Below are 144,179 nucleotides of genomic sequence, written 5' to 3'. Positions count from 1 at the left end.
GGTTCCAGAAGGAGAAATGCATCCCCACGTTTATAGCAGCATTTTTCACAATAGCGAAGATCTTGAAACAGCCCAAGTGTCCGTCAGAGGACAAGTGGATTAAAAAGCTTTGGTACATATATACTATGGAATACTACTCAGCCATAAGAAATGATGACATCAGATCATTTACAATAACATGGATGGACCTTGATAACATTATACGGAGTGAAATAAGTAAATCAGAAGAAAACTAAGAACTATATGAACCCATGCATAGTTGGGACATAAAAATGAGACTCAGAGACATGGACAAGAATGTGATGGTAACAGGGAGTGGGGTGGAGGGTGGGGAGGGGGCGAGGAAGGAGAGGGAGGGAGTCAGGCAAGGGTAGGGGCACAAAGAAAACCAGATAGAAGGTAATGGAGGATGATTTGACTTTGAGTGAGGGGTATGCAGCATAATCAAAGGTCAAAATAATCTGGAGATGTTTTCTCGGAACATATGTACCCTGATTTATCAATGTCACTGCATTAAAATTAATAAAAATAAGATTTTAAAAAAAGAGTAAAGCAATTGGTTACCTACGAAGGAGCTCTTATAAGATTGTCTACTGATTTCTCAACAGAAGGTTTGCAGGCCAGAAGGGATTGGCAAGAAATATTCATGTGATGAAAAGCAAGGACCTACAAGAGGGGTCGGGAACCTTTTTGGCTGAGAGATCCATGAACACCACATATTTTAAAATGTAATTCCATGAGAGCCATACAACAACCCGTGTATGTTACGCATTATCCAATAAAAATGTGTTGTTGTCCCAGAGGACAGCTGTGATTGGCTCCAGCCACCTGCAACCATGAACATGAGCGGTAGGGAATGAATAGATTGTAATACATGAGAATGTTTATATTTTTAACATTTCTTTTTATTAAAGATTTGTCTGCAAGCCAGATGCAGCCATCGAAAGAGCCACATCTGGCTCATGAGCCATAGGTTCCCGACCCCTGACCTACAATAAAGATTATTCAGTAAAGCTGTCATTTAGAATCATAGGACAAAAAACTTCCCAGACAAGAAAAACCTAAAGGAGTTCACTACTACCAAACCAGTATTATATTAAATGTTAAAGGATATTCTTTAAGAAGAAGGAAAAAAGATGAAAAATACGAACAATAAAATCTCAGTGAATACCTATCTATAAAGGACAGAGATGGATTTAATGGTGGATGCACAGGGCACATGCACTGAGCGCCAACTTCTGAGGGGCCCCACAAAACCCCAACTTTACACTTTTTTTCTAATGACACTATGTTTGGTTTCATATGTGCAATTTTAACATTAATAGTACATAACATTTTTTATTTATTTAAAAATACAGTTAACATGTATTTTTATTTTCCCTGTCTCTCTCTTTTTTTTAAGGGGCCCAATATTTTCTTCTGTGCCCAGGGCTTCAACAACCTTAATCTGTCTCTGATAAAGGATTGCATATAAAAAACAAAAGAGCCTGACCTGTGGTGGCATAGTGGATAGATCATTGACTTGGAACACTGAGGTCGCCGGTTTGGAACCCTGAGCTTGACTGATCAAGGTATATATGGGGAGTTGATGCTTCCTGCTCTTCCCTCCTTCTCTCTCTTTCTCTCTCTTTCTCTCTCTCTGTCTATTAATCTCTTTCCTCTCTGAAATGAATAAATAAATAAAATAAAAGAAATAAAATAAAAGAAAAAATAGGCCCTGGCTGGTGGGCTTCGTAGTGGAGTGTCAGTTAAGCATGTAGATGTTCTAGGTTCGATTCTGGTCAGGACACACAGGAGAAGCAACCACCTGCTTCTCCATCTCTCCCCCCGTTCCCTAGCTCTCTCTCTTTCTCACTCTCTCTTTTCTTCTACTGCAGCCATGGCTCAATTCGTTTGAATACATTGGTCCAGGGTATTGAAGATGGCTCTGTGGAGCCTCCACATTAGGCACTAAAAATAGCTCGGTTGTGAGCACAGCCCTAGATGGGCCAAGAATCAGCCCCAGACAGGGGTTGCTGTGTAGATCCTGGTTGGGGTGCAAGCATGAGTTTGTCTCTCTATCTCCCTTCCTGTCACTTGGAAAAAAAAAAAAAAAAAAGAAACAGACTCATAGATACAGAGAACATTTTTACAGTTCCCAGATGTGGGAGGAGTTTTGGGGGGATGGGTGAAAAAAGTGAAGGTATTAAGTACAAATTGTTTGTTATAGGTTAGTCAAAGGGATGTAAAGTATAGCATGGAAACATAGAAAATGATACTCTGATAATTATGTATGGTATCAGATAGTTATGAGGTTTATCTGAATGATCACTTAGAAAATTATATAATGTCTAATCACCAAGGTATACATCAGAATCGAATATAATATTGCATGTCAAATGTAACTGAAAAATAAAACATGATTTAAAAAAATAGAAAAAAAAAACTTTATTGATTTCAACTCATTAATATTCTAAGCAGCTGTGTGAGACAGACTCCATTATTATTCCATTTTACAAATGTGGAAACTGAGGCCCCAAGAATTAAAATACTTCCTTATGGTGACACAACTAGTAACTGAAAAAATTGCAATTAACAAATTCAAACCCAGGCAGTCTAGCTGCAGATTCACAACTCTTAACCATTTTGTATGCTGCCTTAAAAAGATGGATGTTTTAGAGTCTGCCTATGTAGACTCTAGTCCTGGATCTATTTCTTATTAGCCATAGTCAAGTTATTTAGTATCTATAGGCCTCAGTTGCCCATCCAATATTATGAAAACATAAACCTTATAGGGTTAATATAAAGACAAAATATATAACAACTTTAATAAAACTTAGCAAGATACCTGGAGACTAACTCTTAATGAATGCTAATTTTTCCTCTTTCTTAATGACAATATGAGTACTGCCTTATGATAATTCTATTTCTGAATTTGGATGTTATCATAGGCTTATACTTGTAGCAATGTCTCATGTATGACTCCTCTCTTTAGATGTATTGTACCATGTAAAAGTACCTGGCTAATACTGGGAAAAAAAATAAAAGTCAACAGAATGATTAACTGGTTTCCTTAAATGAGCTTTTAATTTGCCATTTTATAAAAATCTTGAGTAATTTGATTTTATACTAAAATTCCTTAAGAGACTGCTGAATTTGGCCTTGTGTATAGGCTAAACTATCACTGTAAAAAGGAACTATAAAATAAATGTGTTTAATAATAAGGTTGAAGAAATTAAAAACAAATATGGAGAAATGGAGAAATTTTTAAATTCTAAACCACTAATACACTGACCACTTTCTCGGCATTCAACTACACACCAACAAATATTATATTTGCAAGAGTTAAAATTAAAGTTAATCAAAGAAATTATAAGCCCTTCTTCTAAGCAAGAAACTGTGGGGGCTCCAAAAAGATTTCAAAAACCTTGTCATTGTTGCATCAGTTTTCTAAATTTGTCTGTGGTGTGCCCAATTTGGAAGAGTTACCAGGCAGAATGTTTCTGATCAATAATAAAAACTTATCCAAGATCCAGTACTGTGTTATCCAAAACTCAGACTAAAATCATATTTTGAACACTGGCAAAGTTCAGTTTTAACTAATCTATTATATTTTCTAATAAAAAATATTGAAAAAGAAGAAAAATATCTGGAAAAATGCCTAAAATGTTTAATTTTAGTTTTGAATCAAGTTTTGTATCATTTTGAAAAATAAAATTTTATTTTTAATTACATAACAATGTATGAGGCACTGTGATTTCTCAAAGTTTAGAATCTCAATCCAATTCTACCTAAAATTATTATCTCGCTAAAAGCACTGTGCTCTGTGTGAGTAATCATTGGATTAGGTGTGTTCTGGAAGAATGCCTTGGAGCAAAGTTAGCATGAATGGGGATGGGCCATTTCTAAATAATCTTGCCAAAGCTGAATTTTAAGTTAGTATAAAAATGATTCAATTTTTAAATTCCACATTTTGGCTTACTTTTTAACTATTACAGCCTGACCCAGAATAGCCATTTCAGAAAGGCTGGTGGATTGGCTGCTGATTGATTGCTGCTGGGACTGTTTTGCAGCAGCTTTAGAAGATCTGCGTGCTTAGGGTCACTGTGCTGTTATTGCCACACAGGCTCCTGACAGATTTCTTTGCCAAGGCTGACTAACCATTGTTCAGGAAACAAAAACCATTGAAAGGCCTTTTATCTTTGGAAATAGTACCTTGCAAAACCTCACAATTTTGCTTCCATGGATGTTAATTGTTTTTTAAGCCTGATGGGTTTACAAAAATTAGCTAAAACCTCAAATTGCCTTTGACATATTGAAGTGCCTAAATGGATAGACAACTCTTGCTTATTTTTTACTTAGGCTTTGTACATATAATCCCAGTCTCATATTGTAGGATTGAGGTTGAATATAGCCATTATTTTTAAATAGACATTAATTACATGTTAACAGATTTCATTCACTGGGAGTGAAAGGACATTGTATTTAAGACTTATTTTTATGAGGAAAAAAAAGAGTTAAAACTCACAAAAGACAAAAGCAGGATTGTTACCCCCTCATTACACTGATTAATACTCCTGTGTACCCATATGGGCATAGGTCTCTCTGAGATTATATAAATAAATTGCGAATTGCTCAAAATAGTGACACTGCCTCACCTGATCCCAGCTCAATTGGAATAAGAACTTAGAAAGTAAAATTAGTTCTCCTAAACTTTCTACAACACTAAGAAAGTGTCACATATATGCAGAAGTATAGACACATGCAAACTTAAATTGTAAAAATGTTATCACTTCAAAATATAACCTTGACATCTACTTGAATTTTGGTCCAAAAAATTTTTTTATTTATTGTAACATTCTATTCCTGAAGAGCTTTCCTTCAAGCTTGCACATTATTTTCCAAGATGCTGTTAGTTTAGTGATGCTTTAGATTGCCACGCTTGTGTGCATGCATAGGAAGAAAATTTTATAAAATCACCTATATTGTTTTTATTCCATCTCAATATAGAAAAACAAAGATTTTTTTTGAAATGTAATTCCCATAATTGTTCAAGAATGTGAAGAAATGTTTAAAGTTGCTTTAATTTTATAAATACTAGTTATAGCAACATTCATTGAGAACTAAGTCAGGCGGAAAAAGAGAAAAAATCATATGATGTCATTTATATGTGGAATCTAATGAACAAAATGAATTGAAGAACAGAATAGAGGCAGAGGCGGGGTCACAGGGAGCAGAGGCTCAGCTGTTAGAGGGAAGGGGTATGAGGAGGGGATGGGATCAGAGAAGGTGAAGGGATTAGTGATATATATATATAACACAGAGATACAGATAACAGGACAGCAAATCACAGAGGGAAGGGGGGATGGTACAAGGGGGAGGGAGGCAAAGGGGGTCTAATGGGGGACAAAGGGGTGGGGTATGAGGGAGTTATATTGAGTGGGACACTTGAATTCATGTTAACACAATAAATTAAAATTAATAAAAAAATTTTAAAAATTTAAAAAAGCAACAATCAATGATTTTCATAGATTATAATTCTATTAAAATGCTCGTCATTACCTACTCTTATAATAAGTACAACTCCAAAAACATTAATATTAATATGTGTCCCTTTTCAGTTCATACTATAAAAATAATACAAATAAAAATATAGTAAAAAACAAATTTTAAGAAAAGAATGAAGGAATAATATGCTTAAAACCAAAGAAATGTTTCTCTTCAGGTAAGCAACTTTCTAATAATGTATATATCTACTTAGGTTTGGCTAAATATTTCCTATTAGTACTGTTGTGTATGTGGTTTTTATTTAGGAGTTATGTTCACTCATTTCAACAAATTCACTGAAAGTAATAAACATTATAAGAACATGGAAAACCATTCAAGCTTAAAATCTTTTATACTTAGTCTTCTTTATATATAGCATAAAACATGCCAAAATAGTCACATGTGAACTTATCAAATGGTAATTTTGTGAAGATTAAGCTCATAGCCTATCCTCTGCTCATGTTACACTTTATGGGAAATCCTCTGAATGACAAGAACAATGGCAAAGTCTTGATTCCTTGTCAGGGAATTACAATTTCCATTCTTATGAATATATTCATAATGCTGCTTGAAAATAATCATGTTTTTAATATTGAAGAGTTGTCAGAGCTTTGGTCATGTTGTTAAACAAGAAATATTTTGATCCTCTGATAATGAGCCAATTATATATTTAAAAATATTGATTGTGCACAGTAGGGATTTTGAGAAAATATTGGGGTTGAAGAGAGGGTTCTCTACATAATTAATATAATTAATGAATCAGCCTAGCTAAGGACTGGAGAAAAACTGGCAAAAAAGTAGGAAGATGGGAGTTACTCATTAGTTAATGAAATCAAGTTGTTAGAGCTCAAACATTAGGCTTAACTAGATACACATTTGAAATCTTACTGAGAAACTCTTAAAATCTATATTTGCTAACATCAGTAATTTATGAAATACTTGTTTATTAAAAGTAACAAACGTTCTTATTCCAAAAATGTGATTTTTAAGTTACTTCCATTAATGGGAACTTTTTACTTGTTTTTACATAATGAGCTACATATGCCTGAAGACCTTCAAATAAATAATCTAATTCATATTTCTGAAGTAGATTGTGATATTCTTAATCATGTTTTAGGAGGAAGATCCCAAGATCAGCAAAAGTTTATTTTCTCCTTAGTATATTGACTGCTTTTAAAACTAAGCTGTCACCAGGTGGAAAGTGGTAGTGTTATGACAGCTAGGATCACTATATGTTTCAGTTTGCTTAGGAGAGCTCCATATTGTGTCTATTATTCTATATTAACTATTAATAACACCTCCTTTTCACTCTGAAAAGTTTCCAAATTTGGACAATTAATGTTATGGTCACTTTAAGTATAACTTCATAGTCCAAGAGCATTGCCAACTTTAAATTGGGTAAATGGGTTCCGGGTCTTGCTAATATTGTAACAAATAAAGAGCATAGCATTCCCGGTAACATGTCCTTTCATACACAGCATTTTGTCCTTAAAATTAATAATTGTCTCATTTATTTGTCAAATTTTATTTTAATTATATTTAGGTTTTTCTATGGCTCCCACATGCTTAAACTTGTCTAGTAATCTGATTACTTGGTCTAGTAATCTTGTCTAGTAATCTGTAACATGTTTTTCTGGAGCCCTCCCTCTTCTAGGTTAATTTGTAATTGTTGCAGTTTAGCTTTCTTGAGTCATCTGCTATCCTGGGGCTTCTACTGGCCATAATTAGTGGAATTCCTCTTATCTTTCTGTTGCTTTCTCATTTATTGAATCACCTGCTTCTTGACTATCACTTTATTGGTTTAATTTCTTATTTTGGCAGAATACTTTCTTCAGTAGTGTAATTTTTGACAGTTTTTGTATGTGAAAATATACACTGATAAATAATTTGGTTGAATTTGGAATTTTAGATTAAAATCATCTTCCCTGGCTCTGGCTGGTTGTCTTAGAGACAGAGTGTCACTCAGTGTGTGAATGTTCCAGGTTCAATTCCCAGTCAGATCACACAGTAGAAGCAACCATCTGTTTCTCTACCCCTTCTCCTCCCTCTTCTTTCTTTCTCTCTCTTTTCCCCTCCTGCAGATACAGCTCAATTGTTTCAAAAGCATTGGCTTGGTAGCTGAGGATGGCTCCATGGAGCCTCTGTCTCAGGCACTAAAAATAGCTCCACTGCAAGCATAGCCCCAGATGGGTAGAGCATTGGCCCAAGACAGGGGTTGCTAAGTGGGTCCCGACTGGGGCACATGTGTGAGTCTGGCTGTCAATCTCTCCTCCTCTCACTTGGAAGAGAAAAAGAAAATCAACTTTCCTGAGAATCTTGAACAGTGCTTTCTAGTTTCTGGTATTAATACTAAGCTTTTTGAAGCTATTTTGATTCTTGATCTCTGAATGAAACCTATTTATTTTGCTCTTTGGAAGTTTTTTTTTGTCCCCAGAGCCCTAAATTTTATGATGGTTTGCCTTAGTTGGTCTTTTACTTTGTTGTTGTTAATAGACAATAGGTCCTTTCAATCAGAGAGCTGATAGCCTTCATTTACAGGAATTAGTTTACAACTGTTCCTTTGATGATTTTCTAATTTCTATTTTATCTGCCCTTTTTATTGAATGTTGCCTTCAGAATGGTGAAACACTTCCCTATTAAAAACAATTTCTGTGTGCCTACTACAGTGACTGCCACAAATTTAAAAATTAAATAAAAGTAATCTGAGTTTGAATAGCACTATCATTGAATACCTTGTCAGCTGAGGTCCAGAAGAGGTGATTCATTCCTAAGTAGAACATGCAGAATTAAGTCAGATATAATCTCTAGAAGTGTAGCTTATTTTTCAAGTTTATTCTGCTTTAACATTAAAAAAGGTTAGTTAGTACCACCAAGTTACATTTAAGAAATTTAGAAATTGGGTTAATTATGGCAATGCTTGAATACATGTTTCTGAGAGGATTTAAAAACTATTAACTACTCAAATCCAGCTGCATGATAGAGTTTCAATGTAAGTGGAATAGGCAACCTTCTGCCAATAACGTTATGAGATGTGGGATCATTATATTTCACAAACAAGCCACAAATTTCCCTTACCACATTCCTACTTACTAGAGCATAGAATATCTCTGGCATTAACATGGGAATACCCAACAGATTGATTCTGGGGTGATATGAACTGCTTAACCTCTTTGGTTTGGTAAGTTATTTATTGAGAATGGGGCCTTTGCCAGAAGCTATATTTCATAAGCTTAATGAACCTTCAGACAACCAACTCTCTTTTGGCATTAGTGACTCTTCCCCCCTGCCACACATATGCTCAATACACACACAACCAGATTCTCAGGTGACCTCTAATCATAGGAGAAAAAAGAACATCTTTTCCAACCCTGGTCTGTTAGCTTAGTCAGTTAAGAGCTTCATTTGGAATCAACAAGGTTGTGGTTTCAATTCCCAGGCAGGGCACACGTGTGAAGCAACTAATAAATACACAACTGAGTGGGACAACAAATGAATGCTTCCCTTCCCCCTCCCTTCTCTCCCCCTTCCTTCCTCTTTCTCTCTAAAAAAATAAAATAATAATAATAATAAATTAAACTCTGGCCCTATAGCTTGGTTGGTTGGAGCCTAATCCCAGAGCACGGAAGTGGCCAGTTCAATTCTCCAGTCAGGACACATACAGGAGCAGCTTGATGTTCTTGTCTCTCTCTCCCTGCCTCTCTAAAAAAAAATTTTTTTTAAAGAAAAGAATATCTCTTCCATTGTAACGTAGTTTCCAGAAATAATTTTAAATATACCAATCTAATGATTTATTAATTCAATAAAGCCTAAGTGGGGCATATATATATGTGTGTGTGCATGTGTATGTGTTACACACACATTGAGACATATCACAGTTTAACTATAGATCAAATGTAAAAAGAAGACTTAAAAAACTGTCATTGTCTTCTGAAAAAGTTGCCTTCTAAAATAGTTGCCTTCTGAAGTGCTACAATGGAAGTCAGAGGACAGTGGCATAATATTCTCAAACTGCTAAGAAAAATGACAGTGGACCTCAGATTTCACTCCCCTTGAAATATGCTTATCTTCCAATGGTAGATGTGAAATAACAACATTTTCAGATAACAAATAAAACCTCACTAAAGGAATTCCTAAAGAATGAACTTTTGGTAGCATAAAAGTAATCAGGCACAATAATAATCATAATAAAACTTGGATGCAATATAAAAGGAATAACAAAGATAAGGGACTGAAGGAGAAAAGCTATAAATTTCTTTGAAATTTAGCAATCTCTAAATTAAAATTTCACCATGAAGTCTTTGTTAAATATAAATACACTATGAAAAAGAAGTGTATTTCTTGTCATTAACATCTTCTAATACACTGTGTTCTAATACAGGAAGTGTGTTCTCTGGAAGGTTACTGCTCTGAGAGACATTAAAAAGTGTAATTTGAAAATAAATATATATGTTCAAATAACTTTGGAAAACTTAGTGTAAACCAAAGTGAAACCAGATTCTTGACTGCTGGATTTTTCAGGACCTTTAAATATGCTAACGTACATTTTGAATTACTAAGGGGGTAATATAGTCTATAGCAATTCTCAATTTTATTTAATCACAGTTTGTTTGTTTTTTCAGAGTAACTCAGTGAATTGGCATTCCATGGGTCACATACAAGGACATTCTTCTGTCGCTAGCACACATTTTCCGTTGACTCTTTATCAAATTAGATAAAGGATGACTTGAAAAGCAACAAGCAGTACCTAACACAGGGAGGCAACAGATGGGTAAATCCTTACAGGAAAAAAAAGGAGCAAGATTTAGAGTACAAAGTGGTTCCTGGGATGGAAAATCCAGATCAGGAAGCTAGCTACCTTTGTGAGAAAGAGGATTGCACAAGCATGGAGGGTAAAATGGCAAAAAATAACACTATGTGCTTAAAATTTGTGTGTGGTCTCTGTTGCTCAACTATATGGGTCATCCATGAGTCTTTGAAATCGTCTAGCAATATAAAGGAAAATGGCTAAGATGTGAAATAAGTGTAGGCATTCAAATGTGCAACTAATTCTCCTTCTGATGAATGTGATTTGAAAGGAGTGTCTACTGATCATTATATAAACCTACCTGAATATTCAATGATAATTTTTGCATGATTACAAGATACAAAGTAACATAGTCAAATGGCTTCCCATTATACAATACTAATAAGATTTTATATACAATGACCAAATATTTGTTACATAAAGCAATATTCATTGGAGGCCTATAAGATTATCAATAGGTTTCTCATTCATTGGTGAGATTCATGTTTATGCTAATTCTAAAATTAAGGACATATTCCCTAATAAATCCTAATAAGTTTAGAATTTAATTTTAATTATTGAATTAGTATTTGCATTAAATTATATTAAATTAGTATCTCATAATTATAAATATTATAATAATTTTTATTATTTTTTATGGATGGGAAGGAGAGTTTTAAAGATTTCTGTAGTATTTTTTCTACACCTCTGCAAAAGTACCAACTCTTAATAGTAGGCAGAGAAGTTGAATTTTCCCTGATTGGCAGATTTCCCTACGGCCACACAGCTAAAGATGATAAGGATTATAAACTGATGTTCTATTCTAGATACTTCCAATTAAATCGTATTACCTTATTTATTATTGTCCTTTCTATGAACTAAGGACTATGCCAGGAATGAATTACAATTTATTTGTTCATGGTACTAAGCAAGGAATATGAAACAGAAATGAGGCTAAGTGGGGAGATTAGAGTAGATAAATTACGTGCTGTTCAATTTTAACATGTTTAGAGACTAAGGAAAGCCAATAAGGTAGCAGAATCATTTATACATATGCTAAAATTCCATCCCAGAGGGACCAAAAGGGATTTACTGTTTCATCAGTGATGGTAAATGCACAGAGACAGTTCAGGTGGCATTGGTAGTAGAAGCATGTGGAACAGAGAAAGAATTGAGTTTTCTGGGAAAGACTCTAATTAGAAACGGGCTGAATTCACAAGATCAAGCAGAAGTATTGTTCTAAATTTTACTTATATTATTTTAAAATTTCCAGGAGAGATTAATTCACATACATTATAATTCTCTCCAGGTCACACCAACTCAGAGAAAGGTACATGTTTAGGTTTTGGTTTTTAACTCTGTCCAGCTTTGTCACTGGTACTCCAAGCTTCCATATTCTTCCTTTCTCCTGGTGTCTCAGTGCTTTTTAAGCTTTCTCAAGAGGCCATTATAGATTTTAGATGGTAGCCTAGATTATAGAATTTACTGTCTTATTACTCTTTCCTACCTTGAAACTAATTGGGTCATTGCTTTTCTCTTCTTTGATGATTACAATGTTAGAGCATGGTCTTCAAGTATACTGCTAACAAAAATTAGGGGATATTTTATCTCTTAATATTTATTTTAAAATATCCCCTGATTTTTGTAAGTAGTATATTATACCTATTTTAATTAACTTGAATTTTCTGATTTTTATGTGGCCACAGTTATTTACCCCACAGTTAGCCTCTTAGAGCTTAAATATTCTTTCTGTCTTTATCAGGAATGACACATGTATAATACCCTCTTTCCTGGAATCACAGCAAACATTGCTAATTGATCATATAATTTCTGACCCTGGGTCCAGACAGTAAGAATACTGCACTTATTAAGCACAAAATACTATTAAAAGCACTCCAGATCAACCTTATAAGATAGCTCTTTTTATTATCTCTTTTTACAGATGGGGCAACTGAGGTTCAAGTTTAAATAACATGACCAAGATCACACAGGCATCACTTCTAGAGTTAGAATTTGAATGTAGGTTGTCAAGCTCCAGATTCTATGGGTTTTACTACTAATGTTATACATATGTACTCCAGATCAACCTTATAAGATAGCTATTTTCATTATCTCTTTTTACAGATGGGGCAACTGAGGTACAGCAAGTTTAAATTACCTGACCAAGATCACACAGACATCACTTATAGAGTTAGAATTTGCATGTAGGCCATCTAGTTCTGGATTCTATGTGGTTTACTACTAATGTTATACTATCTCTTATGCTCCTATAGAAAAAAACAAAACTTACATGCTCAACTCCAAATGAGCAACTCCAAAAGGCCTTATTTCTATAAATTCCCTATCATTCCCAATGATACAGAAAAGGGGAAAAAATGGCCAGAATGATAGCCACACACAGTCACAGTTTTCACTGAATTTGTAACAGTAGGGAAGTGTTGAATGAATAATTAGTCACACAGAATCACACAATAGGTAAGCTCATGTAAGATAAACAAACTAGATTCTTTAAACCTTGGAATTCGAATAAGAATTTGACACTGCTTTGTTAATTTCTTGGTGAAGGCTACAGTGACTGATTTCTCAGAATTTCACGTATACACCTCATACTGGATGATCTACAGCCCTATTAGGTGGGGAATTAATAAAGTCAAAGGCAGTACTTTCATTTAAGAATAGCAAAGTGGGCAAATACATTAAGAGAACCTCCTAATAATTTTCACTGACACACCATTAGTTTCTCAGAACCGTGAATTTAGAAAACAGTGATTTGGTTCTTCTAAAGACAAGTAAGTTTTAATATTTGAGCATTTTCTTTTCTTTTTTGAAGTGAGAAGTGGGGAGGCAAAGAGACAGACTCCTGCATGCATCCAACTGGGTTCCACCCAGCATGCCTACCAGGGGGCGATGCGCTGCCCATCTGAGGCATTGCTCCATTGCAACCTGAGCAATTCTAGCACCTGAGGCGGCGGCCATGGAGCCATCCTCAGTGCCCAGGCCAACTTTGCTCCAATGGAGCCTTGGCTGTGGGAGGGGAAGAGAGAGATAGAGAGACAGGAGAGGGGGAAGGGTGGAGAAGCAGATGGGTGCTTCTCCTGTGTGCCCTGGCTGGGAATCAAACCCGGGACTTCCACACACCGCATGGATGCTCTACTGCTGAGCCAACTGGCCAGGGCTAATATAAGAGCTTTTAAGGAAGAAAAAAGGAAATAGTGAAGAGAAGGTTAAGTTGTATGCCTGGAGATGCTACAATGCTAAAGAGAGGGACCTAAGAAATCAGATAATAATATTGGAAAACACCACATAGATAGAAGCCAAAGGTATGGCAAAAGTAAAATTAATCAAGACAAGTGAAATGGTAAAGTACCAGAGACCAGGGCAGTAGTTATATTCTGGGTATCATTCCTGGCTCTTCTGCAAGCACCATTACTCTTCAAATTTTATCATGAAATATACCAGTTCAGAATTCTTATTAAATGACAAGTTCTAAACTAAATAATCTCCAAAGAGTCTTCCAGCTTTATCTTTTCATGATTCTATGATATATAAATTTACAAAAACTTGGAATTCTGACCTTTCAAACTCCACAATACAGCCAAATATTTAAAGCACTGTTTTTGGCAGGCAGTTTGGTTCAAATCATTGAATTATTATCAGATAGACCATATAACCTGAAAAATTTCCCCATAACATCCTACCTCAGAAACCCAAGTCATCTTAGGATCCTTGCCTCTGATTTTTCCTAAGGGGCTTCCAAGTCTGCCATTCAGTCAAGTAATATCTTCTGAATTCTTACAATATATGTGGACACTGAGTTAAGCCTTAGGAAGAGAAAGATAAACAGGACTGATGAATGGTTTTTAAAGACAATGACAGTATAATGGAGGAAATAAAAATGTATGCCATGGGACAATATCATGGTAGATATATGACCAGGATACTATGGACTCTGATCAAAGGAGTATTTATAACTCAATTTCAGAGAGGTGATATGAAAGGTTTCAAAGTAGAAATTTTACCTTATTTCATTCTTCAAACTGAGATATGAACTTGTGGGAAAATGCTGGGCAGAGCATGCCAATTAAAGAAGACAATATGAGCAAATGAATTGAGGTGAGAAATAGCACTATGATGTAATTCTTATACCTACGTGGACCAAGAAGAGGAAGAATATGAAGGCAAGGAGATTAATTTGAATCCAGATAAGAGATTAAAACAGAAAGGTTTTATAGGGAAGAAGAGAAAACTGATAACAAAGATATACACACTATGTAGAGTAAGCATGTTATTAAGCAGTATAAAGGAGTTAGTAAAGGGAGAATCATGGACACATTCTAAGTTTCCAGTTTGTACAGCTGGGGGAGTGATGATGACACCAATGAAATATAGAATATAAGAGGAGGCACAGGAGCTTCTTTTTTGTCTCTTGATTTTTTTTTCTTTCCTGTTTCCACATTCTGTCAGCCTCCTTTGATTGCCAAAATCTATTTTAACACCCTGACCCCCTGACTGGCTTCTTGTAGCTATGATAAATATTTATTTTTAAGCCCTCTTTGATCGAAGTATGCTCATAAATAATTTTGACAATAAGCAAATAAAAGAATCATTAAATCTAGCCTAATATGTTTATTAAAAGGAATAACATTGAAATAAAACAGCACTGAATTGCAGCAACTTATTTGTGATTTGTTAGCATCATCAACACTCTAGTTAACAAATATTTTAGAGCCAACTCAGTGCTAAGCACTGTCCTGGGCTCTAAAGATACAAAGAACCAGAGAAGCAGCCTAGCAGAATAAAAAATGTGCTGATAATGTTGTAGTTAGAATCACAGTGTACCTCTTGATCCACCACCTAATGGGTTTGTGACCTTGAGCTAATCATTAGCCCTTCAGAGCCTCATTATTCCCTGCCAGTAAAATGGGGATAATTGTATAGTATAGACATCATTCACCTGTCATTTTAAATGAGATAAGAAATTTAACAGTAGCTGATATATAAGCACTTGAAAAATGGTAGCTGCTATGAAATTAAAATTATAGTTATCTTGTTGAAAAGCTACCAGTGTATTATATATTTTTATGAGCCTTCTATATCTTTTTAATTATTAATTCAGAGAAAAATAAGAGCATTGGATTATATTCTTATCAAAGGGAGGTATAATTATTCAAAATGGTGGAATTTCAGTGTCCTAGAACAGCATTCCTTAAAAATTCTGACTATAATCAAATACTTAAAACCTCTGGAGACTTACTTCAATGATCCAATGAAGAAAATGAAGAAAAGAAAAATTTCTTTAGAATACTAACTTTAAAATGATATATTGCAAACAAGCAGTTAAAATGTGTTAATTGGCTACAATGCAGCACCAAGGTTATGATTGCTCTGAAAGAGGGGAAAAAGCAAAATCACAAGAAGTAATACAAATTTTCTGCTGTATTTCCATGAGTGCAATGAATGTCTCTGCCAGACTGGGTTATAATGAATTCACTGTGCTTTAATGAAGCTGGTAACTGAAAATCTTACTGAAATTCACTAAAATCCATTGAAAACCACTTTTTTTTTTAGCTCTATTAAGATCTTCTGTGAATCCAGAATTGTACCAGATAGTATAAGAAAGTAAATGTATCTGCATTATTTACTTCCATCACTAACATGATTATTAATAGTTAATAAGCAATATTCTTCATCTTAATAATATTTATATTATAATAAATGAGGAAAATATTGAAAATAAAAATACATATCAATATATATTGCTGTCATCAAATCAGAGACTATAATTTGGATGAAGCATATGTTTTAATAAGGTTTTAAGTTAGAAAAGTAAAAATACATTTGGCTTAGATTTTCAAAACTCAGTGTGTAAGATTTGGTAAAGTCCAAACGTAATACATTTTATGAAAACCTTGGTAAACTCTATATAATAACAAATGCAAGTAAAACAAACGACAGTGACCCCACTGTGGTGCTTTTAAAAATTCAGCAATAGTTTCTTTCACCATGCACATCAAAGGCCAGTGCTTGGCAGTGCTATCTAGTAGGCAAATTATTTCCTTATTGTCTCTTATTCCTCATTTTGTATCTTTTTTCAAATTTTCTACTGTATTTCCATTTCTTGACTGTCAGCAGTACTGACTATGCTACTGTACTCAGATCTTTTCAGTTGAGCATATCTCTCATATAAGAGCAATATATCATTTTCCAAAGGTCATTTTAAAAAATTATTTATTTGTTTGTTTGTTTGTTTGTTTATTTTTGTGACAGAGACAAGAGAGACGCAGAGAGAGGGATAGATAAGGACAGACAGACAGGAACAAAGAAAGATGAGAAGCATCAGTTCTTTGTCATGGTACATTAGTTGTTCATTGAATGCTTTCTCATATGTGCCTTGACCTGGGGGTTATAGCAGACTGAGTGACCCCTTGCTCAAGCCAGCGACCTTGGGTTCAAGCTGGCAAGCCTTGCTCAAACTAGTTGAGCCCACACTCAAGCCAGAAACCTCAGGGTTTCAAACCTGGGTCCTCTACTTCCCAGTCCAATGCTCTATCCACTGCGCCACTGCCTGGTCAGGCAGTCATTTTTATTTCATAGGTTAATGTCTCAAGATTTTCTACTGAACACAAACAAAATATATAAATGTATATTTAGTTTGAGGTTTAGGCAACTTTAATGAAATAGTGAGCATCTGTATATCTTCTAATCTGATATATATTTGTAAAATATTTTATTTATTAGTTTTAGAGATAGGAGAGAAAGAGAGAGAAGGGGGGAGAAAGAAGAGCTAGAAGCATCAACTTTTAGTTACTTCCCATATGTGCCTTGACAGGGTGGGGTTTAGAACCAGAGACCTCAGCATTCAAGGTTGAGGTTCTATCCATTGTGCCACCACAGGTCAGGATCTCTTATTCTGATATTTTATACTTAATAGGCAAGTCAAGGTTTTAATCTTGTCAAGAATTAATGCTTTTCCTTTTCACAGGCCTTTCACATTACCATCCTAGTCACTTCTCTCTCGCTCAGGAATATTTTCTCAAGTGTTCCTTAACTCAGACATTCCTTGCATGGGGTAAAAATGGAAGAAAGGGAGAAAAAAAACCCCAGAATTTGTATGATAGTTAAGGCAAGAACATCCCAGCACAGAAAATTCCATTTTTATTGAAACATGCTAAAATTTGTAAGCCTAGATGAAGAAGCAATCTTTTCAATGTTATTGGTAATATCAAATGTAGAGCTAGTGGATTTAGTAAATGTCTCATATATAAGAGCTTTAGGTCAGACAGGAAGAGAAAGGAAGACAACATTTCATCTATTTTGGGTGGATTATGGAGAAAACAAAGGGAAGGCAGATAGGGAAAGGGGGTAATCAGATGTCTGTCCTAATTACTCCATTAGGTAATTAGGGCAAACTGATAGGGGGAGAGATTTATTGGACAATTTGAGGAGAAAAGAAGGGGCAGGAGGCTTCTGTCCCACTTCTTATTGGGAACTCAGCAAAGAAATAGTTTTACAACGTGCCCTTACCCACTATGTGATTGCACATGTTTTGATAGTCAGAAGTGATCAGTGGCTAGGCACACAAATTTTCTCTTTCTCTAGGAAAATAGCATCATGGGTAAGCTTGAGAAGTGGAAGACTTCAAAAGAACATGCTTTTTAAAAGGGGCATTGAACAGAGCTATGGCAATCAAGACAACATAGGACTGGTATAAAGATAGTTATATAGATCAACAGAAAAGAATCTGAAAGTCAGAAACAAACTCTTTCATATGGCCAAGTGATTTTTGTCATGGGTACCGAGATCATTTAGTGGAGAAAGAATATTCTTTCAACAAATAATGCTGAGAAAATTAATATTCACATGTAAATGAATTAAGCTGAACTCTTACTTTATATTATATGCAAAATTTAACTAAAAATGAATCAAAAACTTAAATGTAAAAACTAAAACTATAAAAATCTTAGAAGAAAATGTGTGGAAGCACAAGCAACAAAATCAAAGTTTAACAAGTACTATTACATCAAACCAAAAAACCTGTGGACTGCAAAAGAAACTAATCAAAAACTGGAAAGACACCTTATAGAATGGGACCTTATGGAATGGGAAAATATTTGCAAATCACATAATTGATATGAGACTAATAAAATTTATGTAAGAATCTCATACAAGCAATCTGATTAAAAAATGGTCAGAGAAACTGAATAGACTATTTTTTCAAAGAAAACATCAAAATGACAAACAGATACACAAAAATAGAAAATATAGTAAATAATACTGTAACAGCTATTTATGGTACCAATTAGGTACTTGAATTATCGGGCGACCACTTTGTAATTTATATCATTGTTTCACCACTATGCTATAAACCTAAAATTAATATAAAATACAATGGTACCTTGAGAAGCGAATTTAATTTGTTCTATAACTGAGCTCGTAAGTCAGTCAACTCGCATATCAAACTGCTGATACTGGACCCGTGCGACAACACAACTAGTGGCAGCTTCCCGAATCATGACTCGTATCTCAGAATTTTGCTCGGATCTCGAAGAAAAATACAGACTGAGTCGCAGCTCGTATCTTAAAAAATTCGTATCTTGGTCTGTTTGTATTTCAAGGTACCACTGTAATATTGAATTGATGATTATAATTGAAAAATAAAATTTAAAAATGTAGTATTAAAAATGATGCTCAACATCACTAATCAACAAGGAAATGAAAATTAAAATCATAATGAGATATTGATTCACACCAGTTAGAAAAGCTTTCAGCAGCAAGACAAGAGATAACAAATGTTGGTGAGAATGTGGAGGAAAGGAAATCTTTGTACACTGTTTTTGGGGATATAAATTAGTACAGCCATTGGAAAAAAAAGTATGGAGGTTCCTCAAAAAATTAAAAACAGAACTATTATATGATTCATAGGAAACAAAAAGATAGATAAATTAAACTTGATCAAAATTAAAAAAATAAAAACTTCTCTGTATCAAAAGACATAAAGAGAGTGAAAGGTAACTTATAAAATGGGAGAAAATAGTTAAAAATTACATATCTAATAAGAAATTAACATCCAAAATATAAAAATAAATTCTACAACTCAACAGCAACAGAACAACCCAATGAAAAATAGGCCAAAGACTTGAATAAACACCTCTTCACAGAGATATACAGATGGGCCACAAGTTAATGAAATATGCTCAGCCTCACTAAGTGTTAAGAAATGCAAATCAAAACCACAATAAGATGCTACTTCACAGCTATTAGACTGGCTAGTAAAAAAATACAGAAAATAGTAAGTGTTGGCAAGCATGTGGATAAATTGGGAGCCTTGCATATTACTGGTGGGTATATAAAATGGAGTAGTTGCTATGGAAAGCAGTATTGTGGTTCCCACCCAAAATTAAACTTAGAATTACTGTATGACCTAACAATTATACTGCTGAGTTTATACACAAAAGAATTAAAAGCAGGAACTCAAATAGATATCTGTATCCCCAGATTTGTAGCACTATTACAGTAGCCGAAAGATGAAAGCAACACAAGTGTCCATCATTGGATGAATGGATAAACAAAATGTGGTGCATACATATAATAGAATATTATTCAGCTTTAAACGGAATGAAATTCTGACACATGCTGCATACAACATGGGTAAACCCTAAAGAAAATGACAAATGCTTTAGGACTCAACTTATATAATGTACTTGGAGTAGTCAAATTCATAGAGGCAGAAATTATAATGGTGGTTACCAGGGGCAGTGAGAGAGGGAATGGGTAGTTGGTGTTTAATGAGTATAGTGTTCAGTTTCAGGAAATGAAACAAAAATCTGGAGATAGATAGTAGTTACGGTCACACAGCAATATGAATGTACTTAATGACGCTGAAAATTACACTTAAATTTCTTTCTTATATAAGTTTTATATTATATATATTTTATCACAATAAAAAGAGGGGAATGAAAATAGATCAGTTATATTTTGAAAATATCGTGCTTGTTACAAGGGTCTTGTCAATTGCTGTTCTTACTCTAAATGTTAATTATTCTCCTGGGCATTCTCCTTAAGCATTCTAGCCTCCTGCCTCTCCACCTTTACTCTTTATAGACCCTGACTTTTTATGTATTTGTAAAGAAACACCCCCTGCTACTTTCTCCTCACCTCTTCCTCATACCTAAACGTGCATCTATCTGTTTCTTATATACTGTTCAGAAAAAAACCAGTTTACCTCCTTCTGACAAAGCATGTGTTCTCTTGCAAAATAACAGTTATAAAATCCAGATACTGTGGTGGTGGTGGTGGTGGTGGTGGTGGTGTGTGTGTGTGTGTGTGTGTGTGTGTGAAAGAGAGAGAGAAACAGAGAGTTAGTTTATTTCATTCACAATTAAAAAAGCAAGAGGCAAATCTACTTGATCTAGCATTTTATATAAAAGAAATGATCAATGTAAAATAAAAAGGTAAAGGGAAAATATGATCCTACCAACCTCAGTGAAATATGAGAATTAGAAAGAAGAAGTAGAAAAAGTGGGTGGGCAGATGGATGCCTATGTGTCTCACACCTTATTTGGAATTCCAGAAGTTTCTGAAAGAAAGCTTCAGAGGTTGCCCCTTCACCTGAGTCTCCCTGAGAGCTTCCCTGTGCTGTGAAGCATGTCTGCTATAAAGAGTTGTAGACTATGGCTGAAGGTTCTGAATGGGGAGCTTATCCATGAGAGTTATGGCAGGGATAAAGTAGCCCTAGATCTCATGGTCACATGATACTATTCTTGAGCCCATTTTTATGCCAGACATTGTTTTTTTGTTTTGTTTTGTTTTGTTTTTGTTTTTTTGTGGCAGAGACAGAGAGAGTCAGAGAAAGGGATACATAGGGACAGACAGACAGGAAGGGAGAGAGATGAGAAACATCAATTCTTCATTGTGGTTCCTTAGTTGTTCATTGATTGCTTTCTCATATGTGCCTTGATCTGGGGGCTACAGCGGACCGAGTGACCCCTTGCTGGAGCCAGAAACATTGGCTTCAAGCTGGTGAGCTTTGCTCAAACCAGATGAGCCCGTGCTCAAGCTGGCGACCTCGGGGTCTCAAACCTGGGTCCTCCACACCCTAGTCTGATGCTCTATCCACTGCACCACCACCTGGTCAGGCTATGCCAGACATTGTTCTATGAACGTACACATTCCTGTCCATTCAAGCATTACAACAACAACATTATGCTAAATTAATACTACTACTATTATTATTATTATCATTATTATTTCAAGGCCCAGGTCGTATAAAATTGAGTCTTAAATATCATGTCAACACAATGAATTCAAAATACATCATAAGCAGGAGAAACATGCGTAGTCTATTTTAGAATGTATGATATTGACACATTGCAAAGGTCATGGATATAAAGCTTTACTGCATTCATCTTATACTTTAGGTCACTAATGTAGTTCAGTAACTTTGATTGCATTTCCCATTTCACGGGATAATTGCAGAAACCTTGGCTCTTATATTACAGTTTCAAGTGATAATCATATCCTTCAACTAGGCTTAAATCCTTCAGTTGGCTGTGTTATATTCTTTCAGACTAATTTTCTTCTGGGGGAATGCCCATTCTCTTTGCAGACTTATCTATATATTGTCAGGTGCCAGTGCACTCAAACTTTTGTAATGTTTTAATTGTATCTATGTTTGGCAGAGAGTGCACTTGCATTGTGGCCTTACTCTTTAATGTAAACAACAACAAAAAAAGGGTTTTAGTAGCACAGATTGCTTTTTTTTTTCCAATTTTTAGAGTACTATGAACATTCCCTAAATAAGATTCCCCACAAGAGATTTCACTTAATACCAATTTGCTAAATAATATATATGGACACTTGCCAGACATATTTCCCATTCCCACACTCAATGTCAAATACTGAAACCATGAAGTATAAAATATCTTTCTACATCAAAGAAGACTCTGCTTCCCCATCCCTAGATGGTTCTGAATTATTCTTCTTTGATTGTTCACTAATATTCTTTCTTTCACTGAGTATTTATTGCAAAGACGTTATTCTTGTTCCACAATTTTGGTACTATAATTGGGTTCTGTTCCATTCTTTGTCTTTTTTTTCCAGAAAAAAAAATAAAGTTCACTCAATGGCTATTACTCTGACTTGGATTCAAAATCACTCCAGACAACATCTGTGTGGTATTTGACAAATCATGTCCCTTATCCTACTCTGACCTGCACAATATGCTTTCTTGAACTTTACCATCTTTGTGCAAACTAAGACAATTGATACATGTTGATGCTTTTATATTTTTATATAACTTCTCTTTTGACATAAATTGTGTTAAATTATCATCCTTAAATAAATTATTACTTGTAAGTTGATCTCTATTCTTTGGAACTAGATTTGTATTTGTGTTTTATCCCCAGCAGTATTGCAAATACAAACACATTGCTTTTATCTCAGTCTTTTATTTTTTAGTTTTTTGTATTTTTCTGAGGTTGGAAACAGGGAGGCAGTCAGACAGACTCCTGCATGTGCCCGACCAGGATCCACCCAGCAGGCCCACCAGGGGGCGATGCTCTGCCCATCTGGGGCATCGCTCTGCTGCAATCAGAGCCATTCTAGTGCCTGAGGCAGAGGCCACAGAGCCATCCTCAGCGCCCGGGCAAACTTTGCTCCAATGGAGCCTTGGCTGCAGGAGGGGAAGAGAGAGACAGAGAGGAAGGAGAGGGGGAGGGGTGGAGAAGCAGATGGGCGTTTCTCTTGTGTGCCCTGGCCGGGAATCAAACCCGGGACTCCTGCATGCCAGGCCGATGCTCTACCACTGAGCCAACCAGCCAGGGCCTATCTCAGTCTTTTATGCTCCCAGACAACTTTTACAGTACTTCTATTTTTACAGTAACCACGGTTGACTTTGTATTATTTTATATATAATTGTCTATCAAAGTGACTGCCCTATATCTCTTTGATTTGCCAGAGGGTACAGACTACATCTTATTCATTTCTCTGTACCCAGCGCAGTGCTGTAAATTCAGAAAATACTAAAGTAGTAGGTGATTTACATTAAGTGATGAAATCTGACAATGAACACATAGAAGTGTATGTTTCTAGAAAAGACCGTTATTTTCTTCTCCTTCTTTTGCTGTCTGCTAAAATATTTGGGCAAATACCATCACTTGTTCTGTCCTATGTCTGTTTGGGTGGCATGGCTTAGCACAAAAGGTTAAGATGTGTATTGTTCAGAGTGAAGGGACAAAGTGAAGCAATATGTGGTTATCTCATGTTTTTCATTATGGTGGTGGTCAATAATTATTGTAATAACTAAACCTTTTGTATCCCTTTGCAGTCCTACTCATTAAGTGCCAATTATATGCTGTGAAATTTAGATATTATTTTACTAATATTCATAGCAGATATAAGGAAGCTACTATTATGCTGATAACAATATAAATAACAATAATATTTATTTATATACCAGGAATTATGATAAGTTCCTTACACATATTTTCTCACTGACCTTCCACAACAATCCTGTGAAATTAGTACTATTAACATATCCATTCTATACATACATTAACTACAGTTTAGACAGGTTAAGTAATTTGTCCAATATTACACAGCTTGTAAAAATAGATCAGGGAAAATGTAAAAAATAATAAGCAAAGACATAATAAAATTAAAATTTAATGAGTTGAATGAAGAACTAAATCAACAAGGTAAAAGAATTTATCAGAGAATAGAAAAATGAATAAAATATGTTAAAATCTAAACTAACTTATTTAAAATTTTTTAATTTTATGAACATAAAAAAGCATTCTAAAAGGATCCAGCACCCTTGCTCCCAAATCAGATTACTTCAAAAGAATAAAAATCAGGCTGGCCTCAGAGTTATTCATTAAATATCAGTAGACAGCCTGACCAGGCAGTGGCGCAATGGATAGAGTGTCGGACAGGGATGCGGAAGGACCCAGGTTTGAGACCCTGAGGTTGCCAGCTTGAGCGCTGGCTCAACTGGCTTAAGCAAAGAGCTCACCAGCTTGGACCCAAGGTCACTGGCTTGAGCAAGGGGTTACTCAGTCTGCTGAAGGGCTGCGGTCATGGCACATATGAGAAAGCAATCAATGAACACCTAAGATGTCGCAATGAAAAACTGATGATTGATGCTTCTCATCTCTCTCCATTCCTGTCTGTCTGTCCCTATCTATCTCTCTATCTAACTCTCTCTCTCTCTGTCTCTGGGAAAAAAAAAAAAAAACCCAACCAAAAATAAATAAATAAATAAATAAATAAATAAATAAATAAATATCAGTAGACAACATAACCACCTAATATTTATCAATGGTTAGTGTGTGCTAGGTATTGTGCTACATACATAACATTGCTTGTCTCATTTAATCTTCAGTATAATCTTGTAAACTTGGTATTATTTTTACCTTCACTTAAGGTTGAAAAAATTAAGGCACACAGTTGTTAATTGTTTTCTTAAAAATTCTCACAGTATGTAAGTTGCAGAATCAGAACTTTTTCCTATCTCTTTGAATTCAAAACCTGTCGGATTACTTCATTGTTCTTCCTAACATAGTTTTACATCTCTCTTCTCAGGTACTTAAAGTTATATTTTAACTAGTGGGTGTTCCAGCTTTCATGGTGGGCGGTAGCGGAGCAACCAAAGTATAAATAAAAAGATAGATTTAACTATAGTAAGTTGTTTTATAAAGATTTATTCTGCCAAACAGCGAAAATCCGACATAAAGTACTTAGAAAGTAATTATTATTATATGCTTTAACTTGCTGTAACTCTGCTTTATAAATTTTATAAAGTTACTTCCCTACTTTATAAATCACCATTACTGTCGAACCAGTGGGTGGTTAGAAAATTTTACTACTAACAGAGATACAAAAGTGGGCAGTAGGTATAAAAGGGTTGACTACCCCTAATCTAGCTCTTGATGGTTTAACCCAACACATGGAATATGTCCTCATTTTAAAAAATTGATATTTGTTGTAACACATATTCTTCTACTACACCCCATATCTCATATCCAAAATGACCTTAGGTCTAAACTTCAAACTTATTCTTGGTGTTTATTATTTCACAGTTGCTATGGGCAGAAAGTGCATGTCCTCTCAAAATTAATAGTTTGAAAATATAATGCCTAAGGTGATGGATTTAGGAGGTGGAGACTTTGGAAGGTGAGTAGATCATGAGGGCTTGACCTCATACAAAATTAGTCATACCTCACTTTATTGCACTTCTCAGATATTGTATCTTTTTACAAATTGGAGGATTATGGCAACCCTATGTGGAACAAGTCTATTGGCATAATATTTTTCTAAAAGCATTTGCTCACTTTGTGTCTCTGTGTCACATTTTGGTGATTCTTATAATATTTCAAATATTTCATTATTATTATATTCTTATGGTGATCTGTGATCAGCAATCTTTAATGTTACTATTGATTGTTTTGGGGCACCATGAACAGCTCCCTTATAAGATTGCAAACTTAGTAAAGGTTGAATGTGTTCTGACTGCTCCATGGACTGGCTATTGCCCTGTCCATCTCTTCTCCTTGCTGCCCCCCCTTCCTTGAGATACACTGATATAGAAATTAATCCTATTAACAGCCCTACAATAATTTCTAAGGGTTCAAGTGAAAGGAAGAGTAACAAATCTCTCACCTTAAATCAAACGTTAGAATTATTAAGCTTAGTGAGGAAGGCATATAGAAAGCCAAGAGAGAGGCCTGAAATCATGCCTCTTGTGACAAATAATTAGATAAGTTGTGAATGCAAAATAAAATTCTTGAAAAAAATTAAAAGTGCTACTGTGGAAAAAACACAAATAATAAAAAAAAATGAAAGAGCCTTATTGTGAATATGATGAAAATTTTAAAGATCTTGATCAAACAGGCCACAATATTCCATGTAGCAAAAACCTATTCCAGAGCAAGGACCTAACATGATTTAATTCTATGACAGCTGAAAGAAATTAAAAAGCTGCAGAAGAAAAGTTTTGAAGTCAGTAGAGTTTGGTTCATGAGGATTAAAATAAATAAGTCCTCTCCATAAAATAAGTCTAAGGTGAAGCATAAATTGTTGATGCGGAAGCTGCAGCAAGTTATCCAGAGATCTAATTGTGATAATTAATGATGGTGGTTACACTAAATAATAGATTTTTAATATAGACAAAACAGCCTTATATTGGAAGATATCATCTAAGACTTTCATAACTAGATAGGAGAAGTCAATGTCTGGCTTCGAAGTTTCAAAGGACAGGCTGACTCTCTTGTTAAGGGTGAATGCAGCTAGTGAGGCCAATGCTCATTTATCACTCTGAGAAACCTAGGGCCCTTAAAAATGATGATAAATCTCTCTGCCTGTGGGCTACAAATGGAACAACAAAGCCTGGATGATAGCACATCTGCTTACAGCATTGTTTACTAAATATTTTTGGCCCACTGTTGAGACTTACTGCTTAGAAAAGCAGATTCTGTTCAAAATATTACTGTTTATTGAAAATATACTTGCTTACCCAAAAGCTCTGATGGGTATGTACAAAGAGATTAATGTTGTTTTCATTTTGGTTAACACAACATCCATTCTGTTGCCCATGAGATCAAGAAGTAATTTCAACTTTCAAGTCTCACTATTTAAAAAATACACTTTGTAAGAATATATATGCCATAGATAGTAATTCCTCTGATGGATCTGGGCAAAGCAATTTAAAACCTTCCAGAAAATAGTCACCATTCTAAATGCCATTAAAAACATTCGTGGCCCTGGCCAATTGGCTCAGTGGTAGAATGTCAGCACAGTGTGTGGATGCCCTGGGTTTGATTCCTGGACAGGGCACACAGGAGAAGTTCCCATCTGCTTCTCTACCCCTTGTCCTTTTCTCTTCTCTCTCTCTCTCTCTCTCTCTCTCTCTCTCTCTCTCTCTCTCTCTCTCTCTCTTCCTCCTCCTCCTCCCCTCCTGCAGCTATGGCTCCATTGGAGCAAGTTGGCCCTGGCTGCTGAAGATGGCTCCATGGCCTCTGCCTCAGGAGCTAAGAAAAGATTGGTTCTGCCCTAGTGGGATTTTTGGGTGGATTCTGATTGGAGTGCATGTGAAGTCTGTTTTTCTGCCTCCCCTCCTCTCACTAAACAAAATAATAAACAAAAAAAAAATGTTCATGACTCATGAGAAAAGATCAAAATGTAAACATTCACACAACCTTGGCAGACGTTGATTCCCACCCACATGAATGACTTTGAAGGGTTCACAATGTCAGTGAAGAAAGTAAGGGCCAATATAATGGAAACAGCAAGAGAAATACAATTAGAAGTGGAGCCTGAAAACCTAATGCTACAATCTCATGATAAAACTTGAAATGATGAGGAGTTGCTTCTTACGGATGAGTAAAGAAAGTAGTTCCTTGAGATAAAATCAAGATGTTGTGACAATTGTTGAAGTGATATCAAAGGATCTAGAATATTACATAAACTTAGTTGATTAAACCGTAGCAGGATTTGCGAGGACTGCCTCCAATTTTGAAAGAAGTTCTACTGTGAGTAAAATGCTATCAAATGACATCTCATGTCACAAAGAAATTCTTCCTGAAAGGAAGAGTTAATCCATGCAGCATACTTCATTGTCTTATTTTGAGAAATTGCCACAGTTAACCTAATGTTTAGTAACTACCACCCTGCTTCACAGCGATTAACATTAAGGCAAGACCCTCCACCAGCAAAAACATTACAGCTATCTGAATTCTCAGAAGAACCCACAATATCTCCAAGGCATAGCTATAGTTCCCTTTTAAAAGAGACTTTAAAAGAAATGTCTTTCTGTTTCTACCATGAGAGAACACAACATAAATTTAGCTGTCTGCAACCCATAAGAGTGTCTTTACCAGAACACATTCATGCTTTTGACATAATCTTGTACTTCCCAGTCTCCAGGACTGTGAATTTATACTGTTTATAAGGCAGCCAATCTGTTGTTTTGTTATAGCAGCTCTAAGGGAGTAAGGCAATAAGACAGTTATTCTTAGATCTGACCCTGATAGTGATTTTGAAGTAATTATTTATTGTAGTTATTTATATCTTCTTTTTTTCTAACATCTGCCATCCCTCTCCCCAACCTTTATCTCAGTACTTAACTCACCAGGCTCTGTGTCTCCTCTGAAATAGTCTCTATAACATCCTGCTTGTAAACAGGTAAATCTGGTTATTAAAGAGTGTCTCAGTGTTCACTTGATCCGAAATGGTGTTCTGTGTATGGCTTTATTCAATATTTTATCAAATATCTAAGTTATATAAAAAGTCTTTCTTTTTGACATAGAAGCAAGATCAAAGAAATAAGAATTTGAAAATTAAACTGTATGTTCTTCTAACACATTATCAGCTCTCAGAAAATAGAGAGGGTTTAAGAAAAAAATTAAGAATAGAAATTATATATATATTTGCATATATGTCAATTAACAAACAAATATTTCCAATATATTTCTACAAAATTTAGTGATTACTTAGGCAAATCACATCAATGCTTTCTAAGACATGCCAACAAGTTATTTCCTAAAAAGACTTTAGTTGCAACCTCAAAAACCAGCACAGTTCTGAAAGAAGATAGAACAGGCTCTGAAGGAGGACTGACTTAGTTTGAATCTTGACTCTTTTTTTTTTTTTTTACAGAGAGAGAGTCAGAGAGAGGGATAGATAGGGACAGACAGGAACAGAGAGAGATGAGAAGCACCAATCATCAGTTTTTTGTTGTGACACCTTAGTTGTTCATTGATTGCTTTCTCATACACGCCTTGACCATGGGGCTACAGCAGATTGAGTAACCCCTTGCTGGAGCCAGCGACCTTGGGTCCAAGCTGGTGAGCCTTGCTCAAACCAGATGAGCCCGTAATCAAGCTGGTGACCTCGGGTTCTTGAACCTGGGTCCTCCACAGCCCAGTTTAACACTCTGTCCACTGTGCCACTGCCTAGTCAGGCTGAATCTTGACTCCTAACACCAAAGTGACCTTATGCAAAAGACACTAAAGTCTATGAGTTTTAGTATCTTAATTAAGACTACTTAACTAATCCTATGCTACTGCAGACACACTCAAACATCCAAGAAAGTTTCTGGTGTATGTTCAGCACTCAAACAAGATTACTTACTCATTCTGCCCTCCCACTTTTTTGAACCAATAGGACAATAATATTGCAGACTAGTTTTATTTACTATATAGTGCAAATTCTATAAAATGGTTGATTCAGTTCCAAAAACAGTACATAAGTATTACATATAACAAGATTATTTAGCATAAACATAATGCCGGTATACTTTACAAAGTGCCTTTTCATAGCTTGCTTCATCTATATTTTATAAAAATGCTGAGGCAAATGGATATGTTATGAGTAATTTGAAGTACTAATTGGTTAAGTGACTCTCCCAAATCATGGGGGCTAACTAGCTAAAATTGGATTGGTGCAAAGACAGCTCTGAAAATTCCAAAACTATTTCATGGTTTTGAATTTAGGAGATTTGAGATCCCTATTGCCATTTTCCACCAAGCCTCCATAACCTAGCTGAATCTCAGGTCATCTCATGTCAGATGGGTCATGTTGAAATACAATCTGGAGGTATAAATGAAAGTGTTAATATTGACAATTTGATGTAAATCTAAAAAATAGTAAACAATGAGATTCTGACATCAAAGACCTAATATGTCTTAGTTCCTTAAGCTAAAACAACATGATGGGGAAACAAAATGGCATTAAACATTTTTTAAAAATTTTGATATTGTACAATACATAAATTGTACCATTTGAGAAAAGTAGGAGAATAATAAACAGGATTCCCCTGCCTCCTGTACAATTTTTTTGTAACTTCATGTAATAATTATCATCTCAAAAATCAAAAGTTAAAAGATAGCATTACATATCATGCCCCTGTGCTATTTGGTATCTAATTCATTTTAATTAATTAATTAATTTCTGTGACAGAGACAGAGAAAGACAGAGAGAGGGACAGAAAGGGACAGACAGACAGAAACAGAGAGAGGTGAGAAACATCAATTCTTTGTTGTCACTTTAGTTATTCATTGATTGCTTCTCAAATGTGACTTGACCAGGGGGTTGCAGCAGAGTGAATGAATCCCTTGTTCAAGTGAGTGACCTTGGGCTCAAACCAGTGACCTTGGGCTTTAAGCCAGCCACCTTTGGGCTCAAACCAGTGACTGTGCAGGCATGTCTATGATCCCACGCTTAAGCCAGTGGCCCTGCCCTCAAGCTGGTGAGCCCACACTCAAGCGGGCAACATCGGGATTTCGAACCTGGGTCCTCTGCATCCCAGTCCGATGTTCTATCTACTGTGCCACCATCTGGTCAGGCTCATTTTTCTTAATTTAAAAGAAGTTGCATTATGTTTTATAGCACTGATATTGGAATTTAATATTTAAAGTGTTGAGCATAACAGAAAACAGGGAGTCACTTCATTAAGTAAAATGTAAAGTCTGAAACTCATATAATGAAAACAATGCCAGAATAAGACCCCTTCTGGACACTAGGGCAAGCTGCTCGGCAACCTCTGTTTCCTGAAATCTGCAGGAACCATATAGATCAGAGACCCAGAAAAAGGTTAATGGATGGCATGGTATGCTGTGAATTGTTAGAGCACATGTGGCCTCTTTTTTTTTTACCAGTTATATATCAGGCCCAAGCTTTGTTTATGCAAGTTATCATCAGCAAAAGCTGCCATGGGCAAACCTTTTACTAGGCTAATGCAATCAATACTATTGCAAGATAGTCCCTTGTAACTGAAGAGAGAGCTCCATGCCATATGATTAGGTTTAATCTTTTGTTGGGGCTCAGATACTGTTACTGGAACCTAGACAACAGTATCAAAATAGAAACCTATTATGGTCAATATTCCCAAACTGACAGTTTGAGGCATGAACCCTTGTAAGAACTCAGATGTAAGCTGGGGTGTTCTGTTAAACTGTGCTTGGCTCTACTGTTTTCTTCTCTTTGTTCTATTTATGTGTGCTCAGTTATGATCTTCTGCCTCTAAACAGCTTCCTTCAAAGATGTTCTTACTATTGTTTCCACTATAACCTATCTCCTGATTGTCATTCTCTATTTGAAAAGGATAATCCTAATTGCCTTTACATAAATTCCCAGGAATCCAAGGCTCCATACTGTGGTTTTCTACCCTCATTATCCTGAGCTGGATATTAATCCAATGATTATATCCTTTCTCTCTACTCTCCACTAATAAAAAATTAACTGTTCTGTGTTTCATCAAAATGGATATTAAATATGGTATATTAAATTCTAAATTAATTCTTTGTACCAATGGTATTAAGGACTTACCTTACACAAGGCATATTCTAGAAAATAAGATGGACAAAATAGGTAAATTTCATGCCTTCAAGGAGCTTACATAATATTGGGGGGCAGAAAATATACAAACAGATTTTCAGTATAATGTCAAGTAACAAATCCTTATGGGAAAACATATAGAACAGTATAAAGTAATAGAGAATAATTGCTGTTGCAGAGACAATGACTACTCAGAGTAGCAAACCAGTCATTTGGTTCCCAGTCCTCACATGGGGTACCACTTGTCATAGAGACAATGAACTACTCAGAGACCAGATTAAATGCATTGAGGGGCTCAGGGGAGGGAACAGTCCTGGTAAGCAGGTCAAAGGACTGAAGCTCCATCCCCAGCCTTACTCAGATTTTTACTAGCAAGTACAAATAATTCAAGGAAGCAGAAAGAAGTTTTCAGGGGGTGAAATAAAGTGCAAGGAACATGCTGACTCCTAATCTCTGTACTGAGAGCCTAAAGATTTTCTGTTGCTAATTCTTATCATGCTGCCTTGCTGTTTCCAGCATGCATTGTTTCCAGTACAGGGTCAAAGAGGCCCCTGGATTCTTGTTCACTCAGGGCTTTCACCCTAGGGTGCTTTGCTTTCTCTGTTATTCTAACTCTGCATATTTTCACAGCATATTCACACAAACTACTATTTAGAACAGGAGTTAATGGTGTCTCCTTGAGTTGATAATATTTGAGTGGAGACCTAAATTTTATGGGCGAGGAATTCATAGGAGGAAAGATAGTTCTGGCAGAAGGAACAACAAATGCAAAGAACAAGTGAATATTAGCAAATGGTTTAATTAGATCCTTGGCATTCTCAAAGGATCATATCAAGACTTTTGTAAATTCAGTTTTTGTGACTATCCCTTATAATCCTTTATAATCTTAAAGCCCTGGAGACCTCACAAGATGGTGGACTATAAAAGTTCATAATAGGAGCAATATTTAAATTTTTAGAAACTTTCTTCTTCCCTACACCTGCCAGATGTGAATAAATTCTGCATCCAATCTGTACTATTTTTGAAATAACTAGAGTTTTCAATGAAACATGCTATTTTCTCCATAATGTGTCTGAAGGATTTTTTTTTTACAGAGACAGAGAGAGAAAGTCAGAGAGAGGGCTAGACAGGGACAGACAGACAGGAATGGAGAGAGATGAGAAGCATCAATCATCAGTTTTTCGTTTTGACACCTTAGTGGTTCGTTGATTGCTTTTTCATATGTGCCTTGACCGTGACCCTTCAGCAGACCGAGTAACCCCTTACTCGAGCCATTGACCTTGGGTCCAAGCTGGTGAGCTTTGCTCAAACCAAATGAGCCCGCACTCAAGCTGGCGACCTCAGGGTCTTGAACCTGGGTCCTTCGCATCCCAGTCCAACGCTCTACCCACTGCGCCACCGCCTGGTCAGGCTGGCTGAAGGATCTTACTGACTGGTCAATGTTATTTTGTTCTGCTTCATTGCATAAAAACACATTGTCTTGACTGCCATTGACAGTCACTTTTAATCAATAAACATTATGAAGAGTGCCATAGTGACAGTCTTGCCACATCTGAACTCCTTTTAAACTAATTATTTTAGCTTTTAATACTTAAGCTCAAAAAGTTTATATTGACTTAAAAAGAGGGCTATGCACACAATTTTATCTTTCTTTTCATTTTCTCTTCCTCTACCTTTTTTTCTCAATGTTTCTTTTTTTCTCCTTTCCACTGATGCCAGGACCACCACTTCTATGTCCTGTGAAATATGCCATTCTTTCTGTTGCTAAAATATCTCATTTGGTTAATCTGTGTCAAAATACCTCCTGCTGGTTATGAATTTTCTAGGGTCTTTCCCTTGGTTACTAGCAATTATGACTGAACAGAATCCTGGGCAATTGCTCTGGATTCAATGATCATATACATGTACATAGCACACTTGGTCCAGTCAGGAGTAATACCCAAAACATTTGTATTGAAGATTTTTGTTTCTATAAGGGAAACGTGTTTTTAGAATTAATTTGGATGATCTCTTTAAGCTGTCATAAGATATTTTTTTTTTTTTGTATTTTTCTGAAGTTGGAAACAGGGAGGCAATCAGACAGACTCCCGCATATGCCTGACCAGGATCCACCCGGCATGCCCACCAGGGGGCATTGCTCTGTTGCAAACAGAGCCATTCTAGCACCTGAGGCAGAGGCCACAGAGCCATCTTCAGTGCCCCAGCCAACTTTGCTCCAATGGAGCCCTGGCTGTGAGAGGGGAAGAGAGAGACAGAGAGGAAGGAGAGGGGGAGGTGTGGAGAAGCAGATGGGCACTTCTCCTGTGTGCCCTAGCTGGGAATCGAACCCGGGACTCCTACACGCCAGGCTGATGCTCTACCACTGAGCAAACTGGCCAGGGCTATAAGATTTTATTTTTAAAGAACTGACAACTAGAATAATGCACATGAATTTTTAATTGTGAAATCTATCTTACTTTTAGCAATAAAGAATCAGGCATTTATCATGCTCTTATGGTGCATTGTCATTCAACCAAATAGCACTTTATAAAGACAAATACTTCCAGAATTAGTTCAAACACTAATTTACAAATGGTTATTCCACAATTTGTTCCATTATTCCTGATTCAGTAGAAATGTGGTTCTCTAATAGAATACAAGTGTGTGTGTGTGTGTGTGTGTGTGTGTGTGTGTGTATATATATATATATATATATATATGAAATTAAAAGTTAAATTATGCTGCATTGTTTTGAATTCAATTTAAATTAATTCATGTATTTATTGTGTATAAGGCAAATTTCCATTATTTCTAACTGTTGTGAAATCTAAATACACTGACAATATTAAAACTAAAACTTGTATGATTATGTTAACTAGTACAATTCTAACAAATTCAATTAAAAATTGAAGGCAAATTATATTAAAAAAATAACATTATAATGAGTTAGTCTCCATGTAGATTTGACACAATATTAGTTTGTTAGAATGTAGGAACTGAGGCTCTCAAAGTGTTTGTGAAACTGCATGATGAAAATTTTATTTAGCATTTGAATGTTTAGAACATTGCCTAAATAAAATTAAGTGACTTGCATGTAATAGGAGTAATTAAGATAAAGGATAACTCTTTTCCTTACAGCTCTCAAAGTATACTCTAATTCTACTTACTTTAACTTTGTTGAGGCCTGGTTTCTAGAATTATCTATATTGATACAAATTCCCTTTTTTTCACTGCCTTTGTGTTTCTAAGGAACTTTATTCATTCTAGTAAAGTACGTAAGATATTCCACAGAATTTATCTATTATAAATTGTTCTTATGCACTAATCTTTGAAATCAGGTTCTCTGTTCTTTTCAGTATCATATATATCCCTTTGCCTACTTCAGTGCTTAGTACCAAATGGGAACTTAGTACATGTTGATGAAATGCATAAATTAACAAATGGATACTTAAGGACAGAATATATGTCACTACAATCTTTCCTTTCAATGTAATATGAAATACTTTCAATGGATGGTATTTTATGATAATTACAATATCGAGCATGCTGGAAAACCTGAAGAACACTTAGTCCCTGAAAATGAAAGATGTCTAGATAAACAAATCAGAAAATCTATACTAATTTTCTCAGTCATAAATCATTTAAACTGACCTTGAAGACATGCCTACTGATATGACTGGAATTGCTATTTCATGCTAATTTATTATTGATTCACATTATTATGAACACCACCAACAAAAAAGCAGAATATATCAAGTTTTGATACCCCTAAAAATCTAATAAAGTATGATACTTTCTTACTCTTGAGACTTTTAAATTACAAATTACATTTCTCTGAAGGACTGTTGGCTTATACAAAATATTCAACTCATTTTGGTAACTTGAGTTGATAAAATCATAATTGGAAAATACTTTGACACCTTTTGTTTAGAGAATTTCACCTGAAATAGGAAGGTATATGCAAACTACTAATGGGAGAAATACTGACCTTTTTCTTCTTTTTTTTGAAAGAGATAGAGAAGACAGAGAGAGGGACATATAGGGGCAGGAGACAGGAAGGGAGAGAAATGAGAAGCATCAATTCTTCATTGCAGCACCTTAGTTGTTCATTGATTGCTTTCTCATGTGTGCCTTGATTGGGGGGGGCTATAGCAGAGCAAGTGACCCTTGCTCAAGCCAGTGACTTGGGCTCAAGCTGGTGAGCCTTGCTCAAACCAGATGAGCCCACACTCAAGGGGTTTTGACCTGGGTCCTCCATGTCCCAGCCTGGTGCTCTATCCACTGTGCCACCACCTGGAATACTGACCATTTTTTAAGAACTACTTATAACAGTTGAAATACCTTTATTTCTGCCAAAGAATATAAAACTACAACCTCAAACTGAAAGTACTGAACTCTCGAAGTCCTTGAAAGTGAATCTGTAGATCAGTGCTCCAGTCTGGTACTTTAAGTCAACATTCAAACCATTTAATTATTTACATTATGCAATGCTCAAATATTATTTCACTATTGTGAATAAACCATAATGGCTCAATTTACTTGAAAATAAAGTTCCCTATAGCAACCCTGTCTTATTGAAAAAAGAGTTAAAATTAACCAGTAACTAGGTATAGGAATTCTGGATTAGTACAAACATGATTCATAATTTTTGAACTAGAATTATTGAACTAGAATTACTTCTTGCCTTGTTTTTTGTTTGTTTGTTTGTTTGTTTTCATTTTTCCGAAGCTGAAAACGGGGAGGCAGTCAGACAGACTCCCACATGCGCCCGACCGGGATCCACCCGGCATGCCCACCAGGGGGCGATGCTTTGCCCCTCTGGGGCATTGCTCTGTTGCATCCAGAGCCTGAGGCAGAGGCCACAGAGCCATCCCCAGTGCCCGGGCCATCTTTGCTCCAATGGAGCCTCGCTGCGGGAGGGAAAGAGAGAGACAGAGAGGAAGGAGAGGGGGAGGGGTGGAGAAGCAAATGGGCGCCTCTCCTGTGTACACTGGCTGGGAATCGAACCCAGGACTCCTGCACGCCAGGCTGATGCTCTACTGCCGAGCCAACTGGCCAGGACCACTTCTTGCCTTGTTAATACTAGTAGTATACAGTAGCTAGATAAAAATGTCCAGATTATAATTTTTATAATAGCATAAATTATAGTAAGCTTACTTTTAAATGAAATATTCCTAAAAGTGGTTAAAAACTGAATTGCAGAATAACTATATTATCTCATAAACAACAGAAACTTTTTACCTTTCCCCAGCAATCCTATAAGAAGATTGCAGGTATAAGCTATGCTTTTCCCCACATATGGTGCCAGGTGAGAAACAAACCACATCTGTTCCTTTCACTTTTTTCTTTCTTTCTTTTTCTTTTTGCAATGGACTAGATTGACATTTTCAACCTTTGTTTTATGAGCATATACACCCTGCAAAATGTCAATATTTATGTGTGAGTGTGAGTGTGTGTGTGTGAGAGAGAGAGAGGGAGAGAGAATATGAAGGAAAAGATCTTTAGTCAAGTAATTTGTGTTCCTCTGGGTTAAAAAAAAAGTGAAATAAGGTTCCCCCAGCCAATAAGTCCAAAAGCTTTAAATGTTTTAGTATATATTCTGAACACTCATGGTTTCAAATACCCAATCTCAAAGGACATTAAATTTCAATAAACATGTTTTTGGAATGCTAGAATAAATAGCAATCACCTCTAAAGGTAGGAACAATTTCTATTTCACTCTTGCATCACTGTTGCTTAGCACAGTGCATGAATTCACTATGGATTGTATATCCTTAAATACATAATGAATGTTATAAGTTTAGATGCATACAACTGTACCTCTTTGTTTACCAATGGCTAGAGCCAAATTGAATGTATACTTTATGAAAAGTACCTCAACATGAAAAATTTAAACTGTGCAAGTGTCAAACATAAGCACAATTCAAATAAAATAGTAACACATTTAGATCTTTTCTTTTAAACACCTATTTGTATAACTAATATTTTGTAACCAAGCTAGATCTTGTAGCTAAATGTCTCAGATTTATTTTGACATCATGGATGCCATTCTTTACTGTAAAAAGGGGAACCCTGGGCCCTGGCCGGTTGGCTCAGTGGTAGAGCGTCGGCCTAGCGTGTGGAGGACCCAGGTTCGATTCCCGGCCAGGGCACACAGGAGAAGCACCCATTTGCTTCTCCACCCCTCCGCCGCGCTTTCCTCTCTGTCTCTCTCTTCCCCTCCCACAGCCAAGGCTCCATTGGAGCAAAGATGGCCCGGGCGCTGGGGATGGCTCTGTGGCCTCTGCCTCAGGCGATAGAGTGGCTCTGGTCGCAACATGGCGACCCCCAGGATGGGCAGATTATCGCCCCCTGGTGGGCAGAGCGTAGCCCCTGGTGGGCGTGCCGGGTGGATCCCGGCCGGGCGCATGCGGGAGTCTGTCTGACTGTCTCTCCCCGTTTCCAGCTTCAGAAAAATGAAAAAAAAAAAAAAATGAAAAAAAAAAAAAAAAAAGGGGGAACCCTGTTAGTTTTTGAAATGGACATTGATCAGAGTAAAAAATGAATGTATGTTGCTGAGAACCTAGGAAGCTTTCTGAGCTGAATCTCATCAAGGAAGCAAAATGTGTCACTCAAGACTCAATTAAGGAGACAAAAATAGAGCAATTGTAAGATGAGCTTTAGTTAATTAATTATAACATATCACAAATCATGTTGGCAAAATAGAAGACGTGAACATGAATTTCAAGTAAAGTAGTTCCAGAAAGAAGTACACATGCATATGTCAGCAACAGAGTTCTTAAACATGCAAAGCTAAAGAGCATATCCCTGGAAGCATCAGGACCACAGTAATGTACAGATACTCTGTGTAGTATTTCAGAACATAAACCTAAAAGTGAGAAGATGTTTCAGACAGGCTCTGATTGTTGCATCATCTGTAGCTCCTTCAACTCCTTAGTTTAGAATTCCTCCTCATGTTCCTTGACAAACTCGTTTACATCACCTTCATCTACCTCCAGACCCATCAATTTTCCAAGGGACACAATCTCCTCCAATGCTTCTACCTTGGTCTTGGTCTCTGGTTCGAATCCTTTGAAGATCCTGTCTGTAACAATAACAGGCCATAACTTTTTCCATGCTGAGTTCAAGGTTCTTCTTATAACCTCTTGCCATGCCAAGTCAATAATGCATAAACATATCATGATGTCATAGTGATCTTTCCAAAACTCTCGAAGGGTTAGATTTGTATTTTCACTCACCTCAAAGCAGCGGCAAACAAGTGCTTTGTTTAAAGCTTTTTAAAGTTGGAAATGACCTGCTGATCCATAGGTTGCAAGATTGAGGTCATGTTGGGTGGGAGGTAGAGGACTTTCATGAATTTGAACTCATTGAGAATGTCATCTTTAAGACCAGGTGGTGGGCTGGAGCATTATCAAGGATTAATAATGCTTTTATCAAGAGTTTATTTTCTTGAAGATATTTCTTCACTATAGGAGCAAAGATGAGATTTACCCATTCAATAAAAAACTGCTGCATAACCCATGCCCTAGCATTGGTGTGCCACATAACTTGCAGTTCTCCTTTAAGAATCTTATGAATTTTAAAGGCTCGAGATTTTCAAAATGATACACTAGCAGGGGCTTTACTTTACAGTCACTGCTAGCATTTGCACACAATGCAAGGGTCAGATGGTTTTTCATGGGTTTATGGCCTGGTAGCTTCTTCTCCTTTGCAGTGATGAAAGTCCTCCAGGGCATTTTTTTCCAAAACAATCCTGTTTTGTCAGGAACAACAGTTGAACACTTGTTGGGGGATGTAGCCTTCCTTTGCAATAAGCACAGCAAAATGTGCGATGTACTCTTCAGCTGCCTAACGTCAGCACTCACAGCTTCACCATGCCTCACCACTGAGTGGATGCCAGATCTCTTGAAATTTTTAAACCAGCTATGACTTGCCTTAAACGTATCTTCTGCTGCCTCTTTTGAGGTTGATGGTTCTTTCTTTTTCAAGTTGCCGTAAATAATACATGCCTTTTTGCATATTACAGTCTCCATCACTGTATCTCCTGCCAGCTCTTTCTCTTTCACCCTCACCAGCAGAAGCTCCTCCATTTCTTCATGGATATTTGTCCTTAATTGGGACAGAATTGTAGTTCCTTTTGCTGGATTTGCACTTTTGATGGCATCCTTTTGTTTAAGGATGGTACAAATTGTAGATGTATTGCGGTCCTATATTTCTTGCTTTACTTCTATTGAGTAAAGCAGAGGTAGTCAACTTTTTTATACCTACCGCCCACTTTTGTATCTCTGTTAGTAGTAAAATTTTCTAACCACCCATTGGTTCCACAGTAATGGTGACTTATAAAGTAGGGAAGTAACTTTACTTTATAAAATTTATATAGCAGAGTTATAACAAGTTAAAGCATATAATAATAATTACATACCAAGTACTTTATGTCAGATTTTCACTAAGTTTGGCAGAATAAATCTTTATAAAACAACTTACTATAGTTAAATCTATCTTTTTATTTATACTTTGGTTGCTCTGCTACCACCTACCATGAAAGCTGGAACGCCCACTAGTGGGTGGTAGGGACCAGGTTGACTACCACTGGAGTAATGCAAGATAAAGTAAAGCAAAATTTACTTTACATCATTCTCTTCTTCTTCTCAGCACTGTCCTTTACACTCACTTTCTTTGGCCCTATGATAGCACACAAAAATAGTTAGTAAAAATGCAAAAATGATGCAAGAACGAGTACAGTGCACAAGATTCGACTTGATTATGTGGGTAACACATGAGAAAGAATGAGATGCTGGTGTTGTGCTGCCAATACAGGACTTGTGTGCCAACATGCCAACTAGTGGCAGCTTCCCGAATCACAACTTGTATCTCAGAATTTCGCTCGGATCTTGAATAAAACTACAGACCAAGTCGCAACTCATATCTTAAAAAATATGTATGTTGGTCTGCTCATATCTGCATATAGATCATGTATCATAGAAATGTATACTTGAAACTTATGTGATCGAATTAATCAATGTTACCCCAATAAATTTAATTTAAAAAGTACAATGGTATAAGGCTTGAGGATAGTTAATGTTAGATTCATAAATTTAGAGACCAGAGAAGGACTTCAGGACAAGTCTCATTTTAACAATGAGGAAACTAAACTACCAAAATTTAAGGGATCACAGTCACATAGCTAGTTAGTGTCATCATTTTTCTGTTTTAAATAGTAATAATTAAGCAAAAATAAATTGATTGTATGCTCTCAGTTATTCACAATTACACAAAGAAGACTGCCTTTTTGTATTATAATCAGCCATTTCTTGTAAGTATATCTTATTTGAGGCAAAGCATCTAGGAAATAAAACATTTCTTGAATGCTTGACTTATATACCTAAAGCTATGAATAATTCTGAGGCCACTATAATACCACCACTACAAGACAGAGTTGGAGGAATATAAATCAACCAATGTTATACTCTCAACTATGTAATAGTTCTTAGGACTATACTTCCTTCTGAAGAATTCATGTATTAACCACATTGTTATAAAAGAGTTTTAGACTTTTAATTTTTACAGTTTGTCCTGACTACAAATTCATTATTGTTCTTTATTAGTATTTATTTATCCTAATTAGAAAATGAAATATAAGTTTGGCAATTAATATTTTGGCAGATAATTACAGAATTTTAGAAATAAAAGTGTTGATACTGTTGTTTTATTATGTCTTATTCTCTAAGTTTGCCCCATATTAATGAAAATATATCTTAGATGTAAACTCCTGAATGAAAAAAACCTTTTCTTTCACTCAATGAATATATATTTTGCAACTATTGTGTAACAGATCTTGAACATCTAGAACCAGGCTAATGTGAGCTCCCTGAAACAAACAAAGAAACTCTCTCTCTCTCTCTCTCTCTCTCTCTCTCTATATATATATATATATATATATATATATATATATATATATATATATATATATATATGTATATATAATTATACACACATACACACAACAGTATACTTTGTATGTAGCAGAAACTCACATATCTGATGAACAAGTAAATAATATGATGGGTTTGATCACCGAAAAATCTAGATTATGAAACTCCGTTTCCCAATTTGACTTGTGATAACTCATCACAGTCACACAGTTCAATATAGTAAATAATTGGTTAATCTTTAGGACACTGGTGATAGTGATGATGAATTTCATTGTTCATGATTAAAAAACAAAATGATTGCTTTTTTTACATGACTATTGAACCCCTTCACCAAATAAATTCAAGGAGAGGCATCCTTCTTAGGTTTAAAACAGTATAGAGTTAAACCAAGTATTTGCTTAAAGTAGGCCTTTTTAGATTTAATCAGTTAGCTAAAGCTTTACAATTAGCAAGACTAGCTTTATCTCAATATATATTATCTTAATTTGTTAATGTTTCAGTTCTTGGGGTTGGAGCAGTGGGATGGAAAGCTATCAAAATTTAAGTACTTTATTATTATTTGAATAAGTAACAATCTAGGAGGCTAAGTGCAATATTGTTGTCATGTACTGGGCTTCATTTTATAGTATAAGGTTACATTCTTCTATCAAATATATATTTATATGCTTAATTTCACCTGAAAATAAGAGTGGTACTTGAGTTAATACAGAATGTAAACCACTGATTACTTCTTACTTGAATATGCAGTTTTTGTTTGGTTCACATGATTCTGAATATAATCATATCTCATGGATTTTATTTCTTACTATAAACTTACCATTTTATAAAAAATATTAATTCAACTTCTAGCTAGTTTACATTATCTACTTTAATCTTGGATTCTCACAAACTCCACATTTTTACCATGATGTGGAGCTCAGTATTAGTCCATAGAAGAAATAAGAAATTCTATGATTCTCCTTATTGTCAAATTGCTAATATTCTCAGATGGTCCTAACCAGTGTTCTTTGGAGTTTTTGTGCAATGAAGGAATGGATGTGACAAACAAGGCCAGTTGTACATGTCTTTCTTACTTATGAGATTTTACTTTAATTTATTTCCTAGTTGTGCATCTTTTCTTTTAGTGCTTCAGTTGGACTGCAACAATACTTCAAGGGTCCTATTCAGAGTCCTGGCTAATAAACCCTTAAAAAGTATTTTTGTTTTTTTTCTTAAGTCATCAGAGAGAGGTTCAGAGATACAGATTGACTTATTTGGCACTGCTTAGCAGGAACAGAGATGATATTTTTCTTAGTTTGATTGAATTAGCATGAAGTACATATTTTCTGTAATGAATCACAGCATCCTTATTACCTGTGACATTGGTTCTCAGTTCTTGAATTCAGCAAAAGAAGAATTCGAGCCAAGGGCCCTAGCATGCTAGCATGAGAAAGTTTATTTAGCAAAGTAAAAGTACCCTTAAAGAGAAGATTTATCAGGCTGCTTAGACTTTCCTTGGCCTTTTAGAAAGAAAGTCACAAAGCAGAAGTGAACCAGCTGGATTGCACAAACTCAGGAAAAATGATACAGAGGCAAAAGAGGGGCCCTTAGAGATAGGTTTTGCTCCCCTAATTGCAAGTCTCATGAAGACCCTTAGAGCTTAGGAGAAAGAAAGTAAAGATTCACGCCTAAAGAAAGAAGTTATGAGCATGCTCCAGAGAAAGTGGGCACTGGGTTCTTTATCTTAAGAGCTTTTATCTTTGCCTGACCAGGTGGTGGCACAGTGGATAGAGCATCAGGCTGCCGTGCAGAGGACCCAGGTACAAAACCGAGAGGTCAATGGCTTGAATGTGGGCTCATCTGGTTTGAGCAAGATTCACCAGCTTGAACTCAAGGTCACTGGCTTGAGCAAGGGGTCATTCTGTCTGCTGTAGCCCTCCCGCCCCCCCCCCCCATCAAGGCACATATGAAAAAGCAATCAATGAACAGTTATAGTGCCACAATGAAGAACTGATGCTTTTCATTTTTCTCCCTTCCTGTCTGTCTGTCCTTCTCTCTGTCTCTCTGTCTCTGTCATACATAAAGAAAAAGTTTTTATCTTTTTTCTAAAGGTGGGAATTTTAGGGAGATCTTAGGGGAGGATCTCAAAAGAATTCACTAGATTTCCAAGTGTGTCCTTCAATATGCAGATGAATCAAATGAGTGTATAGGTCATTTTCTCATCAATTTCACCTTTAAAGAATGTCACTGAAGAGGGACCAAGACCAAGGTGGGTCTGCCCCAGCATGGTCTGAAATGGGTAAGATAAGACCTTGTGATTTATTATCTGGCTGTATATTGTTTGGCTCGTTTGTTCAGATGTCTCAGTTTACCCGTTCCATTTCTACATTTCCCAAGGAATTTTCCTAGCTTTTTTTTTTTAGAGAGAGAGAGAGAGAGAGAGAGAGAGAGAGAGAGAGTCAGAGAGAGGGATAGATAGGGACAAACAGACAGAAAGGGAGAGAGATGAGAAGCATCAATCATTAGTTTTTTGTGCAACACCTTAGTTGTTCATTGATGGTTTTTCATATGTGCCTTGACTGTGGGGCTACAGCAGCCTGAGTAACCCCATGCTCGATCCAGCGACCTTGGGTCCAGGCTGGTGAACTTTGCTCAAACCGAATGAGCCCACGCTCTAGCTGGCGACCTCGGGGTCTCGAACCTGGGTCCTCTGCAACCCAGTCCGACGCTTTATCCACTGCGCCACCGCCTGGTCAGGCTTTCCTAGCTTCTTACTGTCCTGTTTCATTTTTACCTAGTTTAACATCTGAAAGCCACTGTGTCCTTGATAAAGTAAATAAATTAAATAAAGTGCTGATGTGTCTATCGTTTATTCAACAAAGCAATTTGAAATCCCAACTCTTACCATTTTTTTGCCTTTTTTTACTCTGCTATAGACATATCAAGTATTTTCACATTCCAAGGTACTTACACTAGCTGTTCCCTTTTCCTGAAATGACTTTTCACTAGATCTTCCTATGACTTGCTTACTTCTTTTCTTCATGTCTCTGAGGAGGGCACCTCTTCAGAAAGGCCTCTGAACCCTGTCTAAAATGACCTTCAACCCCCACAACATTTTATCTTCATAGTCTATTCTCATAGAACTTATCTGGTATTTGGAAATATGCTACATATTCATGATTATTACTATTCACAACTTTATTAAATTATAAGTTTTATGTGGCCTAAGATATTGCCTAACTTGTTTTCACTATTCCTAAATTCCTTATCTCAGTGCCTGGAACATGGTAGGTGTTGAACAAATACTTTTTGAATAAATGGACAAAATAGTAATTGAAAGCAGTCAATGTGTTTGACATTATTACAAGTTCTAAGGATTCAGAAGTGAATAATATTTACAAAATCCTATCTTTTGTGGAACCTACATTCACAGAGGATTGTTGTGAATGCTCTGATGTGAAATCATGAGAAACATTACTAGATTTGCTGTAGTGGGAATGACAAAGAAGGGCTAGAATGGAAAGTTGTTTAATTGGTAGACTAAATAGACTTTGCTGTTTTTTCAACATTGGAGTGAAAGTCAAGAGAGTCTGGACAAAGTTACAATTGATTTGAAGACTTTCAAACCATTTTGATATTTCTTATCCACTTCCTTGTTTCTTTTTTTTTTCCTCTAAGTATACAGTGCTGTCTTCCTTCTTTTTAACTAATCAAGTATCCTCATTAATGCATTCAGGTCTGCTTTCCTCATTACTATTTAATACTTCAAATTGCCATTTCCTTGCTCTGTTTGAAATCTTTAATTTCTGGAACCCTCAGGATTCAGGAAGTCATATTAACATAAATCTTATCAACATTTGAGATTATCTTATATTTCTTGCAACAAATAGGTTTCAGCACTACCATGTGCTAAACACTAAAGATACATAATTAAACCTGATAGATAAGGTCTGGACCTTTAAGAAGCTCCCCATCAAAGTCAAGTCATTTCCCCAACACAGACAGCATGCAAGTCCTGAGCTTTCATTTTTAAAATTGTATCGAATTTATTGGGGGTAACACTGGTTAACATATAATTATAAAGGCTTCAGGTGCCCAATTCCACAACAAATCTCTGTATACTGTATTGTGTGTTCACACCATGCCAAGTCTTTCTTATAAAGTCCATGCCTTTATAAAAGGTCAAATTACTTATAAGCTTCCTTTCTATTATGCTAAGTGAAATAAGTCAGTCAGAGAAAGACAAGTACCATATGATTTCACTTATATGTAGAGTTTTCTTTCTTATGTAAAGAATGTCTCAGGTAATTGAGTTACTCAGAGTACATTAATGTTTAATCCTCTCCCAACCTAGGTCACCAACTTTATTTACAACAAATATGCTCTCATTCAGTGGTCTCCACCCTGTGTACACAGTCATCTCTCGCCATATCATGGTTCACATTTTGAGGTCTCACTGTATCGCAGATTTTTAAATTTGTATATATCTAATTTTGTATCATGAATTTTTCATTATATCGTGAAATTTTGTGGTATATGGGTATTTTTTATATTTATTATTTTAATTATTTTTGTGGTAAAATAAGCATTTTATAGCTTAAAAAATGGAAAACAATATAAAATCATTAATTAAAATACATTAAAAGAATAGAAATTGAAATAAAATACATAGCATACAGCAGATAAGTAGACAAAGACTTGCACATGTGGAAAACGCAGCTACAGCCACTTCCACTTGAGTTAGTTTACCCACGACAGATCATACATGGCGCACTATTGTATATTCACTGGTGAGTACCCATGTTGAATTTTATATATTGTTAAAATTACCTAAGTTTAAGAGTGTAGAAAGTGTTTAAGAGTATAGGGAGTGTTTATATATAAGAGTGTGGTAAAGGTTAATAACAGTGTGGGAAAGGTTCATAAGACTGTGGGGAAGGTTTATAAAGCCTTAAATATATAAATAATAAATAAATATAAGGTCGCTACTTTGCAGATTTCTGCATATCATGGGTGGTTCTGGAACCTAAACCCCACAAATAGACAACAAATTATTGTATTTCCATCACCACCCTCGCACAAAACAAGGAAGAGGAATCAGCAGCAAAAATAATTTAAACAACATTAATAAACCAACTAACCATCAGAGCAGTGATTTTCTTTGAAGGGCTTAGTTTTATAGCCCTCCTACTTTTTAATATTAAAGGATTGCAATGTTAATCCACACATTGATATTTCAAAGTAAGTCTCATTAATTTTTTGTTCAGGCTTCAGTGAACACCTAGATTGTGTTTTTACCCTACTGTTGACTAATATATGCTGTTTTTAAAAGCTTAGGGAAGACAGGTAATAGCAAATGTTGGAGAGGCTGTGGAGAAAAAGGAACCCTCATTCACTCTTGGTGGGAATGTAAAGTAGTACAACCATTATGGAAGAAAGTATGTGGTTCCTCAAAAAACTGAAAATAGAACTACCTTATGACCCAGCAATCCCTCCACTGGGTATATACCCCCAAAACTCAGAAACATTGATATGTAAAGACACATGCAGCCCCATGTTCATTGCAGCATTGTTCACAGTGGCAGGACATGGAAACAACCAAAAAGCCCGTCAATAGATGACTGGATAAAGAAGATGTGGCACATATACACTATGCAATACTACTCAGCCATAAGAAATGATGACATCGGATCATTTACAGCAAAATGGTGGGATCTTGATAACATTATACAGAGTGAAATAAGTAAATCAGAAAAAAACAAGGACTGCATTATTCCATACATAGGTGGGATATAAAAGTGAGACTAAGAGACATTGATAAGAGTGTGGTGGTTACAGGGGGTAGGGGGAGAGGGAGAGGGAAAGGTGGAGGGGCACAAAAAAAAACTAGATAGAAGGTGACAGAGGACAATCTGACTTTGGGTGATGGGTATGCAACATAATTGAATGACAAGATAACCTGAACATGTTTTCTTTGAATATATGTACCCTGTTTTATTGATGTCACCCCATTAAAAATAAAATTATAAAAAAAAAGCTTAGGGGGCAGTGACTCATTGTTTTATTTCTAAAAAGAAAAAAGGTAAAAAAAAAAAAAAAACACAGGCAATGTCCACAAGCAATAAATATATAAATGTATTTGTCATGTGTAATTTTACCTTAGAAAAAGTAAAGTTATAGTTTATACAAGGTATGTAGAATGTTTTTGAATATTTCACAACTAGCTGAACATGAACATGAATAACTGAAAAACATTTGGTGAAGATCTGGTCATTTTAAACCAATCTGTAAAATACAGACTACTCAGATGGCAGGGCTTTAGGCAGTCATTAAATAATTGTGTGAAATCTAAGATTATACATTCAATATAATTTAAAAATGTATAATTACAATAACAAATAGAAATTAAAATGAGTCTTTGAAAACCTGAGCTTGAAACATTAATTTTCTAGTTTACTCTTGGAGTGATATAAATTTCTGATTGCAAATAATGTTCATGTAAAGCACACAAAAGTATTCAGAAAATTCATATCACACATATAAGAGGCATAGCAATTGATTGGATTAAAGAAAATGAGTGTAGTTTAGAAACAACTACATGTCAAGTATAAAAATATCCTGAATAAAGATCTTCAGCATTTTCCATAAATAAATTTGTTTTCCCTAAGTGGTGACTATGTGATAAAAAATTAGCTCAGGTGTTATTCTACTTTAATGATTAAAAAGACTGTCTTTTTCCTGAGTCTGTGAATTTGATTTTTTAAAACTTCCAAATTTCCAAATAAATTATATCAAAACACCCTTACTTTTAAGTATAATGCATGAACATTAAAATATATGGACTAATAAATTTTCCCTAACTTGGTACCATGTATAAAATCTTTCCAGTTTAAATGACCATGACCAGTATATGAATGAATGTACAAAAGTTGTGATTATCCAAATTTTATATTGTACAAAGTGAAGTAGGATACACAACTTTATTACTACTGTTAAGAATAGCTAACTTTTAGTATTTCCTATGTTCCTGACAATGATCTATGCTCTCTACATCAGTGCATTATTTTATTTCGTTTTGATAAATTTATGATTAATTCAACATTATCATTTACAGATGGAGAAAATTACCATTTTCAGATAAAAAAACTGAGACTCTAAGAAATTAACACTTTACTTAATTTCACACAGTAAATCAGAAAAACAAGACTTGAATTCATATTAGTGTGACTCCAGAACCTGTGAGATCACAGAACTGAGATTCTAACAGTTCATGTTTTCCCATTTTAAGATGCTAATTATATGTAATTTACCCTCAAATTTCAATAAAATACATTCTGCTCAATTAAATATTTTTGAGTGTTTGATATTGTACTACAGGTAAAATGGTGAATAATTTATGGTCCCTGACATGAAAATGATCTATACAGTAGCTTCAGAAGAATGGTAGCAATAAGGATGGAGATAAATAAATGGAATCGAGAGATATTTAGGGGGTAAATAATCAGGACTTGTTGAAAAACTGAAGACAGTGCTAAGAAATAAAAAATTGACTTAGAAAAAAAAGAATAAGTTAGTTGGTAGGGTTGGGGAGAAAACAAGAGATCTGCTTTTAAAGTGTGGAGGGGCATTAATGTAGATATCTAGCAGACAGCTTAAACTCAAGTATAAGTCTTAGAAGAGAGCCGTGGATGAAATATATTCGAAAGAGGAGACATTAAAAAACACACAAAAAAATGGTAAATGATTCCATAGGGATTTATTAGGTTGCTTGAGGACAAGGAGATGAGATGTAGGAAAACACTATATTTAAGAGACAGAAATTGTTCTAGATCCTTACATCTAATTGCCCTCTTAGACATTTCATTTTTCGATATTGCACAGGCATCTCAAATGCAATGTGTAATTTCCACTTTTGGCAATGGTGCATTAGTTTGTTTTGCAGCAACCCTCCTGTTGAGAACATGAGGAAAGGCTAGACAAATATACTTTAAATTATTAGAAAGCTAAGGATGCAGGAAGGACTTGTGGACCAATAGTCCAGCGAAAAGATAGCAAGAGAAGATCTGACATTTGATCCAACTTTTTCCTGAAAGATTCCAAGGCAGAAGTTTCAGCAGTCTTCTGGGGTTGAGAGAACTTACTGAAGTTCAGGGACCCAAAAGAAGGATGAGCACTGATAAAGACTTAAAGTTTTCACCTGACCAGGCAGTGGCACAGTGAACAGAGCATCGGACTGGGATACAGAAGACCCAGGTTCGAGACCCCAAGGTCGCCAGCTTAAGCATGGGCTCATCTGGTTTGAACAAGGCTCATCAGCTTGGACCCAAGATCGCTGGCTCAAGCAAGGGGTTACTCGGTCTGCTGAAGGCCCTCATTCAAGGCACATATGAGAAAGCAATCAATGAATAACTAAGGTGTCGCAACGAAAAACTGATGATTGATGCTTCTCATCTCTCTCCATTCCCGTCTGTCTGTCCCTAACTATCCCTCTCCCTGACTCTCTCTGTCTCTGAAAAAATAAAAAATAAAAAAAAGATTTAAAGTTTTCATTTAAGAACTGAAAAGAATATATATTAGCCCTAGCGAAATAAATAGACTAGACCTTACAAGGACTAAAGCATAAACTTAAATGATTATATTTATTGATTAGATTAAGGTACTTTGCTCCCAAATTAGAAAATTTGTGCAATGAGCCTTAAATATTTTCTGGAGGATGATAATGTTTAAATTCTAATTTCTATTTATTTTATTCACAATGTCTGGAATTCAATCAACTTTAGTGAGTTAAGAGTCAACCAGATCTGGAATTCAATCTACTTTAGTGAGTTAACAGTCAACCAGAATAGCATATGATGAAAGAAGCCAAGACCATTTATAAATTAGTCTTACAAAAATAAAGAAAAAATGAACATTAATCAGTCCAAATCTCTAGATACAACTATTAATTGAGAGCAGAGATCTATAAAAAATGTTTATCTATTTATTTATTTTTTGTGAGACAAATATTTTATTTTATTTTTTTGGTTTTTAGATTTTTATTGAATTTAATATGGTCATTCTTATAAATAAAATTATATGGTTTTAGTTGTACAATTCCATAATACATTATCTGTATACTGTATTGTGTGTTCACCACCCCAAGTCAAATCTCCTTCCATCACCATTTATCGCCCCTTTAAACTCTCTACCTCCTTCATCCCTCTTTCCCTTTTGTAAAGCTCATACTATTGTCTGTTGAAAGACTTTTATTTTCTTTGCTTAATGCCTTCACCCTTTTTACCCAGCTCCCCAATCCCCATCTCCTCTGAGAGGTGTCAGTCTGTACTCCAGAGCTGAGTCTTTTGTTTCTATTTTTTTTCTTGTTAGTTTATCTCAAAAAAGTAAATAAATAAAGGACCAGAGAGTAAATATTCTAAGTATTATAGACCATACGTGGTCTCTGTTCCATGTTCTTTAAAAAAAAATTCCAATCATTACAAAAGAAAAGAACATTCTTAGTTTATACATCATGCAAAAGCCTGTGGTTGGTCAAATTTGGCCCAAGGCTTTAGTGTACCAACCACTGATTCACACAAAATAGAGGACAGAACATATTAATCTATACCAGACAGAAGGAATCTGCTAAAGCTAGTCTGTGGAAAACTATCCAGAAAAAAATGCTTCTCTTTTCATTGCTATAAAAAAAGTTGTCTAAAATAGAAAAATGAACTTATAGATTAAAATAATTTAAAACACAGTTGTACCTTGACACATGAGCACTTGAAATCACGAGCAATTTGAGAGACAAGCAGTCACTTGTGACATTTTTTGCTTTAAGTCACAAGCAGATAATGGAATCACAAGCTTCCACCACCCTCCACTAGAAGGCTTGCTGAATATTTTGAAAAGGAGGAGGAAACTAACTTCCAATGGAAAGGTTTTTGTTGAAATGGCCTCTTAAGTGAACACGAGGAAAATGTGGTGAAAAAGCCAAAAGTCAGTGAAGAAAATGATGATTGTTTTGGGCAAAAGAGTATGTAAAATTTGTATTTTCTGATTTTGCTCACTTTTATTGTTAAACATGGCTCTGGACAGATGTTTGTGAAATTGCTAATTACCTTCCTGCTTGGGAAGAGCCATTTTTATGCTAATGTCTCCTCCTTCTCCACCAGCATTTTCACCAGATCTTGAAGGTAAATACACTTCATAAACCAGTTTATTTCTTTATATTCTCTCATATATATATATATATATATATATATATATATATATTATATATATATGTATAGAATATATATTATAATATATATGTTTGTTATTTATAAAATACATTTTCTTATTTAAAAGCATATAAAACAAAAAAATTTTGTGTGGTTTTTGGGGGCTAGAATGGATTAATTGCATTCCCATTAATTTAAATGGGGAAATTTGATTTGACACATGAGCAAAAATTGAGTCACAAGCCCGGCCATGAAACAAATTAAACTCATCTGTCAAGTTACCACTCTATATATCTGTCAGTGGCAATGTATAAACATTGTTAACTTTAATTTTATAAATGTTAAAGATATATCTTTATGGCAAATGGAATTTTGGATTCTGACTGGGTATTTTATGATATAAAGTGATTATAGTTAAAATTTAAGTATAATAATCATATTATGATTAAAGTTTTTAAAGTATAATTTCAAAGATAAATTTTGAAATATTTATTAAAGAAATAACATAGTTTCTGGAATTTGCTTCAAAATAGTATGAGATAAGTGGATGAGCTGGATGAGACACTTGACAAAGACTGGAATGCTGATGAGTAAACTCAAATTAATGATATCATTCTATCTAATTTGTATATGTTTAAAATTCATCATAAAACAAAAATTTAAAAGTCATCAAAAATGGAGTGAATCAAATAAAAAAGTAGTAAAAATTTTAGAATAATTAGATACTTTAAAGTGGCTCTCATGAAGATGTTCAGAAATAAATTAAAAATGTAAAATAGTATCAAAGAACTTATAAGTATAAAAATCAAATAATAATTCTAGACTTAGGATACAATAACTGAATTTAGAACTCAGAAGATTAAAATTGTGCTTCTAAGAATGAATTTCAAAACCCATATTTACTTCCTGGAAGACTTAAAAATATAAAATAATGTTTTTAGGCATTAAATATCTGGTAGCACAGAGCAATATTGCTAAGGAACTGGGAAGCAAACAAGAGAACCTAATCACTTTGCCAGTTTACATGATGGAGAGAGATTTCAGGCTGTACTGCATGGAGGGAAAAACTTGGAAAAAGAGTTTATAGAGCCAGAGGGCTGTCTCCTCAATTCTTTAGCCAAGTGCTAATCAGAATATATCCAGAGAGAGAGAGAGAGAAAAAAAAAAAAAAAAAAACAACTAAAAGAAATAGAGTCAACCATTTCTGAAGCTGGGCATACTTTGTGTTTTCACCAACCACAGTGATAATAAAAGCCTCATAGTCCACAGAAATTTGGATAGAATAATCAGAAGGCCATTGCCTCATTAGAGCCAAAGTAAGACCTAGAATAAATGTTGAACTGATTTTCTTAACAAAACTATAAAAAATAAAAGTAAACTTCAAGAAGACTAATTCCCCACTAAACAGTGTTGCAAAAAAATGCTCAAGAATATTCATAGTAATCTCAAAATATTTAGCAATGTACAATCTACAATGTGTAGCATACAGTAAAAAATCACCAAGTAGGCAAAGAAACAGAAAAATAGGATGAAAATGAGAAGAAAAACCAAACAATAGGAACAGACCCAGAAAAACAGATAAAATTAGTAGGCAAGGAAATGAAAAGTTATTATAATATTTTTCAGATATTCAAAAAGATAGATGTTAAGTAGAGTCATGGAAGATAAATAAGAGACCAAATTCAAGAAAAATACAACAATATTTGAGATAAAAATATATTGGATACTATCAACAGGAGATTCAGAACTAGAGAAGAAAATGTTAGTGAACTCAGAGACATAGCAATATAAACTATCCAAAATAAGACACATAAAGAAAAAAAATTACTGAAAATGAACAGAGCATAAGTGAACACTAAGACAATGTATGTGCAATTTTTGTTCCCTCCAAAAAAGAAAGAAAATTTGGGTAGAATAAACAGAAGGCCATTGCCTCAATAGAAAAAAATGAAGATGAAAAAGTTTCTAATATTAATTAAAAATATAAATTCATAGATTCAAGACATTCAACAAATCCTAGCCTTTGCCGGGGGCTCAGTGGATAAAGCATCAGCCCAGCATATGGATGTCCTGGGTTCAATTCCAGGTCAGGTCACACAGAAGAAGTAACCATCATCTTCTCTTCCCTTCTCTCTCCTCTCTCTCTATTCCTCTCCGACAGCCAGTGGCTCTGGTGGCCCCAGGTGATGAGGATTGCTCCATTGGAGAGCACCAGCTTCAGGTGCTAAAATTAGCTCAGTACTTCAGCATTGGGCCCCAGATGGGGTTGCAGGATGGAATCCGGTCAGGGCACATGCAAGAACCTGCCTCACCATCTCCCCTCCTGTCAAAAAAAAAAAAATACATGAAGAGAACTACACCAAGGAATGAGATAACTAAATTACTTAAAAAGGCAAAGGAGAGAAAATCTGAAATGTAACCAAAGACAAAACATACATTATGACCAGAGGAAAGTGTCTGTCAGTGGATGGTGGATTAAAAAGTTGTGGTACATATACACAAGGAAATACTTTGTGGCTGTGAAAAAGAAGGAAATCTTATCTTTTGTGATGTCATGGATGGACTTGGAGACTATTATAGTAAGTGAAATAAGCCAGGCAGAGAAAGACAAATATCATATGACCTCACTTATATGTGGAATCTAATGAACAAAGTGAACTGAGAAACAAAATAGAGGCAGAGATGGGGTCACAGGGATCCGAAGGACAGCTGTCAGAGGGAAGGTGGGTGAGGGGATGGTAACAGAGAACATGAAGGGATTAGTGAAATTATGTATACACAACACAGAGATACAGATAACAGGACAGTAAATCTCAGATGGAAAAGGGGAGGAAGTTAGGGGTAGGTGGCCAAAAAAGGTGTAAATAGGGACAAGGGGAGGTGAGGGTGATATATTCAGTGGGACACTTGAATCTATGTTAAAAAAATAAATTAAAATTTATAAAAAATATATATTTTTTTCTTTTTCTTTTTTCTTTTTTGTATTTTTCTGAAGCTGGAAACGGGGAGAGACAGTCAGACAGACTCCCACATGCGCCCGACCGGGATCCACCCGGCACGCCCACCAGGGGGCGACGCTCTGCCTACCAGGGGGCGATGCTCTGCCCCTCCGAGGCGTCGCTCTGCTGCGACCAGAGCCACTCTAGTGCCTGGGGCAGAGGCCAAGGAGCCATCCCCAGCGCCCAGGCCATCTTTGCTCCAATGGAGCCTTGGCCGCGGGAGGGGAAGAGAGAGACAGAGAGGAAGGAGGGGGGTGGTGGAGAAGCAAATGGGCGCTTCTTCTATGTGCCCTGGCCGGGAATCGAACCCGGGTCCCCCACACACCAGGCCGACGCTCTACCGCTGAGCCAACCGGCCAGGGCCTATAAAAAATATTTGTATTTGGAAAAATGTAGTAGAGAAGACTGGAAATACATCTTTAGAGTACAGAAAGAAAAAATATTATTATCCTAAAGTATTATACTCAAAAATGTCTAAAAATAAAGGTGTAACAAAGACCTTTTTGTGTATGTGACAGAGACAGAGAGAGGGACAGATAGGGACAGACAGACAGGAAGGGAGAGAGATGAGAAGCATCAATTCTTTGTTGCAGTGCCTTAGTTGTTAATTGATTGTTTTCTCATTTGTGCCATGATGGGGTGGGTGGGGGCTACAGCAGAGCAAGTGACACCTTGATCAAGTCAGCAACCTTGCGCTCAAGCCAGTAACCTTGGGCTTCAAGCCAGCGACCATGGGGACATGTCTATGATCCCACACTCAAGCCAGGGACCCCATGCTCAAGCTAGATGAGCCAGAGCTCAAGCCAGTGACCTTGGCATTTTGAACCTGGGTCCTCTGCATCCCAGTCTAATGCTCTATCCACTGAGCCACAGCCTGGTAGGCAACAAAGACTTTCTTCAATAATAAAGTAACCTTAGTTTACTGTAATGTTTTACTTTATATGCTTTTTTAAGTTTTAAAACTATTGAGTCTTTCCTACTAACAGTTTGACACATAAACATTGTATAGCTGTACAAAATAAATTCTTTATATTTTTATTCTATAAGATTGTTTTCTATTTCTTATTCTAGTTTTTAAACTTTTTTGTTAAACACTATCTTTTTGGTAAAAACTAAACTAGAACACATTTGTCTATACATACAGAGGGTTAATCTTATCAACATCACTGTCTTCCACCTGCACATCTTGTCCCAGTGGAAGACCTTCAGTGGCTATAACACACATGGAGTTTCATATCTTATAATAATAATAATGCCTTATGAAATACCTTCTGAAGGACCTGCCTGAGACTCTTTCGAGGAGGAGTAACTCTTTTCAGAATTATGTGCATGGTGGTTTCCTTGCTTTGTTTTTTCTTCTTCTTTTTTTAAAATCATAATTTTGCTTGTAAGTCTACAATGCACCATGAGCATTCCATTTTATTAATTAAAACCTTTTGGCATTGGAGTCCATGTTTTCAAACTTTTTAAGGAGCTTATTGGGGTCTGCAAATTTTCTGCTAAATCTTTCACTGTGACTTTCTTAGGAGTTTTTTTTTTCTTCTTACCTTTAGCTTCCTTTTTTCTTGCCTCTTCTTCAGCTATATTTTCCTGTTCTAGATCCAACAACTACTCATTAGTCAACTCGTCAGAAACCATTACTAGAATCTCTTTTAATGTTATCTTCATCCACAACCAAAGTAAAGTCGTTTCCCATCTCAACCACAGTCTTGTTTATTTTTTCAACTTTTTCATTTTTGAAAATTCTTTTGAAGTCATTGACAAAGCTCTTGTGTGTCCTCTTTCACATGCATTCTTATATCTTTTGATGATATTAACTCAAATCAAGAAAGGGTCCTGATGCAGTATTAGATGTTGTATTCCTTTCATAAGTACATCAGTGTCTTACTCAGTGGCATCAATAGCCTTTACAAAGATGTTCTTCTGGTAGTAGGTCTTAAAAGATGATATAATTCTTTGATCCATTGGTTTGATCAAAGAGGTGATATTTGGAGAGAGAAACACCACTCTGCTATTGGGATAAAGAGCACTGTCAACACTAAGCAAAAGTTTGAAAGCTTTCTTATACTGCAGATAGTACTTCTCCATTTTGTTGGCAAAGAAATTTAGGAGGGTATCCTGGAAAAGGACCTGAGTCATCCGTGACTTCTTGCTGCTCCTGTTGGAATTGGCAGTGTATGTTTATTAATATGCTTGAAGGCCCTGAGGTTCTCACTTTGAAACCCTCACAAAGGGTTTCAATCTGTAGCCTGCAACACTGCCCCAAACAAGACTGTTACCCCAACCTTGAAAGCCTTAAAACCTGGCATTGACTTGGTCTCCTGTTAGGAATCTTTTTTTATCCATATTGAATATTTGTTCTGGCAAGTAATTTTCCTCCTATAATAAGCTTATATAGTTTCCAAAAATTCTTTAGCTGCCTTCTCATTATCACCTAGGCTTACCACATGCTTTCACATTATATAATGAATAACAATTCTTGAATTGTCTAAACCACACAGACATAGCAGTAAATCCAACGGTGTAGTCAAATCCAGCTTTTTCTTTCAACATCACAATCTTACTCTTTCCTTGGCTGTGATGTCATGGTGCTAAGGGATATATGCTTATATGTCAGATCTTCAAACTAAGTCATTAGAAACTTCTCCATGTCTGATAGGCCCTTTTCAAATTTTTGTTACTTTCATTGCCTGCAATGAAGCATGTACTTTAATACCTTCCATAAATTTATTCATGTTCTTCAAGATCATAACTATGGTAGAATGGGACATGCCTGACTAGCAAGCAAGAATCATCACTGATTTTTCACCTTCATAGTCCTTAATAATTTTAATCTCATTTCAATATCAAACATGCAATGTGGCTTCTTACTGGCAACATTATCAATGGATTTTTATGTTTCAGTCCTTGATGAAAAAAACCCACATGAGATTAAATCAAGTACAAGCAAAAATGGTGTAAGGAAGAGATGCAGTAAACACTAGATATATGAGACTGTTACCAGTATAACATGGTATGCCGTTTTACACCAAAGATTTATAAGTAGAAATAGTACACCACAAAAATATAGTATACTAAATACATAAACTAGTAAAATAGTCATTTATTATCATTATCAAGTATTAGGTACTGTACATAATTGTATGTGTTATATTTTTATACAACTGGCAGTAGAGTTTTGTTTATACCAGCATCATCACAAACACATGAGTAATGCACTGCACTACATTGTTATGATTGCTACATACTACTAGGGAATAAAAAATTTTCATCTCCATTATAATCTTATGTGCCACCATCTGATACGTGGTCCTTTTTTGACTAAAACACCATTATGCTTTACAAGACTATATTGCTACAAAGGAGTCTAAATTCAATTGGATCAGTTGGTGAACTAATTTATTTCCAGAATGTTGTTATAAATGAAAAAAAGTCAGACAACAATGGGTGAAGATGAACAGGTGACAATGATCAGTAAAAAAGACAAATAAACCACTATTACCACAGGAAGAGTGCCAAAGGACATATATATTGCTGTACCTTCTTAGCAGAAACATTAGGAAATCCACATAGTGGGGGGAGGAGAAGTTCATATAAAAATACTATAATGCTAAGATTCTCAACAAAATATTAGCAAACCAGATCCTGCAATACATTAAAAAAGCATGTATCATGATCAAGTGGGATTTATTTCAGGGAGGCAAGGCTGGTACAATATTCACAAATCAATTAATATGATTCATTACATAAACAAAAGGAAAGATAAAAATCACATGATGATATCAACAGATGCAGAAAAAGCATTTGAGAAAATCCAGCATGATTTATGTTCAAAACTCTCAGCAAAGTGGATAGGAAACATACCTCAACATACTCAACATAACAAAGGCCATTTATTACAAACCCACAGCCAACATCCTACTCAATGGGCAAAAATTAAAAGCAATCCCTTTAAGATCAGAAACAAGGCAGAGGTGGCTCATTTCAACACTCTTATTCAACATAGTTCTGGAAGTCTTAACCACAGCAATCAGACAAGAAGAAAAAAAAAGTTATCCAAATTGGAAAAGAAGAAGTAAAAGTATTATTGTTTGCTGACGACATGATACTGTACATAGAAAACCCTAAAGTCTCAGTCAAAAAATACCTAGAACTGATCAATGAACTTGACAAGGTGACAGGATATAAAATTAATATTAAAAAACAGTGGCAGTTTTATACACCAACAATAAAATGTCTGAAAGATAAATTAAGAAACAATTTCCTTTACTATTACAAAAAGAAATTGAAATACCTATGAGTAAATTTTAATCAAGGACATAAAAGATTTGTACTCTGAAAATTATAAGACATTGAAGAAAGAAATCAAGGAAGTTACAAACAAGTGGAAGCATATACCATGTTCATGGATAGAAAGAATAAACATCATTAAGTTGTCTATATTACCCAAAGCAATTTATAAATTCAATGTAATTCTTATTAAAATACCAATGGCATACTTCAAAGATATAGAATACATATTTCAAAATTTTATATGGTACCAAAAAAGAACACAAATGGCCTCAGCAATCTTGAAAATGAAGAATAAAGTGGGAAGTATGACACTTACTAATATCAAGTTATACTATAAGGCCACTGTAATCAAAACAAGTTGGTACTGGCATAAGAACTATATACAGATCAATTTAACAGAACAGGGAAGCCAGAAATATACCCACACCCTTATGGTCAATTGATATTTAACAAAGGAGGTAAGCGCATAGAATGGAGTAAAGTCAATCTCTTCAATAAATGGTGTTGAAAAATTTGGATAGGTACGTGCAAAAAAAAAAAAAACAAAAAAAAAAAAACGAACTAGAACACCAACTTACACCATTCACAAAAATAAACTCAAAATGGATAAAAGACTTAAACATAAGTTATGAAAACATAAACATTTTGGAAGAAAACATAGGCAATAAACTCTCTGATATCTCTCGTAGCAATATTTTTGTCAATTTATCTCCAAGGGCAAGTGAAATAAAGGATAAACTAAACAAATGTGACTATATCAAACTAAAGCTTTTGCACAGCAAAAGACACCATGAACAAACTAAAAAGACAACCCACACAATGGGAGAACATAATCACCAACACATCTGATAAGGGATTAATAAACAAAATTTATAAAGAACTTTTAAAACTCAACAGCAGGAAGGTAAAAAAATCCAATTTAAAAATGTATAAAAGAACTGAATAGGCACTTCTCCAAAGAGGACATACAGATGGCCAATAGGCATATGAAAAAATGTTCAACATCACTAATCATTAGAGAAATGCAAATTAAAACCACAACGAGATACCACCTCACACCAGTCAGAATGGTGTTCATTAACAAATCAACACAGAATAAGTGCTGGCGAGGATGTGGAGAAGGGAACTCTCCTGCACTGCTGGTGGAAATGCAGACTGGTGCAGCCACTGTGGAAAACAGTATGGTGTCTTCTCAAAAAATTAAAAATGGAACTGCCTTTTGACCTAGCTATATCATTTTCAGGAATATATCCTAAGAATACAAAATCAGTGATTGAAAAAAAGATATGCACCCCATGTTTATTGCAGAATTGTTTACAACAGCTAAAATCTGGAAACAGCCCAAGTGTCTGTCAGTGGGCGAGTGCATTAAAAAGCTGTGGTACATAAACTATGTGGCCATGAATAAAGAAGGAAATCTTACATTTTGCAATGGCATGCATGGACCTGGAGATTAGTATGCTAAGTGAAATAAACCAGGCAGAGAAAGACAAATACCATTTGATCTCACTTATTTGTTGAATCTAGTGAACAAAGGAAATTGAGGAATGGAATAGAGGCAGAGGAAGGGTCTCAGGGAGCGGAGGGACAAGTGTCAGAGGGAATGGGGATTAGGGGGTGGGATCAGAGTTGAAGGAATTAGTGAAATTATAAATACATAACACAGAGATACAGATAACAGGACAGCAAATCCCAGAGGGAAGTGGGGAGGAAGTTAGAGGGAGGGTGGAAAAGGGGGTATAATGGAGGATACGGGGTTGGGGGGCAAGGGTGTTGTATTAGGTGGAACACTTGAACCCGTGTTAACACAGTAAATTAAAATTAATAAAAATTTAAAAAAGATAAACAATACTATAAATATATCTTACCCTTTCTGTTTTCTCTATAAGTTTTTTAAAAAATGTAACATTGTTCTTTTAGTGAGAGAGAGAGATGAGAAGCACATAAACTCATACTTGCATCACTTTAGTTGTACATTGATTGCTTCTCATAAGTGCTTTGACTGGGGGACTCAAGTAAATCCAGTGATTCCTTGCACATGCCAGTGACCTTGGGCTTAAGCTAGTGACCTTGGACTGCATGCCAGTGACTTTTCAGCTCAAGCCAGTGGCCATGAGATCATGTTGATGAGCCATACTTAAGACAATGACCTCGGGGTTTTAAACCTGGGACCTCAGTGTCTGAGGTCAGTGCTCTATCTATTGTACCACCACCTGTCAGTCAATGTGTAACAATTTTATACAGTATTAATTTTTATAACAATGTATTTTTACATTTGCACCATATATCATGTAATATACAAAACAATAATAACACGGAAAGAGGGAAAAAGGAATAAGGTTATATCAAACTAACATTTCTTTATCTCACTGGAATTAATACAGACCTGAAGTAGACTCAGATAAGATATTTAACTTGACTGACCAAGTGATAGTACAGCATATAGAGCATTGTACTGGGACATGGAAGATTCAAATTCAAAACCCCAAGGTCACTGGCTTGAGAGCAGGCTCATCTGGCTTGACCGTGGGCTCACCAGCTTTAGCATGGGGTTGCAAGGTTGAGCATGTGATCAAAGACATGACCCCATGGTCACTGGCTTGAGCCCAAAGGTCGCTGGCTTGAGATCAAGGCCCCTGGCTTGAGCAAGGGGTCACTCACTCTACTGCTGTCCCCTGGCCAAGGCACATATGAGAAAGCAATCAATGAACAATTGAGGAGATTAAGGAGCCACAACAAAGAATTGATGTTTCTCATCTCTCTCTCTCCCTTCATGTCTGTCTGTCCCTCTCTCTCTCTGTCTGCACAAAAAAGTGTTTAACTTAAATATATAGAAAAATGCACTAAAGAATTTAAAGTGCTACATGAGGGAATGTTAATACAACAAAAAAAAAGTAGTAAAAGAAGACGAGAGAAACAAAAAGACATGAGAGAACAAAAACATATTTAGCACCCAGATCGTGGTTACTAACACAATTTTCCAATAAAAGGAAACAGAATTCCTGAGTATTGGGGCAGAAAACATACAAGTTGAGCTTATAACTCTTTGTACTGCTAGAACATAGGGGATGCTGAGAAAAAAATGAAGAGGAGGTATGCCAAAGTGAAATAGAAGCTCCTGAAGGAGATTTCAATGGTCAAAGCTGACACTATCTGAGCAACAAAAAACTAAACAAAACAAAACAAACAAACAAACAAAAAAAAAAACACCAAAAAAATACTAGCACTGGATTACAATGTTGTATTATTTTACTAAGACTGACATAACACAATATTTCAAACTGTGTGATTTAAACAACAGTAACTTATTTTCTCACAGTTCTGGGTATTAGGCATTCAAGATCAAGGCATTAAAAGGTTCAGTTTCATTTGGGGGCTCACTCTCTGGCTTGTGGATGGCTGTCTTCTTCCTGTGTCTTCACGTTACATTTTTTCTGTGCATGTTTCCACCCTGATGTCTTCCTATATGATATAATTTCTTCTTATGAAAACATCAGTCAGATTAGATTAGAGACCACCTTGGAGGCTTTGTGTTAATTTAATGACCTTTTTAAAATCCCTATCTCCAAATGCAGTCAAATACTGAGGTACTGGGTGGTTAGAGCTTTAACATATGAATTTGGGGGACACAACTCTTTCCATACCAAATGTAAACTATAAATAAATATATATCAGCCCACACTAATGTAAATAAGTGATTTAATAAATTAATAAATAGAGAAGAAACAAATTTCCTAATCTAAAGAATTAAAAACTAATTTTAGAGAGACTTCACTCTAAGGTAGAGGGGACATAATTCTCCATTTTTTTATTGGTTTTAATTTATTGTGTTTACATAGGTTCTAGTGTATAATTCTCCATTTGTTAAGTGTGGGTAACGCTTATTGACTTTATCCCAGAGTGCAGTACACAAAGGAGGAAAACAGGAACTTTACACTAGAGAGACCTGACAAGAATTACTTCCTATAGTTTTTCTTAACACTAAATGGACCTAAATGCATCAAAAAGACTAAATTAATCTAGAAGTACGTTTAAGCAAAAAGGTCTAAGTTCTGTCTGTAGAATAAAAACTATAATATTTGGTGAAAGAAATTGAAGACAAATAAATGAAAGGATATACTGTGCTCATGGATTAGAAGAAATAGCATCATTAAAATGTCCATACTACTTAAAGCTACCTACAGACTCAATGCAACCTCTATGAAGACACCAATAGTATTTTTCATGGAACTAGAACAAATAATCTTAAAATTTATATGGAACAAAAGACTCTAAATAGTCAAAGTATTCTTGAGAAAGAAGTTGGAGATATCACACTCCCTGATTTCAAAGTATACTACAAAGTATTTAATAATCAAAACAATATGGTAATGATACAAAAAACAGACAGACATAGATCAATAGAACAGAATAGAGAAGCTAGAAATAAACCCAAACCTATATGTTCAGTTAATCTATGAACAAGGTGGCAAGAATATATAATGGGATAAAGACAGTCTCTTCAATAAATGGTGTTCAGATTCAATTCTTCCCAAGTAATTTTATGAGGTCAGAATAACTTTGACACCAAAATATGACAAGGCCAATGCATAAAAGCAATCTTACAGGTCTATTTCTGTCAGAAGCATAAGTGCAAAAGTCATAAAATGAAACTAGCATTACATAATAATTATAAGATATTATAAGGTTGGAGTTTTTTCTTTAGGAATACAAGATAGGCTTAACATTTGAAAAGCAATTATTGAAATTCACTACATTAATAGTACAAAGTAAAATACCATATAATGATCTCAATAAATGTAAAAAACAAGTACTGATAAAATTAAAAATCACTTAATGACAAAGGAGTTTTGTTTTGAGTTGGGATTATCTTTAAAACACCCTTTAAAATATATGCATTATATATAAATTTAATGCAATTCCCATCAAAATTCCTATGACATTTTTTAAAGAAATGGAACAAAAAATTATAAGATTTATATGGAACTATAAAAAACCCCAAATGGCCAAAGCAATCCTAAGGAAAAAGAATGAAGCTGGGGGCATTACAATACCTGACTTTAAACTATATTATAGGGCCACAATAATCAACACTGTATGGTATTGGCAGAAAAATAGACACTCAGACCAATGGAACAGAATAGAAAGCCCAGAAATAAAACCACATATATATGGTCAAATAATCTTTGATAAGGGGGCTAACAACACAAAATGGAGAAAAGAAAGCCTCTTCAACAAATGGTGTTGGGAAAACTGGAAAGCCACATGCAAAAGAATGAAACTCGACTACAGCCTGTCCCCGTGTACTAAAATTAATTCAAAATGGATCAAAGACCTAAATATAAGATCTGAAACAATAAAGTACATAGAAGAAGACATAGGTACTAAACTCATGGACCTGGGTTTTAAAGAACATTTTATGAACTTGACTCCAATGGCAAGAGAAGTGAAGGCAAAGGTAAATGAATGGGACTACATCAGAATAAAAAGTTTTTGCTCAGCAAGAGAAACTGATATCAAAATAAACAGACAGCCAACTAAATGGGAACTGATATTTTCAAACAATAGCTCAGATAAGGGCCTAATATCCAAAATTTACAAAGAACTCATAAAACTCAACAACAAACAAACAAACAATCCAATAAAAAAAATGGGAAGAGGACATGAACAGACACTTCTCCCAGGAAGAAATACAAATGGTCAACAGATATATGAAAAGATGCTCAGCTTCATTAGTTATTAGAGAAATGCAAATCAAAACTACAATGAGATACCACCTCACCCCTGTTAGATTAGCTATTATCAACAAGACGGGTAATACCAAATGTTGGAGAGGCTGTGGAGAAAAAGGAACCCTCATACACTGTTGGTGGGAATGTAAAGTAGTACAACCATTATGGAAGAAAGTATGGTGGTTCCTCAAAAAACTGCAAATAGAACTACCTTATGACCCAGCAATCCCTCTACTGGGTATATACCCCAAAACCTCAGAATCATTGATACGTAAAGACACATGTAGCCCCATGTTCATAGCAGCACTGTTCACAGTGGCCAAGACATGGAAACAACCAAAAAACTCTTCAATAGAAGACTGGATAAAGAAGATGTGGCACATATACACTATGGAATACTACTCAGCCATAAGAAATGATGACATCAGATCATTTACAGCAAAATAGTGGGATCTTGATAACATTATATGGAGTGAAATAAGTAAATCAGAAAAAAACAAGAACTACATGATTCCATACATTGGTGGAACATAAAAACGAGACTAAGAGACATGGATAAGAGAGTGGTGGTTACCAGGGGTGGGGGGAGGGAGGACGCAGGAGGGAGGGAGGGAGTTAGGGGGAGGGGGAGGGGCACAGAGAAAACTAGACAGAGGGTGAAGGAGGACAATCTGACTCTGGGTGAGGGGTATGCAACATAATTTAATGACGAGATAACCTAGACATGTTTTCTTTGAATATATGTACCCTGAATTATTAATGTCATCCCATTAACATTAATAAAATTTATAAATATATATATATATGCATTATATACTACGATCAAATTTCTATACTGTTTCTGAAGAATTATCTCCTGAGAATCTGTATTTAAACACAGTTAAACACTCTAGCATAAATTTATTCATTATCTAGAAATGTTTGACATTGAATATGTATTGGATATAATTTTCTATGTATAGTTCAGGTATGATATTTCCCAAATGCAATTATCATCTTTCAATGGAGTCTATTCCCCAAAGATGATAACTTTTCATAGTCTAAAAGAAAATCAATATAGTATAGTTAACCAAAAGATAAAGAGGATTGAGGATTTTATTATAAATAGAGAATAAAAAAATGAGTTACATTATCATTGTGATTTTGAGAGACAAAGGGAAAGTTTGTGCTAAATGCTGTGCAAGTCAGTCAAGCTTTTTCCTTGTTTTCTTCCTTCTAAGGAAATAAATTGCATGAAACACTTTTGTACTGACAGAGATAACTAATTACAGTTTTTTTTTAATTTATTTTTTACAGAGACAGAGAGTGAGTCAGATAGAGGGATAGACAGGGACAGACAGACAGGAATGGAGAGAGACGAGAAGCATCAATCATTAGTTTTTCATTGCGCGTTGCAACACCTTAGTTGTTCATTGATTGCTTTCTCATATGTGCCTTGACCGCGGGCCTTCAGCAGACCGAGTAACCCCTTGCTGGAGCCAGCGATCTTGGGTTCAAGCTGGTGGGCTTTTCCTCAAACCAGATGAGCCCGCACTCAAGCTGGCGACCTCGGGGTCTTGAACCCGGATCCTCTGCATCCCAGTCTGACGCTCCATCCACTGTGCCACCGCCTGGTCAGGCACTAATTACAGTTTTAAGGCCAACAAATGTGTGAAATATTTTCGCCTCTATATTCCAGATGAAAAAACAAAAAGAGGGAGGCTAAGTAAATATTTCAAAATCACAGAGCCAATTAATAGTTAATGTAGGATCAGTCCAGTTCTCTTAAAGCAGTACTTTATAAAAAGTATAGAGTTCATCAATAACCCAGATGACACAAATGATTTTGATAGAACACTAGAAAATAATCAAACTTCCTGATGGAAAATATCCTGGCCAAATTTTCATAATGGAAGAATGATTTTCTGTGGGTTACAAATTTGAATGCAGATGTTGCTGAAAGCAACAAGGGCAATTAGAAAACAACAAAATCAAGTTTGTCGTAAAATTCATTCATATACCAGAAAAACAATATTCTTTTTGTACAATATCAGTGATTGTACATAAAAATGTTTATATACCCAACAGAATCATAAAAAAGCACATTTAATTGGTTAAAAACAAAATAGGCCAGACTGTGTGTATAGATCCAAACATTGAAAATGGTCGCCAACTCCCTGACCAGGTGGTAGCACAGTGGATAGAGCATCAGCCTACTGAGGACCCAGGTTCAAAACCCCAAAGTCACCAGTGCAGGCTCACCAGCTTGAGTGTAGGGTCACCAGCTTGAGCATAGGATCACAGACATGACCCCATGGTCGCTGGCTTGAAGCCCAAGGTCGTTGGCTTGAGCAAGGGGTCACAAGCTCAGCTGGAGCCATGCCTCTCCCCAGCCCTCAATAAAGGCAGGTATGAAAAATCAATGAACAGCTTAAGTGCTGCAACCATGAGTTGATGCTTCTCATCTTTCTACCTTCCTTCCTGTCTGTCCCTGTCTGCCCCTTTCTCACACACAGTAAAAGAAAATTTTAAAAATAAGAAAATGGTAGCCAAAGCTGAACCAGTTTTTAATTCCAAAATGAATCTATAGATTACATACTTCAAGTTGTGAATTAGCCTATGTGAGCTGTGTGACAGCTGTGAAAAGTAATAAAGGCGGAGTCCCAATAAAGAGAAACAGCACTGCATAATCATAGTACAAGAAGTAACAGATATAATAAGATTCATAGAATTTGAAATTATGCTTAACAAAGATAGTGCTATTCTTTTATTTCCATCTCTTTTTAAATATTGAAATGAAATTTAATAAAGTGACATTGATCAATAAAAGTACATAGGTTTCTGATGAACTTAACTATAGCATTGTTGATTGTGTTATGTGCCAATCATGATAGTGTTATTCTATAGTGATTCAGGAATAGGAAAATTTTGTTTTCTTAAATTAACAGGAGGTAAGTGTAGTCCCAAGATAAAGTGATTTCTGTATTTTTTGTTTTACCTAAACTCGTTGAAAGCAATCTCCATATTTTCTCACTCTTATTAGTCTGTGAATCTTATTTTGCTATTCCAAGTCCTAGAAAGAAAAAAGTGTAATTCTTTTTTTTTTACTTCTCAATTTCTGCTGACTATACTTTGTCCTTGAAGACTTGCTTTTCTCAGTCCAGTGGCCAGCCAATTAATTTATACCATAAGTGAAAGAAAATTAATATAAGTTCAAAACATACAAGAACTATATCCTACTCACAGATGTCAAAAAAGTATTTTTCTTAAAACTTTAATGAGAAAAATAATTATTCAACCATAAGCTTAATTGGACAAAATACAGATAACATAATTTACTTCCCAAATTCTAGGATGTCAATCTTTATCTTACAAACAAGCCCTCCTTCATCATTTTTTTCTCTAGCTAGATAAGAGGAACATGAATTTGAAGGTTAAGAAAGGAGAAGATGATGTAAAAAGACATTTCAGATATTTATTTTCTTATTAAGTAGAATATATGTGATTATGTCTCAACAGCACTGTTTTGTTTTGTTTTTCATTTGATCACAGGACTTGATTTCAAAGAAAATTTTATCTATGTCACAACTCCTTATAAATCTAGAAGGTAAGGCATTTTACTGAAGTACTAACTGAGGTAGAAAAGATTAAATAATTGTTAGTTTCTATTGCTCTGTAACAAATTACCAAGAAAACAATATTTTAAAACAACATAAACACATTACCTCACATTTCTATAGGTAAAAAATCTGGGTAGGCTTAGATGGTTTCTTCTCTCCAGCTTTTACAGGCCAGAATCAAGGTGTCAAGCAGCCTGTGCTCTCTCTCATACAACAGCTGCAGGGGAAAATCCTCTCCCACACTCACTTCAGTTGTTGGCAGCTTTCAATTCCACATGGCTGTAAAATGGGCTCACTGTTTCCACGATGGCTATTAGTCAGGGCTTGCTTTTATCTTCTAGAGATCACCTGCATGTCCCTGATGCACTACCTTTTTTAATCTTCAGAGTCAGCAATCATGGGTAGAGTCTTCAACCTTCAGATCTTTCTGATGACTTATTCTTCCTCATCTTTCCTGTGTTCAGTTTAAGAAAATTTTCTGCTTTTAAGTGTTGATGTGATTATATTGGTCCCACACAGATAATCCAGAATAATCTCCCCATGTTAAGACCTGTACACTCAATTGCATATGCAAATTCTTTTGCCACATAAGATAATATAACCACAAATTCTAGGTTTAAGGCTTGGACATTTTTGGGGACTGGTGGTATTTGGCCTATTGTAGTAACCTACTCAAAACTAAACAGGTAGGATATGGTATAGTAAGTAGTTTGTTAAAAATCTAGGGCTCTTCCCATCTAATACATACCTCTTTACACTAAATTTTACTACCCTGTTAGTCATTTTCTTTCCAGGTTATTTAACAAAGGACCAAAAAGTCACCACAGTTATAATGGGAAGTAAATATTATGTCTTCAGAATAAACAATGTTGCTAAAATTGGAAAAAATAAGAAACTTTATTTGGAATTCCAAGAAGCTGAGTCTTCTAAGTAATACATTGTTTCCAAGAAAAAAAATCTGTCATTTCAATCAAAGGTTTGCAATTTTAGCTACAGAAAGTTAGTAGGTAAAAGGAACCTTTTTAAAAGGTAATATATTTTCATGACATGACAAAATACAGATTTAAAAAATTATCTAAGAACAGTCAGGATGTAATAAATAACTTCCAGTCTGATTGGTAGAGTATTTTAAGGAATTTGATCTAGTTGGTCACTCTCATTGTATGAATCCAATGAAGAATCATATTTTGGTTTTCTCTTTCTAATCTTAATTATATTGAAAGTTACACACACACACACACACACACACACACACACACACACACTCCAGAAGTCAGTCTTCCATTTTAAACCTAGTACTTAATTGACCAATAGATCTGAATTCTAGTCTAAGAAGTGCCATTATCTGTGTGATTTCAGTTCAATCAGTTCAACCCTCTGGGTTTCAGTTTCCCACTCTCTCTCTTTTTTTTATTTTATTTAGAAAATTAAATTTAATGGGGTGACATTGATTAATAAGTGTACCTATGATTCTTTAAGTTAAATGGGATGATCTAGATGGCCTTTAATATTCATGATAGTTTTGATTTTTTATTATTCCATCATCTTAAATATTCAAATGAAATATCCTTGGTATCCTATTTATTTCCAAAGTTCTTATTTGTTAAGATAGTCTCTCAGATTCTACTGGCATTTTAGATGAGAGATCTTAAAGACTAAATTTTGAATATTTTAAATTTAAAAATCAATTATATTCAAAGTATTACCCTTGGTCTTATTCCTTTCTTATATACAGTGTGTCCGTAAAGTCATGGTGCACTTTTGACCGGTCACAGGAAAGCAACAAAAGACGATAGAAATGGGAAATCTGCACCAAATAAAAGGAAAATCCTCCCAGTTTCTGTAGGATGATGTGGCAGCATGTGCATATGCACAGATGATGACGTAACACTGTGTATACAGTGGAGCAGCCACGGCCATGCCAGTCAAGATGTGGATGGTACAGAGGAAAGTTCAGTGTGTTCTGTGGCTCGCTAAATTCGAATCCATGACCAAAGTGCAACGTGAATATCGGCACGTTTCTAACAAAGTGCCACCACATAGTAACAACATTACTCGGTGGGATAAGCAGTTGAAGGAAACTGGCAGTTTGGTGGAGAAACCCCGTTCTGGTAGGCCATCAGTCAGTGACGAGTCGCAGGGGGTCTCCAAACTTTTTACACAGGTGTCCAGTTCACTGTCCCTCAGACTGTTGGAGGGCCCCCACATACAGTGCTCCTCTCACTGAACACCAATGAAAGAGGTACTCCTTCTGGAAGTGCTGTAGGGGGCCGGATAAATGGCCTCAGGCAGCTACATGCGGCCCGCGGGCCGTAGTTTGGGGATGCCTGCTAGAGGCTATTATGGGATAGCTACCTAAGGAGCCCTAAAAAATCTGTGCTTGAGCCCACATCGAACTGTACTGAATAGGTATGAAACTGGGTGAGTTTTCCTTTTATTTGGTGCAGATTTCACATTTCTACCGTCTTTTGTTGCTTTCCTGTGACTGGTCAAAAGTGCACCATGACTTTATGGACACACTGTATTTCACAAGGAAGGTGGTTTCTGAACAATGAGGTCTACACTATTTTTAAAGAGCTTTCTCTGGCCAGAAACTTTAACTGGATGGATTACTTTCGAAGGCAACTTAATATTGATTATTCTAACTTTGTTTTTCTATATATTTTAGAAGATGGAAGTAGGTAAAATCATAAGGCTGAAAATACCCAGTATAAAATCTTCCTTCTCCATTTGAAATGCCACTGAAAAATTTGGATCACATATCTAATGGGAAGATGCAATAGGTGATTGGTCATTGGTTTTTTCATTTAGCAATATAGTAAGATGGCTGTGAGAAAGAGCAATAAGATAGTTTTTAGCTGGGGTAGGCTAAACTTCTGAAAACCAAACAACAGGAACAACAAAAAAGTTAACTCTCAAATTTCAGTGGTTTAACAGAGTTGAAGTATATTTCCTTACTTAGTATGTATTGTTGATGTTGATAAGAGTGGAACAATTTCTGCTTCCTCAGTTTTTCAGGAGATTTGTAATCTTTTTTTTTTTTAAATAATTTTATTTTTTTAATGGGGTGACATCAATAAATCAGGATACATATATTCAAAGATAACAAGTCCAGGTTATCTTGTCATTCAATTACGTTGCATACCCATCACCCAAAGTCAGATTGTCCTCTGACACCTTCTATCTTGTTTTCTTTGTGCCCCTCCCCTTCCCCCTTTCCCTCTCCCATTCCCCCCTCCCCCCCCCGTAACCACCACACTCTTATCAATGTCTCTTAGTTTCACTTTTATGTCCCACCTACGTATGGAATAATGCAGTTCCTGGTTTTTTCTGATTTACTTATTTCACTTCGTATCATGTTATCAAGATCCCACCATTTTGCTGTAAATGTTCCGATGTCATCATTTCTTATGGCTGAGTAGTATTTCATAGTGTATATGTGCCACATCTTCTTTATCCAGTCATCTATTGACGGGTTTTTTGGTTGTTTCCATGTCCTGGCCACTGTGAACAATGCTGCAATAAACATGGGGCTGCATGTGTCTTTATGTATCAATGTTTCTGAGTTTTGGGGGTATATACCCAGTAGAGGGATTGCTGGGTCATAAGGTAGTTTTATTTGCAGTTTTTTGAGGAACCACCATACTTTCTTCCATAATGGTTGTACTACTTTACATTCCCACCAACAGTGTATGAGGGTTCCTTTTTCTCCACAGCCTCTCCAATATTTGCTATTACCTGTCTTGTTGATAATAGCTAATCGAACAGGTGTGAGGTGGTATCTCATTGCAGTTTTGATTTGCATTTCTCTAATAGCTAAAGAAGATGAGCATCTTTTCATATATCTGTTGGCCATTTGTATTTCTTCCTGGGAGAAGTGTCTGTTCATATCCTCTTCCCATTTTTTTATTGGATTGTTTGTTTGTTTGTTCTTGGGTTTTATGAGTTCTTTGTATATTTTGAATATTAAGCCCTTATCTGAGCTGTTGTTTGAAAATATCATTTCCCATTTAGTTGGCTTTCTGTTTATTTTGTTATCAGTTTCTCTTGCTGAGCAAAAACTTCTTAGTCTGATGTAGTCCCATTCATTAATTTTTGCCTTCACTTCTCTTGCCATTGGAGTCAAATTCATAAAATGCTCTTTAAAACCCAGGTCCCTGAGTTGAGTACCTATGTCTTCTTCTATGTACTTAATTGTTTCAGGTCTTATGTTTAGATCTTTGATCCATTTTGAGTTAATTTTTGTATAGGGGGACAAACTGTAGTCCAGTTTCATTCTTTTGCATGTGGCTTTCCAGTTTTCCGAGCACCATTTATTGAAGAGGCTTTCTTTTCTCCATTGTGTGTTGTTGGCCCTTTTATCAAAAATTATTTGACTATATATATGTGGTTTTATTTCTGGAATTTCTATTCTGTTCCATTGGTCTGAGTGTCTATTTTTCTGCCAATACCATGCTGTTTTGATTGTCGTGGCCCTATAATAGAGTTTGAAGTCAGGTATTGTAATGCCCCCAGCTTCATTCTTTTTCTTTAGGATTGCTTTGGCTATTTGGCATTTTTTATAATTCCATATAAATCTGATGATTTTTTGCTCCATTTCTTTAAAAAATTTCATTGGAAGTTTGATGGGAATTGCATTAAATTTGTATATTGCTTTGGGTAATATAGCCATCTTGATTATATTTATTCTTCCTAGCCAAGAACAAGGTATATTCTTCCATCTCATTATATCTTTTTCGATTTCCCTTAACAATGGTTTATAGTTTTCATTATATAAGTCCTTTACATTCTTTGTTATGTTTATTTCTAAGTACTTTATTTTTTTTTTGTTGCAATCGTGAAGGGGATTATTCTTTTGAGTTCGTTCTCAATTATTTCATTGTTGGCATATAGAAAGGCTATTGACTTGTGTATGTTAATTTTGTATCCTGCGACCTTACTGTACTGCCTTATTGTTTCTAGTAGTCTTTTTGTGGATTCTTTGGGGTTTTCGATGTATAGGATCATATCATCTGCAAAAAGTGATACCTTTACTTCTTCTTTTCCGATATGGATGCCTTTTATTTCTTTGTCTTGGCTGATTGCTCTGGCTAGAACCTCTAGTACCACATTAAATAAGAGTAGAGAGAGTGGACAACCCTGTCTTGTTCCTGATTTAAGGGGGAAAGACTTCAGTTTAGTGCCATTTAATATGATGTTAGCTGATGGTTTATCATATATGGCCTTTATCATGTTGAGATATTTTCCTTCTATACCCATTTTGTTTAGAGTCTTAAACATAAAATTGTGTTGTATTTTATCGAAAGCCTTTTCTGCGTCTATTGATAAGATCATGTGGTTTTTGTTCTTTGTTTTGTTGATATGGTGTATTACGTTAACCGTTTTTACGTATGTTGAACCATCCTTGAGATTCTGGGATCAATCCCACTTGATCATGATGTATTATTTTTTTAATATGTTGTTGTATTCGATTTGCTAGTATTTTGTTTAGTATTTTAGCATCTGTATTTATTAGAGATATTGGTCTGTAGTTTTCTTTTTTTGTGCCATCCTTGCCTGGTTGTGGTATGAGGGTTATGTTGGCCTCATAAAATGTGTTTGGAAGTATTGCTTCTTCTTCAATTTTTTGGAAGACTTTGAGTAGAATAGGAACCAAGTCTTCTTTGAATGTTTGATAAAATTCACTGGTATAGCCGTCAGGGCCTGTACTTTTACTTTTGGGGAGGTTTTTCATGGTGCTTTCTATTTCTTCTCTACTAATAGGTCTGTTTAGGCTTTCTGCTTCTTCTTGACTCAGTCTAGGAAGGTTGTATTGTTCTAGGAATTTATCCATTTCTTCTAGGTTGTTGAATTTAGTGGCATAAAGTTTTTCATAGTATTCTACAATAATTCTTTGTATATCTACGGTGTCCGTGGTGATTTCTCCTCTTTCATTTTGGATTTTGTTTATATGAGTTCTTTCTCTTTTTTCCTTGGTAAGTCTTGCCAAGGGTTTGTCAATTTTGTTGATCTTTTCAAAGAACCAGCTCTTTGTTCTATTAATTTTTTCTATAGTTTTTCTGTTCTCTAATTCATTTATTTCTGCTCTGATTTTTATTATCTCCTTTCTTTGGCTGGTTTTGGGTTTTCTTTGTTCTTCTTTTTCTAGTTTCTTAAGGTGTGAAGTTAAGTGATTCACTTGGGCTCTCTCTTGTTTGTTCATATATGCCTGAAGTGATATGAACTTCCCTCTTATCACTGCTTTTGCTGCATCCCATAGATTCTGATATGTCGTATTGTCATTTTCATTAGTCTGTATATATCTTTTGATCTCTGCACTTATTTCTTCTTTGACCCATTCATTTTTTAAAAGTATGTTGTTTAGTTTCCACATTTTTGTGGGATTTTTTTCCTCTTTTTTGCAGTTGAATACTAGTTTCAAGGCTTTATGATCAGAAAATATGCTTGGTACAACTTCAATTTTTCTGAATTTGCTGATGTTGTTTTTGTGGCCCAACATATGGTCAATTCTTGAGAATGATCCTTGTACACTGGAGAAAAATGTATACTCAGTCACTTTGGGATGAAATGTCCTGTAGATGTCTATCATATCCAGGTGCTCTAGTGTTTTGTTTAAGGCCACTATGTCTTTGTTGATTCTCTGGATGACCGATCTAGAACCGTCAGCGGTGTACTGAGGTCTCCAAGTATGATTGTGTTTTTGTCAGTTTTTGTTTTAAGATCAATAAGTAGCTTTCTTATATATTTTGGTGCTCCTTGGTTTGGTGCATATATATTAAGAATTGTTATGTCTTCTTGATTCAGTGTCCCCTTAGCCATTATGAAATGGCCATTTTTGTCTCTGAGTACTTTTCTTGTCTTGTAGTCAGCATTATCCGATATGAGTATTGTTACTCCTGCTTTTTTTTGGATGTTATTTGCTTGGAGTATTGTTTCACTTTGAATTTGTTTTTATCCTTGTTACTTAGATGAGTTTCCTGTAGGCAGCATACAGTTGGATTTTCTTTTTTAATCCATTCTGCTACTCTGTGCCTTTTTATTGGTGAGTTTAATCCGTTTACATTTAGTGTAATTATTGACACTTGTGAGTTCCCTATTGCCATTTTATAGATTGCTTTCTGTTAGTTTTGTGCCTTGTTTGATTCTTCTCTTTCGTTTTTCTATCTTTTGTTTTTATTTGGTTGTATTCCATACATCTTTCCTCTGTTGCTATCTTTTTTATCTCATGTGCTTCTGTGGTGGTTTTTTCAATGGTGGTTACCTTTGAGTAATGAAAAGGGTCCCTACCCTGTTCATTGTAGCGAACTATTTTGTGAGTACTTTTGCACTCCATCGTCCTTTGCTACTGTTAATCTCCATCTACTCCCCCTCTTTCTTTTTGTTGTTGTCACAGTTTAAATTTGGTTTTATTGTGTTCTTCTTGGAGCTTTTACTTGTGGCTCTGTTTTTTTTTTTGTTCTTTGTATCTGATTGGAGAACCCCCTTTAGTAATTCCTGGAGTGGGGGTTTTCTGATGGTAAATTCCCTCATCTTTTCTGTATCTGTGATTGTTTTTATTTCTCCTTCATATTTGAAGGATAGCTTTGATGGGTATAGTATTCATGGCTGAAAGTTCCTCTCTTTCAGGACTTTAAATATTGGGGTTCACTCTCTTCTAGCTTGTAGAGTTTCTGCTGAGAAATCTGATGATAATCTAATGGGCCTTCCTTTATATGTTGTATTCTTCTTTTCCCTGGCTGCCTTGAGAATTTTTTCTTTGCTGTTGGTTTGTGTCAATTTCATTATGATATGCCTTGGAGTAGGTTTGTTGGGGTTAAGAAAACTTGGAGTTCTGTTTGCTTTTTGAACTTGAGGCTTTAGTTATTTCCATAGGCTTGGGAAGTTCTACCTATTATTTGTTTGAGTATGTTCTCCATTCCATTTTCTCTCTCTTCTCCCTCTGATATACCTATTATTCTTATGTTATTCTTTCTGATGGAGTCAGATAATTCTTGTAGGGCTATGTCATTTTTTTTTAATTTTTGAGTCTCTTTCTTCTTCTCTCTGTTGTGCCTCAAGTTGCTTGTCTTCTATTTCACTAATCCTCTCTTCTATCTGACCTGTTCTATTAGCTAAGCTTGTTTCTTCGTTTTTCAGCTCGTGAATTGAGTTTTTCATTTCTGTTTGATTTGTTTTTATAGTTTCAATTTCCTTGGACATATATTCTTTGTGTTCATTAAGTTGTTTTCTGCACTCCCTAAATTGCCTTTCTGTGTTTTCTTGTATACCTCGGAGGATTTTTAGGATTTCTATCTTGAATTCTCTGTCATTTAGCTCCAAGGTTTCCAATATATTAAATTTTTTCTCCATAGATTTTTCCTCATCTAGCTGTGTTACCTCTCTTTCTTTTGTATCCATGATATTCGATTTTCTCTTCCTTAATGACATCTGAGGGTGGTTTTGTTGATAGTATTAATGAGATTTAATAAAGAATAATAAGTTAAAAAAATAAAAAGTCAAAAAGAGTTGTTTTTTTTAAAAAAAAATTAATAATGCAATAAAGAAAAATAAAATAAAATAAAAATTTTAAAAAAAGGAAATTATTCCCCCCCCCTCCTTTTTTCCTCTCCTCTCCTCTCCCCTCTTTCTTGAGAAAATCTTGTGGTGAACTGTGAATTATAATAAACAATGCCTGTAATGGAGGGCCTGAATTGGGGAAAAGTAATAAAGGGGCAAAAAAAAAAGAAAAAAGAAGAAAAAAAAAAAGAAAACAGAAGGGGGTATGGACCCACAAAAAGCAAATAAGGAAAAAATTTGGGTCAAGAATAAAATGATTTGCTTTTAGGTGTTGGTTGACTAAGAGTTATGATGAGAGGAATATGAGGAAAACAGAAAAATGGGGGGACAAATTAAAAAATTACTATTGTATTTAGTGGAACAAGAACTAGATAAAATGGAGAGCCAGGGATGGGAGCACTGCTAGTGAGTTAAAAAGGTGAAGTAAAAAACCCCCAAAATGCCACAAACATAAGTTTGAGTCCCAGATAAGATAATTTGTTTGTTATTGAGGTTTGAATGCGAGGAGATGTAAAGGAGAAAGGAAGAAACTAATATAGATGGAGAAAAGAAAGAGAGAGAGAGAAAAAAAGAGGGAACCACTAAAAAAGAAAAAAGAAAAAAAAGAGCAGAGAGAGAGAGAGAGAGAGAGAGAGAGTTAAGGGTTTTGGAGTGCAACCCTCATAGAGAGAAAGGAAGAGGAGAGAAAAGATAATGGGAGATGTAACACTTATGGGTAGTGTAGTTCAAGGAGAGGAGAGAGTAAGACTGACAGAGAGTTAATCGGCCAAATTGGAGGAGGAAAAAAAATATCAAGAATGAAGATAAGAGAAACAAACGAACAAATATAATAAAATGGGATAGGTTATAAAGTCTGCAGATTATTCTTGATTTTGAGAGGTTATCTTCTTGCTTTTTCTTTTCTCTCCCTCTTCCTGGTCGGTGAATTTGTACCCCGGGTTCTGCCCCTTTGGCACGCTCAGGTAGAGGTTTGCAGTTGATAAATCTCTATGGCAATGTCATGTATTGTGCTTTAGTCTCGTTGGCAGTCGAGGCTCATTATCATTTATAGGCTCCGACAGTGAGAGAGTCCGTGTTCCTGGAGCCTTTCTCCTAGTCTTTCCTTCTTCAATTAGTAGCCTGATAATCCAGCTATGGAGTTGCTGCTGCCTCTGCCTGGATAGTAAGAGGCTCAAAGAGCTGGCAACTCCCCACTCTGTTTCCACTCAGCACAGGGCTCTGGGTAAGGCTCAGTCAGTCAGAGCTGCTAGCATAATCAGGCGGGGTTTCCACCCACTCAAAGACCTCTGGCTCTGCCACTCTGTCTGGTAACACAGGTGGGCACCCACTTCTGGGGTGCTTGGAGGAAACTCTCGCTCACTATCTGCGCGCACAGACCAGGATATCCGGCCAGCAGTCTCATGCTCTGAGTGAAACCCCCAACCGCATGGAAAAGTTGCAGCGTTGGAATTGGCTTTCACTCCTTCCCCGTGCGCCGCTTTTGCAAGGCACTGGGGCGGCCTGAGATTCCACTTTGGCCCACACAAAGGCCCCTGACTCTGCCCCTCTGTGCGATAACACGGGCGCGCACTGCCGAGGCACTCAGAGGAATCTCTCACTCACTATCTGCGCGCACAGACCAGGATATGAGGCCGGCCGCATTTCCCTCTGAGTGAAACCCCCACCAGCATGGAAAATTTCCACCGTTGGAATTAGTTCTCGCTTCCTCCCGTGCGCGGCTTTCCCAGGGCGCTGGGCCTGCCCAGAGATTCTGCTTTCAGCCCACAGAAAGGCCTCTGACTCTGCCTCTCTGTGGGGTAACACGGGCATCCACTCCCGGGGCTTAGGAAGAAATCTCTCGCCCACTAACTGCGCGTGCACCGATCAGGAGATCGGGTAAAATGGCTGCCCCACTTGTCTTTCTTTGTTTGGGTTTGGCGCGAGTGTTAGCTTGTATTGCCCGGGTTGCTACAGGATCAGTTTTTCCTCGGCTTGGATCTCCGTGCCACAGCCTGGTTCGGCCATTTGTGGCGCCGCCTGGATCTATTCACCCCCTTTGCCCGCCTCAGTTTCTATATTCACAGTTACCAGAGAAAGCCGCCCTGTTTAGGTTAGTGAGGAAGGCGGAGCATTTCTTATTCCCTTTTTCCTTCGGGGTTTGGTTATATATTTAGCCAATTTTTCACTCAACCATACCTTCGGGTGTATTGTGAAGCATCTGGAGGCTCCAAGGATAGGTTTTTCTGTTTCTGGTTGAAGATCTTGTTGAGTTTTGGGGGAGATTTATCGGTATCGCTTACTACCCCGCCATTACTCTGATGTCATCTCTCGAGATTTGTAATCTTTGATAGAATATTTTTAAGGTCATCCTTTGAGATAATATATAACCAGCACATTAAGAAAGAACATGAAGGACAGAAAATAGATTTTAATGGGTCATGCTTGAAAGTATTTTTAGTTATGTCCTTCTAAATATCTCTGTCTATAAACTATCCATATGGCCACATTTAACTGCAATGTGGTTTGAGAAATGAAATCCAGTCATGTGCCCTGAAGGAGAAGGCCTTCAATTAATTAAATGAGGTTGATCCACGTTATTGAGGATAATCTCCCTTACTTAAAGTAACTATACAGGTTAACCACATCCACAAAATACCTTTACAGCAACACTCAGATTATTGTTTAAAAAACTGGGTACAATAGCCTAGCCAAGTTGACACCCAAAGCTAACCATCACAGTATCTATTTGAGGAATATTTGAAATACAAAAATTTATTTATTTCCTAATATCTAAAATAAATCTCTCAAAAATAATACCTGGATTGACTGTAAATAAAATAAATAAAATAAAGGATTGACTTTCTATAGACAATTATCAAGCAAAGAAAAGCTAATTGGTTCCCAATGATTATTATTTTTAAGACTTTTGATGTAAAATCTTAACAGTAAATCATGGTCAGTCCACTTACAGATGTCAAGCTGCTTAAGAAGAGAATTCTGGACTAAAAGCCAGCCAAAATATATATCAGGAAGGAGTACAACCAAAAATATGCTTCATGCCCTATACTTAAACTCTTTAGCCAAATACATAATTTGATCCCTAATATAAGAAGATAAAAATCTCAATAAATACAACAAAGTCTAAATGATATTTTAAAAAACACCAATATTATATTAGTAATGTGTAAAAATTATGACTCAACCTTGGGGATCATTACACTTAATTTAGCTATGCTCACTAGTGCTTTTAAAGTGATTTATATTTGATGAGGTATATTAAATCATGTTACACTGAATGAGTCCACTTATACCTAAAAACATAGGAAGACTATAACAGCAAAAAAAAAAAGAGAGTCATATTTGAGGGAACTCTAAAGTTTACTATCAAAGGATTAAACATATGATTCATTTGTCACCATTATCACTTATGTTGACCATACTCTTAAGGTTAATTCTTCCTTCCACTTTGTCTTTAGAGACTCAGCTTTCAAAGTTACACAGAGAGAACACACAATGGTTAAAATAAAAAGGAACAAAAATCAAGAATGGAAGAAGCTAGTTTTAGTAAACAGATAGGTCAGTGACAATTATCTTCAACTCTTTTCCATGGTTGATAATGCTTTTATCCCTGAGGCTGAAATGGTGACATGGCTGAATGTTTGTGTTCCTTCAAAATTCATACTTTGAAACCATTATATCTAAAGTGATGATATTTGGAGATGGGTCATTTAGGATGTAATTAGGTCATGACTCAGATTAGTATCCTTGTAAGAAAAAAACAGAAGACTCTTTCTCTTTCTATCCCCATGAACCATTTCTAACTCTTACTCTCTGCTCCCCTCCATTCCTGCCATGTAAGGGCATTATAAGAGATGATCATTTTCAAACCAGGAAGAGGGCTCTCACCAGACATCCAATCTGCCAGAACCTTAATCTTGGAAATCTCATCCTCCAAATTGTGAGAAATAAATTTTGTTCTTTAAGTTATTCAGTTTACAGTAATTTGTTGTAGCATCCCAGAAGGGGATATGACTGTAATGGGCAAAATCTTAACTGATTAATGAAAGTGACACCACTTATAACACAGATGATGACTAAGCTACTTTCATAGAAACCTAAACTATAATCCTTCTAGTAAATTACTCACAATCTGTCTGTGACTTTGTCCTCTGGTGACTCTCAACCTACAAAATACCTTTATAGCAGTTTTTTTTTTATTTGTTATTCTTAACTTAAACAGATTAGCAGTCATAAATTTGGTAATTTAAAAATTCCATGAAACTGACTCTGAAGAGAACATTTTAAATATTTCTAAGTGGATTTTTAAAAATCTCAATGACCCTGAATATATTTAGCCTTTACCTATTGCAAATGTCCTGACTATATCTCGTCTATATAAATTAGCTTGCAGTTCAAGTTTGATATATTTTTCTTTTTAATGAGATTTAAAAGTTGTTTTTATCCTCTATAAGCAGAAAAAACCTTAAAGAGTATAACTGAAGTAAAGACAAAAGAAAATTTTAAAAAGACATAAAGAAATGAAAAAGTGTCATAGGAAACCTTTAGATGAAAAACTGTTAACTTACATCTGTTAATAGAATAGTTTGCATTTTAATGATATAGTACTTTAGAAAACCCAGGAAGACCTTTCTGTTCCTGAACATAATGGTCTCTTATTTTGTATTTCTTATAATAAATCACCTAAGGATTTCTTTAAAAACAAATTTGGAATTCATATAGATAAAAGAAATGATCACCATATTTGGGATCATTAGGAAAGTTTAATTACTTTACTAGATAGCATATAGTAATCAGGCTGGTTTTCTCAAAAAATCAATATTAGACTTTGGGGTTGTCAAAATATTAATATTGTTATCATAATTTCAAACAATCAAAATAGGCATAACACCACCTGCTTTTATCATATACTTTCCTTATATCTGATACCTCAAAGATATTATACAATCTTAGTATCTTTGCCAAGGCTGATTGGAGAGAAGAAGGTTTACCTACAGGACTTGCAAACTTAAAAAAAAAATGCGTATTGAAGATGGGAAAAGGATGCAAACACAGGTTATATTACATTAATATTAATCGTTTTAGGGTGCTGTTTATACTTTGCAGTGGTTAATTTTATGTGTAACTTTGACTGGGCCACAGGGTATCCAAATATTTGGTTAAACATTATTTCTGGATGTGTCTGTGAGGGTGTTTCTGAAGATTAACATTTCAATCAATAGACTGAGTAAAGCAGATTGTCCTCCCTAATGTGGTCAGGTTTTATCCATTCCAGTGAAAGCGTGAATTAAATATAAGTCTGAATAAGAAAGAATTCTCTCTCTCACTGTCTTTGAGTTGGGATATTGATCTTCTTCTGCCTTCAGACTTGTGTTAGGTTAGAATATACACCATCAGCTCTCTTGTGTTTTAGGACTATCGACTCAAACTAGAAGTATACTGCTGTTTTTCATGGGTCTGGATTTTTCAGCCTTCATATTTCAGTAAGCAAATCTTTATAATAGGTCATATCCTCAACATAATATCACATATGACTGAAATACTGAGGAACACCTTCAAGTCTTCTCTGGCAAATATATTCTCTGTTAAGCCCATAATCAGCATAGCATTAAAATATGCCATCAAAGAAAAAAGCAGCATTTCCTGGAGGCAACAGAAACACCAAATTTAATACCTTTATTTGGAATACGTGCAATAAGTAACAATCATCACTTGAGCATTGGCAACCACATTTTCAATCGTGAGTCTGTGAAAACTTCCTTTCCAGTAAAAGCACCAAAAATTCATCTGATTGGCTATACTGTTTTGTACTTGTATTATTCACAAAGCATGTTTTTTATAGTGTCAGACTTCATTTTCACCTTTTAGTGCCTGCTAAAATTTAGTCCATCCTAGTAGCACAGTGAATGTGTGGGAAAAGATTAGAGGCATCACAATTTATCAACCGTTCAAGTTCTACTCCCTTCCCCTCCTGTGAAATGAGAAAAATATATTCCTAAATTTTAAGATTAAATCACTCATTTGCCTTTATATGCTCTTAATTTCTTGGAACATAAAAGAAAATTTACTGATAACTCTTGCTATAAACCATCTTTCTTAAAATTATATATGTTTTGGATTCTAATTCCTGACTTGCCTCAACTGTTTCTTACTCAAAATGTTTTAGCCTTCCCTTCACAGTAAGGAATGTTCTTATCTTTGAGAGAATCACATTTTCATTTACAATCACAGATACTACCTATACCAACCTTATATTTGGCATTGTGATCTTGAAAGAAAGATATACACTCTTCACATTTTTGGCAAAAAAATATTTTGAAATAATTTTTTGGAATACACATTTTTCAATTTGTGGTACACTGACATAAGTCAACTTTTATATCACACTGTTGGCTATTTATTAGGGTAATATCAGGAAATACTTTGCTCGAACCCTGAGAACAGGACAGATTTCATATACTTCATCATGCAAAGAATGACCTAGATACCAGGTGATAGTGGGTTTTCTGATAATTCCTTGATTTCATTCAAATGGATTTCAAAAGGCATTCTTTTTAGATGGCCTTCCATTTTGCACTTTACTACACATACTTAGATTTGTAAGTAGAGAATTAGATCAACCATTTGCAACTTAATTAGAACTTTCTAATGTTTAAATTGATTATTGGATCTTTTGCAACATTCATATTCTGTGCGCTATAGGCCTTGCTGTCAAAATTGTGTTTTGACATGGGGATAATTTATACTTGTCCAACTCAGGAATGTTTTTACTTTAAGCAACCATGCTCATCTCCTACAGAAAGATGCCAATTAATTATACTGATGGCAAAAAGAACCCCAACAAAACAAAACATATTACTACATAGCTCAGTATACTTCCTATGCTGTCCCTTAGTTCTATTTTTATTTGTGTCTGGTTTTTCAAACAAATAAATGCAATCATACAAATTATTTTGCATGAAAGTCAATTATTATTTCACCATGGAATAAAAATGATCAACTGTTGACCTTTAATTTTGCCTCTGATACTAAAGAGCTTGTGACCCTGAGTAGGTCTTTTCCATCCTGTAAGCTACATTTTCCTTGTCTTGGACTAAGTTGAGTTTATTAAGAGACATGGCTATGAATCCACCCTTCATGGATTATATCTTGTCTCTGATATTTAACACATGTTCAACCATGGGTAAGATACTTATGTTTGCCACAGTAGAGATAATTAGCCTACATTACAAGTTGCTGGGATGATTAAGTGAATTTAAGGCAAATAAATTTGAACACTGTTTTGCACTTGGAAAATGTTCACCAAATTTTAGTGATAATATACAAAATTAAGCCATTGGACTAGGTAAGATTTATAAAGTTGTCTAGTTCCACAGTTCTGTTTCTGTGACTGTGTATTATAAGCTAGTTAAGAACAGGGCCTGTGTAAAATTATTATCCCAAAGTATTAAGCACAGCATTTTCCATATAGTGCATACTCAAAAATGTTTGGTGAAAGGCTCCACTGGAGCAAAGATGGCCCGGGCGCTGGGGATGGCTCCTTGGCCTCTGCCCCAGGTGCTAGAGTGGCTCTGGTCTCAGCAGAGTGATGCCCCGGAGGGGCAGAGCATCGCCCCCTGGTGGGCAAAGCGTCACCCCTGGTGGGCGTGCCGGGTGAATCCCGGTCGGGCGCATGCGGGAGTCTGTCTGACTGTCTCTCCCCGTTTCCAGCTTCAGAAAAATACAAAAAATAAAGTTTGGTGAATTAAATAAAGTAATAAAAATACCTATATTAAAGCAAAAAGATCTTTTTATATCTACTATTGTCAGGTAATATTCACCTAGTGGTTTTTCAAAAATATTAAATTTTTAAAGTTTTTAAAAGCATCACTACCAATTAAGACAAACTTTGAATTTGTTGACAGATCTTCAAATTTCATACTCCAATATGGAAATCATTATTCTATCATAAGTAGAAGTTAAATTGTCTGAGAAGCAGGGCACTTTTAAAATCCATCACTTAAAAAAAGTGATAAGTATATTCCATAACTTTAGACAGTTCAAAATTGAAAGCAAAGTACACTTGCTTACAATGTCAATAGATGGAAAGCATGACACATGAAGTTTTCTTTGCCATTCAGAGCCTCCTCCTGTTGATATGAAGTGTCTTAGTGTTCTCTTAAAAATTTAAAAATTGGATGCTACACAAAAATGTTTCATACCAAGACTTCCTTTCTTTACTCCCATCATAACTAATACATAACTTTCATGGTAATTACTGCATATATTATAATGATTTTTATATGTAATTTTCTCTTTAATGGACTATTAGCTTTTTTTGGAGCAATGAGTTTGTATTCCTGATCTTTGTATCCCCAGTGTTTACTTCATTTCCTGACATATAGTACATTCTTAATACATGTTTATGAAAGAAATAATTGAAGAGCCAAATGGAAAGATAAAAGAGTGAATAAACTCACCATAACCTGACCAGGCAGTGGTGCAGTGGATAGAGCATTGGACTGGGATGCAGAGGACCCAGGTTCGAGACCCCAAGGTTGCCAGCTTGAGTGCATGCTTATCTGGCTTGAGCAAAAAGCTCACCACCTTGGACCCAAGGTCTCTGGCTTGAGCAAGGGGTTACTCGGTCTGCTGAAGGCCCATGGTCAGGGCACATATGAGAAAGCAATCAATGAACAACTAAGGTGTCTCAATGAAAAACTGACGATTGATGCTTCTCATCTCTCTCTGTTCCTGTCTGTCTGTCCCTATCTATCCCTCTTTCTGACTCTCTCTCTATCCCTGAAAAAAAAACACCTCACCATAAACTTTTTGTGTTTCTCAGAGTTAAGAAATCCCACTGAAGAAAAAATTCAGATAGAAAAAAAAAACCCCTGAAAATATGTTCAATACATTAGTCAACTATCAATGCAAATGAAAAGCACAATGAGATATGACTATACATCTACTAGAATGATTAAGATAAAAAAGGTGACTATATGAAGTGCTGATGAAGATACAGAGCAATTGAAACTTCATAAATTGCTGGTGAGAATACAAAATGATACAACCACTTTAGAAAACAATTTGGCATTTTCTTATAGCTAAATATAAACTTACAACACAAAACAGCAATCCCACATATGTCCACAAAAGACTAATTAATGGATGTTCATGGAAACTTTAATAATATCTAAAAACTGGAAGAAAATATTCATTAAGTCAGTGGTTCTCAAAGTGTGCATCAGGGTACACTGGCATGCTCCAGAAGATTTCCAGGTGCGCCCTATGGTATTCCAGAGAAATATGTGCCTGTTGGGGACCAAAAAACCAACAAGGTTTTTGGAGTTCAGATTTTTGGGGGACAGAGGTGTGGGTAATTGGCTGTAAACTGACAATCTGCCCAACTTCCCACCTCACTTGCCTGATTAGGTTGCAAAAGGCTATTAAGCTGTGGTGCTAGATTGTTTACACTACCCTCCAAGTTCCCTGGAAAGACTGGAGGCAAGTTTCTTCTATCCTTTGGTGTAAAGTTAAGATGATATGTATGGTGGGGGTTTCTGCACTCAACACAATTAAGAGTAAAAAGAGAGGAATTCTTCAATGTATTGATGAGGAAATGGGAGTTTGTCTTTCTAATATATGCCCAAACATTGAAGAAATTGCTAGGACACATCAGGCTCATGTTTCTCCCAAACACAAGATTGAAAAAACTTAACATATTTGGGCCTGGACCTGACAAATTTATTAAATCTTACTAAGGAAGTATCTATATATATATATATATATATATATATATATGATAACTTTTTCATTTTTTTTTATTTTTAACCCCTCTTTTTTACAAATTCTAAAAAGCATAACTCAAAAAATGTAACATAAAAATGTTTTTTAATGTCAGAATAAATTTAATTTTGTTGTGTTTATTTTGTTTAATTACCATAAAAGCATGCTTGGACTTTACATATTTTTCTTTAATATTTGAATTAATTATTACAACATATTTCTCATAAATTTATATATATTCTGCCTACAATTATTTGTAGGATTTTAAATGTGTCCCAACTTCAAAAAGTTTGAGAACCACTGCATTAAGTGGTAATTGAATGAACAAATTGTGATAAATTTATTTTTTTGTGGTATGTACTGTAATAAAAATAGACTAAATGTATGCAGCAATACAGACCCTAAGTTGAGTAAACTGGGCATCAAAAATTGTATACCATATGATACTAGTTATATAAAATTGTAGAAAGGGAAAACTATAGTGACAGCAAGATGACCATTATTTTCTAGGGGCCAGGCATGGGAGGGAGGGATTGATTGAAAAGAGCACTGAAATAATCTTTGTGGTGATAGCTAAAAGACTGTATATACATGGCAATGTTCTTAGAACTAGATGCTTAAAATTGGTGAACTTCATTATATGTAAATTATACCGCACTAAATCTGTTCTAAAAATTGCTTTGCCTCAAAAGTTTTCCCTCAGCAGCCAGCCATAATGCTTAAAAGACTGATCATTAGTCCTTGATAAATTTCTAATGGCCCCTGCTAAAACATAAATAATACCTGAGTGGTGTCATATATTTTGCCAATTGACTTTTAAAAATATTGAAATATAAGCAATTTAAAAATATTATATTTATTTTAGCTGTACAACATTGTGAATTGACCTTACAATGTGATCATCACACTAAATATAGTAACCATCTGTCACTGTGAAAATCTATTACAAAATTATGGCCAATATTCCTTGTCTATACACTACATCACCCTGATTTATTTATTTTATAACAGGAAGTTTGTATCTCATATTCCCCTTCACCATTTTCACTCTTGCCCTTATCCCTTCCTCTCTGGCAACTATCAGTTTATCCTCTGTATCTATGAGTCTATTTTTGTTTTGGAAATGTTTTTCAGAACTAGAACAAATAATCCTTTTATTTATATGGAATCACAAAAGATACTAAACAGTTTGTGTGTGTGTGTGTGTGTGTGTGTGTGTGTGTGTGTGACAGAGACAGAGGGAGAGACAGAGAGAGAGACAGATAGGGACAGACAGACAGGAAGGGAGAGAGATGAAAAGCATCAATTCTTCATTGTGGCACCTTAGGTGTTCATTGATTGCTTTCTCGTATGTACCCTCTTGACAGGGGGGTGCTACAGCAGAGTGAGTGACCCTTTGCTCAAGCCAGTGACCTTGGTGTCAAGCCAGCAACCATGGGGTCATGTCCACGATCCTATGTTCAAGTCAGCAATCCACACTCAAGCTGGTGAGCCTGTGTTCAATCCCAGTGAGCCCACACAGAAGCCTGCGAACTCTGGGATTCCAACCTGGGTCCACTGCATCACCCATGGTCAGGCAAAGATGCTAAATAGTTGAGTTGTTATTTTTATTAACAATTTGCGAATTTCTTTTTCCACCTACCTTGCAGCAGTGATATATGGGAATGGGACATAAGAGAACACTCTGTTGAGAAGGAATACACATGAGAAGCAAAGAGCAAAGGGGAAGGTAATGTGGTGGGGTGGGAGTATCATAATAAATGTTATGTAAATGTTAGGGTCAGTATAGGACATGTCATAATGGAGGCAGAGAAAAAATAAAGGAGATGAAAAGAGCAAGGAAGATTATTTTACTGTGTATTTGATTACAAAAGCTTTCCAACTTTAATACTAAAAATAACCCCAGAGCAAATATAACTATCACCAGTCACAAGTTTATAGATGACAAAACTGACATACAGAGACGTGAGGTAACTTTTCCCAGATCACAACTAATAAGTGGCCAAGTTAGGATTTGAAACTATTTATGTCTCCCAAAATGTGAAAAAACCTATGTTCAAAAGTTTTCACCTTATCAATAAAGAGGGCCAACAGTTGCTATCAAAGAGTTCATTTTTGTACTTCTGCACATGCAATTCTTTGGGGTTTTTGTTGTTGTTGTTGTTGTTGTTGTTTTGTTTGGTTTGGTTTGGTTTGGTTTTTTTTAACTAAGTGACTCATAAGTTTCAAACTGGAAGTGGCAAATCCAATTTACTGTAGCAATTGTCTAGATTTGAGATATATAAAAGTATGGAGATGGCTTCCAATGGGTCATTAAACCTAGAGAGTTATTGAGACCAAGAAAAAGATGGAAAAATGTATTGCATAGAAAGCTCTGGAACTGAATCTAGATCAGAGAAACTTCCCATCACAAACATAAAAAGCCAAGAAAACATTTTTCTTACAACAGAGGGCCTGCTTCAAATAGTCAATTTTTTATTCTTACTGAGTCAGGGAAAAGAAGGTTATATTTTTCATGAATAACATAAATGGTTTTTAGTATCTTTCATACCTGGGGCTAATTGTCACCATGTCTAGTGATGTTAGTTTATTTCATCATTCTGATATTTGCACTGTTTCAAATTCTACATCTGATTAGACATATGCAATTTCCTTAAGAAATTCATAAGTCAATAAAAATTAATACAGATAAGCAGTTATATCTTAAAAATGATATTGCCTTGTAAAACTTTAAAATTATATTGTGACATTATGACATACTAAATGAAGTTGAAATAATTCTTATGGTAACTTTGATTAAAACATATTAACTTTCTCATTACTGACATTGACATCGTCTAATATTTAAAAATACAGTACAACTCATTTTCTGAAAGCTGAATAAATTTCCAGAGAAGGACCTACATACATTTAGCTTCCTGCAGAGATTTTAAAAATTATTTTCCATAATTCCTAGATTTACTTCATCAGGAAAAACATATGGAAAGAAGAAATTTCTTAAATGTACAAAGTACCAGCCCATAAAATAAATGTAAGGTTTATTTAACCCAAGTCAGGAACGGTTGAAACACCAAGAGCAAATATAAAGTATGAAGCACCTGAAAAGGGCTTCCCAATATCCAAAAAGTACATGCATATTAAAAAGCTCAAAATCCTGCATCATAAAGAAGGAGGTATATTCTAGGCCTACCTTAAAATGTGGGTAGTAGTTGGAGAAGTCTGTATGGGAAGCAATAAAGTAAAAATGAATAAATAAAGTAGACACTAGACAAAGTCCTAATCCACAGAGGCATATACTAGCTATATAACGCTGGACAAATTATTAATTTCTCTGAGTCTTAGTTTTCTAATCAGTTAGATGGTAATGATCAGATACAGTATTCTTACAGGAAAATATTTATTTCTGAATCTCTCTCAAATATATTTCCTTGAATCAAGACAGAGAAAAAATGAGAATGGGAAAAATACTTATTAACTTAATTTTCAGTGAATCTGTGTGACAGAAGAAAATTGAAAGCTTCAAAAGATATGTACATTCTGCAAAAGAGCATCTGAAACCAGCAAAGCCATATAGAAAACCTCATAAGAAGACAAAACAGGAGTTACAGAGGAGAATGAGGGTGTAAGAGGTTTTCAAGATGGCAGATTTCAAATATCATTGGTGAACATTTTAAAAGAAAGAAGGACTGCAAGTATGATGTAAATCCTCTAGTATTAGAAAAATTTAATTCACCAAGTCACCAAGTAGACATAAAATAAGTAAGGATATAAGCTAAGATACCCGAACAACATAAAAACGAGGTAAATCTGATGGTTATTTACTGAACTCAGCAGTTCAATAATATTGCATAATAAGGAGCATATCATCTTTTCAGCTTCTCACAGATGCTCCAGAAAAATTGATCCTATAATTTTTTACAAAGACAACATGAATAAATTCTTAAGTGACACCTATGGTACAAATATTTTATTACGATATTATAAAATTAAAAACAGATTGAGAAACAAAAGACTCCTCTTCCATCTGAAAAAATGGATACATATACCTCTCATTCAGTCTTTAGGTCAAAGGATATGTACAAACAGAAGGTGTAAAATTTTGAAAAAATAATGAAAACAAAAATACTATATTTCATAATCAATGCAATACAGCTAAAATAGATTAGAGAAAATTCAGAGTTTAAAATATTGTATAACAATAAAGGGAAAAGAACGAAAACACACTTCTAAACATTAAAAATAAAAGATAAATAAGGAAAATCTTAACATACCAATAACTTTAAAGAGAGAAAACAATGCATAAACTTTTGTCTAAAAGATGAAAAATTTAATATCATTCCTAGTTGAAATAAAAAGACACTCACTAAAATAGAAATTGATGCTTACTTCCTTACTGTAATTTTATATGGCCCCAGTCAAGAAGGCAAGCTTCATTTTTAATGTGGACACAGTGAAGGCATCTCCACTGAAGACTAAAGCCAAGATATTCATTATCACAATTCCTACTGAACATTGTATTAGGGTCATTATTCCTCCTGAACATTGTACTGAGGTCAAACAACTAAATCTAACTAGGAAAGAAAACCAGAGATACTAATTTAGAAAATACAAAGGTGAATTATCGCCATTAATGTTTTTATTTGTATACCAGGAAAACCAAAGATAGTATGTTAGATGACCACCATGAACAATAATATAAAGTAAATAAATAAAACTTCAGTCTTCATATACGTAAACAAAAACTAGCTAGAATGTATAAAATGAAATAATCTAATTTACAATTATAAAAAAATAAATTACATATGGAAAATGAAATGGATTACAAGTTTTTAAAGAAAATTAATTTTAAAACACTCCTAGACGACTCAAAAATAGACATGAACAAAATTGAAAGACATACTATATAAATAAGATTCAACACAATTTTCACTAACCTAATTTAAAGTACGTTACAGTCCCAATTAAAATACCAAATGTTATTATTTTCACTGTGGGACTAGAGAGTTGATTTTAAAGTTCATATGAAAAATTAAACAAGTAAGAATAGCTAGACCAAGGCAGAGGGGTTGAAAGAGCACACAGCACGGCTGCGGATCAACTACCTGGAGTACAACAGGGAGCTGGGCACCACAGCAGGCATCATCCAAGTGCCTGCCATCCGTGCATATTCCATGCTTGCATGCACCATCCATGTGCGCGGCATCCGTGTGCGCGGTGTCTGTGTGTGCTGCATCCATGTGCGCGGCGTCCGTGTGAGCGCCTTCCGTGAGATCACCATCAGTAAGTCCGCCATTCCTGCGCGTGGCCGCGGCATAGTGCTTAATATCTGCCCATGCACAGGGACTCACCTAGCCCTCTCATTCTGCTACCTACCGAGGCTACACTGGACCCATATCAAGCAGGTGGCGCAAATTGTACATGTAGGGCAGCATACTTGCCAACTGCAGCGGACTCTGCTGGAGCCATATGGTGGCGCTCCTGAACTTTGCAAGGAAGCTGCTGGAGAGACCACTTCCCGGGAACAATATTTCCTCCAAGCTACAGGCTGCAACTGAAGGAATGGGAGGCCAATGTTGGCTCGGAGGGCCAGCGCCCTGTAGCCTTGCTATATGTTAGGTTCAAAGAGCTATATCACCCCTGGCTGGAGGGTCATGGTGGCTGGGATGGGTTTTGTCTTTTCTTCACACGTTGATTGTCATCTTTTAGGAAAAAAGTTCTGGTGCAAGGTCTTCTGTCATGCTTTACAGCAACAGTCTTAATCTATCTCTGAACAAAATTATCCTAAATTTAAGAGTTATAACCCATTTCTATCTGCCTGTTACCAACCAAGTGAAGATTTGCGATGTGAAAGAATAGAACTGTACTGACCAACTTCTAAGATATTTTTATCTGCATTTATACAAGGAGTTCTGCGGTGAACATTCTGCCAGGTTTTTTTTTCCTTCTGTTTATTTGTTTGTTTGTTTATCACACCTAATAAGTACTCAGAGGTGTTAGGACAGAGGCATGAATGGCTCTTATTGAAGTAGGGAAAGTGGGGAGTCCAAAAACTCATTGCTCCAAAGAATTGCAGAAGAAACCTGCAATTGCATTGGAAGTACGGTGCTATTTGCTACATTTGAATAAGAGTGAATCAGGGATGGGATTCAGTCGTTTTGCACCAGTTCAGCAGAATCGATACCCAATTTTTTGTTGAGTTCAGCGAATCAGTTGTTAAAATGGAACTTGTAATCAGGGTTCTCTCTGAGGTGGGCATCTGGGCAGCTGCCCAATGCGGAAATCACAAATTTATATCCCTTACTGTTTTTTCAAGTTCCTCTGCGTAACAGCATATTTTTTATTTTTTAACTCAGTGAGAGGAAGGAAGGCAGAGATATAGACTCCTGCATGCACCCAGAGAGGATCCACCCGGCAAGCCAATTAGGGGGCGATGCTCTGCCCATCTGGGATGTTGTTCTGTTGCTCAGCAACCGAGATCTTCTTATCGTCTGAGGTGGAGGCCATGGAGCCATTCTCAGTGCCAAAGGCTAACTTGCTCCAATTGAATCATGGCTACAGGAGGGGAAGAGAGAGAAGCAAGAAGGGTGGAGTGGAGAAAAAGTTAGGCACTTCTCTTTTGTGACCTGACAAGGAATCAAACCCAGGACATCCACATGCCAGGCTGTTGCTCTACCACTGAGCAAAATGGCCAGGGCCACAACAGTGTATTTTAAGTGCTCGTGGTAATGTTCATTCTATCCATAAGTGAAAAAAAAAATTGCAACTGAAGACTCCAATCACAAAGTAATATGGAAATATCTTAACTAAGTTTTATTGCTTTTTGTCAAGTATTATTTAATACTTGTTTCATTAGTATTTTAAAACTCTTTCTTATACTCTACTTTTGTGTACCTCTTTTATTGTTCTTATTTAAATATTAAATGCACAAAACAATGAACTACCTTTCCGTGTCTCATTGTTTTATAATTAAAATGGTCACTAGGGCAGAGAGCGGTTATTAAATTATTTGAATCCCACCATTGGAGTGCATACCAGTCTCTCATTTATCTATGATATCACAGGTAAAATGATATAAAAAATGCTCCAAGTCCCAGTTTAACAAAAATGTAGCATTAAAACTATTTTTAGCCTGACCTGTGGTGGTGCAGTGGATAAAGCGTCGATGATATAAAAAATGCTCCAAGTCCCAGTTTAACAAAAATGTAGCATTAAAACTATTTTTAGCCTGACCTGTGGTGGCGCAGTGGATAAAGCGTCGACCTGGAAATGCTGAGGTCGCCGGTTCGAAACCCTGGGCTTGCCTGGTCAAGGCACATATGGGAGTTGATGCTTCCAGCTCCTCCCCTCTTCTCTCTCTCTCTCTCTCTCTCTCTCTTTCTGTCTCTCTCTCGCCCTCTCTCCTCTTTAAAAATGAATAAATAAAAAAACAAACTATTTTTATAAAGAATTATTTCCAGATCCTTCAAAACTTAATTTATAGATCTTCTAGGTTTGTAGAATTAATATATTAAAATTTTATTTTTTTGACCTGTCTTCAAAATCTTAAATGTATATGGCTTTTAAAATGGGGTGGGGAGGCTGACTAGGTGGTGGTGCAGTGAATAAAGCATCGGACTGGGATGCAGAGGACCCAGGTTTGCAACCCCGAGGTCGCTAGCTTGAGCATGGGTTCATCTGGTTTGAGGAAGGTTCACCAGCTTGAGCCCAACATTGTTGGTTTGAGCAAGGGGTCACTTGGTCTGCTGTAGCCCCTTGGTTGATGCACATATGAGAAAGCAATCAATGAACAACTAAAGTACCGCGACAAAGAGTTGATGCTCCTCATCTTTCTCCCTTCCTGTTTGTCCCTATCTGTCCCTCTCTCTGTCTCTCTCTGTTTCTGCCACAAAAAAATAAAAATAAAAATAAAGTAAAATCGAGGTGGGAGTGGTTCAAGATGTTGATGTAGAAGTATTCTGAACATACAATTGTCATGGTCACAGTGAACCTATAGATATGTGTGGAAAATTTTCCTCTGAAAAACAAGCCAAAGAAAAACCAAACAGCTCCTATATGTCAGATAGTAAAAGAAAAAGAAAAAAAAAACTAAAAAGAAAGAAAGGAAGAAAGGAAGAAAGAAAGAAAGAGGGAGGGAGGGAGGGAGGGAGGGAGGGAGGGAGGGAGGAAGGAAGGAAGGAAAGAAAGAAGGAAAGAAAGAAAGAAGGGAAAGAAAGAAAGAAAGAAAGAAAGAAAGAAAGAAAGAAAGAAAGAAAGAAAGAAAGAAAGAAAGAAAGAAAGAAAGAAAGAAAGAAAGAAAGAAAGAAAGAAAGAGAAAGAAAGAAAGAAAGGAAGAAGGAAAGAAAACAAGAAAAACACATCAAAGTAAATAGGAGAGGCTAGGACACCATTTTGCCATAAAATCCGCCCCTGTCATGGTGAACTGTTATTGCGAGGGAACTCAAAACCCCAAGATTCTCCTTGAGGAGCAAAGGGTTTTTACCTCATAACAGGTATCCTGACATTTAAGAACAGAATCTGAGAGATGAGTCCCTCCCTAACATCTGACTTTGAGGACCAACGGAGCTCACTTGCACAAGATCCTGTGGTCTGTGGCAAACTGAAAAATGACTCTAAAAGGTTTTGTGCAAAGATTCACCAATTCCAGTGAGTTCTGTCTTATTTTTCTCTCTCTCTCTCTTTTTTCCTGTACAGTGAGTGCCATCCTTTTTTTCAACTACAGTTGATATTCAATACTACTTTATATTTTTTCATGTGCACAATACAGTAATTAGACAATTATATAATTTATGAAGTGATCTTGCTAATTCTAGTACCCACCTGGCAACATACATAATTATTACTATATATATGTTTTGAGAGAGAGAAAGGAAGGGACTGAGATGAGAAGCATCAACTCATAGTTGAGCCACTTTAGTTGTTTATTGATTGCATCTCATACATGTCTTGACCAGGGACTCCAGCCAATCCAGTGAGCCCTTGCTGAAACCAGTGACCTTTGGGCATAAGCCAGTGAACATGGGATCATATCAATGATTCCACATTCAAACCGCCAACCCCACACTCAAGCTGGCAAGGCTGCATTCAAGCTGGATGAGCCCATGCTTAAGTCCACAACCTCAGGGTTTCAAACCTGGGACCTCAGTGTCACAGGTCAATGCTCTATCCATTGCACCACCACCAGTTAGGCACAATATTATTAACTGCATTCCTTATGCTGTATATTACATCCCCATGACTATTTTGTAGCTCCTTAATCCTTTCACTTCCTTCACCTAGCTTCCTCACCTTCCCTCATCCCATCTGGCAACCCTTAGTCTGTTCTCTGTATCTATGAGTCTGTTTCTTGTTTGTGTATTCATTTTTTTAGATTTCACATATATGTAAAATTATATGACATTTGACTTTTTCTGACTTATTTCATTCAGCATAGTATTCTCTTGGTTCATCTATGTTGTAACAAATGCTAAGAGGTCATTCTTTTTTATGACCCAGTAATATTCCATTGTTTATATACAGGTCTATACCTTCTTTCTTCACTCATCTAGTGATGCATACATAGGTTACTTCCATATATTGACTATTGTAAATAACACTACAGTAAACAAAGGAGTGAATATTTGTTTTTAAATTAATGTTTTTAATTTCTTTGAAAATATTTCTATGTTTTTTAAGGAACTGCCACACTTTTCCCATAGTGGCTGTACCAGTGAGGGTCATTTTTATGCCCCAGCCAATGGTTGCCATCTTCTGCGGCTTTGTTAAATTCAGTGAGCACCATCTTTTTACTTCTTTTTTCTCTTCTTTTTTGTTTTCTTTAGTTCCTTTACTTTTGCTATTTTTTTTTCTATTTTATTGGTGAGTGTCATCTTTTCATTCACCCTCTGCCTCACTCCAGCCAGGGAGCTACATGTTATGTTTCTCTATGCTGCATTCTAGAACATCAGTATCTCCTGGATGGGGAAATTTATTATATGTTTGTTGAACTGGTTCTTACGGATGATGACCCTTTTTCTTTTCTTTTTTTCTTTCTTTCTTTTTTTTTTTGTGGCTGCCACCCAGGGGATGCCCCTTGATCATTTTGTTCTGGAGGACAGGGCAGATTGCCTTTCTGATTCCCATGGGACTTTAAAAGTCAGAGTGACATTAGTTGGCAGACTACCATACTCAGGGTGCACTCACTACATATGCAAACTGATCATACCCCCAGTTTTTCTGTGAAAGAGCTCTATTTGCTTGTCCTGGAGGTTCTACTTTAGGGAAAGGCTTCTGGTTTGGTACACTTCTAGGAGCTTACCGGAGTCTTTGGAGGGAATTAAGTAAAACAGACGCAATCTTTACTCTCTCTTTCTGCCTTGCTTCAGCACACTGGTATCTGTCTGAAAGGAGTTTGTACCCTGTCTGGCACCCAAATTTTTGTGGCTGCCCTTGAGAGAATAGCTCTAGATTGCTTGGCTCTGATACTCAGCTAGACTTATGCTCATAAGTCTCACAGGACTGTAACAAACTGAGAAAGAATTAATTGGCTACCATTTACAAGGTACAACAGAGGCAAGGATATGAGGATCTTAGTTTGTGAAAAGGCCCATTAGCATACCTTTCTAAGTGAAACATGAAGTACAGGTTTCTAATTAAACACACAAATAAGGTCCAGCACTAATACTCTCCAGAGACCCTGGTGAGTGGATATTATCTTTGCACTCTTTATTTGCCTCACTCCAAGAGTCTCAGTATATCCAGAAGAGGATTTGTACACCTATCTGTCATCCTTGTTATATATCTGGGGACCTGGGTATTATGGCTGTTGCCCCTAGGTTGCCTCTTGATTTTATGACTTTAGTGACTAGTGGGGTTTATATTCATGAGTAAAACAGGACTTCAATGAAGAAAGAAAACTGTTCTTAACTGGCTATCACCCAACAGCTCAGCACAGAGGAAGCAGACAGAAATGTCTATCTCTCAGTTTTTTCCTGAAAGAGGTATATTTGCATAATTTGAATGATATTGCCTGAGGAACTGACTTCTGATCAGCCTAAATCTGGGTACTGACTGAGACCCTCTCTTTTGGGGCACTGACACGTCTTCATACACCTTAAACTAGTGGGAGCAATTAAAATAAAGTAGGTTGATTAGACAATCAAAAGGTTTGAGAGCTAGGGCAGGATAGAACCATAATGGTTACCTAATACACAAGGCCCCTCCTTTAAGACTGGGATATGAGGTTGTTTTATTCAATGTATAGGAACCAACACAGACAGTCAAACAAAATGAAGAAAGGAATATGTTCTTTTTTTTAATTTTATTTATTTATTTATTCATTTTAGAGAGGAGAGAGAGTTAGAGTGGAAGAGAGAGAGAGAGAGAGAGAGAGAGAGAGAGAGAGAAAGGGGGGAGGAGCAGGAAGCATCAACTCCCATATATGCCTTGACCAGGCAAGCCCAGGGTTTTGAACCGGTGACCTCAGCATTCCAGGTCAACGCTTTATCCACTGCGCCACCACAGGTCAGGCAGGAATATGTTCTAAACAAAAGAATAAAACTGAACTTCAGAAAAAAACCCTGAATAAAACAAAGATAAGTTATTTATCTGATAAAGATTTAAAAATAATGCCACAAGGCCTGACCAGTCAGTGGCGCAGTGGATAGAGTGTCGGACTGGGATGCGGAGGACCCAGGTTCGAGACCTAGAGGTCGCCAGCTTGAGTGCAGGCTCATCTGGCTTGAGCAAAAAGCTCACCAGCTTGGACCCAAGGTTGCTGGCTCAAGTAAAGGGTTAGTCAGTCTGCTGAAGGCCCGTGGTCAAGGCACATATGAAAAAGCAATCAATGAACAACTAAGGTGTTGCAACAAAAAACTGGTGATGGATGCTTCTCATTTCTCCCTGTTCCTGTCTGTCTGTCCTTGTCTATCCCTCTCTCTGACTCTCTCTCTTTCTCTGTAAAAAAATAAATAAAAATAAATAAATAAATAAATAAATAAAAATAATGGCACAAGGTGCTCACCAAGCTCAGGAGAACAACACATGAGCATAGTAAGAATTTTAACAGAGAGATAGAAAATATGAGAAGGTACCAAGTAGAAATCATGGAGCTAAGGTATACAATAACTAAACTGAAAAACAATACAGTTATGTGCTGCATAATGACATTTCAGTCAATGACTGCATATACAATGGTGGTCCCATGAGAATATAATAAAGCTGAAAATTTTGTATTTAGTGATGTCATAACCATTGTAACATGGTAGCACAACACATTACTCACTTGTTTGTAAACAAACTGGTATAAACAAACTTACTACACTGCCAGTCTTATATAAAACTATAGCACACACAATTATATACAATACATAAAACCATAATACTTGATAACGATAATGAATGACTACGTTACTAGTTTATATATTACTATACTATACATTTCATGTTTATTAGAGTGTATTCCTTCTAATTATTAAAAAAAACTATTCTGTAGAACAGCATGCCACATTACATGACAGCAGCCTCATACATTTTGCTTTGATCCTATCTCTTGATTGTATCATTTTCTTTTGTGTTTGACTTAATCAAGTGGTTTTTTTTATTCATCATGGCCCCTAGCCATACAAAATCTTTTTCTAATGTTGCCACTAAGAAGCCATGTCAAGTGACTGACCTGAAAATTAAATTAATGATTGACTATGAAGGCAGAAAATCAGTGATGGTCATGGCTCACCAGTCATACATGTTCCATTGCACCATAGCTATGGTCTTGAAAAACAAGCATACAGTAATAAAGCTGTTAAAGAACTTGTTTTATTGGGGGAAGGTGAAGGATGGTATAGTAGGATAAATGGTAATGGACTAAGACTGGACATGGGGGGGTGAACACACAATACAGCATACAGAGATGTGCTGTATAATCGGGCACCTAAAACCTGTATAATTATGTTAACCAGTGTCACCCCAATAAAAGTCAATTAAAATTGTTTTACTAAACATTATGAGACTAACATTATTTGAGAAGGACCTATATCAGACATGAAAAAACTTCTAATAAACTGGATTGAAGCCCACCTTAAAATTGGTAAAATAAGACCAATGACCCTTTAAAAAAAAAGGATTTGATAGTTAGTTTTATGTGTTAACTTATGTAGGTTACAGACCCAGATGTTCTAGATCTCTCTGAAATTATTTTTAGATAATATTAACATTTATTTTTTTTCAGTTCTTTATTTTTCATTTTCATAGAGCTCCTATGGATTTTACTGTCACTGTTTTCTTTTTTTCTTTTTATTTCTTTTTATTTTTTATTTTTTTAATTAATTTTACTAGATTGACATCAATAAATCAGGGTACATATGTTCAAAGAAAACATGCCCAGGTTATATTGTCAATCAATTATGTTGCATACCCATCACCCAAAGTCAGATTGTCCTCCGTCACCTTCTATCTAGTTTTCTTTATGCCTCTCCCCCTCCCCTTTTCCCTCTCCCTCTCCCCCCACCCCCTGAACCACCACATTCTTATCAATGTCTCTTAGTCTCGATTTTATATCCCACCTACGTATGGAATAATGCAGTTCCTGGTTTTTTCTGATTTACTTATTTCACTCCGTATAATGTTATCAAGATCCCGCCATTTTGCTGTAAATGATCCAGTATCATCATTTCTTATGGCTGAGTAGTATTGAATAGTGTATATGTGCTACATCTTCTTTATCCAGTCATCTATTGAAGGACTTTTTGGTTGTATCCATGTCCTGGCCAATGTGAACAATGCTGCAATGAACATGGGGCTACATGTGTCTTTACGTATCAATGTTTCTGAGTTTTTGAGGTATATACCCAGCAGAGGGATTGCTGGGTCATAAGGTAGTTCTATTTTCAGTTTTTTGAGGAAGCACCATACTTTCTCCCATAATGGTTGTACTACTTTACATTCCCACCAACAGTGAATGAGGGTTCCTTTCCCTCCACAGCCTCTCCAACATTTGCTATTACCTGCCTTGTTAATAATAGCTAATCTAACAGGTGTGAGGTGGTATCTCATTGCAGTTTTGATTTGCATTTCTCTAATAACTAAAGAAGATGAGCATCTTTTCATATATCTGTTGGACATTTGTATTTCTTCCTGGGAGAAGTGTCTTTCATGTCCTCTTCCCATTTATTTATTTGATTGTAAGCAATCCTAAAGAAAAAGAATGAAGCTGGGGGCATTACAATACCTGACTTCAAACTATATTATAGGGCCACGACAATCAAAACAGCATGGTATTGGCGAAAAATAGACACTCAGACCAATGGAACAGAATAGAAAGCCCAGAAATAAAACCACATATATATGGTCAAATAATTTTTGATAAAGGGGCCAACAACACACAATGGATAAAAGAAAGCCTCTTCAACAAATGGTTCTGGGAAAACTGGAAAGCCACATGCAAAAGAATGAAACTGGACTACAGTTTGTCCCCTTGTACTAAAATTAATTCAAAATGGATCAAAGATCTAAATATAAGACCTGAAACAATAAAGTACATAGAAGAAGACATAGGTTCTAAACTCATGGACCTTGGTTTTAAAGAGCATTTTATGAATTTAACTCCAAAGGCAAGAGAAGTGAAGGCAAAAATTAATGAATGGGACTACATCAGACTAAGAAGTTTTTGTTCAGCAAGAGAAACTGACAACAAAGTAAACAGACAGCCAAGTAAATGGGAAATGATATTTTCAAACAACAGGTCAGATAAGGGCCTAATATCCAAAATATACAAAGAACTCATAAAACTCAACAACAAACAAACAAACAATCCAATAAAAAAATGGGAAGATAATATTAACATTTAAACGAGAAAACTTAGAGTAAATCCAAGGCTAAGCCTCACCTAATCATTTAAAGATTTCAATAGAAAATATAGCTGAAGTCCTCTGAAGAAAAGGAGATTATGCCTCCAGACTTCCTTTGCTCTTGAGCTGCAATATCAACTCTTTTCTAGTGTGCCAGTCTACTGGCCTACTCAGCGAATTTCAGACTTTCCAGTCCCACAATTGTACAAGCCAATACCTTAAAATCTCTTTAGAGATACAGATATAGACAGATAATATATATAGACATAGATATATGGATACAGATGATATAGATATAGATGACATAGATATAGATAGATATAAATACACACACATACTTTCTATTGTTTCTCTGAAGAACTCTGACAAAAAAAAGGCTATGGTCAGATAATTCACACACACACAAATGGCTCTTAAATATATGAAAATATGTTTCAACACTCATATTAAAAGTAAAAAATAAAATTACTCAAGATCTTATTTTTAACCTCTTAGTTTCCAAACTAATCTAAAAATTTTACAATAGACAATTTCATAAACTGTTATTAAGATCATAAAATGGCAGACCCTCCCTAGAAGACTATTTGGCAATGCATGTCAACATTGCAGATATATTTATTTTTGATCATTAATCTCAATTCTGGGAATTTACTCCACTACTTTGATTGTACACAGACAAAATGAGATATATTCTAGGTTATTCCTTACAATGTTGTTTACAATAGTAATAGACGAAATGAACATAAATGACTACATTTAAATACTATGAAGATTTTTAAAAATGAAGAAGCTCTCTATGTACTTGAAAGATCTCCTAAATATATCTGTCAAGTAAAGACAAAATAAAACAAGAACAAAAAATGCAAGTAGTGTTCTATATTTTATATAAGAAATAATAAAATATAAGTATATAATGTATACATATATTTGTAGTACTTTGTAAAATAAATATTGAAAGGATTCAAATGAAATATATAGATATGGTTATTTACAGAGTATAGGGCAGAGAGGAGGGAGAAAGAGAGAAAGAGAGAGAGAGCAAGAAAAAGAGAAAGAGAGAGAGAGAGAATAAAATATATATTTTCCAACCATGGCATACATCAGTCAGGCAGTGTAGGTAAACAGGACCCTCTGTGGCCTCCTGCTACAGGGCCTTCTGTCCTAAGAGGTTAATGGTTTCAGAAGGATTTTCTAAAAGGATATAAGTTCCCAACAGTTTTGCTTGTCTATGACATTATTTTATTCACCTCATGTGCTTGGACTACATGTGGAGGTTTTTCACGTGGAAAATGTACTAGCTCTCTCAGGCTTCTTCCCAGTCTTCACTGTTCACAATGTCTGATATGACAGTAATCTCTACAGTCAATTTGAATTCAAATTATTGCAGCAGTTTAGGAAAAAAGCATAGAGTGTTTTTTCTTTAGGTGGAAGGGAAAGCTTCTAGGAGCAGTTTTGAAAAGCCAATATTTTTAATGCCCTACTCCTCCCCTGTACCTTCCCAAGTGCTAGGTTTTTGTATTTCCTCTGTTGTTATAAAATTAATGTATCTTATTCAGATTTCAAAACTTTACTTTATTATTATTCCAAAATCTCACAAAGATTTTGCATTTAGAAAAGCTGCATGTAAGAAATACAAAATCCTTTTTTATGTAATTATATATTTATACAATTTAACTAGAAAGACACATCATGCTCAGGAAATGGGATAAATTTTGAATTTTGAATTTTGTTTTTCAAAATGGCACTACCTTCGCACCCATTTTATTCTAGCCATCTATCCAGTAGACACCCAAGAAAAGACCAACTCATTTTTGGGGATAACTGCATTGGATAATTAAATTGCTTTACTAAGTTATATGTATGAGGAGAATGATGAGGCTATGAGTCCATTGTTGCAAATTGCAGCTAATCCAGAAACCAAAGAACACAGATCTATAGCATGAGGCCTCCCTGAGCTGAGGATGAAAGTCCAATCTATCGGGAGTAGGTACAAGGGTCACTGTGCTGGTGATGTGCCCTCCCCTGACTTGCAGTCTCCTCAGGAAACACAATTTAGCAGTGCAGTTTTCTGTGTCAGAAATGTAGAGCCTATGAACAGGTCGATTTTAGATGGCCTCATGAGAGAACAAGCACTTTCCCATGGGCATTTGCCAGTGACCCAGTTAGTCTGCTCAGTATCCATAATATCACCATTTATGGGCTAATAGAGGGGAATCCTAAATCTGTAAAGGTCCAAGAGTCTGAGTTCTATTTGTTGAACCCGTGCCTGCTTTCAGTTCTGCACATATCTTGCTGAGATGAAAACAGTCCATAGCAAACATCAAAGGGCCTAAGTTTAATGTCATATTAGGAAAATTAAGATTTGAGAATGCAGGATCCCAAAAAGACAGTAGCTTTTCCTCAGGAGCATCAAGACCCAGATATAGTAGGGCCAGACGTTGTGTTCCAAGTCAAAGACCAAAGCAAAGTTTGCCTAAGCCCATTTATCCTGTCAGTCTTAGAATTCTCATGGACCCACTCTAAAACATGAACACCAAGGAAAAAAACCATGTCTCTTAGGGGTAATTCACCTAATTTCACCAGAGCTCATTAGTAAACAAAAATTACTTTCTAAAACTTTAAAGGTGTAGCTCCATTTAAAGATTACATCTCCTTTTATATTGTCTCCCTTTTCCCAGAAACTCTGGTAGGCAAAAAATCATAGCAAAAACAATCACTTAGAGAGAATCTCTTTGTTTCCAAAACCCGGTTTAAATTTCAACACGCCACAAGCAGTAAAAAGCAAGAAAGTTGTATCCCACTAAATTGCATATGTGTGTATACAGCTTTCTCTTTAACATTTATGAAATTATAAGCGTATAACATTTTACATTAATTTATATCATGCACCCAGAAGCTTCAAAGCACAAAGCTATTTGTTAAAGCACCCTCTCCTTTTTATTCTCTTTCATTCAAGTCTACTCAAACACCTTGCAGTAAGTTTAGCAATTAAAGGATTAAGATGCGAGTAGTGTGGCTGCTGCAGCAGTGACAGCTGTCTGTCTGTCTGTTCCTCTCTCTGACTCTCTCTGTAAAAAAAAAAAAATTTGTTCAAATGGAACAGTAAGTTTCCCACAGTCACATCATAAGGAAATAAGGCAGAAGACGAGTCACATATAGACTTCCTTATTCACTCCCCTGTAAGTGGTTATACAGAGCCCTTCTCCCAGCAATGAAAATGTAACAATATGTGTGCGATGTTTTGGCCCAGGGAAGCAAAAACAGTTCTCAGATTATTATTGAATGCTGATCACTTCAGCAGCTTCTGCATAGTACATACTAAAATTCTGGACTCCCAGAAGGAAAGCATTTGCACAACCTAGGTATAATTAATCATACTTACATAGGGAATTGTGCTATATTTATCAATATAAGGAACTGTTTACCATTTAAGTCTCAGACATCAAACAAGGACCAATGTTATGTTACCTTCTTTATTTTCTTCTTTTTCTTCCTTTTTTCTTCCCTTTCTCCCTTCCTTTCCTTCTTTCCTTTATACCCTTCCTTTCTTTCTTACCCACTTCTCTCTATTCCCTCCCTCCCTTCCTTCCTTCCTTTCTTCCTTCCTTACCATATAATTCACATACAACATAATTCAAACGTATAAAATATATAATACAATGACTTTTAGTATATTTACAATGTACTATAACCATCATGAACATCCATTTTAGAACGTTTTCATATCCCCCCAAAAGAAACACTGTATTCATTAAGCATTCCCTCCTCATTCTCTACTCCACCCAGCCCTTAGCAACCACCTAATTTCTGAATCTATAGAATTGCCTTTTCTTAACATTTTCTATAAATTCAATTATACAATATGTGGCATTTTGTGTTTGGATTTTTAAAATTAGCATAATGTTTTCAAGTGTGATCATTTTAAAATATGCATCTGAACTTCATTTTTTATGGCTGAATAATATGCTTTTTTATGTATATACCACTATAAATAACCTAGTAAACATATTTGTTTGAACACTTGTTTTTAGATTTTCTTGGGTATGTATCTAGGAGTACAATTTCTGGGTCATATGGGAATTCTATGTCTAAGCTTCTGAGGAATCACCAAACTGCTTTTCAAAGCAGGTGTACCAGCAGTGTTTAAAGATTCCAGTTTCTCTACATCCTTGCCAACACTTATTTTTCTTTCTTTCTTTTTTATAGCCATTTTGGTGTATATTGAGTAGTATCTCATTCTGGTTTTAATTTTTATTTTAAAAATGGTTAGTGATGTTGAACATCTTTTCATTTGTGTATCAGCCATTTGTGTATCTTCTTTGGAGAACTGTCTATTCTGATTTCTTGTCCTTAAAATTAAATTATTTGTCTACTTAATAGTGAGTTATTTCTCTTTTATATTTTAGATTGAAATCTGTTATTAGATATATAATTTGCACATAAATTCTCCCATTCCATGGGTGACTTTTCCACTTTCTTATGTTTTCTTTGAATCATAATTTTGAACTTTGATGAAGTTCAACTTATCTAACTGGTTTTTGTTTTGTTTTGTTTTTGGCACCTGTATTTTTAGAGTCATATCTAATATGACACCTTTACTTTGCTTAACACAAAGTCACAAATATTCATTTCCATTTTTTCTTCTAAGAATTTTATTTTTAATTTTTAGCTTCTATATTTAGGTCAGTGATATATTTTAATATATATATATTTTTAATATATGGTGTGAGAAGAAGTGTGCGATTTAATTATTTTGAATGTGAATATCTAGCTGTCCTAGCACAAATGGTTGAAAAGACTATTCTTTTCCCACTGAAATTTTCTGGTACCCTTGTCAAACATCCATATCCATTGATGCAGGTATTTATTTACTGACTTGTGATTATCTTGTATTGATCTGTATGTTTATACTTTTGCCAATATCACATTCTCTTTATTACTGAGTTTTATGTTAAATTTTGGAACTGGAAAGTAAGAATCTTTTAACTTTGATCTTCTTTTTCATTATTGGCATGGCTATTCTAGATCCTTTGAATTTCCATATGAACTTTAGGGTCAGCTTGTAAATTTTTGCCAAAAATCTGGCAAAGATTATTATGAGAATAGTGTTGATTCTGTGGATTGATTTGGGGAGTACTGTAATTTTAACAATATTAAATATTCCAGCCAATGAAAATTGAATGTTTTTTCATTTAAATATTTTTCAGCAATGTTTTGCAATTTTGAGAGTATTAGTTTTGAACTTCATTACATTTATTCCTAAACACTTTGTATTTTTAATGTGCTTATAAATGGAATTTTCTTTTTTATTTATTTTTTGTGACAAAGACAGAGAGAGACAGAGAGAGGGACAGATAGGGAAAGAAAGACAGGCAGGAAGGAAGAGAGATGAGAAGCATCAATTCTTCGTTGCAGCTCCTTATTTGTTCACTGATTGCTTTCTCATATGTGCCTTGACTAGGGGGTTACAGCAGACCAAGTGACCCCTTGCTCAAGCCACTGACCTGGGGCTCAAGCTGGTGAGCCTTGCTCAAACCAGATTAGCCTTCACTCAAGCTGGCGACCTAAGGGTTTCAAACCTGGGTCCTCCACGTCCCAGTCTGATGCTCTATCCACTGTGCCACTGCCTGGTCAGGCATAAAAGGAATTTTCTAAACTATGCTTTAGAGTGTTTGTTGCAAGTACATACAATTGTATTTTATATAATTGATATTTATCTTAAAACTTTGCTATACTTGTTACTAGTTTAAATAGATTTTTAGTGTATCCATTGGGATTTTCTATATTCAGGATAATATTATCTGTAAATAGATATAGTTTTATTTCTTATATTCAACTCTAGATGCCCATTATTTTATTTCATTGTCGATTGTCTATCTAGCCTAGCTTTTTTCCCATATACCTATGTTCACAGGTTTTGAATACCAGAAAAAATAGACATGTGAAAATGATTTATAAACTATAAACCTTATCTAGACAAATATAAGTTTATTATTACTTATAAAATTGAGTCATTTCTGTGTATTTGAATGAAAAGTAGCAGTCATGACAAGTCCAGATTAAGTGTTTTGGCATTGAATGCCAGTGGCCATCTTGACAAATGACCTCTCTGTGTAGGAAAAGATACCTTTTCCTATTTTTACAATGTTTGGTTTCTCTACCTCTATGTATCAGGGAAGCAACCCTGGCTTTTATTTAAATCATTCAAATCTGTGAAATCTTGGCAGGCTTGGTAGAGTGATTGGGTACAGGCCAAATACAAGAATAGTGAGTTCCTGGCATTTACAATCCATTTCTCCACTACTTCCTAGAGCTGTGCCAAGCTAAGAATAAGACTCTATCTGCCATAGGAAAGGTCTCGAGTGAGAGATGGCAAAATTCTTATAGTGCGTCCAGGAAATGCCCACATTAAGGAAACAACTTATATTGATTGCACATTTATAAATGTATAGAAAAACTATGAAATATTGGCTTTCATGTCTTATTTTCCTGTTCCCCAAATTAAAATTAAATCTCCACATATACACACAAAAAGATCTTGAGAAGAGAAAGAAAATGAAGTTTTTCCTGCAGAGTAAGGTATACCTTTAATATTTATAAATGAATTATACAAAATAGAAGCCTTTAATATTATGCCAACTTATTCCACATACATATGCACTATGACTTCAAAATGTGATTACATAAAAATTAAAAAAAATGTGATTACAAGGCCAAGTGCAATTAAATTGAAGTCAAATACAACTTTTGTTTGATTTATATCAAATAGATTAGGGGAAGACAGCCAACTCTGTCCATTAAACTTTACTTAATCTTTGGTAACATGAAGTTTGGTATATCTCATTTAGTCAGCACTTCTTTTTATTTTACCATCATGGCCTGTAACAGAAATAAATGTTGAACTTTGGGTTGCTTAAGTGAAACATATTGGATAATACATTACATGACCTCAAGGTAATGGGATTGGAAATAAAATTGCAAGCAAAAGGTGAGAATTAAAATGAAGAATGAAAACTTGGCTCACTAAAGTGAATATTATTTTTTACAGTAAGTGCCAAATTTAATGGTTGAAAAATAAATAAAAATCAAAGGTATTGTCTGGGGTTATAAATTACAGTTAATGTTGCTCAACAAAACTAGGAATCGTATCATCTATATATTTATTACAGATGTTAAGAAACAGATATAAAATATTATGAAAATACTGTAAGGTTATAGTGATACTTTTCATCTCCTTATATTACTATTAGCCAAAATACTTGTAGCTTGTCTTAAAAGTAAACCGTATTTCAAATAATCAAGAAAAGCCACATTTGAACATTTCAAAATGGTTTTACAAACAGTTTTAATGGAAAAAAAGTTTACCCTCAAGGAAATACCTTCTCAACACTTTATGCAGAGAAAGAAGAAAAGTTGAGTTCAAAATAAGGCTTCTTCCTCTTAAAACAAAACAAAACAAGACAGACTGCTGCCTATAAAAATGTCACAAAAACGAAACAATGTTCTTCATTTGCCTTGGAGAAAATGTGCTGTAAACAGACGGAATGAAAATATCAACCACATGGGTGTCATGGTTTTCTTGATTAGCATTTATTGAGCACTTATAATATATATACAAATTGCTATTTATTTTGAATATAATATTGTTTATTTTTGAATTTATTTCTTATAACAATCTTGCAGGGTATGTACTGTTAGTATTGTCAATTTTTCAGGTATGGAAATTGAAGTTTAGAGTGATTAAATAACTGCTTAATATCCTATAGCCAGAAATGGCAAACATATGAATCAAATGTAGATCTTCACAAGACCAGAAAACAAGTTCTTAAACATATCACATGCCAGTATTTGTATTACAATATTGCATGCTTAATTCTAAGAGATAAAATATTAAACACAGAAAAATTCAGAGAATTAAAATGAAAGTAATTTTTTGGATCAGTCATGTTTGGCAGAAACTTCAATTTATGCATAAGAGTTACATATAAAGATTTTTTTCTCTTTGGAACTGCCAGTATTTTTAATTTTTGTTTGTTTGCTTGTTTATTAATTTTAGTGAAAAGAGGGGATACAGAGACAGACTATTGCATGTGCCCTGACCGGGATCCACCTGGCAAGCCCACTAGGAGGCAATGCTCTGACCATCTGGGGCCCTTGCTCCATTGCAACCAGAAATTATTTTTTAGCACCTGAGACAGAGGCCATGGAGCCATCCTCAGCACCCAGGGCCAACTCACTCAAATTGAGCTATGGTTGCAGGAGTGGAGGATAAGAGAGAGAGATGTGAGGACGCGAGGGATGGAGAAGCAGATGGGCACTTCTCCTGTGTGTCCTGACCAGGAATCAAACCCTGGATATCGACATGCCAGGCCAACACTCTACCAGTAAGCCAACCAGCCAGGGTGAAACTGCCAGTATTTTAAAATGTTTGTATAGGTATATGTACAGTTTTCTACAATCTTGAGATAAATTTGGCATCAATAAACTACATATATTTAAAGGGCACAATCTGATAAATTTTGATAGCTGTGAAATCAATACCACAATAAATATAATGAACATTTTAATCATCCCCACAAATTTTCCCATGCTTTTTTAAAATTCATCAATCCCTGCATTATCTCCTTCTTCTATTCCCTTCCCCTGGCAACACTGATCTTTCATTCATTGTAGATAAATTGGTATTTCTTGGAAGTTTATCCAAATGGGATTGCTCAGCACATACTTTCTAGGGGTGTGTGATTTCTTTAAAAGGTATAATGATGTTCAGATTTATCAAAGTTGTTGACTTTGTAAATAGTTTGATCCATTTTGCTGACAAGTAGTATATATATATATATTTACAGAGACAGAGAGTCAGAGAGACAGGGACAGATAGGGACAGACAGGAAGGGAGAGAAATGAGAAGCATCAATTCTTCGTTGCAGCTCCTTAGTTATTCACTGATTGCTTTCTCATATGTGCCTTGACTGGGAGGCTACTGCAAAGAGAGTAACTCCTTGCTCAAGCCAGCAACCTTAAGCTTCAAGCCAGCAACCTTGAGCTTCAAGCCAGCGAACATGGGATCATGTCTATAATCTCATGCTCAAGCCAGTTACCCCTCACTCAAGCTGGTGAGCCTGTGCTCCAGCCAGAGACATTGGGGTTTTGAATCTGGGTCCTCTGCATCCCTGTCTGACACTCTACCCACTGTGCCACCACCTGGTCAGGCATAATATATTCCATTATATGAATACACCGTAATTCATCCAGGTATCAATAAACATTGGATTTTTTTCTGCTTATGAATATTATAAATAAAAACTTATCAACATTTTGAAACAAGTTATTTTATGTATATCTTCAAAAATATCTTGAAGTGAAATGGCTGGTATATATTAAATAATTTAAATAACTGCCAGACTTTTCAAAAGATTTTGTACAATTTTATAATTGTACAAAATTTTCCTACCAACAGCGTAAGAGAATTTCAGCTACTTTTTATCCTTTTTAACAATTTGTACACTCCATTTTTTTTCATTTCAGTCATTCAAATGTGTGTTGTTTTTCTTTGTCTTTTGTAACAACTTGTTGATTTAACCTAAATTTCTGTGATAACTTATGATGTTGAAAAATTTTAATATGCACCTGAACTGTGGTGGCTCAGTAGAAATAGCATTGACCTGAAAGGCTGAGATCAGCAGTTCAAAACCCTGGGTTTGCCTGGTCAAGGCACATATAAGAAGCAACTACTACCAGTTGATGTCTCCTGCTCTCCTCCCCTTTCTCTCTCTATCTCTTCTCTCTGAAATCAATAAAATTTAAAAACTAAGTTAAAAATAAAAAATAATATGCTTATTAGCCATTCGTATATAATTTTTGTGAAGTGAAGGTTTATGTATTTTTTCATTTTTTGTTGGGTTGTTCTTTTCCTACTGAGTTATAAGAATTTTTCATCTACTCTGGATCATGTTCCTTTACTATTATATGTGTTACAAAATTTTTCTTCTAGTTTATGATTTGCTTTTTATGTTTCTTAAGGTTGTCATTTGTCTAGGAATATTTTAAAAATAAATTTTATCTTTTTATTTTTCTATGGTTTATGTTTTATGTGTTCTGTCAAAGAAACCTTTGCTTGCATAACTGTCACAAAGATTTTCTCCTATTTCTTCCTCTAGACATTTGATAATTTAGGTGATATATGATCCATTTAGATTTAATCATTACATGTGGTATAAGGTAAAGGTACATGTTCCTTTATTTTCATATGGATATCCAGTTGAATAAGTGCTACTTGCTAAAAATACTTTCATTTTACCATTGCATTGCCCTGCCACCTTAGTCCAGATTGATTAATAATGTATATGTGTGGTTTTATTTTTCGACTTTTTATCCTATACCATTGAACTTTATGTCATTCAGATCAACAATGCCAAACTGTCTGGATAATATAGATTTATAGTAAGTCCTATAATTAAGTAGCATAAGACCTGCCAATTTTTCTCTTTTTTTTTTAATTTCTTTGTTATTCTAGGTCATTTGAATTTCTATACAAATTTTAGATTGAGCTTGTTAATTTATAAAATAAAGCCTGCTGTAATTATTTATTGAATTTAGTATATAGATAAATTCAAGAAAAAATACTACTTTAAAATGTTTTCCTATTTGTTAATTGAATCTCTATTTTTTAGGCCTTTGAAAATTTCTATTATTTAAATTTTTATTGAATTTTTTGAAGTGATAATGATTAATAAGGTTATATACTTATAAGTTTCAAGTGTACAATTCTATAATACATCATCTGTACATTGTATTATGTATTCACCACACAAACTCAAGTCTCCTACCAACACCGTTTATCTCCCTTTCAATCTTTTCCACCTCACTCCTCCCCCTTTCCCTCTGGAAATCACCATACTGTTGTCTCTATGAGATTTTTTGTTTTTCTTCTTTCTTTAGTTATTTTTTATTAATTTTAATAGGGAGAAATTGATAAATCAGGGTACATATGTTCAGAGAAAACATCTCCAGGTTATTTTGACATTTGATTATGTTGCATTCCCATCACCCAAAGTCCAATTGTCTTCTGTCACCTTCTAACTGGTTTTCTGTGTGTTGTTTTTCTTTTTCTTTCTTTCTTTCTCTCTTTCTCCCTTTCTTTCTTTCTTTCTTTCTTTCTTTCTTTCTTTCTTTCTTTCTTTCTTTCTTTCTTTCTTTCTCTCTCTCTCTCTCTCTCTCTCTCTCTATTTTTCTTTATTTCTTTTCTTTCAGTGTCCTTTCTCTTTTTTTGTTTTTGCTTAGTCCATTCAATTTTTTCACCCAAGCCCTTAATTAATGCTCCTACCCTCAGAAAGCTACCACCAGACTATTCTCTGTATTTATGAGTCTGTTCTATTTTGTTTGCTACCTTATTTTGTTCATTAGATTCCACATATAAGTGAAGTCATACTGTACTGATCTCTCACTGACTGCCTTATTTCACTTATCACAATAATCTGCAGGTTATGAACAGACACTTTTCCAAAGAGGACATACAGATGGTCAATAGATGTGAAAAAATGTTCAGTGTCACTAATCATCAGAGAGATAAAAATTAAAGTCACAATGAGATATAACCTCAAAACTTTCAGAATGGCTATTGTCAATAAATCAACAAAAAACAAGTGCTGGCAAGAATGTGGGAAATAAAGGAACCTTTGTGCACTGTGGTGGGGATGGAGATTGATATAGTCATTGTAGAAAGCAGTATAAAATTTCCTCAAAAAAATTAAAATGGAAGTGCTTTTTGACCCAGTGATCCCACTACCTTGAATATATCCTAAGAATCCCAAACCACTAATTTCAAAGAATATATTCACCCCATGTTCATTATAGCATTCTATATAATAGCCAAGATTTGGAAGCAGCCAATGTTCCCACCAGTAGATGAATGGATACAAAAGCAATGGTAAATTTAGACAATGAAATACTACTCAATCACAAAAAAGAAGGAAATCTTAAGTTTTGCGACAGCATGGATGGACCAGGAGATTATTATATGAAGTGAAATAAGCCAGTCAGAGAAAGATAATACCATATGATCTCACTTATATGAAGAATCTAATAAATAAAACAAAGTGAACAAAATAGAAACAGAGGCATGGATGCATGGAACAGACTGAAAGCTCTCAGAGGGGAGCTGTGTGGAGAAACTTGATGAATGAAGGTGAAGGCAATAGCAAAAAAATTATATATATATATAAATATAAATTCTATCTATAAATTATATATAATAAATTACATATATTAAAAATATATGAAATATGCAAATATGAAATATAAAAATATATGAAATAAATTATATATATAAATATAATATTAAAAATATATATAATGCATAGACACAGATAACAGTGTGATGATACTCAGAAAAAAAGGGGAGGGATTAGGTGGAATTTGGAAAAGGGGGGGAATAGGGATGGAAAGAGATGGCTTGGGATGATGGGAGCATATTGCAATGTACAGATGATATTTTATTTAAGTTGTGCATTTGAAACATCTATGGTTTTATAAACCAATGTCACCCCAATAGATTCAATTAAAATAATAATAATCTATAATATTTATTTCTTCATTGATTTCATTGTCAACCCATTCATTATTCAATAACATCATATTTAGCTTCCATGTGTTTGAGTGTATTTTGTTTTTTATTGTAATTGATTTCTAGTGTCATACCATCATGGTCAGAGAATAGCTTGATATGATTTCAATCTTCCTGAATTTATTAAGACTTATTTTGAGTCCTAACATGAAGTCTTTCTTTGAGAGTGTTCCTTTTGCACTTGAGAAGAATGTGTATCCTAAATGTCAATGAAATCTTTCCTTCCCAGTGTGTCATTTAAGGTTCCTGTTGCTTATTTTTTTTTTTTTTCTTTTTGGTCTGGTAGATTTATCCATTGATGTGAATGGGGTGTTAAAAACTCCTATTATGACTATATTGCTATCAATCTTCCCTTAATTTCCAACAAGGTTTTCTTTATATATTTAGGTCCTTTAATTGTGGGAGCATATATGTTTACAAGGGTTACATAATCTTACTGGGTTGATCTCTTCAGTAATATTTAGTGACTTTCTTTGGCTCTTTTTATGGCCTTTGTTTTGAAGTCTACTTTGTCTAATATAAGTATTGCTATCCCATCTTTTTTTTTTCAGTTTCATTTTTTATTCAATTTATTGAGATGACATTTGTTAACAAAATTATATAGGTTTCAGGTGCAAAGTTCTAGAAAACATCATTTGTACACTTGTATTGTGTGTTCATCACTCCCAGTCAGGTATTCTTGTATCACCATTTATCCAATCTATACCCTTCTCAAACTACTCCTACTCCCCTTAAATCACTACACAGTTGTCTATATCCATGAGTTATTTCTTATTTTATTTCACAATTTACCCTCCACTCTGAACACCAAACACCCCCTGAAATTTGTATTGAATATTCCTTCATTTGTTATATAGTTTATGTTTTCTTATCTATTCAGTTGCTCTATATCTTTGGTAGCAGCATTTAACACATTTACATTTAAGGTTATTATTGATATGTACTTCTTTATTGCCATTTTATTCCTTATACTTACATACCTTTCTACATGTATTTTTCCCCCTTTCTTCTTGTTAAAGCAGGCCTTTTAACATTTCTTGCCATATTGGTTTCATGGTAATAAAGTCCTTCAGATATTTTTTTTTTGGTCTAATAATCTCTTAAATTTTCATTCAATTTAAAATGATAGTCCTGCAGGACAGAGTACGCCTTGTGGTAAGTCCTTGCTTTTCATCACTTTGAATGTTTCGTGTCAATCCGTTCTAAGCAAGCTAAAGTGTTTTTGTTGAGAAATTAGCTGACAGCACTATGGGAGCTCCCTTGTAGGTAACTAATTGTTTTTCTCATTTTTCTCTTACAGGTTTTAACATTCTGTCTTTAATCTTTGCCATTTTAATTATGATGGGTCTTGGTGTGGGTCTCCATGGTTCATCTTGATTGGGACTCTCTGTGATTCCTAAACTTCTGTGACTTTTCTTGCACCAGGTTAGAAAATTTTTCAGTAATTATTTCTTGAGTTTCTCTATTCCTTGCTCATTCTTTTCTTCTTCAGGTATCCCAATAATATGAATGTTACACTTAATATTGTCCCAGAGAGCCCTTAGACTTTCCTCATATTTTTATAATTTTCTTTTCTTTTTGATGCTCCACTAGGGTGCTTACTCTAATATTGTACTCTAAATTTCTGATTCAATTCTATTCTACATCGAACTGAACATTTTATCTCTTTTGGAATATTCTTCAATTCAGATACTGTATTCTTTATTTCTGAGTTTTTGTTATGGTTTTTATGTCTTTTTTTTCTTTTTCTATTAACATTTTTTAATTTTTATATAAAAATTAAATTTAAAAGGGTGACACTGGTCCATAAAAACACATTGGATTCAACTATACATCTCCATAGCATGTGAACTCTTATTTATTTTATTTATTTGTTTGTTTGTTTGTTTATTATTTTGTGACAGAGAGAGAGAGGGATAGACAGGTACAGACAAACAGGAAGGGAGAGAGATGAGAAGCATCAGATTTTTGTTGTGGCACCTTACTTGTACATTGATTGCTTTTTCTTTTTATTTATTTATTTTTTATTTATTTTATTTTATTTTTTTACAGAGACAGAGAGAGTCAGAGAGAGGGATAGAAAGGGACAGACAGACAGGAATGGAGAGAGATGAGAAGCATCAATCATTAGTTTTTCCTTGCAACACCTTAGTTGTTCACTAATTGCTTTCTCATATGTGCCTTGACCGTGTGCCTTCAGCAGACCGAGTAACCCCGTGCTCGAGCCAGTGACCTTGGGTCCAAGCTGGTGAGCTATGCTCAACCAGATGAGCCTGCGCTCGAGCTGGCAACCTTGGGGTCTCAAACCTGGGTGCTCCGCATCCCAGTCCGATGCTCTATCCACTGTGCCACCGCTTGGTCAGGTTGATTGCTTTTTCATATGTGCCTTGACCAGAGACTACAGCAGAGTAGGTGACCCTTTGCTCAAGCCTGTGACTTGGGCTCAAGCCAGCGACCATGGGGTCATGTCTCTGATCCCATGCTCAAGCCAGCCACCATGCACTCAAGCTAGATGAGCCTACACTTATGTTGGCAACCTCAGGATTTTGAACCTGGGTCCTCTGTGTCCCAGTCCAATACTCTATCCAATGCGTCACCTCCTGGTCAGGCAGCATGTGAACTATTTATTACTCTATGTGTCCATAATCCAAAATCAAATCATTGCTTATCACTGCACATTTGGCCAACTTTATTTCCCTCGACCTGCCTTCTCCCTCTGATAACCATTGCACTTTTTATTTTTAAGTGAGAGAGAGAGAGAGAGAGAGAGAGAGATAAGTACAGATAGGAATGGAGAGAGATGAGAAGCATCAACTCATAACTGTGGGACCTTAGTTGTTCATTGATTGCTTCCCCCTATGTGCCATGACCAAGGGCTCTAGCTAAGCCAGTGACACCTTCCTCAAGCCAGCAATTTTGGGTTTAATTCACTGGTCTCAGGCTTCAAGCCATAAATCTTTGGGCTCAAGCCAGAGACCATGGGGTCATGTCTATGATCCCATGCTCAAGCCAGCGACACTGTGCTCAAGCTGGTGAGCCCACGCTCAAACTGGATGAGCCTATGCTCAAGCCTGAGACCTAGGTTCTTCAAACCTTTGTTCTCATCATATCAGGCTGACATTTTATTCACTGTGCCCAGCCTTGTCAAGCACCACTGCACTTTTGTCTAAGATCAGGAGTCTTTGTTTTATATCACACTTCTTAATGAAATCACATAGTTCTTACCTTTTTCTGGTTTATTTATTTTATTTAGCATAATATTCTTAAGTTCCATTCATGTTGTCATAAATGACACTATATCATTATTTCTTATAGCTGAGTAGTATTCCATTGTATATATGTACAACATGTTCTTTCAATTCTCTATCAAAGGACACTTTGGTGTTTCCATGTCTTTACCACAGTGAATAATGCTTTGATAAATAGGAAGGTGCATAGCTCTCTGAGAATACATTTTTTTTTAGTTTTGGGGTAGATATCTGCTAGAGGGATTATGGGTGATATGGTAACTCTACTCTTAATTTTTTGAGGAAGCACTATAGTTTCTTCCACAGTGGCTGTACTAGTTTAAATTCCCACTAGAAAATATCAGAGAAATGGCGCTGTGAGGAGCATGACAATAAATCTCCCCAAAATTTCCACAAGTTCATCAACCAGAGACAGAAAAATCTATCCATGGAGCATATGGGAGTTCCATACACTGAAGGTGAAGGTAGGATCAAGCGAAAAATTGACTAAATATATAATTAACCCTAAAGGAAATAAATCAGACAAAGGAACACTCTGCCTTCCTCACTAACCTGAGCAATGGCTGCTTTCACTTGGAACTGAGAGTTGGGGTGGGGGCTAATGGTGTGGAGGAAGCTAGGCTGCAGCACAGACGTTTGTTCAAGCCGAGGAAAGAGTGTGCCTGTGGTGAATCAGCGCACGCACGCTAACGCATGCTCCACAAGCAAACGCCCGTGCCACGAGCACCAGCTGCCAGCAGCGCATGGAGAGTGCGCCAAAGTGAACTTCCCTATGCCCAAGCCTCTCTGGGTGGGCAGGGCACCTCACCCAGCCAATCAAGCTAACAATCAAGCGTCAGAGGGAGGGGTGCGCGGGCAGATTGCAGTTCTTCTAGGACCAGATTGGTGGATCCAATCGCTAAAATTAGCTTAACCCACAGTCAGCTCACCTCCCAACTGACCTACATGGCTCTAATTGACAAGATCTCTCTCAGTTTAGCGATCTAAGACAAGAGGCGTGATATATTTTAGTGCCTCTTGCTAAAGGGGTGGGGGAAACCTCTGATTGGCAGAGCTTTCATACTCAGAGATATACGCTAAAAAGAGTGACTTGGCAGATGTTAAGACCTCCTGTACTGCACGTAGCAACTAGGGCATCTTCTTCCCAGCCAAAACAGGTTACAAAGTGTGGAAAGCCTGGGGAGAGTGGTCCCACAGAATGCTAAGCATGCTGAACAGGCCTGGAGGCTCATAGAAAGTCACCTTGAGAGCAATTGGCTCCCAGCCCCGCCTGATTATGCTGGCAGCTCTGAATGCCAGAGCCTTACCCAGAGCCCTGCGTTGAGTGGGGATAGAGTGGAAATTTGCCAGCTCTTTGAGCCTCTTACTCCCCAAGCAGAGGCAGTGGCAGCCTCATAGCTGTATCATCAGGCTACTAATTCAGGGAGAAACTAGGAAAGAGGCTCCAGGAAAATGGACTCTCTCATTGTCAGAGCCTGCAAACGTTAACAAGCCTTGACTACCAATGAGATTGAAGCCTAATATATAACATCACCGTAGAGTCTCATCAACTGCAAATCTCTACCAAAGTGTGCCAAAGGGGCAGCCTGAGGTACAGAGTCACCGACCAGGAAAATGGAGAAGAAAGAAAAAGGAAGAAGTTAACCTCTCAAAATCAAGAAAAATCCACAGACTTAATAACTTGTTTCACTATTTTTTTTTGTTTCCTTCATCTTCTTGCCTTTATTATTATTATTTCTATTTCTTCCACCTCAGTCTTTTTATTCTCTACCCATCTTATTCTTTCTTCTTTTTGAAACACACTACCCATAAGTGTTACATTTTATTTCTTTTCTCCATCCTTACACTCCATGAGGGTTACACTCCAAAACCCTTAATTCTCTCTCTCTTTTTGTGTTTTTTCTTTTTTCTTCTTTTCCTTTTCTCCTTTTTCTTATTTCTCCCTCTCTATTAGTCTCTTCTTTCCTCCTTTTACTCTTCCTCTCATTCAATCCTCAATCACGAACAAATTATTTAATTTGGAACTCAAGTTTGTTTTGTGTTTTTTTGTGGCATTTCGGGTGCTTTTTACTTCAGTTTTTAACTCATTAGCATTCCTCCTAACCCAGGATCTCCATTCTATTTAGTTTTTGCTCCACTTAATACAATAGTTATTTTTTCCCTTTTTCCTGATTCCCTCTTATCCCTATCATTATATCTCTTAGTCATCCATCACTTACAAGCAAATCATTTTATACTTGACCCAATTTTTTCCTTTTTTGCATTTTGTGAGTCCCTACTTTCTATTTTGCCACTTGAACACTTCCCCCAAACTCATGCCCTGCATTATAGGCAGTTTTTGTTCCATTTAGCATAATATAATTAGCAGTTAATCATGATATTTTCCTAAGGATGAGAAGAGAGAAGAGGAAGAGAAGAAAAAAAAGTGGGAAATAATAAATTATCATTTTTGGGGGTTAATTTTCTTCCAAATTTTTTTCCATGTTTTTTATTTTTTATTTTTTTTTACTTTTCATTGGTTATTAATTCTCATTAGTGCTATCAACAAAACCACCCTCAGATGCCATTAAGAAAAAGGAAATTGAATATCATGGGTACAAAAGATAGAGAAGTAGCACAGATAGATGTGGAAAAATCTATGAAGAAAAAAATTTAATATACTGGAAACCTTGGAGCTAAATGACAGAGAATTTAAAATAGAAATCCTAAAAATACTCAGAGATATACAAGAAAACAAAGAAAGGCAATTCAGATAGCTCAGAAAACAACTCAACGAACACAAAGAATATACTACCAAGGAAATTGAAACTATAAAAACAAATAAAACAGAGATGAAAAACTCAATTCATGAACTGAAAAACGAGGTAACAAGCTTAGCTAATAGAACAGGCCAGATAGAAGGTAGGATTAGTGACATAGAAGATAAGCAACTTGAGGCACAACAGAGCGAAGACAAGAGAGACTCAAAAATTTAAAAAAATTGAGAAAGCCCTACAGGAATTGTCTGACTCCATCAAAAAGAATAACATAAGAAAAATAGGTATATCAGAAGGAGAAGAGAGAGAAAATGGAATGGGGAATATATTCAAACAAATAATAGATAAAAACTTTCCAAGCCTGTGAAAAGAACTAAAGCCTCAAATTCAAGAAGCAAACAGAACACAGAGTTTTCTTAACCCCATCAAACCTACTCCAAGGCACATCATAATGAAATTGGCACAAACCATCGACAAAGAAAAAATTCTCAAGGCAGCCAGGAAAAAGAAGAATACAACATCTAAAGGAAGGCCTATTAGATTATCATCAGATTTCTCAGCAGAAATTCGACAAGCTAGAAGAGAGTGGACCCCAATATTTAAAGCCCTGAAAGAGAGGAACTTTCAGGCAAGAATACTATACCCATCAAAGCTATCCTTCAAATATGAAGGAGAAATAAAAACTTTCACAAATACAGAAAAGGTAATGGAATTTGTCATCAGAAAACACCCACTCCAGGAAATATTAAAGGGGGATTTCCAACTAGATTCAAAGAACAAAACAGAACAAAACCACAAGTGAAATCTCCACCAAGAACACAATAAAACCAAATATAAACTGTGACAACAAAAGCAAAAATGAGGGAGAGGACAGAGATTAACAGTAGCAAAGGACAATAAAGTGCAGAGACACTAATAAGATAGGGTACTACAATGAATATGGTAGGTACACTTTTCATTACTTAATGGTAAGCACCCTTGAAAAAACCACCACAGAAGCACATGACTTAAAAAAGGTAGCAACAGAGGAAAGAAGTATGGAATACAAACAAACAAAAACAAATGATAGAAAAACAAAAGAGAAGAATCAAACAACGTACAAAACTAACAGAAAGCAACTTATAAAATGGCAATAGTGAACCCACAACTGTCAATAATTACACTAAATATAAATGGATTAAACTCACCAATAAGAAGGCACAGAGTAGCAGAATGGATTAAAAAAGAAAATCCAACTATATGCTGCCTACAAGAAACACATCTAAGCAACAAGGATAAAAACAAATTCAAAGTGAAAGGCTGGAAAACAATACTCCAAGCAAATAATATCCCAAAAATAGCAGGTGTAGCAATACTCATATCTAATAATGTTGAATACAAGACAGAAAAAGTATTCAGAGACAAAAATGGTCATTTCATAATGATTAAGGGGATACTAAATCAAGAAGACATAACAATCCTTAATATATATGCACCAAACCAAGGAGCACCAAAATATATAAGACAGCTACTGATTGACTTAAAAACAAAAACTGAGAAAAATACAATCATACTTAAAAATCTCAATACACCGCTGATGGCTCTAGATCACTCATCCAAACAGAAAATCAATGAAGATATATTGGCCTTAAACAAGACACTAGAGCACCTGGATATGATAGACATCTACAGGACACTTCATCCCAAAGCAACAGAGTATAAATTTTTTCTCTAGTGTACATGGAACATTCTCAAGAATTGACCATATGTTGGGCCACAAAAATAACATCAGCAAATTCAGAAAAAAATTAAATTTTACCAAGCATATTTTCTGATCATAAAGCTTTGAAACTAGAATTCAACTGCAAAAAAGAGGGGAAAAACCCCACAAAAATGTGGAAACTAAACAACATACCTTTATAAAATGAATGGGTCAAAAAAGAAATAAGTGCAGAGATCAAAAGATATATACAGACTAATGAAAATAACAATACGATATATCAGAATCTCTGGGATGAAGCAAAAGCAGCAATAAGAGGGAAGTTCATATCACTTCAGACCTATATGAACAAACAAGAGAGAGCCTAAGTGAACCACTTAAGTTCTCACCTTAAAGAACTAGAAAAAGAAGAACAAAGACAACCCAAAACCAGCCAAAGAAAGGAAATAATAAAAATCAGAGCAGAAATAAATGGAATAGAGAACAGAAAACCATAAAAAAATTAATAAAACAAGGAGCTGGTTCTTTGAAAAGATCAACAAAATTGACAAACCCTTGGCAAGACTCACCAAGGAAAAAAGAGAAAGGACTCATATAAACAAAATCCAAAATGAAAGGGGAGAAATCACCACAGATTTCATAGATATATGAAGAATTATTGTAGAAAATTACAAAAAACTATATGCCACCAAATTCAACAATCTAGACAAAATGGATAAATTCCTAGAACAATACAACCTTCCTAGACTGAGTCATGAAGGAGCAGAAAGCCTAAACAGAGCAATTAGCAGGGAGGAAATAGAACAAACTATTAAAAACCTCCCCAAAAATAAAGTCCAGGCCCAGATGGTTATACTAGTGAATTCTGTCAAACATTCAAAGACAATTGGTTCCTATTCTACTTAAAGTCTTCCAAAATATTGACGAAGAAGCAATACTTCCAAACATATTTTATGAGGCCAACATATCCCTCATACCAAAACCTGGCAAGGACAGCACAAAAAAAGAAAACTACAGACCAATATCTCTAATGAATACCAATACTAAAATACTAAACAAAATACTAGCAAATCGAATACAACAACATATTAAAAAAATAATACATCATGATCAAGCGGGATTCATCCCAGAATCTCAAGAATGGTTCAACATACGTAAAACATTTAACATAATACACCATATCAACAAAACAAAGAACAAAAACCACAAGATCTTAACGATAGATGCAGAAAAGGCATTCAATAAAATACAACACTATTGTATGTTTAAGACACTCATCAAAATGGGTATAGAAGGAAAATATCTCAACATGATAAAGGCCATATATGATAAACCATCAGCTAACATCATATTAAATGGCATAAAACTGAGGACTTTTCACCTTAAATCAGGAACAAGACAGGGTTGTCCTCTCTCCACTCTTATTTAACGTAGTGCTAGAAGTTCTGGCCAGAGCAATCAGACAAGAGAAAGAAATAAAAGGCATCCATATCGGAAAAGAAGAAGTAAAGGTATCACTTTTTGCAGATGATATGATCCTATACATCAAGAACCCCAAAGACTCCACAAAAGGATTAGTAGAAACAATAAACCAATACAGTAAGGTCACAGGATACAAAATTAACATACAAAAGTCCATAGCTTTTCTATATGCAAACAATGAAATATTAGAAAATGAACTAAAAAAAATAATTCCCTTCACAATCGCAACAACAACAAAAATACCTACGAATAAACATAATAAAGAATGTAAAGATGACTGACCCTGCGGTGGCGCAGTGGATAGAGCGTTGGACTGGGATGCAGAGGACCCAGGTTCGAGACCCCAAGGTCACCAGCTTGAGCGCAGGCTCATCTGATTTGAGCAAAAGCCCACCAGCTTGAACCCAAGGTTGCTGGCTCCAGCAAGGGGTTGCTTGGTCTGCTGAAGGCCCGTGGTCAAGGCACGTATGAGAAAGCAATCAATGAACAACTAAGGTGTTGCAACGCACAATGAAAAACTAATGATTGATGCTTCTCATCTCTCTCCGTTCCTGTCTGTCTGACCCTGTCTATCCCTCTCTCTGACTCACTCTGTCTCTGTAAAAAAAAAAAAAAAAAAAAAAAAAAAAAAAAGAATGTAAAGGACCTATATAATGAAAACTACAAAGCATTGTTAAAGGAGATCAAAAAAGATACAATGAGATGGAAAAATATTCCTTGTTCATGGATAGGAAGAATGAATATAATCAAAATGGCCATATTACCCAAAGAAATTTATAAATTTAATGCAATTCCCATGAAAATTCTTATGACATTTTTTTAAAGAAATGGAACAAAAATCATCATATTTATATGGAACTATAAAAAACCGCGAGTAGCCAAAGCAATCCTGAGGAAAAAGAATGAAGCTTGGAGCATTACAATACCTGACTTCAATCTGTATTATAGGGCCACGACAATCAAAACAGCATGGTATTGGCAGAAAAATAAACACTCAGACCAATGGAACAGAATAGAAAGTCCAGAAACAAAACCACATATATATGGTCAAATTTTTGATAAAGGGGCCAACAACACACAATGGAGAAAAGAAAGCCTCTTCACAAATGGTGCTGGGAAAACTGGAAAGCCACATGAAAAAGAATGAAACTCAACTACACCTTGTCCCCTTGAACTATAATTAATTCAAAATGCATCAAAGACCTAAATATAAGACCTGAAACAATAAAGTATATTGAAGAAGACATAGGTTCTAAACTCATGGACCTGGGATTTAAAGAACATTTTATGAATTTGACTCCAAAGGCAAGAGAAGTGAAAACAAAGATAAATAAATGGGACTACATCAGAATAAAAAGTTTTTGCTCAGCAAGAGAAACTGACAACAAAATAAACAGATAGACAACTAAATGGGAAATGATATTTTCAAACAACAGCTCAGATAAGGGCCTAATATCCAAAATATACAAAGAACTCATAAAACTCAAGAACAAACAAACAAACAATCCAATAAAAAAATGGGAAGAGCACATGAACAGACACTTCTCCTAGGAAGAAATACAAATGGCCAACAGATATATGAAAAGATGCTCATCTTCATTAGTTATTAGAGAAATGCAAATCAAAACTACAATGAGCTACCACCTCACACCTGTTAGATTAGCTATTATCAACAAGACAGGTAATAGCAAATGTTGGAGAGGCTGTGGAGAAAAAGGAACCCTCATTCACTGTTGGTGGGAATGTAAAGTAGTACAACCATTATGGAAGAAAGTATGGTGGTTCCTCAAAAAACTGAAAATAGAACTACCTTATGACCCAGCAATCCCTCTACTGGGTATATACACCAAAAACTCAGAAACATTAGTATGTAAAGACACATGTAGCCCCATGTTCATTGCAGCATTGTTCACAGTGGCCAAGACATGGAAACAACCAAAAAGCCCTTCAATAGAATACTGGATAAAGAAGATGTGGCACATAAACACTATGGAATACTACTCAGCCATAAGAAATGATGACATTGGATTATTTACAACAAAATGGTGAGATCTTGATAACATTATACAGAGTGAAATAAGTAAATCAGAAAAAACCAAGAACTACATGATTCCATACATTGGTGGGACATAAAAATGAGACTAAGAGTCATGAACAAGTGTGTAGTGGTTACCGGGGGTGCTGGGGAGGGGGGTGCGGGAGGGAAGAAGGGAGAGGGGGAGGGGAGGGGGAGAAGCACAAAGAAACCTAGATAGAGGGTGATGGAGGACAATCTGACTTTGGGTGATGGGTATGCAACATAATTGAATGACAAGATATCCTGGACATGTTTTCTTTCAATATATTTCCCCTGATTTATTGATGTCACCCCATTAATATTAATAAAAATTTATTTATAAAAAAAGTAATTTATTTTCTTATGAAATTATATGGAAATTCTACCTCATTTATGAAAATGTATTATTTTTAAAATCAGTATTTATCAATGAGTTTTTAGTAATGTTAATAAAAGCATAGCTGATAGCTAAATAATAAACTTTTTATTTGAATTCTACATTGTATTTCATTATTTTATTAGTTATCTTTTACTTAGTCACAATTCTGTCCTCAGTATAAAAGACCTCTGCTTGTTTTCAAACATCCATGTTTTGTCTCCTAGAAGAAACTATATCAAAAGACATGAGTAGTTTATTGTCAACAAAATAGCATCAATAAATTACATTATTTGCTTCTTATTTTTCTCTTCCTTAAAATATTGCTAAACCTTTTTTATAATAATGGAGTTTCAAATGTAAATAAATTGAATACCATCAAGCTCAACACTGCTAAATACCAGTGCAGGGAGCAGAAAATAAACAAATGTTGTTTTAGTCCATAAACATAAAAATGTTCACCTAATAGCATTTTAATGGATTTTTAAAATACCTCTTGAACATATAGTATTGATTTTCCAAAGGAAGGTATTATTTAAAAGAGCTGTTTCAATTTATTATACATTTTGGAACTGCAAATTTGAAGGAAGAGAAACAAAAATTTTTTAAAAGGTAAATACATCCTAATGCACACTATCTACCATACTAGTAGGTATTAAAAATAAAGCAAACATTACAAACAGAAAATGTATTAGTGGTGCTTGATTATAGAAGTTAGGGCAATGTTGTTCGTATGGGATTCCACAGACAGTAAAAAAAAATATTTATCACTATTGGTAAATATGATACTATTAAACATGAAAACATATTTGAACAAAAAATTCCATCAATCACCTTAATCTTATTAGGTAAATGAAGTACGGGGGGAAATCCTTTCATTTGTTATTTCTCTAACTCTCTGTTTCTTTAAAGTAGGACCATTTCTATTTTCTTTTCATAGGAGAAAAAAAATGAAAGAAAGAGTGGGTGGCTGAGAGTGAATGGAAAGGTCGATATGTACAAGGTCAGCATTAGAAGAGATAGAAAAGAGAAGAGTTGCAGGCTTTGTCCAAATTCAATTTAGTGAACAATTGAGTACTCATGATATTTCTAGTATGTACTTAAGAAGTCCTTGCTGAATGAACAGAGATAGGTTTGTGTTGGAGGTCCTAAGTTTGGGTATTGAGAGGGCTGTCTATATCTTTAAGGCAAGCAGAGAGATCACAACTGAAATTTTAAAGCCTGATTTCAATTTCTTTGCCTAATAGCATTAGATAAACTGACATTCTGTTAAGCTGCACAAATACCAACCACTGTATTTTTGCTTTGCTCTGCCTTCCTTGTCAAGAAAAATAATTGCTTAAATAAAGTTCATCAAGGCGTAATTTACGTAGCATAAAATTCAGCCTTTTTAGATGTACAGTTTTGTGAATTTTGAAAATGAACGTGTCAAATAACCATAAAAACAATCAAGATATTGTACATATACATCACTTTAAAAGACTCTCTTTTGTATGTTTGTAGTCAGTCCCCTACAAGTCCACCTCAAGCCGCTAACACCCACTGATCTATTTCCCATCCCTGCAGTTTTGCTTTTATTTAGAACATCATCAAAATGGAATTGTATATGATATATAGTCGACTTGAGTTTGGCTTCTTTCATTTATAATGATTTTGAGATTGATTGATGTAATTGCTTATTTCACTAGGTTTTTGTTTTTTATTGTGAAATAGTATTTTTTATAGGTGAACTATGCATTGCTTATCCAGTTATTAGTTAATGCATATTTTGGGTTATTTCTAGGTTTTTGAGATTATGAATTAAGTTGCTATATATTATATATATAATATATAAGTTTTCATGAGGATACATGTCTTCATCTTCATTGGAAGTGGGATAGCTGAGACATATGATAAATATATATTTAACTTTATCACAAAGTATCAAAGTACTTTCCAAAGTGACTTTAATTTTGCATTCAGTTCTAGTTGCTTGAAATCCTTGCTATCACTTTTCTCCTCCACTCAGCAGGTGTGAGTTTGTGGGTTTAATTTGCATTTCTCTAATTACCAGTGATGTTGATAATTGTATCATGTGTTTGTTTCCTATTTGTATCTCTGTTATGATGAAGTAGCTTGCCAAGAAAATCTCTCTTATATGAAAAGGGAAAATTTTATTTGGTGTACACTGGGATTTCTGTGCAGCCTATTCTTCTCTTCTCTAGGTCCAGTATCAAGAGAAACAGCTCCTATGGCTAGAATGGAGTAATCAGAGTAATCTGTAGTAGCTGGATCATTTAGCTTCAGATGCTGAATTTGGAAGGGAGCTAAATACATTATTTTCAGACAATTATTAAAGTCTAGGTATAAGTGTAGCTAGTCAGGGGAGAAGGAAATGGAGAGGGAGACAGATATGGAAAGAGAGAGAGAAAAGAAGTGAGAGAGAGCAACTAAAATCATATCTGAGAATATGTGACCCCAGAAAGAGAGTAAAGGGAAGATATGGTATCTGCTAGCCTTCTAGTTTTGGAAAGTCTCTCACAAGGTCAATATTTATTTCCTATCATTGATTCTTTGTGAGATAATTTTATAATCTTCCCATAAATTTCCTCTTATGATTAAATTAGCTTTGATGGTTCTAAATTAATAAAAAGAAAAATAGAGATCAATTAAAATTCAAAAGGATTTCAAGTTTTATATGTGAGACATTTTTTTTAGTGATAAAGAGACAGTGAGAATGAGACAGAGACAGGGACAGACAGACAGGAAGGGAGAGAAATGAGAAGCATCAATTCTTCATTGTGGCACCTTAGATGTTCATTGATTGCTTTCTCATATGTGCCTTGACTGGGGGGTTCCAGCTGAGCCAGTGACCCCTTGCTCAAGCCAGTGACCTTAAGCTCAAGCCAAGGACACTGGGCTTCAAGCCAGCAACCTTTGGGCTCAAGCCAGCAACCATGGGGTCATGTCTATTCACTCAAGTCAGTGACCCCATGCTCAAGTTGGTGAGCCTGCACTCCAGCTGGATGAGCCCATGCTTAAGCCAGCAACCTTGGCATTTAAAACCTGGATCCTCAGTGTGCTAGGCCGATACTCTATTCACTGCATCACCACCTGGTCAGGCTATGTGAGGCATTGTTTATCAGACAAAAATATATCAAAGTATTGAAAGCTGCCAGTCCCGCAGCTATTTTCTGAGTATTTCCCTGTAGAATACGTTGTTTCATGGGTCTGTAACACTAAGCCACAGGTGGTTTGAACTCATACTGATGTCTGAAACAATGGCAATGCTCTATGAAATGGACATCAATCTGTGGGAAGCTCAGATTATAATATTAACTAATAAAGATTCTGCATATTGTATGATGATTAGCTAAACTATAAAGACCCTGATGTCTAAATGTTAAAACAAAGGGGAAGTTGGAGCTATATAGAAACTATAGGAGAAGTGGAAGTAGAGACAGAACAGTTGAGTCCTGTCATGTTGAAACACGTGTCAAAGTAGCAGTCACTCATTTCTGAGGCGATGTCCACTGGACTTCAAGCACTAATGCCACTGCAGCAACTAGAGTTTTCTTTTTCCCTTATTAACTCATGGAACCTTACAAAATATCATCAGCAATAAAGGTAAAACTGCATTTGTTATTTATTACTTAAGTTTGACTATATCATTGTGTCCATAAAGAGTGTAACCAATACTTTTTGAAATCAGGAAGATCAAATACGAAAGATAGATGTTAAGTCCTGCATTTGGCTTTAAATAATGAAATGTACAAGGCATGTTCTTTTATCAATCTATGTTGAGAAAAAAAGATTAGATATTTAAATGATTATAAGATCAAATAAAATAGCAATGGGAAGAGTCTTCTACAGAGTGAGAGGTCCCAGCCCCATAGCAGGTCACCCGTCCCAGGGTTCCAGAGCCAGGAAGAAAAGTCTCCATAACTTCTGGTTGTAAAAACCAGCAGAAATTGTGGTTGAGAGAGATAGAGGGCTGCTGGAGTCCTATGCAGTTTCTCTTAAAAGGTACATACACAGAATTACTTGGACTCACTCTCTCTGAGCTCAACTGCTGGGGCAACAACTTGAAAGAAACCAGGGAGATAGAGTCAGGAAATGAATTGTCTGTCATCAGAGCAAGAGCTATAGAGGTATCTTTCACCTAGACAGAAATGATGTCAGATACCATTGTTCTTTTTCTGAGACACTCTCCCAGAAGTAGAATGGGGGTGCTATATCTGAGTTTCAATTAATCTGGCATACATTCTTCTCTCTGCTCTGGTAATTCCTTGAGGTCCCACCCAGCCCAAATTGCTGGCCCACCTAAGCCAGTACCAGTGTCTTTTCCATACAAATATTCTTTTGCCTCATGCTTTGCCTCTCCTAAAATCTATCAACTAAATAGCTTATTTCCTCTGTGCACTCCATACTTCTTGCTAAGTATCCACAAGCCCAGTACTAATGGCATCTTGGACTGGAGCTTGGCTTTTCCTGGGCACTCCAACCTCAGGCCAAGTAGCAGCCATTTACAGATTGCTCTGTAGCTCATGCTGGATGCCACCAAGCAGGGCACAGGCAATGACTTCCTTTTAACCTTCTGGGAGGCCTTAGAGCCAGAATACCCAGAGGAAAGCTTCAGACCATGCCAGATTACATCCCTACCACCTCTATGAATGACACATTCAGGGCAGACACAGTGAGCACCAAAGCGCCCCTGAAGCAAGTATTTCTTGCTAGAGTCATAGGATTAGTTCCTGCACAGCAACTCTATTGCTGTGTTCACAACCAGTCATCATAGCCCATAAGCCTGGGGAAATCAATCCCTCCCAGTGATGACAATAGCAATCAAAGCTCAACTACAACAGGATAGCACACAAAGTCAACATAGGGGTACAACTGAAGTGCCTAGCTTGGGTGACTGGGGAGGCTGTGCCACTGGGCCTCACAGGACACTTACTAGCGAAGGCCACTCTATCAAATCCTAGACATGTAGCAGGTCTACCTAATACATAGAAACGAACATAGGTACTCAGCCAAAGTGTGGAAACAAAACAACAGGTCCTTACAGAGACAGTGGTTTTATTCTCCTCACTCATGATCTCTTCTGTCAGAAGAGTACGTTTTTCATCCCTTTCTACATCATGACACACATATACAATCTGAAGAATGTTGTGTTTGCATTCAGTTTCAGTATACCAATGTTTATATGAATATAGTCTTTCAGGAAATCTTCATCAAGCTGTCTTACTTCTTTTGGTCAAGTTGCGCTCCACGTTAGGGTTTGCCTATCAGGTCTTATTTGATCCACAATGTTGCTTATTTGGGGTTCGAAATCCATATCAAACATTCTATCTGCTGCATCAAGGACTAGGGAGGTGGTTTTTCTCAGATTTGTTTTCCTACACTCTAAAATGTCAATCAGTCTTCCAGATGTTGCAATACATATTTCTACATCTCTCTCCAAATCACATGATGCTCCCTTGGGAGCACCACTATAGATGCAAGTAGATTTCAATTGACATGCCTTACAGTATTCAGCAGTGACTTGCTGCACTTATTGGGATAGTTCCTGAGTAGGTACCAGCACCAAGCAAATAGGCCTATCACTGCTATCTAAGAATGGTTGATGATTGATGCGAACAATGGCAGGCAGCAAATAAGACGTTTTCCCAGATCTAGTCTGTGCTACTCTAACCATATAAAATCCACCTTAGAGCAATTGGCCATCCCTCAGCTTGAATAGCAGTGGGTTCAGTAAACTTCTGTCTTGCAATCACATCCTAGATATTTGCAAGGATGTTTGCTTCATAAAAATTTAGAACTGGCTTTAGGCAGGTTTGACCTATAACTGTAATTTCTCTGCTTCTTTTGTGTGTCTCTACCTCTTGTGCTGTGTGCCTAGCCAAATCAGGGTGTTTTTGATAAAAATCCTTCTCAAATTTAGGCAGTTCATCAAGATTCCACTTCTTTTTAACTAGTTTATCCCTAGGGTTTCCAAACTTCTTCCCTGATAGAAGCCCTTCCCTACTTCCTCCAAATTGAGGTTCACCAAACCCTTGATCCTGGCCATGGTCACAGTCACTGGAATAGCCCGATATGAGATCAGTGAATGCAGTTGGCTGGGAATGAAGTGGAAATAATCGGGTGTGACAAGTTGCTGGAAGTGGCATTGGCTACAGTGAGGCCTAGTGGAGGCAATAGTTGTGGAAGGAGGGTGATGACATGGCATTGGCTACAGTGAGGCCTAGTGGAGGCAGTAGTTGTGGAGGGAGGGTGATGAGATAAGCCTGAGCTACTTTCCTTGAGACTGATGGAAATGAATGAGGTCTCTGTTGAAACCAAAAGAAGATGTGATGAACTTACTAGAAAAATGAAGTAAGAGAGGTGGCCTGCCATGGTATCCATGGTGATAAGAGTCAACAGGAACATGACTGGGCTTGAAATGAATTCAAAATTCAAAATGGAAAAGCTCCTATTCTGATCGCTACACATGATCCAGAGGGCGAGATGTAGATGTGAAATTCATTATCAATTATGACTACCCTAATTCCTAGAGGATTATATTTATTGAATTGAAAGAATTTCTGACAGTACCAAAACAGGCACAATGTACACTTTTTTTACACTTAATAGCATAAAGCAAGTGAATGACCTTCTCTATGTGTTTCCTGAAGCTAATCCAGCAATTAACCCCAAATTGTTTCAGTTGTTTGAAGACAGAGGTTCAGGTCATTCTAGGGGTAGATGAGGCATGAAGAATGACTGTTGAGACAGATACTCTATGGGAAAAGGGGTGGATTGAATACCTTTAGAGAAAAAAAAAAAACATGATAGAGGTCATTGTAGTCTGCTTAAGAGAGATTATGGGGCAAAACCCAGAATGGTGTTTACAGTGTTATAAATTATACCAATGGGAGCTTTGGAAGTAATTTTGTGTCTGTTGGTATGCAGACAAGTTTTAGTATTTGTAATCCAACAGGAACTTACCAGAATGGTAATGATAGCACTCAGCAATATGCAACTAATATTCCAAATATGCACAATGTTATGAACCAACAGGCATATGCATAGCCTGCTACTATAGCTGTACCTATGATTGGTTATTCAATGCCAACAAGATATTCTCAATAAGACTCTAGAAGTATATGCAAAGTCTGTTTTTTTTTATAATTGATCTTTATATTGTGTACTATCAGACAAGATAGTTCTTTAAGAAACATGGGAAATGTAGAAATGACTGCAGTGCAGCAGTAAATATGGAGCATTTTTTCGCTATTAAGTTGGATATTTCTCTACATTTTTGAAACAAATTTTAGGTTATTTTTGTATTAGAAAATGCAGGCAGTGTTTTCACAAAAGTACATGTACAGTGATTTGAAATACAATGAATGAAGGCAATGCATGGCCTTCCAATAAAAGTATTTAAAGACTGAAAAAAAAAAGAGGTGTCAAATGAAAGAACAGAAAACATCTCCAATAAAATAAATAAATAACATGCATGCAAGCAAACTACCAAAAACAGAGCTCAAAATAATGGTTATAAGGATGCTCAAGGAACTTCATGAGAACTTAAAGGAACTTGTAAGAACTTCAATAGCATGAAAAAGAACATAGAAACCATAAAAATATACCATTCAGAAATGAAGGATATACTAACTGAAATGAAGAATAATTTGCAAGGAATCTACTGTTGATCTACTGTGTAGGTGAATCCAGGAATCAAATCAACAATTTGGAATAAAAGTAAGCAAAGAACACCCAATCAGAAGAGAAAAAAAAATCCAAGAAAAGTGAAGATAGTATAAGGAGCCTCTAGGACAAATTCAAGTATACCAACCAACCTTCATATCACAGGGTTGTGGGAAGGAGAAGAGAGAGCAAGAAATTAAAAACTTACATAAAACATAATTACAGAAAAATTTCCTAACTAAGTGAAGGAAGTAGACATACAAGTCCAAGAAGCACAGAGAGTCCTAAACAAGATCAACCCAAAGAGGCCCACATCAAGAAAAATCAAAATTAAAATGCAAAAGGTTAAAGACAAAGATAGAACCTTCAGAGCAAGAAGAGAAAAGTACCCATAAGGGAGCTCCCATTAAGCTGTCAGCTTATTTCTCAACAGACATGTTGCAGGCCAGAAGGGAGTGGCAAGAAATACTAAAAGTGCTAAAAGTAAAGACCTATAACCAAGATTATTCTACCTAGCGCTATCATTTAGAATCAAAGGTCAGATAAAGAACTTCCCAGTCAAGAAAAATGTAAAGGAGTTCATCACCACCAAATCAGTATTACATGAAATGCTCAAGGGTCTTCTTTAAGAAGGAAAAGTAAGGATAAAAAATATAAACAATAAAATGGCAATAAATATATATCTATCAACAATTGAATATTTTAAAAAACAGAATAAATAAACAAGCAGAATAGAAACAAACTCATAGATACTGAGAACATTTTGGTAGTTGCCAAATGGGAGGGGCCTTAGGGGGATGAGTGAAAAGGTGAAGGGATTAGGAAATCTGAATTATTTGTTATAGAAGAGTGATGGGGGTAGAGAATAGAGACAATAATATTCTAATAACTTTGTGTAGTGTCAGATGGGTCTGAGATACATTGGGATGATCACTTAGTAAGTTATATAATGTATAATCACCAGGGTGTCCACCTTAAACTAGTATAATTTGTATGTGACCTGTAATTGAAAAATTTTAAAAATGAACTTAGAAAGTTTCCAATTCTGAATATATTCCTTAAAAAATATTAATTAACATTTTAACATTATGTTTTACATTTGTTTTTTAATTTTATTTAGAAAATTAAATTTAGTGGAGTGACATTGATTAATAAGAACATATAGGCTTCATGTAAATATTTCTATAGCATTTGAACTATTGATTGTGATGTGTGCCCATCACCCAAAGTCAAATTATTTTCCATCACCTTATATTTGTGTCCTCTTGTTTCCTCTCTCCTCTACCAAATAAACATATTGTATAGAAATGACAATGAACAACAAACACTGATATCTGTTCTTTTGAAAAAATATTATTTCTGTTGTACTTTTTTTGAGGGCTTCTTAACATTCCTGCTTCTTCTCCAAAGAGGTTGATTGACAGCTTGCTGCCCATTCAACAGAACGTCAATCCCGTAATACATCATAAGATATTCTATTGGCAGGAGCAAATCAGGAACTGACCTTTCCAAAAACATTAAGAAAAAATAATATACTGATCAACTTTATGTTGAACATGCTCAGATGCAAAGCTAGTGCCCTGCCTGTGAATGAATGAGATTTCTTTTTAATACTTCTATAAGACAGTGGAGGAGACAGAAGAAATATCTGAAAATCAGCACAAGATTGGGAGTCAAGAGTCTCTGGATATAACGTCAGCATTGACTCTAAACTAAAAATGTCATCCCAGACAAATTGCTCCTTTTTTGTGCTCAGTTTTTTATCTTCAGATTATGATCCCCAACACCTATTTTATGCACTGGTAGATTTGTGAGTGCCACTATTTACTGAGTGTAGGAAGAGAAAGTTTTACCGTAAAAAGAGAACCCATGGTTCCACTTATAGATAGATCCCACCATCTCTTTCATCTCCTTTAGCAGTACTCCTCTGTTCTTTTCTTGTCTATTATAACACACTGTACCATACTCTATTGCAATATACTATACACAGATTAGGCAATTAATAGGGCTTAATCAGAAGCCAGAGGAACATCATCAATCATACTATATATTGTGGAGGGCTAAAGGCTTATTCAAACCATGTGCTGCTATTCAGCAATATAACAATATATTCAGCATTAAAAATAACCATTATTAAACACTTTTGCCCAGAACTAATCAAAGATAGTTTTTGGAAGTCCAGGTATTTTTATTGGCTCATTATAAGATCCTCTTAATTTCATACATATATGAGGTTCAGCTTTTTTAAACATGTATTCTTTTAATATTGTTGACATTTTTATTATCAACAACAAAATTTATTCTAAAATAAAATTGCTTCTCACAGACTACAAATTGTCATGAATGGTACATAACTTTGTTTTATTTTATTTTTACTGTTTTTTTTATTACAGTTTACATTTATTATTATTTTTGTATTAGTTTCAGGTGTACATCATGGTAGTTAAAGAATCATATACTTTAAAAAGTGTTCCGCACCCCAATATTTCTAGTATGCACCTGGAACCATACATAGTTATTACAATATTATTAACTATACTTCCTATGTTGTACTTTACATCCCATGATTATTTTGTAACTATTAATCTGTACTTCTCAACCACTTAATTTTCTCATCCTGTCCTCTCACCCCTCTTTCAAGATTTGGTAAGTTATTTCACCTCTCTGTCTCTTAGTTTCCTCTCTGTAAAATGAGCACACTAAGACCCATTTCACAGGTATGTAAAGTACCGTATTTCACCATGTATAAGATGCACCTTAATTTTGGGGCCTGAAATTTGAAAAAAAGTGTATTACATAAAGTTATTAAACTCGAGTTTTATTCATCATAAAATTCATACAACTCCTCATCACTGCCAAAACTCCATCCATTAGCTTGTCTTCATGTGTGTCCAATGACAAATCACTGTCTTCTTATATTACCTCGTCCTCAGTTCTATCGATGGCATTTGAAATGCCACAACCACTGTATAAGACTCACCCAGTTTTTGGACCTCAAATTTTTGACAAAAGGTGCATCTTATACATGGGAAACACAGTGCATAGCACCGGTCTTGGTACTTGGTAGGTTCTCCCCAAGTGCTACTTTCAGTTTTTCTTTTCTTACCATCAGATACTTGGAGCTTCTATTTAGGGCTATTCTTATTTGACTCATCCCCTCCAAGACCTTTTCTTCTCTAAAGTTTCTCCTAAATTCCTGGCTTTGTCATACTTCCTTTCAACCATTTTAACCTGCATCCGGATGACACAGCACTTTAATACACAGTGACATTTTTAAAAGCTTTCCTGAGGATTTCTATATTTTTTAAGTCCTTGAGGTCATTTTAAACTTTAAAATAAAAGGAACATTCCAGAACCTCTTTACATTTGTCCCTTAGGGAAGAGAAACATATTCTTTCAAGAAATAATGTTACCTACTTTTCCTACCTTATAAGGGAGCTGTGAAAATAAAAAATGGTAATAGAAGTGAAGTTTTAAATAATTTCCAGAAGTATAAGAAAATTATTATTTAAATGGAAATACCTGTTCTTCAATCAAATGGGAAACTTTATTTTCTGACAATGAATGTGAAACTTCATAGCAATTAAAATTATCTTTCCAGCTTGCCACAGCAGTGTCCCTTCCATTATGCCTCTGTATATAGCCTATTCTGTTTGTATTCACTACCAGCAGCTAGTGCTTACTGAAGCAGTCACTGCAGAAAGAAACCCTTTCTCAGCTTTGCAGGGAATTAGTAGCGTGTTCCCTGTTACAGAGCAAATTCTGATTATGGGTAAGATAAAACCACAGTGAAAATATAGTTAATGGGGAAGAAAACAACAGTGTTTCCTTTATTCTGTTTTTCTGTGTATATTGCTGTAACAGAGTAAGAGGACAGTGGATATTTGGCTCCCATTTCAAAGAGGCATTCAAAAAGGAATAATTCTCATATCAATGATAAACAGCTTTACTGCTAAGAACTGTCATATAAAGTGCCAAGAGATCTCTTCATCCTACTTCTAATATTATATGAGGTTCATACACAAAGTGTTCTCACTTATTTAGTGACAGTGAATACAAAGTTTGAGTTCTATCTTTACTTGTGGCTTTGAGCCTTCCACCTTCTGTCCTCAACTTCAATTTTTACTTTAATGAATTTGTAAGGTCCCAGAATTAGGATGAAGGCAATATCAGAGAACAAAGTGACAAACTGTAAGATATAAAGTGAGTTTGACTCCATTCATTTACTCATAATTTATATTTGATACTTATTATGTGCTATGCATTATATACAGTGTTAGGAAAAAAAGATGATGTGGTACTACAAGAAATGACTTCTCAGGGAGGGTACAACCTTTTAATCAGTTTGCTATGCAGTCTACTAAGTCTATACACAACATCGATATATTTGAGTATATAGAAAGTGCAATGAAAATTCATAATAAACAGTATCTAAGTTGGCCAGAGAAAAGTAGATGGGGTTTAAAGGAACAGAGAATTATAAAGTGGATAGCTGGGACAGGGTAGAGGAATAGATGATTTCAAAGAGATAAAACAGAATTTGCAGAGACAATAAGGTTCAAGATAATAGTGTATTTCTGAAACTACATCTAGTTGGCTATTCCTAAAGCATCATAACATAGATAAGTACATTAGTATCAATATATATATCACTCGGGGAGGACCTATCAAGTACCAAGACCAGTACACCAGTGCTATGTACTTTTATATACTTATGATATCTATATATATTATATATATTTTATATATATTATATATTATATATATTATATATAACATATATATTATATAATATATACACTGTATAGGCAGTATAGAGTATATATGTGTGTGTGTGTATATGTATATATATATATATATATAGTGTGTGTGTATGTATGTGTGTGTGTGTGTGTGTGTGTGTATATACTGTATAGGCCACTGGAAGCAAAGATAATGAGTACTGTATCACTGTTAGGTGAATTAAGTATGTTGAGTTGTTTTTCTTATGGTGAAGTATATTTGACAAATCTATTATCTCTTCCATTTGTAGCCAGTGTCAAATATTTACAGGAAAAGATGAATTAAGTTTGTTATGTGCTAGGGTATATATGACCTATATGTATGTACGTATATGCATTATTTATTCCTCAAAATAACTAGAAGAGATAGGTGTTATTTGTTTGTTGTTGGCAATTAGTTTTGTGTGTGTTTGTGTTTTGTTTTAGGGAATGGAGGCAGAGAGACATTGGAGCACTCATCTTGCAGCTGAAGAAGAAGAACTTTACTTTAAGGTTTGTGCTCTTACTTGGCATATCATACAATGAAGCTCTAATGAGACAGACAGTTTGCCAGGATCAGGGGACTATAGAAGGTAGCATATTTTCAACTTTTCCCCCACAACTTTTTATGTTAATACTTCTTTGGGGACCCAGTGGTTCAAAGCATGCATTATGTAGTCTTTGTTATCTCCATTGCCCTGAACTTTTATATGTCCCACCTATAACTAATCTATCTAAGTGACATGTGTTATTGAATTATGCCTTACCTCCACCCAGAAATATTGAGCCAATCCCAAAACTTCTCTAAGTTCAGAATTTTCTTAGCGCTGATTGTCTGTACTGCTAACTTGGCACTCATAATATGCACAGATATTTTTTATATTATTTGTACTGATTGTATGTAAATGTCTTATAATGCACTATATTTTTATGCCTAGTCCAATAATTTATAAAGGTAAATATTCAGTATGTTTGCTCATGATTATGGTGATCAAAGAATATTTCATCAGATCTTCATTTTCTTAGCACTAGGTACTAACTCTTCCAGGAACACAATTCTTCTAGTCTAGTGTTTACTCTTTACAAATATAGATCTTAAAAATTAGGTAATCAGAGAACATGCAGATACTCCAGTACTTTCAGTCTTTTGTGTAGTACATTTTCACCAATGAAATAAAAGTTGGTTTTGCACATCATTTTCATAATCAAACAATGTTCTTTGGCTTGTCATATGCTTTTCTGATGTTCTTGTTTAATAAAAAAATCAAATGCTTATTTTTATCGCTTCATATTCATTTTGAAATATCTAATTTTTGTGAGCAGTATAGGTTGTACATGTTTAATATATAACTATTAGTAAGCACAAGAAAACAGCTTGAGATATGAATGTTAAAATGTAAGTAAAATTGGCCCAAAGAAAATAATTTAATTACCAGAGAATTTCATTAAATTTTTTACCAGAAAATTTACTTGACTTTTCCAGTTTCTTTTTATGTTTTCTTTATTCTCTTTTTTGACAATGTTTCAAAGGGCCTGAGATCCAAATGTGGCAGATGCTGGATGGCTGATTAGCTTGTTAGACAAGGAAAGATATTCAGACTGTGTCTATACATAGTACATGAACCAGACTGAAACATTTCTAATATGTTCATTTAGACTGTGGATATGATGGATGTTGATGACTATAGCTAAATCCACTTGAAAAACTGCCAAACTAAAGTAATCATTAGGGTTTGGGCCATTTAGAGGTAACACATATTTAGTTTTTTTTCTGTAATTTTTAAGAATTGAGCTGTTCTTTCATCACAACTATTCTTATTCTTTGTTTCAACATGAGATGTCTCTAGATTTCAAAACTCCATGTAAACATCAATAGAATAATTGATGTAATGGCTAATATACAAATTCATGTATTTCCATCTATAGGAGTTGCTTTTCATGAAAGCTTTCCTCAAAAGTGATTATTAACAACAAGTTAACTAAGGTTTACAGGAAAATTTTCTCAAACATATGGTTTGACAAAATTTACTTTTCTTCTACTACCTCCCTTTTTATTTTACGATGAAAGGTTCTTAAAGAAAAGGCTAGGTAGGAACTTAGCTTGCTGATAGCCAATCAAAAGCTTTTTTTCTCTGGGAAAACTATCTTTATACAATGGGAGAAAAACTAAAAAGCTTATCAAGTATAACATTCTTTTCTCTAAGTTCTATGATGGAATTAAGTTCTTACTGTCAAGTAGAAACAACAGTAAGTTTTCATATAAAACAGACATTACAATGGCCAACAATAACTCTGTCAGCTGCAGAGTAACAAGGCTAATCAACATTAGTGTTTGATATAACTTCATTCTCTTTTGACAAGTGCATCTAGGCCCTAAACTTATGTGAACCTCTTATACTTTAATTTGTTTGTTCCATTTCAGATCCATAACTTACCCCACTTGCAAACATCCCCTTCCTTGATGTCCTGTTATTGCAGTATTTGATGTAATTTGCGAAGCTTCAAAATTTCTCTAGCAGTTTTTAGAAAGTATTCTTTCTCTTTCCCAGCCAATAGTCTCCACTTACATGCTTCCTTTGGCTTGGACATTGAACAGCTCCCTACTGCAATATCCCCTCTTAATAAAGTTTTACCTTATAAACGCTTAGACATATGTTTGTGATAGAGGCAGTTTGGGGTGTGGGACATAGACAAGAGAAACTATTAAAGTCTAGAATTTTCCCACCAATAAGTACATAAACGAGGCCTCAGTTTCCCTCTCTAAAATAGAGATAATAATTTATTCAGTATCCTCTGAGATGGACACACTCAGGGGAACACATGAGAAGACATAATTTGCTGTGAGCCACATGAAAATGTGGTGCTGTGTTAGATAATTACCAGTTGTTATTAATATCCCCATTAATATCAATAATATTTTCTTTTAACCTGGTAATTTTTCAAGTGTGTTCCTTCAAGACCCTTGGTCCAGAAGCAACGATGTCACTTACCACTTGGGAATTCATTAGAAATGCAAATACATGGTTCCCACTTCAAACCATTAAGTCAAAAACTTTGAAGCTGAGGCCCAGTAATCTGTGTTTTAATAAGCCATCCAAGTAATTATGATGCATGGTCAAGTTTGATAACTTAACAAACATTTAAATATATAACAGTGAGTTTGCAAAAAATATATTTTTGCCAAGAGTTTTGAAAATGTTTCTGTAAGACATCAGTTGCATTTACATTATTAAAATAATGGTTAAACACCTGGAAACTCATTCATCTTAAAATATTCAATTATAGATCTTTCTGGTAGATGATATAGATGCTGGCTCATTTTTTATTCTTTATTTATTTCCTTGCTCTTTGAAGTGATGCGAATGAATGCAAGAGGCACATTTTCTAAAACAGAGTGTTGAAATTCCTTTTACATTCTGCTCTCATCATGATACAAATTTCACTATTGATGGATTAAGTCCTGAAAGCATTAGGTTTATAACAATAATTATATATGTCTCCAGGGCTCTTATACTATCAAGCCAGAAAGGAGAATAGTAGTAATTGGTTAGATTTATCAAAAGGGAAAACTTATTTTTACAACATATTTTTGCAGTGGCAAGGGTCAGATGGCCCAATGGGAATAGTGTAAGAATTGTATGAACACCTTACATTTGAATGGTACTATTTAAAATACATCCAATAACTATGTTATCTATATTTATGTTCACAACAACTCTTGAATTAGGTAAGACTAGTGACCTTGAGTTTGGGCAAATAATATCCCCCTTCTTTTGTTGACTCAGTATTTTCCACCTAAAGTGGGAAGACCTATGTAATTCACATAGAGAACAAATTTTTAAGTCTTTTATCCTCATAGAGAAGGAAAGTGCTTCTTTGGCACATTTAACTCCTAACACATCTCTAAGCATTCTAACTTATTTTTAGCAAATGCGATTTTTCACTTGTCTTCAACTTCTCTAAGTCTACAAGATGGCTAGACCCCACTCCTATCACAAAGCAAAGTATTCTGGCATGAGCTTAAAATGAAAAAGAATGTGGAGGAGATGCTCACATATTAGGAGTGGATAGGAGATATCTAGGAGACAAAAGTACACAATTCAAAATACTGAAAGGAAAGACAAGACCTCAAGGTTTCTGACCTTTTTTTTTTACATTTCTTTGTGCTAAGATTTCTCAGTTTTGAATAGGTACACTGAACAACAACACCTGTAGATAAGAATAAAATCACTGACATCATGAGATGTGGAAGCTGCTGCTGACATGTTTGTTTTAGAAGCTGGCAAACTTGACAAGAATTGGAACCAATTTAAATGTATAGAAAAGGTCTATTACATTATGTTTCTGAGGTGTTTTAAGATTAAATATGATAATGTATGTGACAAACTTAGCTCTTGGAATATAATAAATGTTCGTTTAATGTTAGCTACTTCTTTAATAATTGATGATGAAGAGGATAATGAAAAAAGAGGTTGAAGAGATGATTATGAGGATTTTGAAAGTACCTGTCCTGCTTACTCCACTAGAAAATGAAAAGCACTATGCAAAAATAAAGGTGGATAATAATGATTAGTCAATCAGTATATAATCTCCTTTAAGGGAAGGGGCACATCATTTACTTTCAGTAAAGATATTCTCACAGGTCCTATCACTAGACTAAGCTCAATGTTTAGCTAACTATATACCAATTATATACCATATTTGTATGCTGATGGGGATAACCCGTTATAGAAGGAAATATTCATGGTGAAGGTGAGAAGTGCTGAATTCATGTCCTTATATATAGAAAAAAGAATGAGATTTAGGATAAAAATAGAGCCGTTGAGCTTAACTAGGAGCATTGACAGTTCAATCAACAAATAAAACAGAATATTAAGTTGCGTGAAAATCCTGTTTTAGAATTATCAGGAAATCTGTTTCTACCACTTGATCCTCAATTTGGAACTAAAAATGAATATTTATTGAGAACCAAATAAATGGTCTGTTTATTGGACCCAATTGTATACTGAGTAAGAATTCCATATCATGTTCCTCATTAAAAAGTTTGGAAAAAGTAAGATAAAAATGAGGCATTTTGTTAAAGTATTAATTTTATGTAAAGTCTTTTTTAATGTTTATTTTCAGTGACACATGCCTTTTGAAATGGTCCTGGAGGTTTCAGTTAATTTATTTCATCTATTTTTTTCTTAGAAAAGATGGAAAGGAAAGGTGAAGTATGCCAAAGTTTAAAAGTAACTAAAAGAAAGTTAATCCATAGAATTTAAGCTACTGGGGTGATAGAAAGGCTGCTGGCTGTTTTCAGTGGTGTGCCTCTATGTCGAAAATAATTTTTGTTTCTAAAATGAAAGTTATGTTCTAGTTTCATACTAATTAATGCAGAAATGACCATCTGGGGTCAGGTTACCAAGTGAACTAGTGATAGAAACAAAAGAAAATATGCTTTAAGTAAAACAGTATATGAACTCTGATGTAAACAATGTATAAATGGCATGACTTCAAAATATTTTATCTATTATAAATTCTGGTTATATTGAATTGAGAAACATAGTTTTATAAAGTGACTATTGCCTTAGGCCACCATATTCATTCATTAAATAAGCATAGTTCTGCATTATTTACCCATATGTGTCTTTTTCACTTAACTTTGTTTTATACTTGATTTATACCTTTTTTTAAGGTTTCACATTTTTTTTATTAATTTTAATGAGATGACATTGATAAAATTGTCTTCCGTCACCTTCTAACTGGTTTTCTTTGTGCCCCTCCCCTCCCCCAACCCCCTCCCTCTCCTCCCCCCCACCCTGTATCCCCAACACTGTTGTCCATGTCTCTGAGTCTCATTTTTATGTACCACCTATGTATGGAATCATATAGTTCTTAGTTTTTTCTGATTTACTTATTTCGCTCACATTTACTTTATTTCTTCAATCATGCCACATTTTAATGGGCACACAGTGCTTTCACTAGACATCAATAATGAGTTGTTTTTGAGACAATTCATTATTATGACAGCTTCAATGATTA

The 144,179-nt window shown here is 35.4% G+C and overlaps 2 pseudogenes; both read right to left on the bottom strand.

Annotated features, from left to right (window-relative positions):
• Positions 1–38,556: 38,556 nt before the first annotated feature.
• Positions 38,557–131,876, bottom strand: LOC136386444 (probable ATP-dependent RNA helicase DDX5 pseudogene; annotated as a pseudogene).
• Positions 131,877–144,176: 12,300 nt separating this feature from the next.
• Positions 144,177–144,179, bottom strand: part of LOC136385949 (cytochrome c oxidase subunit 7B, mitochondrial pseudogene) — a 242-nt pseudogene continuing 239 nt past the window's right edge.

The sequence above is a fragment of the Saccopteryx leptura genome, chromosome X, assembly GCF_036850995.1.
Source record: "Saccopteryx leptura isolate mSacLep1 chromosome X, mSacLep1_pri_phased_curated, whole genome shotgun sequence".
NCBI classification, from domain to species: Eukaryota; Metazoa; Chordata; class Mammalia; order Chiroptera; family Emballonuridae; genus Saccopteryx; species Saccopteryx leptura.
Note: the sequence above shows the minus strand (reverse complement) of the source record. Positions and strands in the feature narration are given on the sequence as shown.